This window comes from Nothobranchius furzeri, chromosome 2 (assembly GCF_043380555.1).
Source record: "Nothobranchius furzeri strain GRZ-AD chromosome 2, NfurGRZ-RIMD1, whole genome shotgun sequence".
Taxonomy (NCBI): Eukaryota; Metazoa; Chordata; class Actinopteri; order Cyprinodontiformes; family Nothobranchiidae; genus Nothobranchius; species Nothobranchius furzeri.
In genome coordinates this window covers 58472419-58616597 of record NC_091742.1, presented here as the reverse complement: position 1 = coordinate 58616597, position 144179 = coordinate 58472419, and the positions used below count along the sequence as shown (strand labels likewise).

At 43.9% G+C, this 144179-nt stretch overlaps 1 protein-coding gene and 1 long non-coding RNA gene across 2 annotated transcripts; one reads left to right on the top strand and one right to left on the bottom strand.

Moving 5' to 3' along the window:
* Window positions 1–35940: 35940 nt before the first annotated feature.
* On the bottom strand, window positions 35941–141736 carry LOC107372941 (thialysine N-epsilon-acetyltransferase). The gene is made up of 6 exons (XM_070546769.1): window positions 141552–141736; window positions 47626–47677; window positions 43396–43479; window positions 39680–39781; window positions 39556–39596; window positions 35941–39435 (listed from the first exon to the last, which is right to left on the bottom strand). Exons 1-6 carry the CDS (start codon window positions 141612–141614, stop codon window positions 39268–39270), a joined length of 510 nt encoding a protein of 169 aa, XP_070402870.1. The 5' UTR covers window positions 141615–141736; the 3' UTR covers window positions 35941–39267.
* On the top strand, window positions 133782–136665 carry LOC139063861 (uncharacterized). Its single transcript, XR_011517180.1, has 3 exons — window positions 133782–133811; window positions 134461–134633; window positions 134719–136665. It is a non-coding gene; the product is annotated as an uncharacterized lncRNA (long non-coding RNA).
* Window positions 141737–144179: the final 2443 nt, after the last annotated feature.

Sequence of the window (144179 nt, the reverse complement as noted above, 5' to 3'; positions counted from 1 at the left end):
ACGTGTATGGACCGTGTGTTTGACTGTGTTTGTCTTGTTTGTTTGCTTATTTATCTATATGGGCATGGCCGAGCCTTGAGAAACATCAACAAAGACATTGGACTATTCTGAGTAAATTAACCAATTCAAATTCAAATTCAGGATCCTGAAACAATTTGGTTATAACCTCTAATTGATGAAGGACATCTTAAGAATTCATTGTACAAGGCTTCCTCTCCAGTGTTGCCGGAACTGTTATAAAACCCATGCATGGTTGTATATTTTAGTTTGATCATTTATACTCATTGAATTATTGTTGTTTGCTTTATGTTTTAATTTCTTTGCAATTTTTTCTCTGTGACACAGGTGGAGATGCTGGTGGCAAAATGGATCCCACACATTTCTTTCTCCCACACACATTCTTACTCTCTCCCTCTCTCTCTGTGTATGTGCATGTGTATGTGTTTGTGTGTCTGTGTGTCCATGTCGTGATGTCACTGTACCTTTAATTGCGCTTGCTGTTCGTAACTGTATGTGTCTGATGTTGAAGGTATCAGAGGCTAGGGTCAGTAAGAGCTAGGACATTTTTGTGCATAACCTCTAATCCCTAGGCAATCGGTCCGGGGAACTTCTGGTCCGGCCGGAGTGTGAATCTTCCTACCAACTATCTGCCGAGATCAAGGACTGCACAAGCCGAGAAAGCCTTCATTGGACCAAAACTACACACACGAAGAGGCTTCGTCTTCGGTGCCAGGCGTCTGGGTCCTGCTAAAAGTCACCAAAAGGAAGTGGACGGAACCAAGGTGGACCGAGCCATACAGGATCACGGAGAGGACGTCACACGCTGTCCGGCTGGACGGGAGGAGCCTAACCTGGAAGAGAAGCAGCTGACATCTGCCTAACCAGAAAAAGGATCCAAAAACCAGGAAGAGAAGTAGCTGACTGCAGTAGCGTGCCAAGCTACCAATTCTGCGGGACGAGGTAGCATGCCAAGCTGCCACCACATCCTGCAGGACGAGAATCTTGACATCATCACCCCCTGCAGCTGCCTGGAGCCAGTGAAAGGACCTCAACAGGGGGAAGAAGTAACCACCCTATGAACATTCTACAAGGGTTCTATTTAACACCCTAATTTATTTTACAAGGATTATATTTTATACCCACTACTCATTTTATATTATTATTCATTTACCTGTTTAGTATTAGATATATGTTTACACTCATTGCATTTCCAAACTCAATTCTGAATGCACATATTGATCACCACTGCCATCTCTCCTCCACCTGCTGACCCAATTATCCAGATGCCCTTGTTACTAGCCAATCCTAAAATCTATTTGGGAGGGGAACCCTCTGATGAAAGTGATGACTCTCATGATGAAGAAGATGTTGTTAGAGTGTGAGAATATTGAGTGATTTCTGTAACAATCCCTTAAACTGTTTATTTCTATGAGTTTTTTGATTGTGTTGTTTTTATTTCTTTTGATCATTGATGTCCTAGGCATGCACACTCTATGCCAACAGGCGTTCGCCCCAAAATTGAGATATGACAAATGGGGGGACATGGGGGAATTTTCCCTATAAACATATGATAATTAGGGTTTTTCGCCCTCATATGGAGTTGCATGCGATCCATACATGTTGTAACATGTTCAGTTGAAAGTATGATCATGTTTTTTGTATTAGTTTACTGCTAGAAAGATGAGTAAATGTAATCTGATTGGTTGTTTGTATTGGTATTTTAAAACTTTGCTTATTGGATTCTTTTTGATGGAATTTGGTGTTATTGTTTTGATTTCTTATATCTTTATTGAACTCTTAAAAGAGTTCAAAAGGGGGATTGAAAATATATATCTCTCATATAAGCTCTTTCATATATTATTATAAGCTCTTTTATATGATTAAATATGTATCTCTCACTTTTGCCCCTTATATATTATCATAAATACATTATTATATGCCTTTTCATGGAATCTTGTTATAATATCAAAGACCTCTCTGTGCCTTTTCTGCTCAAGCTGAACAGCTGCATAAGGGAGTGAAAGCGTTCCTTCCTTCAGTTCCTCAATACAAGAACAACTGTCTTTGTTAGCAAAGGATGTTGCAGGATGTGTCCTGATCATCTCAAGGTTGCATGTCCTTGGGATGAATTGGTCTTTCATTAACAAGGCTATTAGCTGACGTGCGTCTGCAGGTGCAGATGGCAGAATTACGTGTGTGTATGGCAAACTACGTATGTAACATTCCTGTAATCTTCAATAAAAATCAGCCGTTTTCAGCAGAACGGGGAGAGTCTGTCCGAAGCATCTGGCAAGAGCAGGTCGCGGGACTTGCTGCAGAGACTCTCCCCCTCATGAGCGGCGAAACAGTGAATGGACTTCTGATCATTTGTCTCCTCGTTCTGTCAACTTAAAAGGTGTTTAACTCCATCTACTCCGTACCCGTGCTTGGTCTAACGGAAGAGAGACCAACACTAGCCAGCCAGATGCTCCCTGTTCTGCACAGAATTAAACAGAGAGCGTCTGGCTGGCCAGGCTAACTTACAACTGCTGTGGTCGAAAATCTTCTTTAACGTTTGACAAATGTCTTTTTCTCTTCAGATAATGCCGAGCAGTGCACAGAATCCTCTAACGCCTGTCTGCCTTTGCTCAAAAGTTTAACTTTCTGACAATTTTCCAGTGTTTTAAGGCCACCTGCTGCTGGACTTAAACCATGGCAGCACACCATAATACAGATTTAAGTCTGATGCTAAGACTGAAGTAATTGTACTTAACCCTGGCATGTTTACACGCCCATACGATGCTGTGAATCTGGGTCCTTTAGCATCTAATGCAGGGGTGGGCAATTATTTTTTCCATGGGGCCACATGAGAAATAGAAAATATTGTGGAGGGCCAGGCCAAAAGGCTGAAGTCAATTATGCATAATATTAATGGTATTTCTTTATAAAAAGCAGTAAATACCATTGTTTCTTCAAGCTGGTAAGAGTAGACTATATGTTATAAATGAGCAAAAAGGAAAAAGTGAGGTTGTCTTACAAAAATGTGATTTATTCAAATTTCCCAAGGCAATGGTAAACAAAGTGTGCACATTTGGTTTTTGTTAAACATTTGTGACTTATATTAGTTAACAGTTTCAGTCACATTCACTCCAAAACACATTCTGAGTTTCAAATATTGTTGGAAAGAGGTTCTTAGCATTCTACAGACACACAGTATTGTCTGTAAAATAAAATCACTGAACTGTGATCTTGAGAAAGAGGTTTAAAAAAAGTGTCCCAGTTCACTGCTAGTTGCCTACATTTGTGGTCCAAACACCTTATTTTGTGTTTTTAAGTGATTTTTTTCTTATTCAGTGAGAGAAATCTAGTCTCTGCTGGGCTTTAACGAGTGCATCAAAGTCAGGTTGAATGTCTGAGGTGGAGAAGCGAAGCACAGCTGACAAATGATCATCAGTGAGAGAGGATCTATACCTGGATTTTGTAAACTTCATCATTGAAAATGTTTGTTCACAAATGTAGGTAGAGCTGAAGAGAACCAACATCTTCTGAGAATGTCTCTTCAGGTTTGGAAAGTCCTCCTTAAGAGAAGAGTAGAAATCCAGCAGAGATCCTGAATCTCTGCTTTCAAGTCCCAAACCCTCTTCAGCACTTTCCCCAGGCTGAGCCATCTGACAGCTGTGTGGAGTCCTCCACAAGAGCCACAAACTGTCTGTGATCCATTGCCCGCGCCCTGATGAAGTTTATTATTTTAGTAACAACATCAGTAACATGGTTGATTTTTAGCACTGACTTGCACAACACATGTTGGTGTATAATTCAATGCAAAAACACCTATTTTTGATCTGCATCGATTTCTGTCACTTTATCTTGCATGCGTTTCAAAAGTCCGACATTTTTCCATGTAAAGCCGGGCGTACACTGTGCAACTTTTTCACTTGCAGCACTCAGCTTCAGCTCAAACGACTTCCTTGCAGAGCAGATCTCACGAGTCATGTGCTCACACTGTACGACCCAGTTCTCGGATGCGACCTGACTGCTCACACTGTACGTCTGGTAGCAACACTTCGGCCCTAAAAATGTGCTAAAAATAGCAGTTTTTACTCAACACGTCAGAGTTTTTTGTCTTGTCTTGCCTGTTGTCCTTCGGGAGTGCTGCAGGAGGACACACAGGGATTTATAGGGGTTGGATGAGGAAAACGAAATAAAGAAAGTAAATCTGTGTTTTGTGATCAGTTTAATTTGACATGAACACGACAAACACGCTTTCTTGACAATCTTTGTGAGTAAAAAAAACGTGTAGAAACAAAAACGAACAGCGTGTGTTATTAGGGAAATAGCGAGCGACCGGCGTTGATGCAGGATTGCGCGCGCATGCGCCGTGAGCGGTTCTGATACTTTTTGGGTCGCAGCTGCTCGCAGCGCCGCTTCAACAGTGCGATACCCTCACGAGGGACGAGCGAAATATTAAACACACCAGAGTGCGACCACACGACTGCTGATCGGCGGCTGGTCACGTGGTGTTAATCGCCTCTCGTAACCCCCTGTACACTACACGACCGCTCGGCGCAAAACTCGCCCCGATGTCGTGGCTTCTCGCACGACTGGAAAATCGGCTCAAAAAAGTGAAAAAGTCGCACAGTGTACGCCCGGCTTGAGATTTGGACAACCGTCTGTTGTGACACCTGACAGTCTCTCCCATTTCAATCCCAGAGTGTCCATGCACGCATTTACCTCTGTAGAAACATCACTCCCTGTCGTTGTCCCTTTCATCGACCGCATTGCTGCCCGCTCCTCTGTGAGCTTGAAGTCCGTTATCCCCGGACAAATACGAGCAGCTGGGCTGTGTCCCGGACATCACAGCTCCCGTCTAATGAGAAAAAGTCAAAACTTGCCACTTCACGTTGCAGCTGAAGCTCCAGGTTCCCCGCAATGTCCTCGATCCTCCTGGTCACGGTTCGCCTGGACAGCGGGATTTGCTCAAATGCGCCTTTTTTTTCAGGGCATATTAGTGCGGCAGAGTCCACCATGCACTCTTTGACAAACTCTCCCTCCGAAAACGGCTTGCTGTTTTTAGCTATTTTGTGGGATATCACAAAGCTGGTCCTGGTTGCTGCATCCCTGGATGTGTGAAGCTTAGTAAAACAGCCTTGCTGCTTTTGCAACTTTGCAAGCAAAGCTTCGGATGTCCGTGCCCTCTCAGCTCTCAGCATCAGACAAGTTCTTGTATTTTTCCGAGTGTTTCTTGTCGTAATGCCGACTCAAATTGTAGTCCTTAAACACGGCAATCTCCTCCCCGCAAACCAAACACACGGCTTTACCTCCGACTTCAGTAAAAAAAATACTTAGCAGTCCAATTTTTGTTGAAAATCCTGCATTCGGCATCTTTCTTTTTTTTTTTTTTTTTTTTTTTTTTTTTTTGCATGAGCGGACATTTCTCAGGCTACAATCACCATGTCAACCGCGGGCACTTGTTGCTATACGTCAGACCTGGGCATTTTACGGCCCGCGGGCCACATCCGGCCCTTTGGTTGACTTTGGCTGTGTCTCAATTCAGGGTCTGCATCCTTCGAAGGACCCAGCCCACCCGGCCGACGTGGGCTGCGTCCTCCGTCGGCCGGGTAGACCGGATGTTAACGGCTGTGAATTTGGACAGGCCTAGCCTTCATGAACTCCCTCCGCGAACGTTCCGTCGCCTAGCAACCGTGGAACCGCTGGGCAGAAGGGAGAAGGAACTTTAAACGATGGAGCTCGACGTTTTATTTAGCTTTTTAACCCCCAGAGATCCAAATTTAGAAAACAACTGCAAAATCTTTTTTTAACCTTTCACATGTTGTTCTAGGAGGCCAGATAAACAGGCCTATTTACACATTTTAACAGCCAATAGTGTTGCAGAACTGAACAATAGGACCTATTAGCAATGTAAATGTGGTTTTAAAAAGAAAAAAAATGGGGAAGGTTTATTCTTGTAGACTTAAATCTGATGTTGTAATGTTACAACCGTGGGTCTCTGGGGGTTAATCATTTCCTTGACTGTTGGAGAGCTAATTCAGAGAAAATACTTTCGACAAGCTGAGCCTGAGCAAAGATGTGATAATAGTTTAGTTTTTAATACTTTCTAAGGGTCTTAATTTGACCAAAACCGATTTATCACCTTTTAAGACGCTTCAAGGCCCAGCGGATACCCTGTAATATTAAACAATTCTCATTTGTAAACAAAAATAAAATTCAAGAGTTTAATGCAGAACTGATTTTATTTAGATATTTCTTTTATATGTACATGTTTAATCTTTATTAACCATTTTTTTCTAGCAAAGTAAAAAGCTGTCAAAGTTATTCCTTCTCTCCCGTTTCCTCTGCAGCCTCATGTCCTCCCTGATCAGCTCCAGAAGCTGGTCATCGTTGGCACCTTCCCCTGGATGCCCATTTTCTCCAGAATAGTCTTAACAAACATGTAAGAAAAAGAAACAGGAAGAGAAAAGAGGACAACGGGTTATTCCTTTCATGTTTTCGCAGAAAAAATAAACTCAAACGAGTTTTTAAAATATGAGATGTTATTGTACCTCCATGCCACAGCCGCCGAATACTTTGCTCCGGTGATCATGTGGTCCATCTCCGCCCTAAGCTTAATACATTCCCTGGTTTTCTCTTTTGTTCCTAAAATACAAACTTCTATTAAAATCAGGGGGAAAACGTAGCGGGAGAAGTACGACACCGAGCGCGGCCGAACATACGAGCCGAGACCACAATACAAGCACTTTTACTGTAACATTTTTAACTAAAATAACGTTCATGTATCACAAAAAGTCCTTAACCTAACAGTTTTCAAGTTTATACTTACATTTATATGCGCAATCCTCTCCGACAGCTCCCGCTTCGCTGTCCGCCATTGTTTTTAAGTTTTTCTGCCTGCCGGCCCGCAAGGCATCTTGGGAAATGCTACCTGTTGAAGGATACACCGGACCCATCCTTCATTCAGGCGAAAAGAAGGCCGCATTCGTCGACCGCATTTGAAGGAGTCTTCCAATTGGGACAGGCCTAGTCGCGGCGCTGTGACGTAACCGGCCGACGAATCCGGCCGACGTAGGATGCAGACCCTGAATTGAGACACAGCCTTTGACCGGCCCGCGTAAGGTTAATTGGAAATTACAAAATAAATGTATTTTCTCATTTTACCTCATGCATGGGCTAAGGCTGCATTGCTTTTATTTTGAAGTTGTTTTTTACGTGCACAATGACGCAATACGTATAGCAACAAGTGCCCGCGGTTGACATGGTGATTGTAGCCTGAGAAATGTCCGCTCATGCAAAAAAAAAAAAAAAAAAAAAAAAAAAAAAGAAAGATGCCGAATGCAGGATTTTCAACAAAAATTGGACTGCTAAGTATTTTTTTTACTGAAGTCGGAGGTAAAGCCGTGTGTTTGGTTTGCGGGGAGGAGATTGCCGTGTTTAAGGACTACAATTTGAGTCGGCATTACGACAAGAAACACTCGGAAAAATACAAGAACTTGTCTGATGCTGAGAGCTGAGAGGGCACGGACATCCGAAGCTTTGCTTGCAAAGTTGCAAAAGCAGCAAGGCTGTTTTACTAAGCTTCACACATCCAGGGATGCAGCAACCAGGACCAGCTTTGTGATATCCCACAAAATAGCTAAAAACAGCAAGCCGTTTTCGGAGGGAGAGTTTGTCAAAGAGTGCGTGGTGGACTCTGCCGCACTAATATGCCCTGAAAAAAAAGGCGCATTTGAGCAAATCCCGCTGTCCAGGCGAACCGTGACCAGGAGGATCGAGGACATTGCGGGGAACCTGGAGCTTCAGCTGCAACGTGAAGTGGCAAGTTTTGACTTTTTCTCATTAGACGGGAGCTGTGATGTCCGGGACACAGCCCAGCTGCTCGTATTTGTCCGGGGATAACGGACTTCAAGCTCACAGAGGAGCGGGCAGCAATGCGGTCGATGAAAGGGACAACGACAGGGAGTGATGTTTCTACAGAGGTAAATGCGTGCATGGACACTCTGGGATTGAAATGGGAGAGACTGTCAGGTGTCACAACAGACGGTTGTCCAAATCTCAAGCCGGGCGTACACTGTGCGACTTTTTCACTTTTTTGAGCCGATTTTCCAGTCGTGCGAGAAGCCACGACATCGGGGCGAGTTTTGCGCCGAGCGGTCGTGTAGTGTACAGGGGGTTACGAGAGGCGATTAACACCACGTGACCAGCCGCCGATCAGCAGTCGTGTGGTCGCACTCTGGTGTGTTTAATATTTCGCTCGTCCCTCGTGAGGGTATCGCACTGTTGAAGCGGCGCTGCGAGCAGCTGCGACCCAAAAAGTATCAGAACCGCTCACGGCGCATGCGCGCGCAATCCTGCATCAACGCCGGTCGCTCGCTATTTCCCTAATAACACACGCTGTTCGTTTTTGTTTCTACACGTTTTTTTTACTCACAAAGATTGTCAAGAAAGCGTGTTTGTCGTGTTCATGTCAAATTAAACTGATCACAAAACACAGATTTACTTTCTTTATTTCGTTTTCCTCATCCAACCCCTATAAATCCCTGTGTGTCCTCCTGCAGCACTCCCGAAGGACAACAGGCAAGACAAGACAAAAAACTCTGACGTGTTGAGTAAAAACTGCTATTTTTAGCACATTTTTAGGGCCGAAGTGTTGCTACCAGACGTACAGTGTGAGCAGTCAGGTCGCATCCGAGAACTGGGTCGTACAGTGTGAGCACATGACTCGTGAGATCTGCTCTGCAAGGAAGTCGTTTGAGCTGAAGCTGAGTGCTGCAAGTGAAAAAGTTGCACAGTGTACGCCCGGCTTTACATGGAAAAATGTCGGACTTTTGAAACGCATGCAAGATAAAGTGACAGAAATCGATGCAGATCAAAAATAGGTGTTTTTGCATTGAATTATACACCAACATGTGTTGTGCAAGTCAGTGCTAAAAATCAACCATGTTACTGATGTTGTTACTAAAATAATAAACTTCATCAGGGCGCGGGCAATGGATCACAGACAGTTTGTGGCTCTTGTGGAGGACTCCACACAGCTGTCAGCTGGCTCAGCCTGGGGAAAGTGCTGAAGAGGGTTTGGGACTTGAAAGCAGAGATTCAGGATCTCTGCTGGATTTCTACTCTTCTCTTAAGGAGGACTTTCCAAACCTGAAGAGACATTCTCAGAAGATGTTGGTTCTCTTCAGCTCTACCTACATTTGTGAACAAACATTTTCAATGATGAAGTTTACAAAATCCAGGTATAGATCCTCTCTCACTGATGATCATTTGTCAGCTGTGCTTCGCTTCTCCACCTCAGACATTCAACCTGACTTTGATGCACTCGTTAAAGCCCAGCAGAGACTAGATTTCTCTCACTGAATAAGAAAAAAATCACTTAAAAACACAAAATAAGGTGTTTGGACCACAAATGTAGGCAACTAGCAGTGAACTGGGACACTTTTTTTAAACCTCTTTCTCAAGATCACAGTTCAGTGATTTTATTTTACAGACAATACTGTGTGTCTGTAGAATGCTAAGAACCTCTTTCCAACAATATTTGAAACTCAGAATGTGTTTTGGAGTGAATGTGACTGAAACTGTTAACTAATATAAGTCACAAATGTTTAACAAAAACCAAATGTGCACACTTTGTTTACCATTGCCTTGGGAAATTTGAATAAATCACATTTTTGTAAGACAACCTCACTTTTTCCTTTTTGCTCATTTATAACATATAGTCTACTCTTACCAGCTTGAAGAAACAATGGTATTTACTGCTTTTTATAAAGAAATACCATTAATATTATGCATAATTGACTTCAGCCTTTTGGCCTGGCCCTCCACAATATTTTCTATTTCTCATGTGGCCCCATGGAAAAAATAATTGCCCACCCCTGCTATACGTATTGCGTCATTGTGCACGTAAAAAACAACTTCAAAATAAAAGCAATGCAGCCTTAGCCCATGCATGAGGTAAAATGAGAAAATACATTTATTTTGTAATTTCCAATTAACCTTACGCGGGCCGGTCAAAGTCAACCAAAGGGCCGGATGTGGCCCGCGGGCCGTAAAATGCCCAGGTCTGATCTAATGTGAAGACCACCATCCGAAATTTGGGAGTGCAATTGGACTCAGCCCTTAAATTTGACGCGCAAATCAACCAGGTTGTGCGATCGTGTTTTTTTAACTCACGCCGACTAGCCAGAATTAAGCCCCTGCTGTCCAGAGTACATTTAGAGACTGTCACACACGCTTTTATTCTTTCAAGGCTCGGCTACTGCAATGCACTGTATGTCGGCCTAGTCACAGCGCGGTAACACGCTTGCAGTTAGTACAAAATTCAGCCGCTAGGTTTGTAACAGGCACTAGGCGCAGGGAGCATATCACCCCTGTGTTGGCATCTCTTCATCAGCTGCCTGTGCAATACAGGGCAAAATTTAAGATCTTAGTACTGACATACAAGGCCTTACAAGGAACTGCTCCAGCATATCTTGGCAACCTTTTGCATGGACATGCCCCCTCGTGGGCCCTTCGCTCAGCCGGCGGGGAGCTGTTGATCGTTCCACGCACTAAGTGCAGGTCACGGGGGGACCGTGCGTTCTCGGTGTTGGCACCTACACTTTGGAACCAGTTGCCTTTGGTGGTGCGTCAGTTACCCTCATTGGGGGGTTTTTAAGTCTCGCCTTGAGACCCATTTTTTTGTCAAGGCATTCTAGGATTAGCAATTTTTACCCGGTTTCATTGCCCCGGCCTCTTAATCTTTTTCAGGATTTTATTTTTTGTTTTTACTCTCCTCTCTTAATTATTTTTTATGTTGGTTTTACAATTGTTTTATTTTATTCTGATGGTTTTATGTTTTTATTGTGTTGTGTTCAGCACCTTGGGCGTCTGCATTGGTCGCAGAAGGGTCTTTATAAATAAATAAATTAAATGAATGAAATGAAACGTCTAACTCCTGTACCATAACTAAGTGCATTGCAGATGTTATGATTCAGTTTTCCCTTTTTAATTACAATGCACATTTCTACTCAGTGGAACCCTACTGTCACATTTAATGCCATTTTAGTTTGTGTTTCTGTTTTTATTTTCGTTTCTGGTCATTTGTGCTGTGTTGGGCAGCTTACCAATGTCCATGGACTCCAACCATAACATTTGTCTTCCAAAAAGTTTAAAGTCATTTTACTTTATCACAAAGACACAGTGAGCCCATTTGATGGATTCAGTGATTTCACTTAGTTCAGACTCTCATGTTTTTTGTCTTCATTTCATGGTCATCTGTGTTGAGTTTGTTCTGTAGGTAGTTAATGATTTTTATTCAGGACCAGGACTTTCACTGTGATAACCTCCTTTCGCCTTTCCTTTGGTAAAGCTGTACTTCTCAACTCATCTTGAGATTAGAATTTATATCATAATTTAACTTTACAGGGTTACTCAGTGATACAGTTATATTTGTACAAGAGTCACTCCCTTGAAAAACTACCCCCTCTTCCTTTTTCTTAGCTTTGGTCAACCAAAGCCTTCTATTTAAATTGTGACTTGTGCAAAGAATCAGTGAGAGAAGCTGAGCCAGGATTTATTAGTTCATCAATTAGGTGAGAATTAACTCTCAGGTGTTTGGCCATTGAATCCTCCATTGATTAGTAGCGCACAGCTGATTTTTACACGTAAACTGTGGATGGTTTCATAGTGTTGTTTCTCACAGAAAAAAAAATGCAACTCAACATTCACACAAGGAAAATCAGCCTAAATGAGTTGGTTTTCTAAAGAGAACCAACAGTTAGTCGTTTTCAGGTATTTCTAGTAATATTTGAAGGTTGTGAAAATAGTTTTGTTTACCACATAGACTGCTATGCATGATGGAAATTTCTCTGGGTACTATCCTCAGGCTGTTCAGTTTTCTCTTGATAATCCAGTTTTCTTCATGTAGCTACTATGACTCCAGTTAGCTCCAGATTATCCAGTTTTCTCTGGTTTACTCTTGGCAGTCCATTTTCTCCCGACACTTTCTTCAGGTGGTATAGTTTTCTCCTGATAATCCTAAAATGATTTTTTTCCGGGTACTATGGATTTTTTCTGGCACACCAGCTTTGTCTGGTTTTCTCCTGAAACTCTGGTTTTCCCAGGTACTATGTGTTTTCTTCCAAGACTTTGATTCTGTCTGAGGACTCCAATCCACAGGTCCTTCTCAAAAAAGTAGCATACTGTGATAAAGTTAATTATTGTCTGTATTGTACTGATAAACATTAGACTTTCATATATATTAGATTCATTACACAACTGAAGTAGTTCAAGCCTTTCATTGTTTCTAATATTGATGATTTTGGCATAGGTTCTCTAAACGAGCTATTAATCTAATCATCTGAATCAACTAATTAACTCTAAACACCTGCAAAAGATTCCTGAGGCTTTTAAAAACTCCCAGCCTGATTCATTACTTAAAACCGCAATCATATAGGGACAGGGGTCTGACGTGGAGGGGTGGCTGACCAAGCGTTTGTTTTTGACGCGCTGGGAGTGAGAATGTGTTGGGTTTAAAGGTTTCCCCTGGCCATCATGACTTCTGCTTGAAGCCGTGTGAGTCCTTCTTCTTGGAGGATGGCTATTAGGATCTGGAAAAGAGTGAAATTATCCAGTCATACCTTGTGTTGCTGTTAGAAACACACTTTATTATTATTATTAATTTTTTTTTACATTCAAAAGGAATAAAATATTGACTACAATGACCAAATAAAGTCCTCCCATTCCTAAACCTCACAGATATTTACAATCTTACCTCTGGGAGCATTACATACCAACCATACCATACCATACCATACCAACTTTATTTATAAAGCACATTTAAAAACGGCATGGCAGCCGACCAAAGTGCTGTACAGAATAAAAAGTAAAAACACAATATAAAACAACACACAGTCAACAATAAAATGCACAACAAGGCAGATAATCACGGTCAATAAAAGACACATGGTAAAATAATAAAAGTCAGGGATTTAAAAATGCCTGGTCATAAAAGTAAGCCTTAAGTAGGGACTTGAACTGGAGGAGGGATGGTGCCAGCCTCACTGAAAGAGGAAGAGCATTCCAGAGTGTCGGAGCAGCATGGACAAAAGCACGCTGCCCCCGCGTTTTGTATTTCATTGTTGGAACGCGAAGCAGCAGGCAATCAGCAGACCTCAACACCCGGTTTGGCACATAACGAGTCACAAGATCCGACAGGTAATCTGGAGCCAGACCGTTCAGGTCAGGATTCAAGTCAGGATTTTAAACTTGACTCTGAAGTTTACGGGTAGCCAGTGGAGCCGCGCCAGTACAGGTGTGATAGGGTCTCTTCTAGGGGTGTTTGTTAAAAACCTGGCTGCTGCTTTCTGTACGACCTGAAGTCTGTTAAGAGCGGAGGCACGTAAACCAATTAAAATGGAATTTGCATAATCCAGTCGGGAGATGATAAAAGCATGAATTACAGATTCCAGGTGTGCTCGTTTCAGGATCGGTTTTAAGCTAACTAGTCTGCGCAGCTGATAAAAACACGATCTGACCACTGCATTAATCTGAGGGCCCATGGAAAAGTGTGTATCCAGTTTCACCCCCAGGTTGGTAACACACTGCTTGAGGTCATATGGGAGAGTGGCCAAATCAGAAGATACGTGTGTGGTTTTGTTAGGGGTCATCAGGAGTGCCTCAGACTTAGAATAATTTAGCTGAAGGAAATTGTTGGCAAGCCAAACCCTCACTTCAGCCAAACATTGGTCCAGAAGAGAGAGGGAGCCTGGTTTGTTCAAAGCCAGGTAGATCTGGCTATCGTCTGCATAAATGTGATAGCCCAGGCCATATTTCCTCAGGATGAAACCCAGGGGGAGGATGTAGATTGAAAACAGGAGAGGCCCAAGCACAGATCCCTGCGGGACTCCCCATGGAAGTGGAAGGAATGTAGAGGAACAATTACCCAACTGAACCTTGAAAACTCTGTTTGACAGGTATGAGCAGAACCACTGAAGTGAGGTACCCCTAAGCCCTACCCATGACTCAAGTCTATCCAGCAAATTTTTGTGGTCAACGGTATCAAATGCTGCAGAAAGATCTAATAATAGGAGCAAAACAGGCGACCCAGAGTCAGAAGCCACCAGGATGTCGTTGGTCACGCGAAGAAGGGCTGATTCAGTACTGTGAAGTGGCCTAAACCCAGACTGGAACACATCAACCAGAGAAAAGCTATTCATGTGTGCTGCAATCTGGGATAAGACAATCTTTTCAAGGACCTTAGACAAAAACGGTAATTTAGAGATTGGCCGAAAGTTTGCAAGGTTTGAGTTGTCTAAACCAGGTTTTTTTTTTATTGGTTGCACAACCGCCTTTTTAAAAGAAGTAGGAAACACCCCAGTAGCCAAGCTAGAGTTAAAAATGTCTAAGATGGCGGGGCTCAACATCCTCGAGGGGAGAGGGTCCTCAGGAGAACCTGCTGGTTTCATATTTCCAATCAGATCTGACAATTCACTAATAGCTATGTGAGTAGTTACAGAATGAGGGAGGTTCTGGTGGTACATCAGGACAGCCAGATCCTGGTTGCACAAGACTATCCCTAATGTCCCGGACTTTGTGAAGAAAGAAGGTCTGGAGCTCAGCACACAATGACATAGAGGGATCAACACTACCAGGTTCAGTTATTGACAAGATGGAGTTGACAGTGCTATAAAGTTTATGCTGATCACCCTGATGCTGAGAGATTATGCATGCAAAGTATTTGTTCCTGGCTGATCTAACACTTCTCTGATACAGGTCAAGGGCATCCATCAGAAGCTGCTGTGAGATTAGTAGCTTGTCCTTTTTCAACCTTCTTTCCAGCGCCCTACAACGCCGCCTGAGGCTGCGTGTTTCATTGTTCAGCCAAGGATCAGAGGTGGTTTTCTTCCGTTTAAGTTTAAGGAGAGCGACTGAGTCCAGGGCAACAGAACAAGTCAAATAAAAAAATTTTAAAAGCCCATCAACATCCATGGTGATCCCAGATGAGGAAGGATTAGATAATCCAACCTCCAGGATGGACAGTAGTGAGGCAGTCGTGGAGGGAGAGATGTGCCTTGAGTAGCGAGAAGCCTGCCTTCTCACCAAAGGCAACATGGCAGAGATGTTAAAAACAACTGAAAAATGGTCTGAGAAACAGACAGGGTGAACAACCAAGTCCTGCACCTGCAGTCCAAATGATAAAACTAAATCCAGTGTGTGAGAGTGCTCATGAGTAGGAACATTGACCAGTTGCTGGAGGCCAAATGAAACCAGAACATCTGAGAAATCTCTCACCAGAGGATTCGACAAACAACAAACGCGAATATTAAAATCACCAAGGATAATACCTGGTCATACCTGGGGAGATATTCAGCTAAAAGGTCAGAAAAGTCTGTAATAAAAGCAGAGGCTGATGTGCAGCATCTGGCGGTAGGGCATTTCCTGTTTCCTGTTTTCAGTGTTGCACTACGTGTAGCTGTTTGGTGTTTGGGGCTTGCTAAAGCTGATTTAATTTCTCTGTACTTGGATATCTCTGAGTTATTGTAGCACAAAAGCACGCTAAAACACACATTTTCTGTTGTTCCACCTAGCTTTTAGGGAACCATTTGAGTTTGCACGCAGTTTATTTGGTACTGAACAGTTTGCTCGTCCAGTTAGCTTAGCCTCAGCATGGCTATGGCTACTTCTGTCTCTGCTTCTCCGTCTCCTATCTCTTGCTCTCTGTGTCAGATGTTTAGTTACTCCTCTGCCTCCTTTAGTGATAACGGTACGTGTAATAAATGTAGCATTTTTGTAGCTTTGGAGGCGAGGGTTTCGGAATTGGAGTCCCGGCTCCACGCTGTTGAAAAACCCGTAAACAGCCGTAGCTACTTAGCTAGCGAGGGGCTAACTAGCTCAGAACCACCCCGTAGCGGTCCTCCAGCAGAACCCGAGCAGCTGGGACCTCAGGCCGGCTGGGTGACGGTACGCAGAAACAGTGGCGGTTCTACATCGAATTACTCCCCGGGCGAGGCCCCCTTTGAGCGCCCCCCCCCCCCCCCCCCCCCACCACCACCACCACCACCACCACAACACCACCCCACCTGCATGAACACATGCATGTTTTCTACAAACAGGCATGTTTTATTAGAACGACTATTGAACATTCATTTTTCTAAGTTGCACATATTTACATTAATTACTATGAAGTTGTCAGAATGTAAAGCACTATACATTATATACTGTATCAAAATATATAGAATCAAATATACAAAAACAAACAATAACTAAATATTAAGAATATATGAACATAATAGATAATAAATATTCTAAATAGCAAAAATATTTCACACGTAACAAACTAAAGATAATCACTACAGCATTGCACTTAGAACAGAAAACACAAACTAAAATTAAAACCTAACCTTGATGCAACATCATCAATAATGTCATCATATGAAATCTGCTCCCCTACTGAGTGATTGATACTAATCAGAGCCAGGTTAGTGATCTAAGGCAAGCCAAATGAGCATTTATTCTGATATCAGGATATCAGCCAGAATTGTCATGAACATGTAAGCCATTTCTGTCCACTAGTTAACTAGTTAGACATGTTTGTGTCAACTAGTTAAATATCGAGGGTGAAAATGTGCCCACTAGTTAACTAGTGACAGCAGAAATGTGCACTAGTTAACTAGTGAACACATTTAGGCTTCAGTAGTTAACTAGTTGACACAAAAACTGCTCACTAGTTAACTAGTAAAAGCAGAAATGCATAGCAGTCAGCTACTTGAAGGTATTTGTCTCACTAGTTAACTAGTGAGGGTCAAAAGGTGCACACTAGTTAACTTGTGGTAGACATAAATGCGCACTAGTTAACTAGTGAACATATTTTGGCTTCACTAGTTAACTAGTTGACACATAAATGGCTCACTAGTTAACTAGTAAAGACCAAAATGCATACCAGTCAGCTAGTTGAAGGTTTTTGTGTCTCACTAGTTAACTAGTGATGGCCAAAATGTGCACACTAGTTAACTTGTGGTAGACATAAATGTGCACTAGTTAACTAGTGAACACATTTTGGCTTCACTAGTTAACTAGTTGTCACATAAATGGCTCACTAGTTAACTAGTAAAGGCCAAAGTGCATACCAGTCAGCTAGTTGAAGGTTTTTTGTGTCTCACTAGTTAACTATTGATGGCCAAAATGTGCACACTAGTTAACTAGTGAAGGCTTAACTCCTAACTAGTTAACTAGTTGGAGTAGGTCAGTGCCACTAGTTAACTAGTGAACCATTAATGGCTCACTAGCTAGCTAGTTGATGGCAGCAGGCTCACTAGTTACCTAGTTGATGCATCCATTGTCCAAACTAGTTAACTAGTGAGGACATAAATGTATACTAGTAAACTAGTTCAAGTCTACATTCACACTAGCTAGCTAGTTGCGCAGAATTCTAATTAGGAGGCGGAGAATTTCTCAAATTAAGACTCTCTATTGGCTCCCTGTGTCAAAATAAAATATGACAACCAATCACAGTGCGGAATTTCGTAAAATCCCACCCCAAACATTTGCATGCGGCACACAAGTTAACATGCTGGCCAGAGGAACCTCAGCTAGTGAACTAGTAGTGGCTTCAGTGTGACACTTACATGTAAACTTGTGAAGGCAGAACTGCTCACTAGTTAACTAGAGAGGGTACAAATGTCCACTAGTTAACTAGTGAGGTGCAAAATAAGTGTCACTAGTTCACTAGTGGGCCCCAAATCGCCCACAAGTTAACTAGTAAGGTGCGGATATGCTCACTAGTTAACTAGTGAGGTGCAGATTTGCTCATTAGTTAACTAGTGCGCCCTAAAGCGCCCACTAGTTAACTAGTAAGGTGCAAAAAAGCATCACTAGTTAACTTCTAAAGTGCAGATATGCTCACTAGTTAACTAGTGGGCCCCAAAATGTCAACAAGTTAACTAGTAGGGTGCGGATTTGCTCACTAGTTAACTAGTGAGGCACAGATATGCTCACTAGTTAACTAGTGATGTGCGGATTTGCTCACTAGTTAACTAGTGAGGTGCAGATTTGCTCACTAGTTAACTAGTGTGCCCTAAAGCACCCACTAGTTAACTAGTAAGGTGCAAAAAAGCATCACTAGTTAACTTGTAAAGTGCAGATATGCTCACTAGTTAACTAGTGGGCCCCAAAATGTCAACAAGTTAACTAGTAGGGTGCGGATTTGCTCACTAGTTAACTAGTGAGGCACAGATATGCTCACTAGTTAACTAGTGAAGTGCGGATTTGCTTACTAGCTAACTAGTGAGGCGCGGATTTGCTCACTAGTTAACTAGTGAAGTGCGGATTTGCTCACTAGTTAACTAGTGAGGTGCGGATTTGCTCACTAGTTAACTAGTGAGGTGCGGATTTGCTCACTAGTTAACTAGTGAGGTGCGGATTTGCTCACTAGTTAACTAGTGAGGTGCGGATATGCTCACTAGTTAACAAGTGCGCACAAGACGCACACTAGTTGCTGTTTTTGGAGCAATCTAGTTTACTTGATATGTAAAAATGTGTTCTTACTAGTTAACTAGTGACAAATTTACCTTCACTAGTTAACTAGTTGACATATTTGGCCTTTCTAGTTCACTTGTAATGGGACAGGAAGCACTCACTAGTTAACTAGTGAGCATATCTGCATTATAATTTTTTCTCACTAGCTTATAGAGGGCAAACTGAGCCTTACATGTTAAGTAGTGAACACAAAACACTGTCACTAGTTAACTAGCTGCAGAAAAATGCCCCTAAAACTAGTAAATTTGTGGAATTTGAATAAATACACACTTGGCTGGCATTCTGTGTAACATGTTAACTAGTTCGACCGCTGTACTGCTCACTAGTTAGCTAGTGAGCAAATCCGGCCTTTACATGCAAATGAAGAAATGCAGAACAGCAATGTGATTGGTCCATGTAGGACTGAGAAACAGAGAAAGTATGGCGGACTCTGTTCAGGCTGTTCTAAGAGAAAATTTGATAAACTAAGATCGTTTGAGCACATAAATATGTTTTGACGATATTTGTAGCGAGAAAGTTGTGGTGTATTGCTGTAATCTTTGTTCAGTTAACGTGTGCAGTCTTTAGTTTTCAGTTATTAGTCTGAAAAAGCCTGGAGGCGGAAGGCAGCGGCAGACAGCATGTCTGTTTCTGTTGACAGGAAAGTGCAGAAACTCCGCAGAAATCTCCGTCAGATATATTGTTTCACATTTGTACGGAAGCGACAAGTTTATAATAATAAAAAAGGCTCTATTTTACATACGTTGCTGTAAAGCCTGCCAGCACTCATAGTGTTTTAAAGGTATGAATTTGTGAGGAGATGTAGCACCTAGTGCTGGTGATCTAGTGACTAACGTGTTCGCCTGCAATGGTGAAGGTCGTGGGTTCGATACTGGATCATACACTTTAGTTTTGTACATTATTTCACTTCTTTTCTTTTGCATAATTTTTGTATTTATGTCAACAAGAAACAAAATACGTAACAGATTAGTGGGCAGAGTTACACACACACACACACACACACACACACACACACACACACACACACACACACACACACACAAAACATGTAAACAAGTATTTTATGAGTATGAATCTGATTATTGCCGACAGTCGATATTTAAGCATGTGTGTCCCCCTTCCTCAATCCATCCTCGCAAAATAAAATCATCGGCACAGCACAGCAGGCTTTCTCTTGATCCAGAACTAGCACTTCGAAATTGATCATGTCCGCGGCCATCTGCTGCACAATCAGCTGCTCGCATCGCGGGAAACATTGAAAACAGCTTCATGAACTGAGACACAACAGGGTTAACATCGACAAAAAAATCCACAAATCAATCTAAATAATTAATGCCATTTCCGTCTTTTTCGTTGAAATATACAAATAGCAGATCATAAATCTAGAGCAGAAAAAGCTTATTTTGTTGTGTGACTACTGGTTGCAGTTCCCTGTTCAATTGATTGCTGTTCCCTGTTAAATTTAAAAAAGAAAAAAGTCTAAAGTTTTGTTTTGACTGGAGAGAACTAAAAAAGGTTACACTGTCTTCTGGTACTAGCTCAAAATAACAAGTGGTGCTTGCTGCAGAACCACAAAGGCGGAGCTGCACCAGAAGGTGGAGCTGCACCAGAGTCAGCCCCGCCCATTCCAGAATCAGCCCCGCCCATTCCATTAGAGTCAGTCTAATTCCTTCCAGTTGTCAGACTTGATAGCATTCTGGAACCAAAGAGGGTGTTGTAGCTAAAAAATGCGAGATTGAGGACGGAGTTGAGAAGTTAATTGAACAGTTTTTGTAAAGGTTCCATATAATTAAAAATCTTTTAAACATGTTATATTGTCATTTCCTCATAAGAAACACGCCAAAGCCATTTTTAGCCTCATTCATGCATTTTCCTCCCATCTCAGCTTCAATTTGGTCTCCTCCCCCGAAGCGGGTCTGGTCTTGGTTCTCAAATCTGGATATTCTGTGAATTTTCTGACAAATTATTTCTGAAATGACTTCTACTGAGACACCGCCAATAAACCATACATCCCATCTCAGAGACACACTGGGCAGCACAATTACATGTAACGCCACTTGATTTATAACAGATGTGGTGGTGTAGTGGTTATGGAGTCAGGTTGACATGCTGTTTCGCCTCCCAGTAGTGTAAGTTTTAGGTAGTTTACAACCTCTTTTCTTCATTTCTAGCTACACTTGCCAGTACTATGTTTACAACAATTTACAGGTATACCGTTTAACATATAATGTGTTTATTTATTTATTTATTCGTTTATTTAGCCAGTGTGAGTCCATTTGTGAGAAGAGTTTCAACTAAAATGCTGTTTAGGAACGACCAAATTCAAAGAACTTTTAGCGACATAAATATTTTGCTGAAAAGAAACATTACAACTAAAATATAAACAAATTGAATGTGGCTAAATAGACTGCTGATGACCCCACCGAGAATCGAACCAGCATCAGCTGAGGGGAAAGCAAAAACCAACTCAGACGATTTTACCACTAGACTACCAGAGGCCATTCAATAGACTGAAGTGCTGTTGTACACCACTTTTATTAGACCAGCTGTAGGCAGATATTCGCTAAAAGAAACCTTTTCATTTCGAGATATATTCAGTCTTTGTCATGTAGCAAGTTATATTTATCTTGTTTAATTGGAGTATAGAACATAGCATTAACGACTGTAAACTAGTAACAGCCGTAATTCATGTGGGTCAGGTCAGTTTGCGATAAAGTTGAAAACAAAAACGGAAGTCAGTGGGCTAGGCTGAGTTTGCGTGAATGGGCGGGGTGCAGCTCCGCCTTTGTGGTTTTGCAGCCAGCACCCTCTCCAAAATAACCAAAGTTTTTTCCCTCAGTGTCATTTGATCTATTTCTTGGGAAGATGGATGGATGGATGGAGGTTTCAATACCAAACTTTCAATACCAAACAAAAATGAACTACAATAAAATTACTGGCACACTAAATTCCAATTCTCCTCAATGGGACTTGAACTCGCCAACTGATCTCCCTTACACGACACCAAACGAGGTGCTTTACTTGATTTGGGAGGGGGGGATAAAAGCAGTAAAACAATAAAACTTTGAACATTACAACACAAAGAGAAAATAAATAATGTTACAGCAATTGCGGAATGCCATCTGCGGGATTCGAACCCGCCGCAACGACCAACCAGTAGGTGTCAAACCATGACTAATGAGTGCAAGCCTTGGCGCTCAGGGACACCCATCAGTATGTGATTGTGAGGCCACAGCACATACGTTTTAGACTGGGTGGGATTCTTATACCCAACAGGAGTCTTCTGCCCGCCTTCTCATTAGAATATGCATAATTTGTGTTTCAGGCACTAGTTAACTAGTGAGCTGCTGCACTGCCACACATGTAAACTGGTGAAATTTCAATTGTTCCACTAGTTAACTAGTGGACAAAAATGGTCAGCTTGTATGTGTTTTTAGATGCAACTAGTTAACTAGTGAGCAAATCCGCACCTCACTAGTTAACTAGTGAGGTGCAGATATGCTCACTAGTTAACTAGTGAGCATATCTGCACCTCACTAGTTAACTAGTGAGCAAATCCGCACCTCACTAGTTAACTAGTGAGCAAATCCGCACCTCACTAGTTAACTAGTGAGCAAATCTGCACCTCACTAGTTAACTAGTGAGCAAATCCGCACCTCACTAGTTAACTAGTGAGCAAATCCGCACCTCACTAGTTAACTAGTGAGCATATCTGCGCCTCACTAGTTAACTAGTAAGCAAATCCGCACGTCACTAGTTAACTAGTGAGCATATCTGCGCCCCACTAGTTAACTAGTGAGCAAATCCGCACCCTACTAGTTAACTAGTTGGCGTTTTGGGGCCCACTAGTTAACTAGTGAGCATATCTGCACCTTACTAGTTAACTAGTGATGCTTTTTTGCACCTTACTAGTTAACTAGTGGGCGCTTAAGGGTGCACTAGTTAACTAGTGAGCAAATCTGCACCTCACTAGTTAACTAGTGAGCATATCCACACCTTACTAGTTAACTTGTGGGCGTTTTGGGGCCCACTAGTGAACTAGTGACACTTATTTTGCACCTCACTAGTTAACTAGTGGACATTTGTACCCTCTCTAGTTAACTAGTGAGCAGTTCCGCCTTCACAAGTTTACATGTAAGTGTCACACTGAAGCCACTACTAGTTTACTAGCTGAGGTTCCTCTGGCCAGCATGTTAACTTGTGTGCCGCATGCAAATGTTTGGGGTGGGATTTTGCACAATTCCGCACTGTGATTGGTTGTCATATTTTATTTTAACATAGTGAGCCAATAGAAAGCCTCAATTTGAGAAATTCTCTGCCTCCTAATTAGAATTCTGTGCAACTAGCTAGCTAGTGTGAATGTAGGCTTGAACTAGTTTACTAGTATACATTTATGTCCTCACTAGTTAACTAGTTTGGACAATGGATGCATCAACTAGGTAACTAGTGAGCCTGCTACAATCAACTAGCTAGCTAGTGAGTCATTAATGGTTCACTAGTTAACTAGTGGCACTGCCCTACTCCAACTACTTAACTAGTTAGGAGTTTTGCCTTCACTAGTGAACATGTGGACACTTTGAACTGTCACTAGTTAACTAGTGAGACACAAAAACCTTCAAATAGCTGACTGGTATGCATTTTAGCCCTTACTAGTTAACTAGTGAGCCATTTTTGTGTCACCTAGTTAACTAGGAAGCCAAAATGTGTTCACTAGTCAACTAGTGGGCATTTCTTCTGTCACTAGTTAACTGGTGTGCACATTTTGGCCATCACTAGTTAACTAGTGAGACACAAAAACCTTCAACTAGCTGACTGGTATGCATTTTGGCCTTTACTAGTTAACTAGTGAGCCATTTTGTGTCACCTAGTTAACTAGTGAAGCCAAAATGTGTTCACTAGTTAACTAGTGAACATTTCCGTCTCCCACTAGTTAACTGGTGGGCTCATTTTGACCCTGACTAGTTAACTAGTGAGACACAAATACCTTCAACTAGCTGACTGGTATGCATTTTGGCCTTTACTAGTTAACTAATGAGCCATTTTTGTGTCAACTAGTTAACTAGTGAAGGTCAAAATGTGTTCACTAGTTAACTAGCGTGTACAGTTTGACCCTCACTAGTTAACTAGTTGACCTGTTGACAAGATATCAGAATTAATGCTCAAGCGGCTGGCCAAATTGGGCAAAGTTAACAAGTGGGATTTTTACATTCAGTAGTCAGCTAGTACGAGTTTTTGTACCTTACTAGTTGACTAGTAAAAACTAAATGTGTTTTAACTAGTTAACTAGTGGACATTGATCTGTCCACTAGTTAACTAGTGAACACACTGAGCAATACTAGTTAACTAGTAAGATATGAAACATTTTAACTAGTTAACTAGAGAGAATTTAGGCCTTACTAGTTAACTAGTTGACATTTAGGCTGTCACTATTTAACTAGTTGACACAAACATGGCTAACTAGTTAACTAGTGGACAGAAATGGCTTACATGTTCATGACAATTCTGGCTGATATCCTGATATCAGAATAAATGCTCATTTGGCTTGCCATAGAGAGCCGCCCCTGAAACATAGGTGACCTCAGGTATGACTTGATCAAGTTTTGAAAAGCTCCTCTCAGCTTGAGCCACAGTGACTGGCAGAGCAGTCCAAAAGTTGGGGTAGATCTCCAATAGATCTTTATCATGATCCATAACATTTTAGAATTGCCTCTGAAATTGTAATTTAAACTGACATAAAAAACTGTAGACTACCAAAAATGCCAACTTTTACAGAACAAATCATGTAAAAAATAATCAGTGCAGCCATCTGCAATAAATAAACAGGATAGTTAGTGGTGACTGGGGAGTGTTCTTCTGCTTGTAGAGTGGTTTCATTTATTATTATGTGAACATGATCAACATGTGTTTGTTGTTGTTCAGGCAGGCCACAGGCTGCAGCGAGCATTTAACAAATCCTAGTTTGAATCAGTAAAAAAACGATTCAAGGACTTTTTTCAAACAATTTGAATATTCGTTTAAATATTTCAGCCCTATTAGCTCTGTTAGCAATTAGTTGACCGCATTTAACCGTTAAAATCCCAGTTAACTGGTTCAAAAAATTGAAAACATGCATCATGAGAGCTACATACCTTTATCTTTCTGCTCTTTTTTCTTTTTTTCCCCCTGAATGGGGCACCTGGTGGTTTTAGCCTTTTTATGTTCATCTCTTCTGTTTGGCTCCTGACTCAGTAAGTTTCCTTTAGTCAGGACTAAACAATTTGACCTTGATGGGGGGGGGGGGGGGTGGTGTGTGACCACAAAATCGTTTTGTTTTTCCTTTTTTTATTCGGCCATTTCACACAATTCAGAGAAACCTGAAAGAATGATAGGCCTGTGTTTATGATATTATGAATGAAATATGGAAGAACGTTAAGATGTGATTGACTTTAGCCATGTTAATACAGTTGATTCAGCCCCTGCACGCTCATTTCATTTGGGAAAGACGCAGAGGTGAATTCCCCCGCCGCACCCCTCCCCTTCCTGTTCTTTAGACACACGGAGCACGTGAACGTTCTCAGTCAGCAGGAGCGCCTGCAACTGCAGGGGGCGCCAACTTGCTGTTTCCAATCCAGACACTGTCATATGACAGATACCGGTAATAGAAAACCTCGGTGCGGCGCAGATTTCCTTTTTTTTTTTACTCCGCGCTTGTGCGCCCCTTTTGTGTCATGAAAAAATGCCGCCCCGGGCAACTGCCCTGTCTGCCCGTGCCTAAAACCGCTACAGCGCAGAAAGCATAGAACCCAGCCCGTGGGCCACCACCAACCCATCCACGTTTCTAATAGATTTTCCCCGCTCAGTCGACGTACCCACTGACAAGCCGACTCTGATCACTGGCAGCTCCATAGTCAGAAACGTGGCATTAAAGACTCCAGCAACCATAGTTAAATGGACCAGTGACAACATGTTTAGCCGCATGCTGTCCTTCAACCGCTGGCTGTCTAGGTGGTGTCCTGGAAACAACGTGGGCTACATTGATAATTGGAAAACTTTTTGGGGAAAACCTGGTCTGATGCGGAGAGACGGCATCCATCCCTCTTTGGATGGAGCAGCTCTTCTTTCTAGGAACATGGCCAGTTTTATTAGTCCTTCATGAGAACCCAGGGTCCAGACCAGGAAGCAGAGTTGTAGTTTAACCCACCCCTCTGCATCTTCTGAAACATACATTCGAAAATAACACAAACACTTTTACACTTAAGTTCAGTCACGTTTTGCTACAGAAAATATAAACTTTCTGGAGTTGGCGTGGTCGGTCACGTGATTTCCGGGATGACGTAATTTACATTGGAGTTCAATCTACTTTCATTTCGGCCATGTGGCTTGTTATGAAGGTTACGTAATTTTCCTGAGCAACGCAATGCACGTAACTTTAGGTCACGTGACTTCCGGGTTCAATCAAGCACTTTCGGGAAGAAAATGTCACCATTTTGCTGCAGCCAGGTGCCTCTCAGTGACTGAGACAGTGAGAACACTGAGGGTCTCCGCCCACCCGGCCAATCATCATCGTGTTTGTAAGTGTGTTACCGACGCCTCTCTCTCCCTGGGTCAGAAAGCCTCACACTGTTGCTCAACGTTCAACAAGCACATAATAACGCACAACCTTCCGTCCCCAGTAACGGTAACGGCGTTGCAACAGTGCAAAAGTAATTAATTAGATTATTCCGTTGCCTAAAAAGAACGCCGTTATACTTAAACACTGTTACTCCCAACACTGATCTACACTCATAAACAACGTTCATTAGATGCAAATTCAGGTTAAGGTCACCTGACATAAAGTTTAAAGATCCTTTATCCACAGAACTAGAACAGCTTGTATCTGGAAGGTGTGGTTTCTGAGGGATGTTTGGTAAAGCCTTCAACATGTCAAATTCTGATTTGCAGAAATCATAAACTCTGGATTATTAAAACTAGTGACTTCCTGAGTTATTCATTTTCGAGTGGAACTCCGAAGTGGCCATTTCGGAACCAGCCTCCTTGAGACACCTTTCTCTTTGACACACAATCAAACCTGTTGGCACACTGCCAGCGACACAGCCGCACGGCTCCTTAAGAGCCAGGCGCAACTAACCTTCATGCCTGTTGTGACCTGGAGACATCTCTAGACTGGACTGGTCGTACTGCAATTATTCTACGAACGTTGGTGCCTTGAGGTCCACCAGACTTCCTGACATTTCGGATCTGACCGGGGGGTCTCCGATCAGGGTTTGTACACAGGATGTTGTTTTATTAATAATTAACTCTCTAGTGTATAGCAGAACAAAATTCCTTTACACCCAGAATTCACAATCTCTTTCAGATACAAAGGTTCTGATACACATCTACTTTACACCACCTACAACTCACATTCCATCACCGCATATACACTCCATCACATATCATTATTCATAGCTTGTCATATATTATCATTAGTCTATAAAAGAATAAAATTCCTTTTTAATTATATACTTGATTCTGCCTGAATTAATACGAAGTGTGTTTATGGTCCCTGAACAAGCAAAGAATCCTAAACCCTTCTGGTTAAACATTCAAAGATCAATCAGGTTGATGTTTCATATTTATATGGAATCATCACATCTTATTTGTCATAATTAAATATGCAGTCGTCACGCTATAAAGTGTGACGCCACATAATTGTGACCCTACCAAGGGCACAAAATGCCACAAACAACATAGCTCCTATCCTTAGGTCACTCAAGCTCCTTCACCACGATAAGGTAGCGGTTCAAGGAAGAGTGGTTAAGTGTGCAAATAATTACTGAATTGAGACAGGGAGCATTGCTTAAATGATCACAATGCATGCTGGGATGCTGGACGCTGTGACACTTTTTTCAAAAACCTTTTTTAATAACTTTCAAACAAACAACCAGTTTTTTTTAATTAATTTAAATTCATTTCTGTTTTGTCTAAAACATTCAGAGCATCAACTAATCATCCTGAAATGAACTAATTTGATCAGAAAATACATATTTTCAGAATAGGGGCTTGCGCCTTTTCTCCTGCAGCAAGAGATTGTGGGTAATACACTTCACCCAAGTCCACTTTGATGCAGATTTGGGTAAAGTGCAGATCAAGGGTGCACAAGGGGTTTGATCAACTTTTGCACTTGAGAATCGGGACACCTACAGACTCGCACCCGTGGTCGGGATCGTGCAATTGAAGGACATGTATTGGAATTTGGCCTTACTTTGAATCAGATCAGGAGCAAAAAACGTGACTGGAACATTCATAGTCATAATTGATTCAGACCTGAGCTTCACTGGTCACATTAAGACTATGAAGAGATCCAAGTTTTATCATCTTCACCAAATAGCAACGCTCAGGTTTCATGTCCAGACCAGACCTAGAGAAACTAATTCATGTGTTCATCTCCAGTAGATCCCCTATCCAGCATGTTTTAGAAGGTTCCCTGTTTCAACACACCTGATGTGAATCAGTGTTGATTATCAGTGCTCTACAGAGCCTGAGTAGCTGTTGAACATGTGAGTTAGTCAATGAATAAGCAGGGTGAGATATAAATCAAGCTTGATATGTGATTTAGAGAGAGAGAGAGAGAGAGAGAGAGAGAGAGAGAGAGAGAGAGAGAGAGAGAGAGCAGATCCAACACCTTCCGATTCAACAGGAACAGGTGTTTGTTCAGCCCAAGCCCACCAACCTTCTGCAGCTGGAGATGAGCCAGGGGGAGCCAGCAGAGTCTGCCACCATAAAGAAACTTCGTAGCTGTCTGTAACCTGAAGGCTGCAGTTCTAGACACCACGTCTATTACCCCTGCTTTCCACAGGAGCCGTCAGCAGCACGTCTTGCTCGCGTAAACTGCTGCTTGGCCCTTCCCACGAGACGTGAAGCAGCAGGGGAGCAGCTGTCACCGACCGAGCACGAAGTCACACGAGTGACTTCATCAGTAAACACAACAACAAGCAGGAGAAAACTACAACATGGTTTGTTTTATGTTCTGTCCATTTTATAATCGCCAATACGGACCTGAAAAACAAAGGAGACCGCTAGCTAGGTGATAACTTCTCACGGGGCCGCACATTTAGTAACATTTTTTTAAAAGTAAAGCAACCGGAAGGCAGTACGTTCTTTATTCTGAAAATCTCGGGAGCTTCTCTCCATTTCCGCGTCCGATTTCCTGTCTTTCCTTCCCCAAAAATGTCGAACTTGACCCGTTTCAGAGGCATCACGCGTAGAAAATAGAACCGGCGCGTAAAGGCCGTGACATGCTGCTCCTGAGACGCGGCCGACTCGCGCTGCTGACGGCTCCAGTGGAAAAGGTTCTGTTGACCACAGCGGTTCCTATCTGCTGCTGCAGTAACGTGCTGCTGACGGCTCCTGTGGAAAGCAGGGGTAAGTCCTTGTCCTCCCTCTGACACGGGTAGGCAAAGAGCCGAAGCTCTGATCCAGTGGTGACCAGACCAGAAGAATTTCACCAACAGCTTCTGAACATCTTCCGGCAGACCCGGTGGTGGAACCAATACAATCAGTCTGTGCCACAGAAACGAGACGACCAGGTTGTTTGCTATCAGAATCCTGCCCCTGTAGGACAGCTAGGGGAGAAGCCATTTCCATTTAGACAACCGCGCCTCCACCTTCTCCAGCACCTTCTCCCAGTACTGTTTCTGAAACCTTTCACTACCCAAGTACAGGCCTAGTGTTTTAATACCTTCCGTTCCCCACCTCAGCCCTTCTGGCAGAGGCGGGACATTACCACGGTCCCCCCCCCACCCACTACACATGCCTTAGCTGAGGATGCATTCTCATATAAAAGTAAACTAGATCTGAGTTCTTGTACATCCTGCTGATCATGGATAAAAACATTCACATCATCTGCATAAGCAGACACAACTAATAGCTAAAATATACAGTTGTCCTGAGATGGGACAACCCTGTCTGATTCCTCTTAAAACTGGTATGGGTTGACTCAGGCCCCCCGCTGCCTTCACCATACAGCTGACATGCCTATACAGCATCTTAATCCCTTCCAGAAAGGACCCCCCAAAACCAAAGGCCTGTAGTGTAGAGAACATGAACTCATGATCAACCCTATCAAACGCCTTTTCCTGATCAATAGAAATGATACCTGCAAACATCAAACACATCTCTCATTAAAAATAAATTGTCCATTAATGACTTTCCTGGTATACAGAAGGACTGATAGTCTGGGATTAGACCTCTGATAAATCCCTGAAGTCTGTTTGATAGAAACTTAGAAAAAAATCTTATAGTCTGAACACAACAAGGAAACTGGTCTCCAGTATTTTAGTTGGGTTAAGTCCCCTTTTTTCGGCAACAGGAACAGGACGCCCCGCCTACACGATGCAGGAAGTGCTCCTGTCTGAAGTGAGTCTTTTAAAAACATCCATCAGGTCCTGTCCCATACTGCTCCAGAAGAATTTGTAGAAGTCAGCAGGTAAGCCGTCTATCCCCGGAGATTTCCCTGCAGCCATCTGGGAGACTGCCGTTGTAAGCTCCTCCATGGTTATGTCTGCATTTAAGATTTCCTGGTCTGCTGTTGTCAAGGAAGGGAGCCCCTGCAACAGCTCTCTGGCACAGTTCACATCACATGGGGCGGCCTTAAATAGGCTGGTATACCATTCCACTGCATGCTTCGTCATCTCCACTGGGTCTGTGGATAACTGTCCATCTGGCAGACGAAGGCCAACCATTTGTTTTTTTCTGGTTTGAAGTCTTTTCCAGGTTAAAAAAGAAGGATGTTGGAGCATCCATGTCCTTTATTGTGGTGAGATGGGTCCGGATCAAGACCCCTTTGGCCCTCTCTTGCAGGAAATGCCCAAGCTGCTGTCTTTTTTGGTCTAATGTGTGCTGTTGTTGAGTAGTAGAGAGAGTCTCTAGTACACTGATGTCCTTCTCTAAACCTGCCATAGTCTTTTTTATTTGGTTTGTAGACCCCCGCGTGTAATGTTGACAGACGAGTCGCACATCCCTCCCACTGCCGCTGGAGACCCAAGTTACTTACGAATCTCGATGGACTCCAACCATAAGATTTGTCTTGCAAAAAGAAAAAATTGAATATTAGTTCATCACAAAGACAAAGTGAACCTATTAATAGAATAGCTGATTTCACTTACTTCAAACTCTCATTTTGGTTTGGGTTTATCTTCTGTCATTGTTTTCATTTCATGGTCATGTGTGTTGTTTTGCAAAAAGCGCTGCAAAGGACTATTGTTTTAAAATGACTTTACTCCACCCCCATACCATCTGATGCTCTAGATAACACACACAAGATCTGATTCTACCCAAACTGTACATAACTGATCTTTGTCAACCTAAGAACTGATCAGTGGGATTAGAGGCAGCACCCCTAAATTTATTAAAACTTTAATTCTAACATTAAAGGTCACAACTGTACCAAACTGTTGTATTTCCTCACAGACCAGCAATTAAACACATTTATGTGATCATTGGTTGATTTTGCTTTAGCTCCACCCCCTTAGAGTCACTTGGGTATAAATACCACTAGCATAGAAAATTCGCACAAAACTGCACACAAGTTGTCTTTGTCAACTGTTACCCGTAGTGGGTTTTAAAATTACAGACTGTAATTTCAGTTTCTGCTGGTAGCTCTTCTTTTTATGCTGCTCAGGAGCCAATTAGCGGTGCAGCTACAATGGCTGAAAGAAAGAGGAGGAGGAGTGGTGGAAGCCCCTATTTGGTGCCTATGTCCTGTTCAGGGAAACAGGAGAGGGCAGTGGTTAGAGATCCACAGGTCCTGCTCCCTAAACAAAAAGGCACTGTCCGTAACATCAACATACCAACATCTAAATTGGATTTATTTGTCCTGTGACCCTGCGTGGATACAGAAAAATGGATGGATCGATTTATTTGTAATTTCATATAACACCCCCTAGATGTATCCAACTAGCTATATCTTCATTATGCAAATAGAACTACACCAAATTTTGTGTGCTTTGTCGTGGACCACTGTTCAACACATTGGTCCGATAACTCCGCCACCCCAATAAAACAATTGGCCCAGTGCACAGTGGCCCAGACTTCCCTTTTCCCAGCCACTTGGGCTAGCTCCTCCGGGAGAATTCGAAGGCGTTCCATGGCCAGACGTGAGACATAGTTCCTTCAGCGTGTCCTGGGTCTTCCGTTGTGTCTCCTCCCAGTTGAACGTGCCCGAAAAATCTCACCAGGGAGGCGTTTAGGAGGCATCCTGACCAGATGCCCGAGCCACCTCAACTGGCTCCTCTTGATGTGGAGAAGCAGCGGGTCTGCCCCAAGCCCCTCCCGGATGAGGAGCTTCTCAACCTGTCTTTAAGAGAGAGCCCAGACACCCTGTGGAGAAAACTCATTTCGGCCGCTTGTACCCACAATCTTGTTTTACTGGTCACTACCCAAAGCTTGTGACCATAGTTGAGGGTAGGAACGTAGATCGACCGATAAATCGAGAGCTTTGCCTTCTTGCTCAACTCTCTCTTCACCACAACAGACCGGTACAACACCCGCATCACTACAGACGCCTGGATCTTGCGCTCTATCTTTCCCTCATTCATGAACATGACCCTGAGATACTTAAGCTCCTCCACTTGGGGCAGGACCTCATCTATGACCTGGGGAAGACATTCTACCCTTTTCCAACTCAAGACCACAGTCTCGGATTTAGAGGGGTCATGTTAATGGGGAGTTTCCTAACCCAAGACATGCAGAATCCTTCGTGGGAGACAGAGGTAAGTAAAAATAAGTTATTTATTTACAATAGGAAGAAACTGAAGGTGCACCAATAAACGTGGCAACGAGAATGATCACAGCTCCGAGACGGGGTCTGCTGAGAAAGAGAACGGTTATTCTGGGCAAGGTGAAGGACAGGGATGTTGCTCAGGATAGAGGGCTTAGAGTGGGGGTGGAGATCCAGATTATTGCAGGGTCGGTTAGTGGTGAGAGTTCCTGGAGTGGGTAAGACAATATTAATCAAATACAAAACTAACAGACTGATATCCAAACACTTTAACTATGGCTGTGGTTTCTCTAGAATGGCAAGAGCTACCCAAAGTGAGTAATCATCCAGCGAGGTGTAGTGATCTCCCAGCTCCTTATACCCTGGACCGGTTCATCAGGAACAAGCTGCAGCGGGCCACTCTCTGTTTTTGCTTCTTGTAATTGTGTGACCTGACATGGCAGCACTTCACACGAGTGTACCATTTTCTGCAGGTTTATAAGCTCACAACACACAATGCAATCGTTGTTTATACACTCAAGGCTACCCCACGATGCAACATGCTACAGCACCCGGTATGCAGGGATTAATTAGAGCCAGATCTTGCCGGAACAATATCCAGAAACTGTCTTGTTTTGAAAGGACCGTTCTGGCAACTGTCTGCTAGGTTACGGTAACTCACGCGACCAACTTGTGCTATACGCAGGTTTCGGGTGAGCTAACGGGAGACCGGCTCACCCGAAAGGATCATGGCAGGTTTCCCTGGGAACCCTCAACTCACACACCCAGGGGGCGCTCCAAAAACGATCCTGGTTCTACTTATATTACATTATCTGTGTGGATTCTCCAGGGATTATTTAGAGCTCCAGACAGATGTGTCCTGAGCACGGCCAGTAACATTCTCAAAGTGTCGCCACCTCAAAAACAAATTTAACACGTGATCGTTTATGTTGGCTCCTCTCGTTTTATGATTTCTGTCTTTTATTTCTGCCTGATGCATTTCGCCGCTGCGGAGCAGAGCGCTTCACCTGTTTTGTCCTCCAGTGATTTCATCTCACCGGTGTGGTTGGCGCGCAGAAAGTGGAAAACTGAAAGTTGTTTTTATATTTTGTTTTAGTTTGTTGTTGGGTTCTCTTATAGAGATTTCCCCTTCTGTCATTATTCAAAAAGCTCAAACCGGGAAGACAGCTATGAAATTATGTTTATCTTGTGTTAAACACAGCATTTAATTTGAGCAGGATCTTGCCGGAACAAGATCCGGGAACTATTTTATTTTGGAAGGACCGTTCCGGCAACTATCTGCTAGGATCCGGCAACTCACGTGACAAACTTGTGCTATATGCAGGATTTGAATTACGGGTGAGCTAAAGGGAGCTCCTGGAAGCTCTCAACTTCCACAACCAGGGGGAGCCCAAAAACTATCCTGGTTCTACTTATGTTAAATTATCTATGTGGACTCTCCGGGGAATATTTTTTGCTGAGAGGCGCAGAGCTCTGTGCCTGATGCGTTTCGCTGCTGCGGAGCACATCACCCGTTTAGTCCTCCGGTGGCATCACCGCACCGGCGCAGTCTGTGCGCGGCGCACACTCCGCTATATTTGCGGTCGGTAGATCTTTTTGAACTGCAGTTCAAAGTTAACTCATAAGGTGAATATACATGAAGCCAGGTAGCAGTTTTTCTTTAGGATTGAGAAGAGATGCAGGAAGAAGACAGAGGGGACAGAAAAATAGTCAAATAAAAACAATTTCCCTTTTGTACCTGGTGGTTGCAATAAACAGACACCATTGAAGGTAATCAGAAGTGAGGAAGAGAAAATGAAATAATTATTTCAATGTTTAGACCAGCAGGAACTCTGAGAGGCTGCAGGAGCATCAGTGAGTTTGCGTCCATTGTGCGGGGGGGCAAGCAGAAACTACCGTTGTTAAAAGAAATATGTTTAACTTAGAAAATGTGGGCGCAATTTTAATCGTCAAAAACTCCAGCGAACCATTAGTTCATTTTGCTGAAAAAGAAATGGAGGCCTGCCTCTAATTCTGGTCCTCCTTCCAATAAAGGCCCGGAGCTTGATGAGCTTGAGTAAAATACAGGCCTGGGCCTGTATCAGAGGATTTACGGTACACCATTCTGTGTTTCATTTCAAAGAAGAGTCAGGTTTAAAAAGTTAAGAATTTATTACTAACAAATTTAAAGATGACAATTTAGAAATGACAATTTATAACAGCTTTGATATTAAAACTTGGTATTAAAAGCAAACCCTGTGTCTGAATGGAAACTAAAGTGGAATGTGTGGGTTTGGATGTGTGGATGAATCTCAGAAGATTTCTTTCAGAGAGAGAAATGCGTTCTGGGTGGAAAAGTTGTTTTGCAGCTAACTAAGTTGTTTCTTAGAGAGAACAGCATACAGACCCCATCTGTCAGAAGTGTCTACCTCTGTTGAGGCTCTATTGAGACGCTCTGTTGGATCCCAGATGTCAGGTGGAGATGATGACCTCCGAGCACGAGGTTGGTAGAAAGACCTTGGTGCGACCAAATCGGTCCTGAGATGTAAGCAGGGGAACAGTAAAGATGCAAAATCTACAGTTGTTAAAAGAGATGTGTTAACTTAGAAAATGTGGGTGCAATTTTAATTACTCGTCAACCCCCCCTCCACCCCCCACCCCGCGTGTTCCGGCATGTTTTACCTTTAGTAGACTTTGGTTTGACATCAGTATTTGCATTCTGGGAATGTTTGATTTTCAAATGAAACACTGGTTAAACAGTTATGTTATGAAATAGCCAAAATAATAACTGAAAGGAACAGCTTGATTTTAATCAGTTTGCTCCACATATCTGTAAATTAACATCATTCTTGGACCAGGATTTATTGATGAAGATGTGCTCCAGAGCTTCCATTTGTGTCTCAAACTACTGTTCATAACCACCAGGGTTAATTGGAGGTGTTTGGGGGAACCCTGCGTGACAGGGTTTGGGGGATGCCTTGGGCCCCCAAAAGCCTTGAAACGGCCCTGGATGTGGGATGGAGTTTTGAAAGTGATCTGAATTGTATCAGATATATAAATATCACATGCTTATAAATTATTGCTTAAGGTACAGTGGGAATAGTTCTACCTATCTTTTCATTTTCAAGCATGTTTCTTTTTTGTTGTTTTTTCACTATTTTTTCTGTCCTGTCCATCTCTCATCTTCCTGCATCTCCTTTCAATTCTCCAGACAAACTGCTGTCTGGCTTTCATACTTTTTCACCTCATCAGTAACTTTTGAACTAAGCAGTTCAAAGGTAGCTGCCCACTGCAAAAGCAGCGGAGTGCGCGGCCGCACCACTGATGTGAAGTAACCAGAGCACGGGTTTTGACACAAATAAAAGACAAAAAGTAACAGTGTGAACGTGACACATTCGTGTTAATTCGTGCCACTTTGAGAATGTTACCGTGGCCGTGTGCAGCACAAAACTGCCCGGAGCGAATCAACAATCAGCGCTCTCCGTCTGAAGTCCCGGTATGCCGAGATTCCATTTAAATAATGTAATATAGAAACTGAAACTGGGTGTTTTTTTCTGGCTCACCCTGGGTGTGTCAGTTGAGAGCTTCTAGGGGAGCCCATCACGACTTCTGGGGAGACTGGCTCCCCTCAGCTCCCCTGTAATTCAAACACTGATAACCACATTAGTCTGCTCTCAGATTTTTTCAAATCTTAAACAGAAAGACACACTTGGATCTGTAGTATGGTATAGTTTTATCACTTAGCCCACTGACATTTATGGATCACAGAAGTGGGTAACCAAAAATCACCAACTACACATGAATGAAACTGACGTTTGACACATGTACAGGCTCTAGATTGGATTTGAAGTAGCCTTTTTTGGCTCAGCAGATTGACAAAAATCAATGAAACTGTCTTTGTTTCTAAATCTATGAAACTATAAACTTCAAAAACATATTAATTACAATTTTTGCATTTTTTACTGTTGCTGAATGTGGTGAAGAAGCTCTTCTAAACTCACCCCATGGACACGGTTCCTACTCTTATTCCAACCATTTTAGACAAGAATTACAGACGATGAACACAATGATGTTAACACATTATTACCTCAGATCCCATCATGAACATGTTTGGTTGATGAAGGCCAGGTCCAAACACACGGCATCCACAACATAGATGTCTCATTTACATATACAGAGTAGCACTGCATGGTGATAACTAGACAGATCAAGTTCACTAAAGTATAAATAACCATATAAAACTGTTTTTGCTGTGATAGTCTCATATTGAGATTTATTGCTGCCAGATTTGGCCAGAGCCAGAATCTAGTTTTAGGAGTGGTTTGATAAAGTCAGCCTGGAAATTAATGTATAGCTCTGATCTCCCACTGACTGGAAGATGTGCAAGAGCAGATATAAACACCTCATGTTCCCTCAGACTCTTATTGACTCGTTTGGTCTTGAACTTTGTCAACGGAGAATGATGACAAAGATTCAGCTCTCCACATCGGAGGTGGTCTGAACACGATATCTGCTAAAGTTTTATAATGGTTATTTGGGTGTTTTGTTTACAGAGAAATAAAATAAACTCAACCCAGAATCACCTTGATTTCATTAAAGATACAAAACTACATAAAAATATATTCCCTTTTTAAATATAAATGTACAGACTAGAATAATGCCACTTCCATTTTTTCATGAGAAGCTTCGGAGTTGTGAAAGTTTCTTTAGAGTTTCAAATTCCACCGAACGGACTGTTCTCCTTTTGAATTTGGGATTCATCAATTTTTCTAAGAACTGGTCCAAAGGTCTGGCTTTTAGTTGAGCCCAACTGGTGCAGAGTAAAAAGAAAACAACAGCAGTAATGTGCATTAAATCAGAACACAAGTCCCCAACCGGAAACTGATAAGTTAATCCTTGGCAACTGCTGCCACCGTTTGGTCAAACAGAGATAATTAAAACATGAAACACATAGAAAAGGGTTTTCTCTATACACGTAACATCAAGGCCTTTGTAAAGACCCTATTTACTGTTCTCAGGCTCACATTTGAGACAAATGGAAAATGTGCCATCTTAGTACATCACAAAACACATTAAACACAACCAACCTGTGCTTCTGTAACAGTATATTTTAGATGCATATTTCCTGTTCCTATACACAAAACTGCATCCAACACACAGTGATAGGATACAGTGTGTGCTAAGTGTGTGGATCACTGTTTCATAAAGTCCTCATTTCCACAATCACAATGTGTAGACATGGATGCAATAATGAAAAGCAGATGAAAGAATGAATTAATCTTCTGTCAGGTGGTCATGTTAGGATTAGGAAGTAACACAATCTAGTTTTTCACGGGCTGCAAACACATGAAAAATGTGTCTGCTGGTTTAAACTGTTGTTTTTTGCTGGGTGGGAACCTTGGCATGTTTGGCTAGCTCGCTATCATCACATTAGGTTTTTTAATGATCATAACCCCAAATGTAGTAGTAAGTAATGAATCAAAGTGCTCAATTTCTGTAATTTGTGCAAATTTGGCATTCTAGCTAACGGTAGTAGCAGTTAGCCTGACCAGCCAGCCCCATGCTTCTTTATGGGAAGCATTAGAACAGAGGACGAGTCTGGCAGGCCAGGCTAAGTAACTGGTGTGTTTGAATTTTCAACATAAAAAAGTAAAATTGAACAGAACTGATTGCTTTAGGTCTAGAGCCTGATTTAAACTTCTCCGTGAGCTCTGCAACAGAGACGCACACGGAGTGTCGGAAAGGTTTTCACATTCGTACTTCTGTTCAGTTGGCGAAGCGCTGTAAAGCAATTCCCCACCAGGACAACAGAGGGCGTAGTGCTTTGCTGTGGTGTCCTGCCACCATAACACTCACGTATCCAGTCTCAATGGTGTATTTACTAATGTGTTTATATATTTCAGAGACTTTGTAAAACGGACAAATTTGTCTTTCATGCTCCACCTCTACCTCTAAACCCATATTTCCGGCGTTTTCGTCCACGTTTGCTCCGTATTTTGTACTTGTTCACTCACGGGTGAATAAATGTGAATATTTTAGGACTTTTTCCGCAATGTGCTCTTCAGTCTGTTGTTAAATATGTTTAATTTTTAATGGAGCTACACTGGTGCTGGTGACAAATACACAGGAAGCGGAGTCCTGACCAATCTTGCAATCTCTGTCATTTTTGACGGATGTTTAAAATTTTGGCCATGTCTCCGTCACCCTCTGTGAGCCCATCGTCTAGCCCTTGCACCAACGCAGAAGTATGAATCAGACTTTAGTCAAGGGTTTTTGCAGGCCTGGTTAAATTGTTAAGGTAAATTTGATGATTTTTAAAAATTGTATTTATTAAAAACAATTAAAGTTTAGGGAACAGATCAAACTGCTTAACTTCCACCACTTTCGAATGTTAGCCTGCATGGCTAACTTGCTAACGGTAAATCTGGTAATGGGTGTTTTTCAATAGTAAAATAAATAATGACATAGCTGTAATTAATTGGGAATCTTAGCAGTTCGGTTAGCTGGCTAACGGCAAATCGCAAATGGGATTTTCATAAATGAAACATTAAAGCTTTCTGTTTGTTTATTTCAGGCGCTCACCTTTTGCTAGATATGGTCAAACTCCCGATTATTGTAAACATCCATTGCCTTTTTAGCTTATATTTCTTTAGTAAACCTATGTAATGCAAATATGTAATTTAACCTTTTATGTTATATTGTTTCCAAGAATTTATCAGCCAAGGACCATCAAAGAAACATAACATAAACTAACTAAAACTTGTTAACTAAAACAACTTTTCTATTACTCCAAAAAGATGCTTGTGGATTAAACAAAATATTCTCGATGTTATAGTGTTTCAGATATGAGTCAGAATTAAATTTTAGGATGGCTGTTTCCTTACCAGGTGCATAATGAATGAATAGATTAAGGAGCAAGGGTTTTGCAAATAGCCAACTAGCATAGCAACTACTATGGTCACTTTTGGCAATAGGGCACCAGGTGGTGCGCCGTCCCTGCGTTGTTTTGGTTGACCTTGTTGTTTCATGATTCCAGAGTTAGATTAAGGCTGTGCCAGGTGCTCCAGTGCCTCTCCCTTACAGCGCATGCAGTGATAACCCACAGTAGCAGTAATATCAAAGCAGCCTTGGCTCAGGTAAAAGTCCAGAGAGGATTTGTTCCAGTCCAGGACGGTGAAGTCGAGCTGGTTGCAGCCAGCAGCTAAACCCAGCTGTAGGACACCAAAAGACAGAAAAAGACGTTAAAACTAGGCTGAAGAAGAAGGATGGACATTTCTACTGATGCATGCAGCCAAAGTTATGTTCCAGGAACTTTCTCCCTTGTCACTCACCTGTGCCACTTTGCTCATAAGAGCTTTTCCGATGCCCTTCCCTGAAAGACAAATAGTTTACATTTCTGCACAAACAGAAGCAGAAATAACTGCTGCATGCCTCCTTTAGGACAGTTTGGTATACCTCTGAACTCTGGCATTACGTACAGGTCCTCCATATAAATAGCTCTGCCTGCCCATGAGCTGTAGGAATAGAAATAAAGTGCATAGCCGATCTTCGTATGCCCTGAAAGTAAGACAAAAAATAGAAATGAATAACTAGGTGTACCACTAGCTTGTATTAAGCAAAAATATTTTATTAAAGCTGTAATAGCAAATTTACTAAACTATAGCCACGGTCATGGGATTCTCACCCCTCCTGTCGGTAGGGTTGCAATAATTAACTGATTTGACTATTGACCACAGAGTGAAAAGCTGTGGTTAACCCACCATCAAGACATCTCCAACACCACAAAAAAACATTAGTGGATCAAAGTGAAACCGAACGAACGCACGCAGCAGAACCAACATCAACAACCACCAGGACTGCTCCGTTTCCACCTAGGAAGTGCTTCAAGTCCCCTGTGAGGGGATATTTTAGACTCCCAAAGCTGCTAAAAGAGAAAGTCAGAACGATGTCTCGTCTATCTGCAGAGCTGGCAGAAAAAAAGTTACGACACTCCCAACTTATCATCAGAGATCATCAGGCAGACAAATTAGCTCCAGCTGAGTCAGATTACCATAGTGACTGAACAGATTTAACAGTAATATTAAAACAATCCCGTGAACGACGTTTCATATAGTGTTGTTCTACGTTTCCCCTGTATCTGTCTACAACAAGCCTGTAAGGCAAGCCATTTTAATATTTAATCAACGACACCTCTCTGTAATTCCTGTTCTACATAGCAATAATATAATTTATCTTTGTCCAAACAATATTCTTACAGATGACATTTGGGAAGATATGAACAAGTAGAAATCACATTTAATTAAAAGTAATATTCATGATACCAACTGCACTAGTAGGAAGTTAGCATCCTAATTCATTAAGGTGTCTCCATCCTTCAGTGCTAACCCTGATCTGTTGTCAACAGTTAAACAGTTTTGTCTTTTTACAGAAACTCAAAAAGGGCTATTAGGCAAATATAATTAAAGGTGTGATTCACAGAAAAATCATATTGATTATTTCTGATAATTAGTCTTTGAGTTTTTCATGCAGGCTGAACATGAAAATAGTCTCCTACACCTATCTCCTGCAGTAGCTTCTGATAGAAAACAGACGGTGAAACTCTAGGATTAGAATATCCTGACAGATCTACGTCACACTGTCACTGAACGTTCATGGACTCATCTATCTTGACTCTCGACGGGGAAGGCTGTTGTTGCTTGACAGCAGAGCCCGTCTCAGCTAGTAGAAGCTAGCTGTTAGCATCAGCAACTCCACCACACAGCAGAACTCCTCCAGGTTTATGTTATTTGTGGAGATAAAACATCAATGTTGCAAATCAGTAGTGCAGTGAGTGAACTTTTCTGTGCAAAATCTCTGAAAAGGAACAATTATAACCTTTATAGAATGTATTCGTGCCTTTTATCAATAATGTATACAATGTGTGCAATTGATGTGTGTTAATACAGATGTGAAATCAATTCATGTAAAATAATCGGGAAACCATGATTAGTTCTCAGACTATAATCGTACCACCAAAATGTATAATTGTTGCAACTAAACTAAACTAAACTCAACTTTATTTATAAATCGCGCCTTACAGGCAAAAAGATGCCACCAAGGCGCTACACTGATCAAGTAAAAACATAAAACATTAAGTCCAGAACATAAAAACATTGCATCACAAGATACAGATAAAAATACAGTGAGTACACAGATTGGTATAAGTAAAACAAAAGAAACTAGTTAGAAAGGTTAAAAGAGATCATAAAAGTAGGTTTTTAGCCTTGCCTTAAAAACCGCTACAGAGGTGGAGGCCCTTATGCTGAGGGGAAGCTCGTTCCAAAGCTTAGGACCTGCCACAGCAAAGGCCCCATCACCACGTTTCTTTAGGTGCATTCTTGGTACAGAGAGGAGCATGAGGTTCTCCGAGCGGCGTGACCGTGCAGGGGTGTACGGTTGAAGCAGTGACACCAAGTAAGGAGGGGTCAAACCATTTAACGTTTTAAAAACCAATAAGAGTATTTTAAAACGAATCCTTACATCAACGGGCAGCCAATGAAGCTCAGCCAGGACAGGAGTTATGTGGTCATACTTGTGCCTGCCCTCTAGAAATCTGGCAGCAGCATTCTGCACCATTTGCAACCTGGCTATTGAGCCCTTGCTCACACCGAATAAAACAGAGTTACAGTAGTCCAATCGCACCGTAATAAAAGCATGGACTACCGTCTCAAGATCATGACGTGACAAAAATGGTTTGATCTTTGTATACTGACGAAAGTGGAAAAAGGAGGAGGAGATCACTCCATTGATGTGGGTATCAAAACTAAGGGCGCTATCCAACCCTACCTGTTGGTTATCATCCCTAAGACATGCCCCTCACTGATTTGGGAAGGTACACTGTCACAGTACACGAGAGAGCACAAAACACCAATTAGTTTTCTACATCCAAACATCTTTTGTTTTTTTGCAACTTCAAATAGTTTTATTCTTTTGTGGATTGTTGGCTCGGACTGAGCCATTTCATTGGCTGAAGTTTTTATTCAAATGCAAGAGAATCACTTAAAAAAATGTTTTTATGGCTAAATTATTTTAGACTGCTGTAAAGAGGCATGAAAAAATGTCTTATGCTCTTATTTTTCAGATTCGCCATTGTAGCTTCAAGCTACAATCCAGAGTTTTTCCCCTTTCAAGAATTACATATATATTTTTTAAATAAGTAAAAGTGATAGTCTCACCCTGTACTGTGATTTAATATAATCAATAAGTCATTTTTGCTAAGCCTGTCCCCGTCCTGTGGAGCCCAATTTGAATTGAGCACCACCCAGCATTAGCCAATAGTGTTTGACATCCGCTTACCTATGAATGTCAATCACAGAGCATGCTACACCTTTCAGCACGGACCTACTGGTCAATCAATCAATCAAAACTTTATTCATCCCAGAGGGAAATAAGAGTTTCAGTACACACAATTCAGAGATCAGACATACATGGGCAAGACACATGACAAGAATTGGTGACTGCGGTCATTCGCAACACGAGTCGCGCTACCTTAATAGATGATGTAGATAGAGTTGGCTGCAGTCTTTAAATATGAAAAAAAAAACTGTACAACGTAAAAATAAAAACTGTAAAACAACTTGTTTTAGCTCTCTTGGCAAGTACGTTCATGAACGACGGGTGTTGCTTTTGGCCGTAAATACAAAAGTAGGGAGACTGACATGAAGTGCAATACATTTGTCAGCCCCTAGGAGGTGCTGTCAGCAAAAAAATGGATTTCCACTTTAAAGAACTGCATTGTTCCATACATAAAAGCATTTGTATGCACACACTCATGAAGCCTCTCCCCAATATGGAGTCAGACATCTGCTGGTCAGTGATGACTGTACGGTAGAAGGTCTGCATCATGGGATGAAAAATGGCTGTTCATCATCACAGCATGTGCTAATGACCTCCTTACTGCACTCTGAGGAAAAGCTGAACCGTGTTATGTGAGAAGTGAGCAGAGAGAGGACGCATAAGCAGGCTACTGCCTCAGTAGGTAACGTGTTTTTGTTTTCTAATGTTTCGGATGATGGGTGGAGAACAGAACAGATTACTCTGAAATTCCAGAGGTAAATAAAAGATAAAAATTTTGAGAAAAGTGTGAAAGTGTGGGATTAGTATGAGAACAGCTAGTCACTTATCTCACTTACCATCTTTGGTTCTGTGCTGATCTGACACCTCGGCAACAATCCCGTGAAAAAACGGGTTCTTGGAGAAGCCGTCTTGCTCCAAGTCTGAAAATAAAACGGAGAAGCCGACATGTGGGGGATGGGATGGATGTGTTTTACATAATTCAGCTGGTTTAAGAAAATTAGGACAAAAAAAGTTATAATCACTAAGATTTTAAAGTGACAAACTAATTTAGCTGTTTTTGTAAATTACAGATCATTAAAAATGTAAACCATCTGAAATGCATCCAAATGCTTTAGCTTTTGGTTAGAAAAGCTTTAATCTGACACCTCCCATTCCCACATAATCCATCTCTTAAGACTCTTAGAAAACATGCTGCCAATTTGCCGAAATGCAGAGCCAGCATCTATGGTCATTTATACCGTATTTTCCGGACTATAAGTCACACTTTTTTTCATAGTCTGGCTGGTCCTGCGACTTATATACCAAATTATGTATTCCGTGTTGCTGCGGGCCGGCTCCTGACCAGGAATGAGCTCCCGTGCCACGCCATCACCTGCTGGAGACCGTTCGCCCTGCTGCGGGCTGGCTCCGGTCCAGGTTTCAGCTCCTCTGCCACGCTGGGAGGGCTTCAAACACCGCCATCACCTGCTGCAGCCTGTGGCGGGGTGCTGCGGGTGCTCTCCCTGCCCACTGGGAGAGTTTGAAACACCGCCATCCTCTGCTGGAGACCGTGGCGCGCTGCTGCGCCCTGATTGTTTATTCTGTTATTGTTACCGGTACTTGTCTTGCAATGTGAAACGTTTGGTCTCAGATTTCACAAGAAAAATAATAAAATCTCCCCCCAAAATGCGACTTATATGTTTTGTTCTTCTTCATTATACATTTTATGGCTGGTGCAACTTATGGGCCATTCCCATCTGTACCGGGTCGGCCCGGGCCGGGTAGCCCCAGTCGGCCCCAGCCTGGCCCGGTTGATTCCACACATCCTTGTCTTAAGCCCATGTGGGCTGATTCTACCCACCAATCAGAGGCTTGCTCTAATGGAAGGTGTAAATTTGCTGTCAGCAGTGGGTGTGTTGGCCCTGGTCGGCCTGAAGCAGACCCCCTCGAGAAGAGGGCTGAGAATGAGTCTTGGTTGGCCCGGAAAAATACCAGGCCACCCAGATATGTAAACAACCTACGCTACCCGGCCCGGGCCGACCCGGTACAGATGGGAATGGCCCATTATACTCGGGAGCGACATACTCCAGAGCGACTTATGTGGCACCATCCTGTCCTTTTTACAAAAGACTACATGATGGTGGCATAAAGGGGGTGTGGGGGCGGTTTCTGAGCTGCCGTGGACTTTCATTTATCTTGTACATAACTTGCTTTTTACTGCGATCAAAGCCGCGCTCATTTTTTTATATTTTAGCAAGCCGCTCCTAAAGGTGCAGTGTCTGCTGATCTGACCTCCAGCTTCCACAGAAAGAAGCTCCTGGAGCTCTGCATCACTCTAGTTTATCATCTCAGTTGGTTTTGTTTAAAAATGCAAAACTTGCTGCCCGTGTTTACTTTCATTTTCAATATAGTTTCCTGCCGGAGCTTGACAATAACTCCCCATGTGATCATGACACCTCCTTCTGTTGCGCCAAGGCATGATATACATTCACAAGTCAGGCGTTGCAGTAATATTATTACCAAATTCCCGCAACGCCATGCCGCCATGACGCATTCCTAAAACACACCGTGAGACTTAAGCCTATGTTAAACTTCTCCATCTGCTCCATGAGGGAGAGACACGCACAGATGGAGACGTTTTGCTCTCAGACTTCTCGGTCTCCTGGGGAGCGTTGCAAAGCAACTCCCTGCCAGGAGAACAGAGGGCATAGCGCTGTTCTGGGGTGTCCTGTCATGTTTCCGGTCTAAGTTAGAGCCTTTAATATGACATTTATATTGTGTTTTTTGCATTTCAGAGACTTTTTAACACAGACAAATGTGTCCCTCATTCTCCTCCACCTCTTCATGCACTCGCCACCTCTAAACCCACGTTTCCCATCATTTCCGTCCATGAAAAAAAGACTTACCCCGTATCTACCCCGTGACTCCTCCAGTCACGCGGGAATAAAACGTTCATATTTTTAGTTTTTCTGCTAAGTATTGTTCAAACTTCTCCGCGTCTTTCGCTAGATATCTTCGGCTGTCTTTATGTTTTTGAGAGTGCTTTGGCGGCACTGTCGACGACCGCAGCGTTCTGACCAAACAAAAGCTTGCGTTCTCCGTCTCGTCGGACAGATGTTCAGAGAAGAGAGCTCGACTCCATCCATCCTTGCAAGGGCTCTCCAGCAGGCTCACAAGGACGGACAATGGTGTTGCGTGCATCCGCCCTGACGCAGATAGAGTATAAATTAGGCTTCAGGGTGTTTCTAAATTTCAAGGAACCTTGCCTCGATGCCTTGGTCCCGCCCCAGTTGCCTAAAGCCCCATTCCCACCTGTAACGGGTCGGCCCGGGCCGGGTAGCATAGGTTGTTTACATATCTGGGTGGCCTGGAATTTTCCCGGGCCAACCAAGGCTCATTCTCGGCCCTCTTCCCGAGGGGTACTGCTTCAGGCCGACCAGGGCCAACACGCCCACTGCTGACAGCAAATTCACACCTTCCATTAGAGCAAGCCTCTGATTGGTGGGTAGAATCAGCCCACATGGGCTTAAGGCAAGGATGTGTGGAATCAACCGGGCCAGGCTGGGGCCGACTGGGGCTACCCGGCCCGGGCCGACCCGGTACAGGTGGGAATGGGGCTCAAGAGATACGTCATCAAAAAAAAACCCAAGGCATGTTCCAATGTTCATGTGCTACAGAGGCGTCTGTCCTATATTTGTCTACTGTTTAACTAACTGACCAAGGATGGGAGGTGCCTTTTTGCCTTCCCTTGGTCAAAGATTTCCCAGAACACAGCACGGCATTTTCAAAAGGATGGTGGATCAGGAGCCGGCAGCAGCTACTTCACGGGAATTTTTCCACTTTAAATGTAACTCAACTAACTGTAGCTCCGGGGCTGACATCTAAAATGGTTTTTTTTAGATCCAAAGCAGTTATCTATGGTTGGTTAGTTGCTCAGTAGTTGCAGATTCAGTGGCTAGCAATGCAATATTGTTATATGCAATTTTCAGTATGTGTTGAATATTGTGCAATACCGGATGCACATTAGTATGAGTCCCTTTTGCTGCATAGATCTGGAAACCCAAGTTTCCTTTTAATTTGTTGTTTTTAGTGGCTGAAGGTTACAATAATAGCTTACTGCCTTTGTGTGTTTACCTGTAAACTGGTTATTAATTTTCTTCTTCCTTTTTTCTAAGTGTTTGTGCTGCTGTAGCGAGTGAATTTCTCCACAGTGGGATTAATAAAGTCTATTCTATTCTATTCTATTCTAGCAGGTACCAACTCACTTACACATTTGATTTAACTGATATATACCTAAATAAAAAAGTAAAAGTCTCCTTACACATCTATATTGAAACTTTAACGTATAAAATACAACCTTCCCTTACGTGTCACGTGACCACGGCTCTGCATGTGAGGTAGGTCTGTTCCATTTAACCATTTTTTTGACCAAAGCACAGTGACCTTGTAAGCAAGACACTTTGATATTAGGAAACACCCTTAGACCCACTCCCATGTGTTTTAGACCCAATTTTTATGGTTATATGCTACAAAGCCGCCAATATTTTTCAACAGCTGGGCATCATTTAATTCGTTTTCAACAACATTTGGATGGATATTTCCAGAGATTAACGGTAAACACTACACATTGTCTCTTTCATAAAGGGACCCTTACTGTAAATTGTAAATGTGTTTTTTTCTTTGATATCTCAAATATCCCCATAATATCAATATCCTCAAGACTCTGCAAAGGTTTTCAAAAATCATCTGAAAACTTACCTGTTCACCCAACCTTGTCCCTTTAATTGTATGTTAAACTTTTAGTTTGCTTTTATTATTTAACTATTTTTTCTATTCTGTCAAATTTTTCTTGGTTTAAGCTGACTGATTTTGATAACATTAGCTGATTTTTCATAATATCGCTGTATTCGATAAACTCTCCTTGTGTTCAATGTTTTATTATCCAGTTTTACTGTCCTTGTACAGTTCTTTGTAACATCCTCACATTTTACTACTCACAACTAACGACATAATATTGGTGACAAGGCTTAAAGTGCCAATAGAATATTACCAAATAATCTTTTTATGACTGTTTTACCCACTCCTACCTCTCTGAGTGACTTTTATTTGGTCAGACTTCTTCTCATATTCTGCAAGTTCCTGCAAATGACAAAAACAAAATTTAGGTTAGCATCAGTACAGTAGGAGACCCCCCCCCCCCAAAAAAAAAAACACGAGGCTGAAGTTAGCTTCCGATTCCAGCTTCCTATTCGGGAAACAGCTAAAGTGCCATTACACCCAATTTTTCTCTACTCTGACCATCTGTAATCTGCTCTAGCTGAAAAACGACAACACCCACACTCTTCAAACCTGTTGTAGATTATTCTACAATAATAGCAGATTGCATAAAACCTTGTTTCGAACTTTCGATTGGTGAAACCTTTCCCTGATTCCCACAAAAACAAACAATAATTAAAGCTGCAAGCAGCGTCGTTCGGCCCTCGCAGCTCCGCGCCGCTCCGGCCTAGCCAGCAGCCCGGGGAACCAGGGCACGTCCGCGGAACAGAAATGTCGACCACCCCGACACCAGAAACCGCAAATGATCACCTCGTCCGCACCTCACCCTGACTCAGCATCCCCTCTGAGCCCACCAAGTTTGGTGCAGTTAAGACCTCGTCTGTAGGAGTTATTACAGTTTTAATGGTGTGTAGGGGGAGCTGTGGTGACATTATACAAATTTCACCAGCCGTTTGTGTCTCATTGGCTAAAGGGCATGATTGTTGATTGCCATGTTCAGTCTCGTGCAGATGGGAGGCTGTTTGTGGAAGTTACGATCAAACGTAAGGTCACGGCGTCATGCCAGAATTCGCCATGGCATCAAAGCCCCTCCCTATCTGGAAAGCTATCAGATCTGAATGGTCATTAAAACATCATGAAGACAGTGCATGACCTTAGTGTCATGTTGACTAAATTAGAGGGGACAAATATGGGCATTTCACCATAAAACAATATACTTCCTGTTCTCAGGGGGCGGGGCTTAGGTGATGTCAGCTGTCCACAATGACGTTGCCTTGAGATGTGGTCAGTGATCACACAGACACAGTTTGATATACGATCTGATCCTGCACATGGGAGTTATTAAGTCAAGTAATGTAATGGCGAAAGGTCAAAGTTTGAGGCTTAGCCACGCCCACACCTTTATACTTATTTAAAATCCGATGGTTGAATTTTTTCCTCTGTGTCTTAAGAGTATATAGCAGAAGTTTGAAGGCGATTGATGAAAAGGGCAATGGAGCATCACTCTCCAAACAACGTGTGCGAAAACCAGTAAATCGCGCACTTGGACCAAAATGGCCGACTTCCTGTGCGACTTTGCACTTGGCTCCAAGAGACTTTTTTGTAGGTCCTGAGACACCACATTAGTGTACCAAATTTCGTAATCCTCAGTCAAAGCATGGCTTGGGGCTGACAGTTTTAATGGTCCTAGGGTGCGCTAATTCAGAAAATAGGCCACGCCCACAAACTTAAGCTGACCATTTCTATTGGGGGTCAGACTAGGATCACTCACAACAAATTTCAAGGTGATATCACGATAATTGAAGAAATGAGAGGCAAGCTTATTTCCATGGCGTGATGGCGAATTTCGCCATGCTCCCAAAGCCCCGCCTTTTTTCAAAACCTTCCAGTACTGGAGACCAAGTGACCTCAACTTGTCTGCTGCTATTTACCAGAGTTTCCTGGTGACTGGGTAAAAGGAGTCCAATAGGGAGCTGTGAAAAAAAGAGTGGCGTGGCGAAAGGTCAAATTTTGAGGCTTATCCACGCCCACACCTTTATACTTATTTAAAATCCGACGGTTGAATTTTTTCCTCTATGTCTTAAGAGTATATAGCAGAAGCTTGAAGGCGATTGGTGAAAAGGGCGACGGAGCATCACTCTCCAAACAACGTGTGTGAAAACCACTAAATCGCGCACTTGGACCAAAATGGCCGACTTCCTGTGCGACTTTGCACTTGGCTCCAAGAGAGTTTTTTGTAGGTCCTGAGACACCACATTAGTGTACCAAATTTCGTAATCCTCAGTCAAAGCATGGCTTGGGGCTGACAAATTTAATGGTCCTAGGGGGCGCTAATTCAGAAAATAGGCCACGCCCACAAACTTAAGCTGACCATTTCTATTGGGGGTTAGACTAGGATCACTCACAACGAATTTCGAGGTGATATCACGATAAATGCAGAAATGAGAGGCAAACGTATTTCCATGGCGTGATGGCGAATTTCGCCATGCTCCCAAAGCCCCGCCTTTTTTCAAAACCTTCCAGTACTGGAGACCAAGTGACCTCAACTTGTCTGCTGCTATTTACCAGAGATTCCTGGTGATTGGGTAAAAGGAGTCCAATAGGGAGCTGTGAAAAAAAGAGTGGCCTGGCGAAAGGTCAAAGTTTGAGGCTTAGCCACGCCCACACCTTTATACTTATTTAAAATCCGACGGTTGAATTTTTTCCTCTATGTCTTAAGAGTATATAGCAGAAGTTTGAAGGCGATTGGTGAAAAGGACGACAGAGCATCACTCTCCAAACAACGTGTGCGAAAACCACTAAATCACGTACTTGGACCAAAATGGCCGACTTCCTGTGCGACTTTGCACTTGGCTCCAAGAGACTTTTTTGTAGGTCCTGAGACACCACATTAGTGTACCAAATTTCGTAATCCTCAGTCAAAGCCTGGCTTGGGGCTGACAGTTTTAATGGTCCTAGGGGGCGCTATTTCAGAAAATAGGCCACGCCCACCGGATGTTCACATCAGGTCTTTTGGGGGGCCGGACTAGGATCACTCACAAGAAGTTTCGTGACGATTTCTTTAGAAATGACGAAATGGGAGGCAAACGTAAGGCCACGGCGGTACGCCTGACTTCGCCGCGCCGCCACAGCCCCGCCTTCTGCCGAAAACTCCCATAAAGTGATGCCAAGCAACCCCCACTTTTCTTGAGTTACCAGCTACAAATGCGTGGCGATTAAGTGAAATGGGGCAATTTGGGACCTCTCACAGTAAAACTTGATCTTCTTGGTCCTGAGGGGGCGGGGCTTGTGTGATGTCATCATCCGACCATTCAATCTACTTTGTGGGTGGATGACGAATGACCACAGAAAGTTTGGTAACTCTATTCAATTCAGTTATGAAGTTATAGCAGTTTAAATTTTTATGGCGAGTAGTCAAACTTCGAGGCCTGGCCCCGCCCCTTCAGTATTTACAAAAAGTCAATTTTATTGTCTCATTTTGTTCGCCCATCCCTTCTGAGCAATTGTACACCATTTTTGAGACGATCGTGCGAAAAATGATCAAGCAATCCAATCAGAAACGGACCCTAAAAACGGCCAAAACGCCAAAAAATCGCCATTTCAACCCAAAATGGCCGACTTCCTGTTTGATATTGACCATGCTTGCAAGAGACTTTTCTGTGCGGACTGTTGAGTATTACAAGTGTACCAAATTTCATAACTGTACAATAAACTAAGCTTTATGGAGAGGGTTTTTTTTTTCACTTTCTAGGGGGCGCTGTTCAGCCATTTTCTTTGCGATTTTTTTGGGACCTTTAAAATATCAAATTTTTCACCAGGCCTGACAAGTGTGCAAAATATTGTGAGTTTTGGGGTATGTTAAGGTCCCCAAAAAGCCGTTCAAAGCGGACACGGAATAATAAAAAATAATTAAAGCTGCAAGCAGCGTCGTTCGGCCCTCGCAGCGAAGATGCTCACCCTCCTTCCGCACCCCCTCCGCTCCATCCCCGATGCTCTCCAAACCCAACTCCCCGCCGCTCCGTCCTGGCCGGCAGCACGGGGCACCAGGGCACGTCCACGGACTGAAACGTCCACCACCCTGACACCAAGAAAAGCTAACAGTCACCTCATCCACACCTCACCCTGAATCAGCATCCCCTCCGAGCCTACCATTATATTACATGTCTCACCACTAGGGCATACTTTATCTTTAGCACACTGTTGGTGTGATGACACAGACCAACTTTAGTGCTTTTTTGCCCATATTTATTAAAGTTTTCGAAAGTTAAAGTTATCTAGGGGGCGCTGTGATCAATTACAGAAAAATCCCATTGAGGTCAGCTTTGGTTGACAAGGACAGTTTTCTGTTATTTTGGCATCAAACGGACGTTGTGTGTGTTATCTAAAGCCAGTGAGCTGAAAGGGGCGGAGCTACAGGGATTTGAATCAACAACCACATCAATGTGTTTGGTGCAGTCACGTGATGTCACAAGCCAAGTATAATGCCATTCTGACTTTGACTTTAGAAGTTAATAAAGTTTGAACCCATCTAGGGGGCGTTGTGACCATTTACAAGTAAATGCCATAGAGGTCATCTTTGGTCATCAAAGATGGTTTTCTGTTAATTTGGAATCAATCAAACGTTGCATGGGTCATCTAGAGACAAAAAGCTGTAAGTGGGTGGAGTTAAAGTGAATTGAACAAGTGATCACATACATGTGTTGATTGCAGATGTGTGATGACTCCCACAATGTTTGATGTAGTTTGGAACTTTTTTGCAGAAGTTACAAAGGTTTTTTGTATCTAGGGGGCGCTGTCCCAAATTTAAGAATTATTCCATGAAGAAGTTTGTAGGTTGATGACAGTCATTTGTGTGCAGTTTGGTGTGAATTGCATCATGCATGTGTTATTAAGGGCCTAATATCTGTCAGGGGGCGGAGCTAAAGCAATATCAACAACTTACCACAGGACTGTGGTGGGTGCCATTGTGTGAGTACACATAGCAAGTTTGGTGCAGTTACGACCTCGTCTGTAGGAGTTATTACAGTTTTAATGGTGTGTAGGGGGCGCTGTGGTGACATTACACAACTTTCACCAACGGTGTGTGCCTCGTTGAATAAAGGGCATGATTGTTGATTGCCATGTTCAGTCTCGGGCAGATCGGAGGTTGTTAGTGGAAGTTACAGTCAAACGTAAGGTCACGGCGTCACGCCAGAATTCGCCGTGGCATCAAAGCCCTTCCCTTTCTGAAAAGCTATCAGATCTGAATGGTCATTACAACATCATGAAGACAGTGCATGACCTTAGTGTCATGTTGACTAAAGTAGAGGGGACAAATATGGGCATTTCACCATTAAAAAATAGACTTCCTGTAGTCAGGGGGCGGGGCATAGGTGATGTCAGCTGTCCACATTGTCATTGTCTTGAGATGTGGTCAATGATCACACAGACGGAGTTTGATATAGATCTGATCATGCACATGGGAGTTGTTAAGTCAAGTAATGTAATGGCGAAAGGTCAAAGTTTGAGGCTTAGCCACGCCCACACCTTTATACTTGTATAAAATCCGACGGTTGAATTTTTTCCTCTATGTCTTAAGATTATATAGCAGGAGTTTGAAGGTGATAGGTGGAAAGGACGACGAGACATCATTCTCCTAATAACGTGTGTGAAAACCACTAAATCGAGTAATTGGACCAAAATGGCCGACTTCCTGTGCGACTTTGCACTTGGCTCAAAGAGACTTTTTTGTAGGTCCTGAGACCCCACATTAGTGTACCAAATTTCGTACTCCTCAGTCAAAGCATGGCTTGGGGCTGACAGTTTTAATGGACCTAGGGGGCGCTATTTCAGAAAATAGGCCACGCCCATTTGATGTTCACATGAGATCTTTTGGGGGGCCGGACTAGGATCACTCACAAGACGTTTCGTGACTGTATCTATAGAAATGACGACATGGGAGGCACATGTATGGTCACGGCGGTACGCCTGACTTCGCCGCGTCGCCACAGCCCCGCCTTCTGCAGAAAACACCCATAAAGTGACGTCAAGCAACGCCAACTTCTCTTCAGTTACCTGCTACAAATTCGGGCTGATTATTCGACAGGGCGAATTTTGGAAAATTTCCCAGTAAAACTTGACGTTTTAAGTCCTGAGGGGGCGGGGCTTGTGTGACATCATCCAGCGACCATTCATTTGTCTTCGGGGGGCGATGACGATTATCCATAGAAAGTTACTTTAACTGTAATTCTTTCATTTGTGAAATTATAGCAATTTGAATTTTTTTGGCGAGTGCTCGAATTTTGAGGCCTGGCCCCGCCCCTTCAGTATTTACGAAAAGTCAATTTTATTTTCTCATTTGAAGCGTCCATCGCTTCTGTTCGATGGCACACTATTTTTGAGACTATGGTACGAAAAATGACGAAACTGTTCAACCAAATATAGACCCTAGAAATGGCCAAAACGGCTAAAAATCGCCATTTCAACCCAAAATGGCCGACTTCCTGTTTTATATTGACCATGGTTGCAAGAGGCTTTTTTGTGCGGACTGTTGAGTAGTACCAGTATACCAAATTTCATAACTGTACGATAAACTAAGCTTTATGGAGAGGGGTATTTTTCACTCTTTAGGGGGCGCTGTCGAGCCACTTTTTTATCAACTTTCACATCGCCAGTGAAATACGTAAATTTCACGCACTTTCTATATTGGGCCAGAATTTGGTGACTTTTTGGATATGCTAAGACCCCCTAAAGGCCACCCAAAGACGCGGAAGAAAAAAGAAAGCGTAATAATAATTAAAGCTGCAAGCAGCGTCGTTCGGCCCTCGCAGCGAAGCTGCTCGCCCTCCTTCAGCACCCCCTCCGCTCCATCCCCGACGCTCTCCAAACCCGGCTCCGCGCTTCTCCATCCTGGCCGGCAGCCGAGGGCATCAGGGCATGCCTGTCGGAACAGAAAGTCAGCCACCCCAACACCGGAAACCGTGAAAGGCCTCCTCGTCCACACCTCACCCTGACTCAGCATCCCTTCTGAGCCCACCATTACATGTCTCACCCCTAGGAGATACTCTATCTTTACCACACTGGTGATGTGATGTTCAGTCTCGGGCAAATCGGAGGCTGTTTGTGGAAGTTACAGTCAAACGTAAGGTCACAGCGTCACGCCAGAAATCGCCATGGCATCAAAGCCCCTCACTTTCTGAAAAGCTATCAGATCTGAATGGTCATTACAACATCATGAAGACAGTGCATGACCTTAGTGTCATCTTGACTAAATTAGAGGGGACAAATATGGGCAGTTCACCATAAAACAATAGACTTCCTTTAGTCAGGGGGCGGGGCTTAGGTGATGTCAGCTGTCCACATTGTCACTGTCTTCAGATGTGGTCAGTGATCACACAGACAAAGTATGAAATTGATCTGATCATGCACATGGGAGTTATTAAGTCAAATAAAGTAATGGCGACTGGTCAAAGTTTGAGGCTTAGCCACGCCCATACCTTTATACTTATTTAAAATCCGACGGTTGAATTTTTTCCTCTATGTCTTAAGAGTATATAGCAGGAGTTTGAAGGTGATCGGTGGAAAGGGCGAGGAGATATCATTCTCCTTATAACGTGTGCGAAAACCACTTAATTGAGTAATTGCACCAAAATGGCCGACCTCCTGTGCGACATTGCGCTTGGCTCCAAGAGACTTTTTTGTAGGTCCTGAGACACTACATTAGTGTGCCAAATTTTGTGATCCTCAGTCAAAGCATGGCTTGGGGCTGACTGTTTTAATGGTCCTAGGGGGCACTGTTTTGGAAAATAGGCCACGCCCACAAACTTCAGCTGTCCAATTATATTAGGGGTCAGAGTAGGATCACTCATCAGAAATTGTGTGGCAATGTCACAATGATTGAAGAAATGAGAGACAAACGTATTTCCATGGCGTGATGGCGAATTTCGCCATGCTCCCAAAGCCCCGCCTTTATTCGAAACCTGCCAGTACTATAGACCTAGTGACCTCAACTTGTCTGCTGCTATTTGCCACTGTTTGGTGGTGATTGGATAAAAGGAGTCCAATAGGGAACTGTGAAAAAAAGAGTGGCGTGGCGACAAGTCAGAGTTTGAGGCTTAGCCACGCCCACACCTTTATACTTATTTAAAATCCGACGGTTGAATTTTTTCATCTATGTCTTAAGAGTATATAGCAGAAGTGTGAAGGCGATTGGTGAAAAGGGCGACGGAGCATCACTCTCCAAACAACGTGTGCGAAAACCACTAAATCACGCACTTGGACCAAAATGGCCGACTTCCTGTGCGACTTTGCACTTGGCTCCAAGAGACTTTTTTGTAGGTCCTGAGACACCACATTAGTGTACCACATTTCGTAATCCTCAGTCAAAGCATGGCTTGGGGCTGTCAGTTTTAATGGTCCTAGGGGGCGCTATTTCAACAAATAGACCACGCCCACCGGAATGTCACATCAGATTTTTTGGGGGGCCGGACTAGCATCACTCACAAGAAGTTTCGTGGCGATATCTCTAGAAATGACGAAATGGGAGGCAAACGTAAGGCCTAAGTGGTACGCCTGAGTTCGCCGTGCCGCCACAGCCCCGCCTTCTGCAGAAAACTCCCATAAAGTGACGCCAAGCAACCCCAACTTGTCTTCAGTTACCTGATACAAATTTGGGATGATTATTTGAAAGGGCAAATTTTGGAAAATTTCCCAGTAAAACTTGACCTTTTAAGTCCTGAAGGGGCGGGGCTTATGTGACATCATCAATTGACCATTCATTTGTCTTCGGGGGGCGATGATGATTGTCCATAGAAAGTTACTTTAACTGTAATTCTTTCATTTATGAAATTATAGCAATTTGAATTTTTTTGGCGAGTGCTCGAACTTTGAGGCCTGGTCCCGCCCCTTCAGTATTTACGAAAAGTCAATTTTATTGTCTCATTTTAATCGTCCGTCGCTTCTGTTCGATCGCACACTATTTTTGAGACGATCGTGCGAAAAATGACCAAACTGTTCAACCAAATATAGACCCAAGAAATGGCCGAAACAGGGTCAAAATGGCCACTTTAGTCCAAAATGGCCGACTTCCTGTTTGATATTGACCATGGATGCAAGAGGCTTTTCTGTGCGTATTGTTGAGTTCTACAAGTGTACCAAATTTCATAACTGTACGATAAACTAAGCTTTATGGAGAGGGGTATTTTTCACTTTCTAGGGGGCGCTGTTCAGCCATTCTTTTATGAACTTTCACATTGCCAGTGAAATACGTAAATTTCACGCACTTTCAATATTGGGCCAGAATTTGGTGACTTTTTGGATATGCTAAGACCCCCTAAAGGCCAGTCAAAGACGCGGAAGAAAAAAGAAAGAAAGAAAGCGTAATAATAAACGGAGCAGATACAATAGGCCTTCGCAGCTTCACTGCTCGGGCCTAATAAACGGAGCAGATACAATAGGCCTTCGCAGCGCTTCGCTGCTCGGGCCTAATTAAAGCTGCAAGCAGCGTCGTTCGGCCCTCGCAGCGAAGCTGCTCGCCCTCCTTCCGCACCCCCTCCGCTCCATCCCCAACGCTCTCCAAACCCGGCTCCGCGCTTTTCCATCCTGGCCGGCAGCCGAGGGCACCAGGGCATGCCTGGCGGAACAGAAAGTCAGCCACCCCGACACCGGAAACAGTAAAAGGCCTCCTCGTCCACACCTCACCCTGACTCAGCATCCCTTCTGAGCCCACCATTACATGTCTCACCACTAGGAGATACTCTATCTTTACCACACTGGTGATGTGATGTTCAGTCTCGGGCAAATCGGAGGCTGTTTGTGGAAGTTACAGTCAAACGTAAGGTCACAGCGTCACGCCAGAAATCGCCATGGCATCAAAGCCCCTCACTTTATAAAAAGCTATCAGATCTGAATGGTCATTACAACATCATGAAGACAGTGCATGACCTTAGTGTCATCTTGACTAAATTAGAGGGGACAAATATGGGCAGTTCACCATAAAACAATAGACTTCCTGTAGTCAGGGGGCGGGGCATAGGTGATGTCAGCTGTCCACATTGTCACTGTCTTCAGATGTGGTCAGTGATCACATAGACAAAGTATGAAATTGATCTGATCATGCACATGGGAGTTGTTAAGTCAAATAAGGTAATGGCGACTGGTCAAAGTTTGAGGCTTAGCCACGCCCACACCTTTATACTTATTTAAAATCCGACGGTTGAATTTTTTCCTCTATGTCCTAAGAGTATATAGCAGAAGTTTGAAGGTGATCGGTGGAAAGGGCGAGGAGATATCATTCTCCTAATAACGTGTGCGAAAAACACTAAATTGAGTACTTGGACCAAAATGGCCTACCTCCTGTAGGACATTGCTCTTGGCTCCAAGAGACTTTTTTGTAGGTCCTGATACACTACATTAGTGTGCCAAATTTTGTGATCCTCAGTCAAAGCATGGCTTGGGGCTGACTGTTTTAATGGTCCTAGGGGGCGGTGTTTCAGAAAATAGGCCACGCCCACAAACTTCAGCTGTCCAATTCTATTAGGGGTCAGAGTAGGATCACTCATCAGAACTTGTGTGGCGATGTCACAATGACTGAAGAAATGAGAGACAAACGTATTTCCATGGCGTGATGGCAAATTTCGCCATGCTCCCAAAGCCCCGCCTTTATTTGAAACCTGCCAGTACTATAGACCAAGTGACCTCAACTTGTCTGCTGCTATTTGCCAGTGATTGCTGGTGATTGGTTAAAAGGAGTCCAATAGGGAGCTGTGAAAAAAAGAGTGGCGTGGCGACAGGTCAAAGTTTGAGGCTTAGCCACGCCCACACCTTTATACTTATTTAAAATCCGTAGGTTGAATTTTTTCCCCTTTGTCTTAAGAGTCTATAGCAGAAGTTTGAAGGTGATTGGTGAAAAGGGCAATGGTGTAACACTCTCCAAACAACGTGTGCGAAAACCACTAAATCGACTACTTGGACCAAAATGGCCGACTTCCTGTGCGACTTTGCACTTGGCTCCAAGAGACTTTTTTGTAGGACCGGAGACACCACATTAGTGTACAAGATTTCGTACTCCTCAGTCAAAGCATGGCTAGGGGCTGACAGTTTTAATGGTCCTAGAGGGCGCCATTTCAGAAAATAGGCCACGCCCACAAACTACAGCTGTCCATATCTATTGGGGGTCAGACTAGGATCACTCACCAGACATTTTGTGGCGATGGCACGATAATTGAAGAAATGAGAGGCAAACGTATTGCCATGGCGTGATGGTGAATTTTGCCATGCTCCCAAAGCCCCGCCTTTTTTCAAAACCTGCCAGTACTGGAGACTAAGTGACCTCAACTTGTCAGCTGCTATTCGCCAGAGATTGCTGGCGATTGGGTAAAAGGAGTCCAATAGGTAGCTGTGAAAAAAAGAGTGGCGTGGTGACAGGTCAAAGTTTGAGGCTTAGCCACGCCCACACCTTTATACTTATTTAAAATCCGACGGTTGAATTTTTTCCTTTATGTCTTAAGAGTCTATAGCAGAAGTTTGAAGGCGATTGGTGAAAAGGGCGATGGAGCATCACTCTCCAAACAACGTGTGCGAAAACCACTAAATCGAGTACTTGGACCAAAATGGCCGACTTCCTGTGCGACTTTGCACTTGGCTCCAAGAGACTTTTTTGTAGGTCCTGAGACACCACATTAGTGTGCCAAATTTCATAATCCTCAGTCAAAGCATGACTTGGGGCTGACAGTTTTAATGGTCCTAGGGGGCGCTATTTCAAAAAATAGGCCACGCCCACCGGATGTTCACATCACATTTTGTGGGGGGCTGAACTAGGATCACTCCCAAGAGGTTTTGTGGCGATATCTCTAGAAATGACGAAATGGGAGGCAAACGTAAGGCCTAAGCGGTACGCCTGACTTCGCCGCGCCGCCACAGCCCCGCCTTCTGCAGAAAACTCCCATAAAGTGACGCCAAGCAACCCCAACTTGTCTTCAGTTACCTGCTACAAATTTGGGGTGATTATTTGAAAGGGCGAATTTTGGAAAATTTCCCAGTAAAACTTGACCTTTTAAGTCCTGAGGGGGCGGGGCTTATGTGATATCATCAATCGACCATTCATTTGTCTTCGGAGGGTGATGACGATTGTCCATAGAACATTTCTTTAACTGTAATTCTTTCATTTATGAAATTATAGCAATTTGAATTTTTTTGGCGAGTGCTCGAACTTTGAGGCCTGGTCCCGCCCCTTCAGTATTTACGAAAAGTCAATTTTATTGTCTCATTTTAATCGTCCATCGCTTCTGTTCGATCGCACACTATTTTTGAGACGATCGTGCGAAAAATGACCAAACTGTTCAACCAAATATAGACCCTAGAAATGGCCAAAACGGGGTCAAAATGGCCACTTTAGTCCAAAATGGCCGACTTCCTGTTTGATATTGACCATGGGTGCAAGAGGCTTTTCTGTGCGTATTGTTGAGTTCTACAAGTGTACCAAATTTCATCACTCTACTATGAAAAAAGGTCAAAGCGGAGGGGTATTTTTAATTTTCCAGGGGGCGCTGTTGAAACATTTTTTTACCAACTTTCACGTTGCCAGTGAAATACGTAAATTTCACGCACTTTCTATATTGGGCCAGAATTTGGTGACTTTTTGGATATGCTAAGACCCCCTAAAGGCCATCCAAAGACGCGGAAGAAAAAAAAAGAAAGAAAGAAAGAAAAAAAAATAATAATAAACGGAGCAGATACAATAGGCCTTCGCAGCGCTTCGCTGCTCGGGCCTAATTAAAGCTGCAAGCAGCGTCGTTCGGCCCTCGCAGCGAAGCTGCTCGCCCTCCTTCTGCACCCCCTCCGCTCCATCCCCGACGCTCTCCAAACCCGGCTCCGCGCTTTTCCATCCTGGCCGGCAGCCGAGGGCACCAGGGCATGCCTGGCGGAACAGAAAGTCAGCCACCCCGACACCGGAAACAGTAAAAGGCCTCCTCGTCCACACCTCACCCTGACTCAGCATCCCTTCTGAGCCCACCATTACATGTCTCACCACTAGGAGATACTCTATCTTTACCACACTGGTGATGTGATGTTCAGTCTCGGGCAAATCGGAGGCTGTTTGTGGAAGTTACAGTCAAACGTAAGGTCACAGCGTCACGCCAGAAATCGCCATGGCATCAAAGCCCCTCACTTTCTAAAAAGCTATCAGATCTGAATGGTCATTACAACATCATGAAGACAGTGCATGACCTTAGTGTCATCTTGACTAAATTAGAGGGGACAAATATGGGCAGTTCACCATAAAACAATAGACTTCCTGTAGTCAGGGGGCGGGGCTTAGGTGATGTCAGCTGTCCACATTGTCACTGTCTTCAGATGTGGTCAGTGATCACATAGACAAAGTATGAAATTGATCTGATCATGCACATGGGAGTTGTTAAGTCAAATAAGGTAATGGCGACTGGTCAAAGTTTGAGGCTTAGCCACGCCCACACCTTTATACTTATTTAAAATCCGACGGTTGAATTTTTTCCTCTATGTCCTAAGAGTATATAGCAGAAGTTTGAAGGTGATCGGTGGAAAGGGCGAGGAGATATCATTCTCCTAATAACGTGTGCGAAAAACACTAAATCGAGTATTTGGACCAAAATGGCCGACTTCCTGTGCAACTTTGCACTTGGCTCCAAGAGACTTTTTTGTAGGTCCTGATACACTACATTAGTGTGCCAAATTTTGTGATCCTCAGTCAAAGCATGGCTTGGGGCTGACTGTTTTAATGGTCCTAGGGGGCGGTGTTTCAGAAAATAGGTCACGCCCACAAACTTCAGCTGTCCAATTCTATTAGGGGTCAGAGTAGGATCACTCTTCAGAACTTGTGTGGCGATGTCACAATGACTGAAGAAATGAGAGACAAACGTATTTCCATGGCGTGATGGCAAATTTCGCCATGCTCCCAAAGCCCCGCCTTTATTCGAAACCTGCCAGTACTATAAACCAAGTGACCTCAACTTGTCTGCTGCTATTTGCCAGTGTTTGCTGGTGATTGGTTAAAAGGAGTCCAATAGGGAGCTGTGAAAATAAGAGTGGCGTGGCGACAGGTCAAAGTTTGAGGCTTAGCCACGCCCACATCTTTATACTTATTTAAAATCCGACGGTTGAATTTTTTCATCTATGTCTTAAGAGTGTATAGCAGATGTTTGAAGGTGATTGTTGAAAAGGGTGATGGGGAATCCTTATCCAAACAATGTGTGCGAAAACCACTAAATCGAGTACTTGGACCAAAATGGCCGACTTCCTGTGCGACTTTGCTCTTGGCTCCAAGAGACTTTTTTGTAGGGCCTGAGACACCACATTAGTGTACCAATTTTCGTACTCCTCAGTCAAAGCATGGCTTGTGGCTGGCAGTTTTATTGTTCCTAGGGGGCGCTATTTCAGAAAATAGGCCACGCCCACAAATTACAGCTGTCCAGTTCTATTGGGGGTCAGACTAGGATCACTCACCAGACATTTTGTGGCAATGGCACGATAATTGAAGAAATGAGAGGCAAACTTATTGCCATGGCGTGATGGCGAATTTCGCCATGCTCCCAAAGCCCCGCCTTTTTTCGAAACCTGCCAGGACTAAAGACCAAGTGTCCTCAACTTGTCTGCTGCTATTTGCCAGTGATTGCTGGCGATTGGTTAAAAGGAGTCCAATAGGGAGCTGTGAAAAACAGAGTGGCGTGGCGACAGGTCAAAGTTTGAGGCTTAGCCACGCCCACACCTTTATACTTATTTAAAATCCGACGGTTGAATTTTTTCCTTTATGTCTTAAGAGTGTATAGCAGAAGTTTGAAGGCGATTGGTGAAAAGGGCGATGGAGCATCACTCTCCAAACAACGTGTGCGAAAACCACTAAATCGAGTACTTGGACCAAAATGGCCGACTTCCTGTGCGACTTTGCACTTGGCTCCAAGAGACTTTTTTGTAGGTCCTGAGACACCACATTAGGAAACCAAATTTCGTACTCCTCAGTCAAAGCATGACTTGGGGCTGACAGTTTTAATGGTCCTAGGGGGCGCTATTTCAGAAAATAGGCCACGCCCACTGGATGTTCACATCACATTTTGTGGGGGGCCGAACTAGGATCACTCCCAAGAGGTTTTGTGGCGATACCTCTAGAAATGACGAAATGGGAGGCAAACGTAAGGCCACATCGGTACGCCTGACTTCGCCGCGCCGCCACAGCCCCGCCTTCTGCAGAAAACTCCCATAAAGTGATGCCAAGCAACCCCAACTTGTCTTCAGTTACCTGCTACAAATTTGGGGTGATTAGTTGAAAGGGCGAATTTTGGAAAATTTCCCAGTAAAACTTGACCTTTTAAGGCCTGAGGGGGCGGTGCTTATGTGACATCATCAATCGACCATTCATTTGTCTTTGGGGGGCGATGCCGATTGTCCATAGATAATTACTTTAACTGTAATTCTTTCATTTATGAAATTAAAGCAATTTGAATTTTTTTGGCGAGTGCTTGAACTTTGAGGCTTGGCCCCGCCCCTTCAGTATTTACGAAAAGTCAATTTTATTTGCTCATTTGATTCATCCATCGCTTCTGTTCGATCGCACACTATTTTTGAGACAATCGTGCGAAAAATGACCAAACTGTTCAACCAAATGTAGACCCTAGAAATGGCCAAAACGGGGTCAAAATGGCCACTTTAGTCCAAAATGGCCGACTTCCTGTTTGATATTGACCATGGGTGCAAGAGGCTTTTCTGTGCGTATTGTTGAGTTCTACAAGTGTACCAAATTTCATCATTCTACTATGAAAAAAGGTCAAAGCAGAGGGGTATTTTTAATTTTCTAGGGGGCGCTGTCGAAACATTTTTGTACCAACGTTCACGTTGCCAGTGAAATACGTAAATTTCACGCACTTTCTATATTGGGCCAGAATTTGGTGAGTTTTTGGATATGCTAAGACCCCCTAAAGGCCACCCAAAGACGCGGAAGAAAAAGAAAAAAAAAAAAAAAGAAAAAAAATTAAAGCTGCAAGCAGCGTCGTTCGGCCCTCGCAGCGAAGATGCTCACCCTCCTTCCGCACCCCCTCCGCTCCATCCCCGATGCTCTCCAAACCCAACTCCCCGCCGCTCCGTCCTGGCCGGCAGCACGGGGCACCAGGGCACGTCCACGGACTGAAACGTCCACCACCCTGACACCAAGAAAAGCTAACAGTCACCTCATCCACACCTCACCCTGAATCAGCATCCCCTCCGAGCCTACCATTATATTACATGTCTCACCACTAGGGCATACTTTATCTTTAGCACACTGTTGGTGTGATGACACAGACCAACTTTAGTGCTTTTTTGCCCATATTTATTAAAGTTTTCGAAAGTTAAAGTTATCTAGGGGGCGCTGTGATCAATTACAGAAAAATCCCATTGAGGTCAGCTTTGGTTGACAAGGACAGTTTTCTGTTATTTTGGCATCAAACGGACGTTGTGTGTGTTATCTAAAGCCAGTGAGCTGAAAGGGGCGGAGCTACAGGGATTTGAATCAACAACCACATCAATGTGTTTGGTGCAGTCACGTGATGTCACAAGCCAAGTATAATGCCATTCTGACTTTGACTTTAGAAGTTAATAAAGTTTGAACCCATCTAGGGGGCGTTGTGACCATTTACAAGTAAATGCCATAGAGGTCATCTTTGGTCATCAAAGATGGTTTTCTGTTAATTTGGAATCAATCAAACGTTGCATGGGTCATCTAGAGACAAAAAGCTGTAAGTGGGTGGAGTTAAAGTGAATTGAACAAGTGATCACATACATGTGTTGATTGCAGATGTGTGATGACTCCCACAATGTTTGATGTAGTTTGGAACTTTTTTGCAGAAGTTACAAAGGTTTTTTGTATCTAGGGGGCGCTGTCCCAAATTTAAGAATTATTCCATGAAGAAGTTTGTAGGTTGATGACAGTCATTTGTGTGCAGTTTGGTGTGAATTGCATCATGCATGTGTTATTAAGGGCCTAATATCTGTCAGGGGGCGGAGCTAAAGCAATATCAACAACTTACCACAGGACTGTGGTGGGTGCCATTGTGTGAGTACACATAGCAAGTTTGGTGCAGTTACGACCTCGTCTGTAGGAGTTATTACAGTTTTAATGGTGTGTAGGGGGCGCTGTGGTGACATTACACAACTTTCACCAACGGTGTGTGCCTCGTTGAATAAAGGGCATGATTGTTGATTGCCATGTTCAGTCTCGGGCAGATCGGAGGTTGTTAGTGGAAGTTACAGTCAAACGTAAGGTCACGGCGTCACGCCAGAATTCGCCGTGGCATCAAAGCCCTTCCCTTTCTGAAAAGCTATCAGATCTGAATGGTCATTACAACATCATGAAGACAGTGCATGACCTTAGTGTCATGTTGACTAAAGTAGAGGGGACAAATATGGGCATTTCACCATTAAAAAATAGACTTCCTGTAGTCAGGGGGCGGGGCATAGGTGATGTCAGCTGTCCACATTGTCATTGTCTTGAGATGTGGTCAATGATCACACAGACGGAGTTTGATATAGATCTGATCATGCACATGGGAGTTGTTAAGTCAAGTAATGTAATGGCGAAAGGTCAAAGTTTGAGGCTTAGCCACGCCCACACCTTTATACTTGTATAAAATCCGACGGTTGAATTTTTTCCTCTATGTCTTAAGATTATATAGCAGGAGTTTGAAGGTGATAGGTGGAAAGGACGACGAGACATCATTCTCCTAATAACGTGTGTGAAAACCACTAAATCGAGTAATTGGACCAAAATGGCCGACTTCCTGTGCGACTTTGCACTTGGCTCAAAGAGACTTTTTTGTAGGTCCTGAGACCCCACATTAGTGTACCAAATTTCGTACTCCTCAGTCAAAGCATGGCTTGGGGCTGACAGTTTTAATGGACCTAGGGGGCGCTATTTCAGAAAATAGGCCACGCCCATTTGATGTTCACATGAGATCTTTTGGGGGGCCGGACTAGGATCACTCACAAGACGTTTCGTTACTGTATCTATAGAAATGACGACATGGGAGGCACATGTATGGTCACGGCGGTACGCCTGACTTCGCCGCGTCGCCACAGCCCCGCCTTCTGCAGAAAACACCCATAAAGTGACGTCAAGCAACGCCAACTTCTCTTCAGTTACCTGCTACAAATTCGGGCTGATTATTCGACAGGGCGAATTTTGGAAAATTTCCCAGTAAAACTTGACGTTTTAAGTCCTGAGGGGGCGGGGCTTGTGTGACATCATCCAGCGACCATTCATTTGTCTTCGGGGGGCGATGACGATTATCCATAGAAAGTTACTTTAACTGTAATTCTTTCATTTGTGAAATTATAGCAATTTGAATTTTTTTGGCGAGTGCTCGAACTTTGAGGCCTGGCCCCGCCCCTTCAGTATTTACGAAAAGTCAATTTTATTTTCTCATTTGAAGCGTCCATCGCTTCTGTTCGATGGCACACTATTTTTGAGACTATGGTACGAAAAATGACGAAACTGTTCAACCAAATATAGACCCTAGAAATGGCCAAAACGGCTAAAAATCGCCATTTCAACCCAAAATGGCCGACTTCCTGTTTTATATTGACCATGGTTGCAAGAGGCTTTTTTGTGCGGACTGTTGAGTAGTACCAGTATACCAAATTTCATAACTGTACGATAAACTAAGCTTTATGGAGAGGGGTATTTTTCACTCTTTAGGGGGCGCTGTCGAGCCACTTTTTTATCAACTTTCACATCGCCAGTGAAATACGTAAATTTCACGCACTTTCTATATTGGGCCAGAATTTGGTGACTTTTTGGATATGCTAAGACCCCCTAAAGGCCACCCAAAGACGCGGAAGAAAAAAAAAAGCGTAATAATAAAATAAACGGAGCAGATACAATAGGCCTTCGCAGGTCACGGCGTCACGCCAGAATTCGCCGTGGCATCAAAGCCCTTCCCTTTCTGAAAAGCTATCAGATCTGAATGGTCATTACAACATCATGAAGACAGTGCATGACCTTAGTGTCATGTTGACTAAAGTAGAGGGGACAAATATGGGCATTTCACCATTAAAAAATAGACTTCCTGTAGTCAGGGGGCGGGGCGTAGGTGATGTCAGCTGTCCACATTGTCATTGTCTTGAGATGTGGTCAATGATCACACAGACGGAGTTTGATATAGATCTGATCATGCACATGGGAGTTGTTAAGTCAAGTAATGTAATGGCGAAAGGTCAAAGTTTGAGGCTTAGCCACGCCCACACCTTTATACTTGTATAAAATCCGACGGTTGAATTTTTTCCTCTATGTCTTAAGATTATATAGCAGGAGTTTGAAGGTGATAGGTGGAAAGGACGACGAGACATCATTCTCCTAATAACGTGTGTGAAAACCACTAAATCGAGTAATTGGACCAAAATGGCCGACTTCCTGTGCGACTTTGCACTTGGCTCAAAGAGACTTTTTTGTAGGTCCTGAGACCCCACATTAGTGTACCAAATTTCGTACTCCTCAGTCAAAGCATGGCTTGGGGCTGACAGTTTTAATGGACCTAGGGGGCGCTATTTCAGAAAATAGGCCACGCCCATTTGATGTTCACATGAGATCTTTTGGGGGGCCGGACTAGGATCACTCACAAGACGTTTCGTGACTGTATCTATAGAAATGACGACATGGGAGGCACATGTATGGTCACGGCGGTACGCCTGACTTCGCCGCGTCGCCACAGCCCCGCCTTCTGCAGAAAACACCCATAAAGTGACGTCAAGCAACGCCAACTTCTCTTCAGTTACCTGCTACAAATTCGGGCTGATTATTCGACAGGGCGAATTTTGGAAAATTTCCCAGTAAAACTTGACGTTTTAAGTCCTGAGGGGGCGGGGCTTGTGTGACATCATCCAGCGACCATTCATTTGTCTTCGGGGGGCGATGACGATTATCCATAGAAAGTTACTTTAACTGTAGTTCTTTCATTTGTGAAATTATAGCAATTTGAATTTTTTTGGCGAGTGCTCGAACTTTGAGGCCTGGCCCCGCCCCTTCAGTATTTACGAAAAGTCAATTTTATTTTCTCATTTGAAGCGTCCATCGCTTCTGTTCGATGGCACACTATTTTTGAGACTATGGTACGAAAAATGACGAAACTGTTCAACCAAATATAGACCCTAGAAATGGCCAAAACGGCTAAAAATCGCCATTTCAACCCAAAATGGCCGACTTCCTGTTTTATATTGACCATGGTTGCAAGAGGCTTTTTTGTGCGGACTGTTGAGTAGTACCAGTATACCAAATTTCATAACTGTACGATAAACTAAGCTTTATGGAGAGGGGTATTTTTCACTCTTTAGGGGGCGCTGTCGAGCCACTTTTTTATCAACTTTCACATCGCCAGTGAAATACGTAAATTTCACGCACTTTCTATATTGGGCCAGAATTTGGTGACTTTTTGGATATGCTAAGACCCCCTAAAGGCCACCCAAAGACGCGGAAGAAAAAAGAAAGCGTAATAATAATTAAAGCTGCAAGCAGCGTCGTTCGGCCCTCGCAGCGAAGCTGCTCGCCCTCCTTCCGCACCCCCTCCGCTCCATCCCCGACGCTCTCCAAACCCAGCTCCGCGCTTCTCCGTCCTGGCCGGCAGCCGGGGGCACCAGGGAACGTCTGGCGGAACAGAAAGTCAACCACCCCGACACCAGAAACCGTGAACGGCCTCCTCGTCCACACCTTACCCTGACTCAGCATCCCCTCTGAGCCCACCATTACACGTCTCACCACTAGGAGATACTCTATCTTTACCACACTGGTGATGCGATGTTCAGTCTCGGGCAAGTCGGAGGCTGTTTGTGGAAGTTACAGTCAAACGTAAGGTCACAGTGTCACGTCAGAAATCGCCATGGCATCAAAGCCCCTGCCTTTCTGAAAAGCTATCAGATCTGAATGGTCATTACAACATCATGAAGACAGTGCATGACCTTAGTGTCATCTTGACTAAATTAGAGGGAACAAATATGGGCATTTCACCATAAAACAGTTGACTTCCTGTAGTCAGGGGGCGGGGCTTAGGTGATGTCAGCTGTCCACATTGTCACTGTCTTCAGATGTGGTCAGTGATCACACAGACAAAGTATGAAATTGATCTGATCATGCACATGGGAGTTGTTAAGTCAAATAAGGTAATGGCGACTGGTCAAAGTTTGAGGCTTAGCCACGCCCACACCTTTATACTTATTTAAAATCCGACGGTTGAATTTTTTCCTCTATGTCTTAAGAGTATATAGCAGAGGTTTGAAGGTGATCGGTGGAAAGGGCGAGGAGATATCATTCTCCTAATAACGTGTGCGAAAACCACTAAATTGAGTACTTGGACCAAAATGGCCGACCTCCTGTGCGACATTGTGCTTGGCTCCAAGAGACTTTTTTGTAGGTCCTGGTACACTACATTAGTGTGCCAAATTTTGTGATCCTCAGTCAAAGCATGGCTTGGGGCTGACTGTTTTAATGGTCCTAGGGGGCGCTGTTTCAGAAAATAGGCCACGCCCACAAACTTCAGCTGTCCAATTCTATTAGGGGTCAGAGTAGGATCACTCATCAGAACTTGTATGGCGATGTCACAATGACTGAAGAAATGAGAGACAAACGTATTTCCATGTCGTGATGGCGAATTTCGCCATTCTTCCAAAGCCCCGCCTTTATTCGAAACCTGCCAGTACTATAGACCAAGTGACCTCAACTTGTCTGCTGCTATTCGCCACTGTTTGGTGGTGATTGGTTAAAAGGAGTCCAATAGGGAGCTGTGAAAAAAAAGAGTGGCGTGGCGACAGGTCAAAGTTTGAGGCTTAGCCACGCCCACACCTTTATACTTATTTAAAATCCGACGGTTGAATTTTTTCATCTATGTGTTAAGAGTATGTAGCCGAAGTGTGAAGGCAATTGGTGAAAAGGGCGACGGAGCATCACTCTCCAAACAACGTGTGCGAAAACCACTAAATTGCGCACTTGGACCAAAATGGCCGACTTCCTGTGCGACAATGCACTTGGCTCCAAGAGACTTTTTTGTAGGTCCTGAGACACCACATTAGTGTACCAAATTTCGTAATCCTCAGTCAAAGCATGGCTTGGGGCTGTCAGTTTTAATGGTCCTAGGGGGCGCTATTTCAGAAAATAGACCACGCCCACCGGAATTTCACATCAGATCTTTTGGGGGGCCAGACTAGGATCACTCACAAGAAGCTTCGTGGCGATATCTCTAGAAATGACGAAATGGGAGGCAAACGTAAGGCCTAAGTGGTACGCCTGAATTCGCCGCGCCGCCACAGCCCCGCCTTCTGCAGAAAACTCCCATAAAGTGAAGCCAAGCAACCCCAACTTGTCTTCAGTTACCCGCTACAAATTTGGGGTGATTATTGGAAAGGGCGAATTTTGGAAAATTTCCCAGTAAAACTTGACCTTTTAAGTCCTGAGGGGGCGGGGCTTATGTGACATCATCAATCGACCATTCATTTGTCTTCGGAGGGCGATGACAATTGTCCACAGAACATTTCTTTAACCGTAATTCTTTCATTTATGAAATTATAGCAATTTGAATTTTTTTGGCGAGTGTTCGAACTTTGAGGCCTGGCCCCGCCCCTTCAGTATTTACGAAAAGTCAATTTTATTGTCTCATTTGAATCGTCCATCGATTCTGTTCGATCTCGCACAATTTTTGAGACGATGGTGCGAAAAATGACCAAACTGTTCAACCAAATATAGACCCTAGAAATGGCCAAAACGGGGTCAAAATGGCCACTTTACTCCAAAATGGCCGACTTCCTGTTTGATATTGACCATGGTTGCAAGAGACTTTTCTGTGCGGACTGTTGAGTACTACAAGTATACCAAATTTCATAACTGTACGATAAACTAAGCTTTATGGAGAGGGGTATTTTTCACTTTCTAGGGGGCGCTGTTCAGTCACTTTTTGACGAACTTTCACATCGCCAGTGAAATACGTAAATTTCACGCACTTTCTATATTGGGCCAGAATTTGGTGACTTTTTGGATATGCTAAGACCCCCTAAAGGCCATTCAAAGACGCGGAAGAAAAAAGAATAATAATAAGAAGAAACGGAGCAGATACAATAGGCCTTCGCAGCTTCACTGCTCGGGCCTAATTAAAGCTGCAAGCAGCGTCGTTCGGCCCTCGCAGCGAAGATGCTCACCCTCCTTCCGCACCCCCTCCGCTCCATCCCCGATGCTCTCCAAACCCAACTCCCCGCCGCTCCGTCCTGGCCGGCAGCACGGGGCACCAGGGCACGTCCACGGACTGAAACGTCCACCACCCTGACACCAAGAAAAGCTAACAGTCACCTCATCCACACCTCACCCTGAATCAGCATCCCCTCCGAGCCTACCATTATATTACATGTCTCACCACTAGGGCATACTTTATCTTTAGCACACTGTTGGTGTGATGACACAGACCAACTTTAGTGCTTTTTTGCCCATATTTATTAAAGTTTTCGAAAGTTAAAGTTATCTAGGGGGCGCTGTGATCAATTACAGAAAAATCCCATTGAGGTCAGCTTTGGTTGACAAGGACAGTTTTCTGTTATTTTGGCATCAAACGGACGTTGTGTGTGTTATCTAAAGCCAGTGAGCTGAAAGGGGCGGAGCTACAGGGATTTGAATCAACAACCACATCAATGTGTTTGGTGCAGTCACGTGATGTCACAAGCCAAGTATAATGCCATTCTGACTTTGACTTTAGAAGTTAATAAAGTTTGAACCCATCTAGGGGGCGTTGTGACCATTTACAAGTAAATGCCATAGAGGTCATCTTTGGTCATCAAAGATGGTTTTCTGTTAATTTGGAATCAATCAAACGTTGCATGGGTCATCTAGAGACAAAAAGCTGTAAGTGGGTGGAGTTAAAGTGAATTGAACAAGTGATCACATACATGTGTTGATTGCAGATGTGTGATGACTCCCACAATGTTTGATGTAGTTTGGAACTTTTTTGCAGAAGTTACAAAGGTTTTTTGTATCTAGGGGGCGCTGTCCCAAATTTAAGAATTATTCCATGAAGAAGTTTGTAGGTTGATGACAGTCATTTGTGTGCAGTTTGGTGTGAATTGCATCATGCATGTGTTATTAAGGGCCTAATATCTGTCAGGGGGCGGAGCTAAAGCAATATCAACAACTTACCACAGGACTGTGGTGGGTGCCATTGTGTGAGTACACATAGCAAGTTTGGTGCAGTTACGACCTCGTCTGTAGGAGTTATTACAGTTTTAATGGTGTGTAGGGGGCGCTGTGGTGACATTACACAACTTTCACCAACGGTGTGTGCCTCGTTGAATAAAGGGCATGATTGTTGATTGCCATGTTCAGTCTCGGGCAGATCGGAGGTTGTTAGTGGAAGTTACAGTCAAACGTAAGGTCACGGCGTCACGCCAGAATTCGCCGTGGCATCAAAGCCCTTCCCTTTCTGAAAAGCTATCAGATCTGAATGGTCATTACAACATCATGAAGACAGTGCATGACCTTAGTGTCATGTTGACTAAAGTAGAGGGGACAAATATGGGCATTTCACCATTAAAAAATAGACTTCCTGTAGTCAGGGGGCGGGGCATAGGTGATGTCAGCTGTCCACATTGTCATTGTCTTGAGATGTGGTCAATGATCACACAGACGGAGTTTGATATAGATCTGATCATGCACATGGGAGTTGTTAAGTCAAGTAATGTAATGGCGAAAGGTCAAAGTTTGAGGCTTAGCCACGCCCACACCTTTATACTTGTATAAAATCCGACGGTTGAATTTTTTCCTCTATGTCTTAAGATTATATAGCAGGAGTTTGAAGGTGATAGGTGGAAAGGACGACGAGACATCATTCTCCTAATAACGTGTGTGAAAACCACTAAATCGAGTAATTGGACCAAAATGGCCGACTTCCTGTGCGACTTTGCACTTGGCTCAAAGAGACTTTTTTGTAGGTCCTGAGACCCCACATTAGTGTACCAAATTTCGTACTCCTCAGTCAAAGCATGGCTTGGGGCTGACAGTTTTAATGGACCTAGGGGGCGCTATTTCAGAAAATAGGCCACGCCCATTTGATGTTCACATGAGATCTTTTGGGGGGCCGGACTAGGATCACTCACAAGACGTTTCGTGACTGTATCTATAGAAATGACGACATGGGAGGCACATGTATGGTCACGGCGGTACGCCTGACTTCGCCGCGTCGCCACAGCCCCGCCTTCTGCAGAAAACACCCATAAAGTGACGTCAAGCAACGCCAACTTCTCTTCAGTTACCTGCTACAAATTCGGGCTGATTATTTGACAGGGCGAATTTTGGAAAATTTCCCAGTAAAACTTGACGTTTTAAGTCCTGAGGGGGCGGGGCTTGTGTGACATCATCCAGCGACCATTCATTTGTCTTCGGGGGGCGATGACGATTATCCATAGAAAGTTACTTTAACTGTAATTCTTTCATTTGTGAAATTATAGCAATTTGAATTTTTTTGGCGAGTGCTCGAACTTTGAGGCCTGGCCCCGCCCCTTCAGTATTTACGAAAAGTCAATTTTATTTTCTCATTTGAAGCGTCCATCGCTTCTGTTCGATGGCACACTATTTTTGAGACTATGGTACGAAAAATGACGAAACTGTTCAACCAAATATAGACCCTAGAAATGGCCAAAACGGCTAAAAATCGCCATTTCAACCCAAAATGGCCGACTTCCTGTTTTATATTGACCATGGTTGCAAGAGGCTTTTTTGTGCGGACTGTTGAGTAGTACCAGTATACCAAATTTCATAACTGTACGATAAACTAAGCTTTATGGAGAGGGGTATTTTTCACTCTTTAGGGGGCGCTGTCGAGCCACTTTTTTATCAACTTTCACATCGCCAGTGAAATACGTAAATTTCACGCACTTTCTATATTGGGCCAGAATTTGGTGACTTTTTGGATATGCTAAGACCCCCTAAAGGCCACCCAAAGACGCGGAAGAAAAAAGAAAGCGTAATAATAATAAACGGAGCAGATACAATAGGCCTTCGCAGCGCTTCGCTGCTCGGGCCTAATAAACGGAGCAGATACAATAGGCCTTCGCAGGTCACGGCGTCACGCCAGAATTCGCCGTGGCATCAAAGCCCTTCCCTTTCTGAAAAGCTATCAGATCTGAATGGTCATTACAACATCATGAAGACAGTGCATGACCTTAGTGTCATGTTGACTAAAGTAGAGGGGACAAATATGGGCATTTCACCATTAAAAAATAGACTTCCTGTAGTCAGGGGGCGGGGCATAGGTGATGTCAGCTGTCCACATTGTCATTGTCTTGAGATGTGGTCAATGATCACACAGACGGAGTTTGATATAGATCTGATCATGCACATGGGAGTTGTTAAGTCAAGTAATGTAATGGCGAAAGGTCAAAGTTTGAGGCTTAGCCACGCCCACACCTTTATACTTGTATAAAATCCGACGGTTGAATTTTTTCCTCTATGTCTTAAGATTATATAGCAGGAGTTTGAAGGTGATAGGTGGAAAGGACGACGAGACATCATTCTCCTAATAACGTGTGTGAAAACCACTAAATCGAGTAATTGGACCAAAATGGCCGACTTCCTGTGCGACTTTGCACTTGGCTCAAAGAGACTTTTTTGTAGGTCCTGAGACCCCACATTAGTGTACCAAATTTCGTACTCCTCAGTCAAAGCATGGCTTGGGGCTGACAGTTTTAATGGACCTAGGGGGCGCTATTTCAGAAAATAGGCCACGCCCATTTGATGTTCACATGAGATCTTTTGGGGGGCCGGACTAGGATCACTCACAAGACGTTTCGTGACTGTATCTATAGAAATGACGACATGGGAGGCACATGTATGGTCACGGCGGTACGCCTGACTTCGCCGCGTCGCCACAGCCCCGCCTTCTGCAGAAAACACCCATAAAGTGACGTCAAGCAACGCCAACTTCTCTTCAGTTACCTGCTACAAATTCGGGCTGATTATTCGACAGGGCGAATTTTGGAAAATTTCCCAGTAAAACTTGACGTTTTAAGTCCTGAGGGGGCGGGGCTTGTGTGACATCATCCAGCGACCATTCATTTGTCTTCGGGGGGCGATGACGATTATCCATAGAAAGTTACTTTAACTGTAATTCTTTCATTTGTGAAATTATAGCAATTTGAATTTTTTTGGCGAGTGCTCGAACTTTGAGGCCTGGCCCCGCCCCTTCAGTATTTACGAAAAGTCAATTTTATTTTCTCATTTGAAGCGTCCATCGCTTCTGTTCGATGGCACACTATTTTTGAGACTATGGTACGAAAAATGACGAAACTGTTCAACCAAATATAGACCCTAGAAATGGCCAAAACGGCTAAAAATCGCCATTTCAACCCAAAATGGCCGACTTCCTGTTTTATATTGACCATGGTTGCAAGAGGCTTTTTTGTGCGGACTGTTGAGTAGTACCAGTATACCAAATTTCATAACTGTACGATAAACTAAGCTTTATGGAGAGGGGTATTTTTCACTCTTTAGGGGGCGCTGTCGAGCCACTTTTTTATCAACTTTCACATCGCCAGTGAAATACGTAAATTTCACGCACTTTCTATATTGGGCCAGAATTTGGTGACTTTTTGGATATGCTAAGACCCCCTAAAGGCCACCCAAAGACGCGGAAGAAAAAAGAAAGCGTAATAATAATTAAAGCTGCAAGCAGCGTCGTTCGGCCCTCGCAGCGAAGCTGCTCGCCCTCCTTCCGCACCCCCTCCGCTCCATCCCCGACGCTCTCCAAACCCAGCTCCGCGCTTCTCCGTCCTGGCCGGCAGCCGGGGGCACCAGGGAACGTCTGGCGGAACAGAAAGTCAACCACCCCGACACCAGAAACCGTGAACGGCCTCCTCGTCCACACCTTACCCTGACTCAGCATCCCCTCTGAGCCCACCATTACACGTCTCACCACTAGGAGATACTCTATCTTTACCACACTGGTGATGCGATGTTCAGTCTCGGGCAAGTCGGAGGCTGTTTGTGGAAGTTACAGTCAAACGTAAGGTCACAGTGTCACGTCAGAAATCGCCATGGCATCAAAGCCCCTGCCTTTCTGAAAAGCTATCAGATCTGAATGGTCATTACAACATCATGAAGACAGTGCATGACCTTAGTGTCATCTTGACTAAATTAGAGGGAACAAATATGGGCATTTCACCATAAAACAGTTGACTTCCTGTAGTCAGGGGGCGGGGCTTAGGTGATGTCAGCTGTCCACATTGTCACTGTCTTCAGATGTGGTCAGTGATCACACAGACAAAGTATGAAATTGATCTGATCATGCACATGGGAGTTGTTAAGTCAAATAAGGTAATGGCGACTGGTCAAAGTTTGAGGCTTAGCCACGCCCACACCTTTATACTTATTTAAAATCCGACGGTTGAATTTTTTCCTCTATGTCTTAAGAGTATATAGCAGAGGTTTGAAGGTGATCGGTGGAAAGGGCGAGGAGATATCATTCTCCTAATAACGTGTGCGAAAACCACTAAATTGAGTACTTGGGCCAAAATGGCCGACCTCCTGTGCGACATTGTGCTTGGCTCCAAGAGACTTTTTTGTAGGTCCTGGTACACTACATTAGTGTGCCAAATTTTGTGATCCTCAGTCAAAGCATGGCTTGGGGCTGACTGTTTTAATGGTCCTAGGGGGCGCTGTTTCAGAAAATAGGCCACGCCCACAAACTTCAGCTGTCCAATTCTATTAGGGGTCAGAGTAGGATCACTCATCAGAACTTGTATGGCGATGTCACAATGACTGAAGAAATGAGAGACAAACGTATTTCCATGTCGTGATGGCGAATTTCGCCATTCTTCCAAAGCCCCGCCTTTATTCGAAACCTGCCAGTACTATAGACCAAGTGACCTCAACTTGTCTGCTGCTATTCGCCACTGTTTGGTGGTGATTGGTTAAAAGGAGTCCAATAGGGAGCTGTGAAAAAAAAGAGTGGCGTGGCGACAGGTCAAAGTTTGAGGCTTAGCCACGCCCACACCTTTATACTTATTTAAAATCCGACGGTTGAATTTTTTCATCTATGTGTTAAGAGTATGTAGCCGAAGTGTGAAGGCAATTGGTGAAAAGGGCGACGGAGCATCACTCTCCAAACAACGTGTGCGAAAACCACTAAATTGCGCACTTGGACCAAAATGGCCGACTTCCTGTGCGACAATGCACTTGGCTCCAAGAGACTTTTTTGTAGGTCCTGAGACACCACATTAGTGTACCAAATTTCGTAATCCTCAGTCAAAGCATGGCTTGGGGCTGTCAGTTTTAATGGTCCTAGGGGGCGCTATTTCAGAAAATAGACCACGCCCACCGGAATTTCACATCAGATCTTTTGGGGGGCCAGACTAGGATCACTCACAAGAAGCTTCGTGGCGATATCTCTAGAAATGACGAAATGGGAGGCAAACGTAAGGCCTAAGTGGTACGCCTGAATTCGCCGCGCCGCCACAGCCCCGCCTTCTGCAGAAAACTCCCATAAAGTGAAGCCAAGCAACCCCAACTTGTCTTCAGTTACCCGCTACAAATTTGGGGTGATTATTGGAAAGGGCGAATTTTGGAAAATTTCCCAGTAAAACTTGACCTTTTAAGTCCTGAGGGGGCGGGGCTTATGTGACATCATCAATCGACCATTCATTTGTCTTCGGAGGGCGATGACAATTGTCCACAGAACATTTCTTTAACCGTAATTCTTTCATTTATGAAATTATAGCAATTTGAATTTTTTTGGCGAGTGTTCGAACTTTGAGGCCTGGCCCCGCCCCTTCAGTATTTACGAAAAGTCAATTTTATTGTCTCATTTGAATCGTCCATCGATTCTGTTCGATCTCGCACAATTTTTGAGACGATGGTGCGAAAAATGACCAAACTGTTCAACCAAATATAGACCCTAGAAATGGCCAAAACGGGGTCAAAATGGCCACTTTACTCCAAAATGGCCGACTTCCTGTTTGATATTGACCATGGTTGCAAGAGACTTTTCTGTGCGGACTGTTGAGTACTACAAGTATACCAAATTTCATAACTGTACGATAAACTAAGCTTTATGGAGAGGGGTATTTTTCACTTTCTAGGGGGCGCTGTTCAGTCACTTTTTGACGAACTTTCACATCGCCAGTGAAATACGTAAATTTCACGCACTTTCTATATTGGGCCAGAATTTGGTGACTTTTTGGATATGCTAAGACCCCCTAAAGGCCATTCAAAGACGCGGAAGAAAAAAGAATAATAATAAGAAGAAACGGAGCAGATACAATAGGCCTTCGCAGCTTCACTGCTCGGGCCTAATTAAAGCTGCAAGCAGCGTCGTTCGGCCCTCGCAGCGAAGATGCTCACCCTCCTTCCGCACCCCCTCCGCTCCATCCCCGATGCTCTCCAAACCCAACTCCCCGCCGCTCCGTCCTGGCCGGCAGCACGGGGCACCAGGGCACGTCCACGGACTGAAACGTCCACCACCCTGACACCAAGAAAAGCTAACAGTCACCTCATCCACACCTCACCCTGAATCAGCATCCCCTCCGAGCCTACCATTATATTACATGTCTCACCACTAGGGCATACTTTATCTTTAGCACACTGTTGGTGTGATGACACAGACCAACTTTAGTGCTTTTTTGCCCATATTTATTAAAGTTTTCGAAAGTTAAAGTTATCTAGGGGGCGCTGTGATCAATTACAGAAAAATCCCATTGAGGTCAGCTTTGGTTGACAAGGACAGTTTTCTGTTATTTTGGCATCAAACGGACGTTGTGTGTGTTATCTAAAGCCAGTGAGCTGAAAGGGGCGGAGCTACAGGGATTTGAATCAACAACCACATCAATGTGTTTGGTGCAGTCACGTGATGTCACAAGCCAAGTATAATGCCATTCTGACTTTGACTTTAGAAGTTAATAAAGTTTGAACCCATCTAGGGGGCGTTGTGACCATTTACAAGTAAATGCCATAGAGGTCATCTTTGGTCATCAAAGATGGTTTTCTGTTAATTTGGAATCAATCAAACGTTGCATGGGTCATCTAGAGACAAAAAGCTGTAAGTGGGTGGAGTTAAAGTGAATTGAACAAGTGATCACATACATGTGTTGATTGCAGATGTGTGATGACTCCCACAATGTTTGATGTAGTTTGGAACTTTTTTGCAGAAGTTACAAAGGTTTTTTGTATCTAGGGGGCGCTGTCCCAAATTTAAGAATTATTCCATGAAGAAGTTTGTAGGTTGATGACAGTCATTTGTGTGCAGTTTGGTGTGAATTGCATCATGCATGTGTTATTAAGGGCCTAATATCTGTCAGGGGGCGGAGCTAAAGCAATATCAACAACTTACCACAGGACTGTGGTGGGTGCCATTGTGTGAGTACACATAGCAAGTTTGGTGCAGTTACGACCTCGTCTGTAGGAGTTATTACAGTTTTAATGGTGTGTAGGGGGCGCTGTGGTGACATTACACAACTTTCACCAACGGTGTGTGCCTCGTTGAATAAAGGGCATGATTGTTGATTGCCATGTTCAGTCTCGGGCAGATCGGAGGTTGTTAGTGGAAGTTACAGTCAAACGTAAGGTCACGGCGTCACGCCAGAATTCGCCGTGGCATCAAAGCCCTTCCCTTTCTGAAAAGCTATCAGATCTGAATGGTCATTACAACATCATGAAGACAGTGCATGACCTTAGTGTCATGTTGACTAAAGTAGAGGGGACAAATATGGGCATTTCACCATTAAAAAATAGACTTCCTGTAGTCAGGGGGCGGGGCATAGGTGATGTCAGCTGTCCACATTGTCATTGTCTTGAGATGTGGTCAATGATCACACAGACGGAGTTTGATATAGATCTGATCATGCACATGGGAGTTGTTAAGTCAAGTAATGTAATGGCGAAAGGTCAAAGTTTGAGGCTTAGCCACGCCCACACCTTTATACTTGTATAAAATCCGACGGTTGAATTTTTTCCTCTATGTCTTAAGATTATATAGCAGGAGTTTGAAGGTGATAGGTGGAAAGGACGACGAGACATCATTCTCCTAATAACGTGTGTGAAAACCACTAAATCGAGTAATTGGACCAAAATGGCCGACTTCCTGTGCGACTTTGCACTTGGCTCAAAGAGACTTTTTTGTAGGTCCTGAGACCCCACATTAGTGTACCAAATTTCGTACTCCTCAGTCAAAGCATGGCTTGGGGCTGACAGTTTTAATGGACCTAGGGGGCGCTATTTCAGAAAATAGGCCACGCCCATTTGATGTTCACATGAGATCTTTTGGGGGGCCGGACTAGGATCACTCACAAGACGTTTCGTGACTGTATCTATAGAAATGACGACATGGGAGGCACATGTATGGTCACGGCGGTACGCCTGACTTCGCCGCGTCGCCACAGCCCCGCCTTCTGCAGAAAACACCCATAAAGTGACGTCAAGCAACGCCAACTTCTCTTCAGTTACCTGCTACAAATTCGGGCTGATTATTCGACAGGGCGAATTTTGGAAAATTTCCCAGTAAAACTTGACGTTTTAAGTCCTGAGGGGGCGGGGCTTGTGTGACATCATCCAGCGACCATTCATTTGTCTTCGGGGGGCGATGACGATTATCCATAGAAAGTTACTTTAACTGTAATTCTTTCATTTGTGAAATTATAGCAATTTGAATTTTTTTGGCGAGTGCTCGAACTTTGAGGCCTGGCCCCGCCCCTTCAGTATTTACGAAAAGTCAATTTTATTTTCTCATTTGAAGCGTCCATCGCTTCTGTTCGATGGCACACTATTTTTGAGACTATGGTACGAAAAATGACGAAACTGTTCAACCAAATATAGACCCTAGAAATGGCCAAAACAGCTAAAAATCGCCATTTCAACCCAAAATGGCCGACTTCCTGTTTTATATTGACCATGGTTGCAAGAGGCTTTTTTGTGCGGACTGTTGAGTAGTACCAGTATACCAAATTTCATAACTGTACGATAAACTAAGCTTTATGGAGAGGGGTATTTTTCACTCTTTAGGGGGCGCTGTCGAGCCACTTTTTTATCAACTTTCACATCGCCAGTGAAATACGTAAATTTCACGCACTTTCTATATTGGGCCAGAATTTGGTGACTTTTTGGATATGCTAAGACCCCCTAAAGGCCACCCAAAGACGCGGAAGAAAAAAGAAAGCGTAATAATAATAAACGGAGCAGATACAATAGGCCTTCGCAGCGCTTCGCTGCTCGGGCCTAATTAAAGCTGCAAGCAGCGTCGTTCGGCCCTCGCAGCGAAGATGCTCACCCTCCTTCCGCACCCCCTCCGCTCCATCCCCGATGCTCTCCAAACCCAACTCCCCGCCGCTCCGTCCTGGCCGGCAGCACGGGGCACCAGGGCACGTCCACGGACTGAAACGTCCACCACCCTGACACCAAGAAAAGCTAACAGTCACCTCATCCACACCTCACCCTGAATCAGCATCCCCTCCGAGCCTACCATTATATTACATGTCTCACCACTAGGGCATACTTTATCTTTAGCACACTGTTGGTGTGATGACACAGACCAACTTTAGTGCTTTTTTGCCCATATTTATTAAAGTTTTCGAAAGTTAAAGTTATCTAGGGGGCGCTGTGATCAATTACAGAAAAATCCCATTGAGGTCAGCTTTGGTTGACAAGGACAGTTTTCTGTTATTTTGGCATCAAACGGACGTTGTGTGTGTTATCTAAAGCCAGTGAGCTGAAAGGGGCGGAGCTACAGGGATTTGAATCAACAACCACATCAATGTGTTTGGTGCAGTCACGTGATGTCACAAGCCAAGTATAATGCCATTCTGACTTTGACTTTAGAAGTTAATAAAGTTTGAACCCATCTAGGGGGCGTTGTGACCATTTACAAGTAAATGCCATAGAGGTCATCTTTGGTCATCAAAGATGGTTTTCTGTTAATTTGGAATCAATCAAACGTTGCATGGGTCATCTAGAGACAAAAAGCTGTAAGTGGGTGGAGTTAAAGTGAATTGAACAAGTGATCACATACATGTGTTGATTGCAGATGTGTGATGACTCCCACAATGTTTGATGTAGTTTGGAACTTTTTTGCAGAAGTTACAAAGGTTTTTTGTATCTAGGGGGCGCTGTCCCAAATTTAAGAATTATTCCATGAAGAAGTTTGTAGGTTGATGACAGTCATTTGTGTGCAGTTTGGTGTGAATTGCATCATGCATGTGTTATTAAGGGCCTAATATCTGTCAGGGGGCGGAGCTAAAGCAATATCAACAACTTACCACAGGACTGTGGTGGGTGCCATTGTGTGAGTACACATAGCAAGTTTGGTGCAGTTACGACCTCGTCTGTAGGAGTTATTACAGTTTTAATGGTGTGTAGGGGGCGCTGTGGTGACATTACACAACTTTCACCAACGGTGTGTGCCTCGTTGAATAAAGGGCATGATTGTTGATTGCCATGTTCAGTCTCGGGCAGATCGGAGGTTGTTAGTGGAAGTTACAGTCAAACGTAAGGTCACGGCGTCACGCCAGAATTCGCCGTGGCATCAAAGCCCTTCCCTTTCTGAAAAGCTATCAGATCTGAATGGTCATTACAACATCATGAAGACAGTGCATGACCTTAGTGTCATGTTGACTAAAGTAGAGGGGACAAATATGGGCATTTCACCATTAAAAAATAGACTTCCTGTAGTCAGGGGGCGGGGCATAGGTGATGTCAGCTGTCCACATTGTCATTGTCTTGAGATGTGGTCAATGATCACACAGACGGAGTTTGATATAGATCTGATCATGCACATGGGAGTTGTTAAGTCAAGTAATGTAATGGCGAAAGGTCAAAGTTTGAGGCTTAGCCACGCCCACACCTTTATACTTGTATAAAATCCGACGGTTGAATTTTTTCCTCTATGTCTTAAGATTATATAGCAGGAGTTTGAAGGTGATAGGTGGAAAGGACGACGAGACATCATTCTCCTAATAACGTGTGTGAAAACCACTAAATCGAGTAATTGGACCAAAATGGCCGACTTCCTGTGCGACTTTGCACTTGGCTCAAAGAGACTTTTTTGTAGGTCCTGAGACCCCACATTAGTGTACCAAATTTCGTACTCCTCAGTCAAAGCATGGCTTGGGGCTGACAGTTTTAATGGACCTAGGGGGCGCTATTTCAGAAAATAGGCCACGCCCATTTGATGTTCACATGAGATCTTTTGGGGGGCCGGACTAGGATCACTCACAAGACGTTTCGTGACTGTATCTATAGAAATGACGACATGGGAGGCACATGTATGGTCACGGCGGTACGCCTGACTTCGCCGCGTCGCCACAGCCCCGCCTTCTGCAGAAAACACCCATAAAGTGACGTCAAGCAACGCCAACTTCTCTTCAGTTACCTGCTACAAATTCGGGCTGATTATTTGACAGGGCGAATTTTGGAAAATTTCCCAGTAAAACTTGACGTTTTAAGTCCTGAGGGGGCGGGGCTTGTGTGACATCATCCAGCGACCATTCATTTGTCTTCGGGGGGCGATGACGATTATCCATAGAAAGTTACTTTAACTGTAATTCTTTCATTTGTGAAATTATAGCAATTTGAATTTTTTTGGCGAGTGCTCGAACTTTGAGGCCTGGCCCCGCCCCTTCAGTATTTACGAAAAGTCAATTTTATTTTCTCATTTGAAGCGTCCATCGCTTCTGTTCGATGGCACACTATTTTTGAGACTATGGTACGAAAAATGACGAAACTGTTCAACCAAATATAGACCCTAGAAATGGCCAAAACGGCTAAAAATCGCCATTTCAACCCAAAATGGCCGACTTCCTGTTTTATATTGACCATGGTTGCAAGAGGCTTTTTTGTGCGGACTGTTGAGTAGTACCAGTATACCAAATTTCATAACTGTACGATAAACTAAGCTTTATGGAGAGGGGTATTTTTCACTCTTTAGGGGGCGCTGTCGAGCCACTTTTTTATCAACTTTCACATCGCCAGTGAAATACGTAAATTTCACGCACTTTCTATATTGGGCCAGAATTTGGTGACTTTTTGGATATGCTAAGACCCCCTAAAGGCCACCCAAAGACGCGGAAGAAAAAAGAAAGCGTAATAATAATTAAAGCTGCAAGCAGCGTCGTTCGGCCCTCGCAGCTCCGCGCCGCTCCGGCCTGACCGGCAGCCCGGGGCACCAAGGCACGTCTGGCAGAACAGAAACGTCAACCACCCCGACACTAGAATCCGCGAATGGCCTCCTAGTCCGCACCTCACCCTGACTCAGCATCCCCTCTGAGCTCACCATTAAAATGATTTGTAAGGTTACGGCGTTACGCCAGAATTCACCAAGGCATCAAAGCCCCTCCCTTTCTGGAAAGCTATCAGATCTGAATGGTCAATACAGCATCATGAAGACAGTGCATGACATTGGTGTCTTGTTGACTAAATTAGAGGGGACAAATATGGGCATTTCAGCATAAAAAAATAGAATTCCTGTAGTCAGGGGGCGGGGCTTAGGTGATGTCAGCTGTCCACATTGTCATTTTTTACAGATATGGTCAATTATCACACAGACAAAGTTTGAAAAAGATCTGATCATGCTCATGGGAGTTATTAAGTCAAGTAAAGTAATGGCGAAAGGTCAAAGTTTGAGGCTTAGCCACGCCCACACCTTTCAACTTTTGAAAAATCCGACGGTTGAATTTTTTACCCTACGTCTTAAGAGTATACAGCAGAAGTTTGAAAGTGATTGGTGAAAAGGGCGACGGAGCATCACTCTCCAAACAACGTGTGCGAAAACCACTAAATCGCGTACTTGGACCAAAATGGCCGACTTCCTGTGCGACTTTGCGCTTGGCTCCAAGAGGCTTTTTTGTAGGTCCTGAGACACCACATTAGTGTACCAAATTTCGTAATCCTCAGTCAAAGCATGGCTTGGGGCTATTAGTTTAAATGGTCCTAGGGGGCGCTATTTAAGAGAATAGGCCACGCCCACAAACTTCAGCTGTCTATTTCTCTTGGGGGTCAGACTAGGATCACTCACCAGAAGTTTCGTAGCGATATCACGATAACTGAAGAAATGAGAGGCAAACGTATTTCCATGGCGTGATGGCGATTTTCGCCATGCTCCCAAAGCCCCGCCTTTTTTCAAAACCTGCCAGTACTGGAGACTAAGTAACCTCAAGTTGTCTACTGCTGTTTCCCACAGAATCCTGGTGATTGGGTAAAAGGAGTCCAGTAGGGAGCTGTGAAAAAAAGAGTGGCGTGGCGACAGGTCAAAGTTTGAGGCTTAGGCACGCCCACACCTTTCAACTTTTGAAAAATCCGACGGTTGAATTTTTTCCCCTATGTCTTAAGAGTATATAGCAGAAGTTTGAAGGAGATTGGTGAAAAGGGCGACGAAGCATCACTCTCCAAACAACGTGTGCGAAAACCACTAAATCGCGTACGTGGACCAAAATGGCCGACTTCCTGTGCGACTTTGCACTTGGCTCCAAGAGACTTTTTTGTAGGTACTGAGACACCACATTAGTGTACCAAATTTCGTAATCCTCAGTCAAAGCTTGGCTTGGGGCTATTAGTTTAAATGGTCCTTGGGGGCGCTATTTAAGAGAATAGGCCACGCCCACAAACTTCAGCTGTCTATTTCTCTTGGGGGTCAGACTAGGATCACTCACCAGAAGTGTTGGAGCGATATCACGATAACTGAAGAAATGAGAGGCAAACGTATTTCCATGGCGTGATGGCGATTTTCGCCATGCTCCCAAAGCCCCGCCTTTTTTCAAAACCTGCCAGTACTGGAGACCAAGTAACCTCAAGTTGTCTACTGCTGTTTCCCACAGAATCCTGGTGATTAGGTAAAAGGAGTCCAGTAGGGAGCTGTGAAAAAAAGAGTGGCGTGGCGGCAGGTCAAAGTTTGAGGCTTAGCCACGCCCACACCTTTCAACTTTTGAAAAATCCGACTGTTGAATTTTTTCCCCTATGTCTTAAGAATATATAGCAGAAGTTTGAAGGAGATTGGTGAAAAGGGCGACGGAGCATCACTCTCCAAACAACGTGTGCGAAAACCACTAAATCGCGTACTTGGACCAAAATGGCCGACTTCCTGTGCGACTTTGCACTTGGCTCCAAGAGGCTTTTTTGTAGGTCCTGAGACACCACATTAGTGTACCAAATTTCGTAATCCTCACTCAAAGCATGGCTTGGGGCTGACAGTTTTAATGGTCCTAGGGGGCGCTATTTCAGAAAATAGGCCACGCCCACCGGATGTTGACATCAGATTGTTTGAGGGGCCAGACTAGGATTACTCACAAAAAGTTTCATGACGATATCTTTAGAAATGACGAAATGGGAGGCAAACGTAAGGCCACGGCGGTACGCCTGTCTTCTTCGCGCCGCCACAGCCCCGCCCTATGCCGAAAACTCCCATAAAGTGATACCAAGCAACCCCCACTTGTCTTGAGTTACCAGCTACAAATTTGTGGTGATTAAGTGAAATGGGGCAATTTGGGACCTTTCACAGTAAAACTTGACCTTTTTGCTCCTGAGGGGGCGGGGCTTGTGTGATGTCATCATCCGACCATTCAATTTACTTTGTGGGTGGATGACGAATGACCACAGAAAGTTTGGTAACTCTATTCCATTCAGTTATGAAGTTATAGCAATTTAAATATTTTTGGCGAGTAGTCAAACTTCGAGGCCTGGCTCCGCCCCTTCAACATATACGAAAACTCAGAATCCTTATCTCATTTTGTTCGCCCATCCCTTCTGAGCAATTTTACACAATTTTTGAGACGATCGTGCGAAAAATGATCGAGCAATCCAATCAGAAACGGACCCTAAAAACGGCAAAAACGGCAAAAAATCGCCATTTCAACCCAAAATGGCCGACTTCCTGTTTGATATTGACCATGGTTGCAAGAGACTTTTCTGTGCGGACTGTTGAGTACTACAAGTGTACCAAATTTCATAACTGTACGATAAACTAAGCTTTATGGAGAGGGGTTTTTTTCACTTTGTAGGGGGCGCTGTTCAGCCATTTTCTTTGCGATTTTTTCGGGACCTTTAAAATATCAAATTTTTCACCAGGCCTGACAAGTGTGCAAAATATTGTGAGTTTTGGGGTATGTTAAGGTCCCCAAAAAGCTGTTCAAAGGGGGCACGGAATAACAAAAAATAATAATAATCAGAGCAAAAACAAGAGGCCTTCGCAGCGCTTTCGCTGCTCGGGCCTAATAAACGGAGCAGATACAATAGGCCTTCGCAGCGCTTCGCTGCTCGGGCCTAATTAAAGCTGCAAGCAGCGTCGTTCGGCCCTCGCAGCGAAGATGCTCACCCTCCTTCCGCACCCCCTCCGCTCCATCCCCGACGCTCTCCAAACCCAGCTCCCCGCCGCTCCGTCCTGGCCGGCAGCCCGGGGCACCAGGGCACGTCCACGGACTGAAACGTCCACCACCCTGACACCAAGAAAAGCTAACAGTCACCTCGTCCACACCTCACCCTGAATCAGCATCTCCTCCGAGCCTACCATTATATTACATGTCTCACAACTAGGGCATACTTTATCTTTAGCACACTGTTTGTGTGATGACACAGACCAACTTTAGTGCTTTTCTGCCCATATTTATTAAAGTTATCGAAAGTTAAAGTTATCTAGGGGGCGCTGTGATCAATTACAGAAAAATCCCAATGAGGTCAGCTTTGGTTGACAAAGACAGTTTTCTGTTATTTTGGCATCAAACGGACGTTGTGTGTGTTATCTAAAGCCAGTGAGCTGAAAGGGGCGGAGCTACAGGGAATTGAACCAACAATCAAATCAATGTGTTTGGTGCAGTCACGTGATGTCACAAGCCAAGTATAATGCCATTCTGACTTTGACTTTAGAAGTTAATAAAGTTTGAACCCATCTAGGGGGCGTTGTGACCATTTACAAGTAAATGCCATAGAGGTCATCTTTGGTCATCAAAGATGGTTTTCTGTTAATTTGGAATCAATCAAACATTGCATGGGTCATCTAGAGACAAAAAGCTGTAAGTGGGTGGAGTTAAAGTGAATTGAACAAGTGATCACATACATGTGTTGATTGCAGATGTGTGATGACTCCCACAATGTTTGATGTAGTTTGGAGCTTTTTTGCAGAAGTTACAAAGGTTTTTTGTATCTAGGGGGCGCTGTCCCAAATTTAAGAATTATTCTATGAAGAAGTTTGTAGGTTGATGACAGTCATTTGTGTGCAGTTTGGTGTGAATTGCATCATGCATGTGTTATTCAGGGCCTAATATCTGTCAGAGGGCGGAGCTAAAGCAATATCAACAACTTACCACAGGACTGTGGTGGGTGCCATTGTGTGAGTACACATAGCAAGTTTGGTGCAGTTACGACCTCGTCTGTAGGAGTTATTACAGTTTTAATGGTGTGTAGGGGGCGCTGTGGTGACATTACACAACGTTCACCAACCGTGTGTGCCTCGTTGAATAAAGGGCATGATTGTTCATTGCCATGTTCAGTCTCGGGCAGATCGGAGGTTGTTAGTGGAAGTTACAGTCAAACGTAAGGTCACGGCGTCACGCCAGAATTCGCCGTGGCATCAAAGCCCTTCCCTTTCTGAAAAGCTATCAGATCTGAATGGTCATTACAACATCATGAAGACAGTGCATGACCTTAGTGTCATGTTGACTAAAGTAGAGGGGACAAATATGGGCATTTCACCATAAAAAATAGACTTCCTGTAGTCAGGGGGCGGGGCATAGGTGATGTCAGCTGTCCACATTGTCATTGTCTTGAGATGTGGTCAATGATCACACAGACAGAGTTTGATATAGATCTGATCATGCACATGGGAGTTGTTAATTCAAGTAATGTAATGGCGAAAGGTCAAAGTTTGAGGCTTAGCCACGCCCACACCTTTATACTTGTATAAAATCCGACGGTTGAATTTTTTCCTCTATGTCTTAAGATTATATAGCAGGAGTTTGAAGGTGATAGGTGGAAAGGACGACGAGACATCATTCTCCTAATAACGTGTGTGAAAACCACTAAATCGAGTACTTGGACCAAAATGGCCGACTTCCTGTGCGACTTTGCACTTGGCTCCAAGAGACTTTTTTGTAGGTCCTGAGACCCCACATTAGTGTACCAAATTTCGTACTCCTCAGTCAAAGCATGGCTTGGGGCTGACAGTTTTAATGGACCTAGGGGGCGCTATTTCAGAAAATAGGCCACGCCCATTTGATGTTCACATGAGATCTTTTGGGGGGCCGGCCTAGGATCTCTCACAAGACGTTTCGTGACTGTATCTATAGAAATGACGACATGGGAGGCACATGTATGGCCACGGCGGTACGCCTGACTTCGCCGCGTCGCCACAGCCCCGCCTTCTGCAGAAAACACCCAAAAAGTGACGCCAAGCAACGCCAACTTCTCTTCAGTTACCTGCTACAAATTCGGGCTGATTATTCGACAGGGCGAATTTTGGAAAATTTCCAAGTAAAACTTGACGTTTTAAGTCCTGAGGGGGCGGGGCTTGTGTGACATCATCCAGCGACCATTCAATTGTCTTCGGGGGGCGATGACGATTATCCATAGAAAGTTACTTTAACTGTAATTCTTTCATTTGTGAAATTATAGCAATTTGAATTTTTTTGGCGAGTGCTCGAACTTTGAGGCCTGGCCCCGCCCCTTCAGTATTTACGAAAAGTCAATTTTATTTTCTCATTTGAAGCATCCATCGCTTCTGTTCGATGGCACACTATTTTTGAGACTATGGTACGAAAAATGGCGAAACTGTTCAACCAAATATAGACCCTAGAAATGGCCAAAACGGCTAAAAATCGCCATTTCAACCCAAAATGGCAGACTTCCTGTTTTATATTGACCATGGTTGCAAGAGGCTTTTCTGTGCGGACTGTTGAGTAGTACCAGTATACCAAATTTCATAACTGTACGATAAACTAAGCTTTATGGAGAGGGGTATTTTTCACTCTTTAGGGGGCGCTGTCGAGCCACTTTTTTATCAACTTTCACATCGCCAGTGAAATACGTAAATTTCACGCACTTTCTATATTGGGCCAGAATTTGGTGACTTTTTGGATATGCTAAGACCCCCTAAAGGCCACCCAAAGACGCGGAAGAAAAAAGAAAGCGTAATAATAATAATTAAAGCTGCAAGCAGCGTCGTTCGGCCCTCGCAGCGAAGCTGCTCGCCCTCCTTCCGCACCCCCTCCGCTCCATCCCCGACGCTCTCCAAACCCAGCTCCGCGCTTGTCCATCCTGGACGGCAGCCGGGGGCACCAGGGCACGTCTGGCAGAACAGAAAGTCAACCACCCCGACACCAGAAACCGTGAATGGCCTCCTCGTCCACACCTCACCCTGATTCAGCATCCCCTCTGAGCCCAGCATTACACGTTTCACCACTAGGAGATACTCTATCTTTACCACACTGGTGATGTGATGTTCAGTCTCTGGCAAATCGGAGGCTGTTTGTGGAAGTTACAGTCAAACGTAAGGTCACAGCGTCACGCCAGAAATCGCCATGGCATCAAAGCTCCTCCCTTTCTGAAAAGCTATCAGATCTGAATAGTCATTACAACATCATGAAGACAGTGCATGACCTTAGTGTCATGTTGACTAAATTAGAGGGGACAAATATGGGCATTTCACCATAAAACAGAAGACTTCCTGTAGTCAGGGGGCGGGGCTTAGGTGATGCCAGCTGTCCACATTGTCACTGTCTTCAGATGTGGTCAGTGATCACACGGACAAAGTTTGAAATTGATCTGATCATGCACAAGGGAGTTATTGAGTCAAGTAACGTAATGGCGACTGGTCAAAGTTTGAGGCTTAGCCACGCCCACACCTTTATACTTATTTAAAATCCGACGGTTGAATCTTTTCCTCTATGTCTTAAGAGTATATAGCAAGAGTTTGAAGGTGATCGGTGGAAAGGGCGACGAGACATCATTCTCCTAATAACGTGTGCGAAAACCACTAAATCGAGTACTTGGACCAAAATGGCCGACCTCCTGTGCGACATTGCGCTTGGCTCCAAGAGACTTTTTTGTAGGTCCTGAGACACTACATTAGTGTGCCAAATTTCGTGATCCTCAGTCAAAGCACGGCTTGGGGCTGACAGTTTTAATGGTCCTAGGGGGCGCTATTTCAGAAAATAGGCCACGCCCACAAACTTCAGCTGTCCAATTCTATTAGGGGTCAGAGTAGGATCACTCATCAGAAATTGTGTGGCGATGTCACAATGATTGAAGAAATGAGAGACAAACGTATTTCCATGGCGTGATGGCGAATTTCGCCATGCTCCCAAAGCCCCGCCTTTATTCGAAAGCTGCCAGTACTATAGACCAAGTGACCTCAACTTGTCTGCTGCTATTTGCCAGTGATTGCTGGTGATTGGTTAAAAGGAGTCCAATAGGGAGCTGTGAAAAAAAGAGTGGCGTGGCGACAGGTCAAAGTTTGAGGCTTAGCCACGCCCACACCTTTATACTTATTTAAAATCCGTAGGTTGAATTTTTTCCCCTTTGTCTTAAGAGTCTATAGCAGAAGTTTGAAGGTGATTGGTGAAAAGGGCAATGGTGTAACACTCTCCAAACAACGTGTGCGAAAACCACTAAATCGACTACTTGGACCAAAATGGCCGACTTCCTGTGCGACTTTGCACTTGGCTCCAAGAGACTTTTTTGTAGGACCGGAGACACCACATTAGTGTACCAGATTTCGTACTCCTCAGTCAAAGCATGGCTAGGGGCTGACAGTTTTAATGGTCCTAGAGGGCGCCATTTCAGAAAATAGGCCACGCCCACAAACTACAGCTGTCCAAATCTATTGGGGGTCAAACTAGGATCACTCACCAGACATTTTGTGGTGATGGCACGATAATTGAAGAAATGAGAGGCAAACGTATTGCCATGGCGTGATGGTGAATTTTGCCATGCTCCCAAAGCCCCGCCTTTTTTCAAAACCTGCCAGTACTGGAGACTAAGTGACCTCAACTTGTCAGCTGCTATTCGCCAGAGATTGCTGGCGATTGGGTAAAAGGAGTCCAATAGGTAGCTGTGAAAAAAAGAGTGGCGTGGTGACAGGTCAAAGTTTGAGGCTTAGCCACGCCCACACCTTTATACTTATTTAAAATCCGACGGTTGAATTTTTTCCTTTATGTCTTAAGAGTCTATAGCAGAAGTTTGAAGGCGATTGGTGAAAAGGGCGATGGAGCATCACTCTCCAAACAACGTGTGCGAAAACCACTAAATCGAGTACTTGGACCAAAATGGCCGACTTCCTGTGCGACTTTGCACTTGGCTCCAAGAGACTTTTTTGTAGGTCCTGAGACACCACATTAGTGTGCCAAATTTCATAATCCTCAGTCAAAGCATGACTTGGGGCTGACAGTTTTAATGGTCCTAGGGGGCGCTATTTCAGAAAATAGGCCACGCCCACCGGATGTTCACATCACATTTTGTGGGGGGCTGAACTAGGATCACTCCCAAGAGGTTTTGTGGCGATATCTCTAGAAATGACGAAATGGGAGGCAAACGTAAGGCCTAAGCGGTACGCCTGACTTCGCCGCGCCGCCACAGCCCCGCCTTCTGGAGAAAACTCCCATAAAGTGACGCCAAGCAACCCCAACTTGTCTTCAGTTACCCGCTACAAATTTGGGGTGGTTATTGGAAAGGGCGAATTTTGGAAAATTTCCCAGTAAATCTTGACCTTTTAAGTCCTGAGGGGGCGGGGCTTATGTGACATCATCAATCGACCATTCATTTGTCTTCGGAGGTCGACGACGATTGTCCTTAGAACATTTCTTTAACTGTAATTCTTTCATTTATGAATCTATAGCAATTTGAATTTTTTTGGCGAGTGCTCGAACTTTGAGGCCTGGTCCCGCCCCTTCAGTATTTACGAAAAGTCAATTTTATTGTCTCATTTTAATCGTCCATCGCTTCTGTTCGATCGCACACTATTTTTGAGACGATCGTGCGAAAAATGACCAAACTGTTAAACCAAATATAGACCCAAGAAATGGCCAAAACGGGGTCAAAATGGCCACTTTAGTCCAAAATGGCCGACTTCCTGTTTGATATTGACCATGGGTGCAAGAGGCTTTTCTGTGCGTATTGTTGAGTTCTACAAGTGTACCAAATTTCATCACTCTACTATGAAAAAAGGTCAAAGCGGAGGGGTATTTTTAATTTTCCAGGGGGCGCTGTTGAAACATTTTTTTACCAACTTTCACGTTGCCAGTGAAATACGTAAATTTCACGCACTTTCTATATTGGGCCAGAATTTGGTGACTTTTTGGATATGCTAAGACCCCCTAAAGGCCATCCAAAGACGCGGAAGAAAAAAAAAGAAAGAAAAAAAAAATAATAATAATTAAAGCTGCAAGCAGCGTCGTTCGGCCCTCGCAGCGAAGCTGCTCGCCCTCCTTCCGCACCCCCTCCGCTCCATCCCCGACGCTCTCCAAACCCAGCTCCGCGCTTGTCCATCCTGGACGGCAGCCGGGGGCACCAGGGCACGTCTGGCAGAACAGAAAGTCAACCACCCCGACACCAGAAACCGTGAACGGCCTCCTCGTCCACACCTCACCCTGATTCAGCATCCCCTCTGAGCCCAGCATTACACGTCTCACCACTAGGAGATACTCTATCTTTACCACACTGGTGATGTGATGTTCAGTCTCTGGCAAATCGGAGGCTGTTTGTGGAAGTTACAGTCAAACGTAAGGTCACAGCGTCACGCCAGAAATCGCCATGGCATCAAAGCTCCTCCCTTTCTGAAAAGCTATCAGATCTGAATAGTCATTAGAACATCATGAAGACAGTGCATGACCTTAGTGTCATGTTGACTAAATTAGAGGGGACAAATATGGGCATTTCACCATAAAACAGAAGACTTCCTGTAGTCAGGGGGCGGGGCTTAGGTGATGCCAGCTGTCCACATTGTCACTGTCTTCAGATGTGGTCAGTGATCACACGGACAAAGTTTGAAATTGATCTGATCATGCACAAGGGAGTTATTGAGTCAAGTAACGTAATGGCGACTGGTCAAAGTTTGAGGCTTAGCCACGCCCACACCTTTATACTTATTTAAAATCCGACGGTTGAATCTTTTCCTCTATGTCTTAAGAGTATATAGCAAGAGTTTGAAGGTGATCGGTGGAAAGGGCGACGAGACATCATTCTCCTAATAACGTGTGCGAAAACCACTAAATCGAGTACTTGGACCAAAATGGCCGACCTCCTGTGCGACATTGCGCTTGGCTCCAAGAGACTTTTTTGTAGGTCCTGAGACACTACATTAGTGTGCCAAATTTCGTGATCCTCAGTCAAAGCACGGCTTGGGGCTGACAGTTTTAATGGTCCTAGGGGGCGCTATTTCAGAAAATAGGCCACGCCCACAAACTTCAGCTGTCCAATTCTATTAGGGGTCAGAGTAGGATCACTCATCAGAAATTGTGTGGCGATGTCACAATGATTGAAGAAATGAGAGACAAACGTATTTCCATGGCGTGATGGCGAATTTCGCCATGCTCCCAAAGCCCCGCCTTTATTCGAAAGCTGCCAGTACTATAGACCAAGTGACCTCAACTTGTCTGCTGCTATTTGCCAGTGATTGCTGGTGATTGGTTAAAAGGAGTCCAATAGGGAGCTGTGAAAAAAAGAGTGGCGTGGCGACAGGTCAAAGTTTGAGGCTTAGCCACACGCCCACACCTTTATACTTATTTAAAATCCGTAGGTTGAATTTTTTCCCCTTTGTCTTAAGAGTCTATAGCAGAAGTTTGAAGGTGATTGGTGAAAAGGGCAATGGTGTAACACTCTCCAAACAACGTGTGCGAAAACCACTAAATCGACTACTTGGACCAAAATGGCCGACTTCCTGTGCGACTTTGCACTTGGCTCCAAGAGACTTTTTTGTAGGACCGGAGACACCACATTAGTGTACCAGATTTCGTACTCCTCAGTCAAAGCATGGCTAGGGGCTGACAGTTTTAATGGTCCTAGAGGGCGCCATTTCAGAAAATAGGCCACGCCCACAAACTACAGCTGTCCAAATCTATTGGGGGTCAGACTAGGATCACTCACCAGACATTTTGTGGTGATGGCACGATAATTGAAGAAATGAGAGGCAAACGTATTGCCATGGCGTGATGGTGAATTTTGCCATGCTCCCAAAGCCCCGCCTTTTTTCAAAACCTGCCAGTACTGGAGACTAAGTGACCTCAACTTGTCAGCTGCTATTCGCCAGAGATTGCTGGCGATTGGGTAAAAGGAGTCCAATAGGTAGCTGTGAAAAAAAGAGTGGCGTGGTGACAGGTCAAAGTTTGAGGCTTAGCCACGCCCACACCTTTATACTTATTTAAAATCCGACGGTTGAATTTTTTCCTTTATGTCTTAAGAGTCTATAGCAGAAGTTTGAAGGCGATTGGTGAAAAGGGCGATGGAGCATCACTCTCCAAACAACGTGTGCGAAAACCACTAAATCGAGTACTTGGACCAAAATGGCCGACTTCCTGTGCGACTTTGCACTTGGCTCCAAGAGACTTTTTTGTAGGTCCTGAGACACCACATTAGTGTGCCAAATTTCATAATCCTCAGTCAAAGCATGACTTGGGGCTGACAGTTTTAATGGTCCTAGGGGGCGCTATTTCAGAAAATAGGCCACGCCCACCGGATGTTCACATCACATTTTGTGGGGGGCTGAACTAGGATCACTCCCAAGAGGTTTTGTGGCGATATCTCTAGAAATGACAAAATGGGAGGCAAACGTAAGGCCTAAGCGGTATGCCTGACTTCGCCGCGCCGCCACAGCCCCGCCTTCTGGAGAAAACTCCCATAAAGTGACGCCAAGCAACCCCAACTTGTCTTCAGTTACCCGCTACAAATTTGGGGTGGTTATTGGAAAGGGCGAATTTTGGAAAATTTCCCAGTAAATCTTGACCTTTTAAGTCCTGAGGGGGCGGGGCTTATGTGACATCATCAATCGACCATTCATTTGTCTTCGGAGGTCGACGACGATTGTCCTTAGAACATTTCTTTAACTGTAATTCTTTCATTTATGAATCTATAGCAATTTGAATTTTTTTGGCGAGTGCTCGAACTTTGAGGCCTGGTCCCGCCCCTTCAGTATTTACGAAAAGTCAATTTTATTGTCTCATTTTAATCGTCCATCGCTTCTGTTCGATCGCACACTATTTTTGAGACGATCGTGCGAAAAATGACCAAACTGTTAAACCAAATATAGACCCTAGAAATGGCCAAAACGGGGTCAAAATGGCCACTTTAGTCCAAAATGGCCGACTTCCTGTTTGATATTGACCATGGGTGCAAGAGGCTTTTCTGTGCGTATTGTTGAGTTCTACAAGTGTACCAAATTTCATCACTCTACTATGAAAAAAGGTCAAAGCGGAGGGGTATTTTTAATTTTCCAGGGGGCGCTGTTGAAACATTTTTTTACCAACTTTCACGTTGCCAGTGAAATACGTAAATTTCACGCACTTTCTATATTGGGCCAGAATTTGGTGACTTTTTGGATATGCTAAGACCCCCTAAAGGCCATCCAAAGACGCGGAAGAAAAAAAAAGAAAAAAAAAAAAAAGAAAAAAAAAAATAATAAACGGAGCAGATACAATAGGCCTTCGCAGCTTCACTGCTCGGGCCTAATTAAAGCTGCAAGCAGCGTCGTTCGGCCCTCGCAGCGAAGCTGCTCGCCCTCCTTCCGCACCCCCTCCGCTCCATCCCCTCCGCTCTCCAAACCCAGCTCCGCGCTTGTCCATCCTGGACGGCAGCCGGGGGCACCAGGGCACGTCTGGCAGAACAGAAAGTCAACCACCCCGACACCAGAAACCGTGAACGGCCTCCTCGTCCACACCTCACCCTGATTCAGCATCCCCTCTGAGCCCAGCATTACACGTCTCACCACTAGGAGATACTCTATCTTTACCACACTGGTGATGTGATGTTCAGTCTCTGGCAAATCGGAGGCTGTTTGTGGAAGTTACAGTCAAACGTAAGGTCACAGCGTCACGCCAGAAATCGCCATGGCATCAAAGCTCCTCCCTTTCTGAAAAGCTATCAGATCTGAATAGTCATTAGAACATCATGAAGACAGTGCATGACCTTAGTGTCATGTTGACTAAATTAGAGGGGACAAATATGGGCATTTCACCATAAAACAGAAGACTTCCTGTAGTCAGGGGGCGGGGCTTAGGTGATGCCAGCTGTCCACATTGTCACTGTCTTCAGATGTGGTCAGTGATCACACGGACAAAGTTTGAAATTGATCTGATCATGCACAAGGGAGTTATTGAGTCAAGTAACGTAATGGCGACTGGTCAAAGTTTGAGGCTTAGCCACGCCCACACCTTTATACTTATTTAAAATCCGACGGTTGAATCTTTTCCTCTATGTCTTAAGAGTATATAGCAAGAGTTTGAAGGTGATCGGTGGAAAGGGCGACGAGACATCATTCTCCTAATAACGTGTGCGAAAACCACTAAATCGAGTACTTGGACCAAAATGGCCGACCTCCTGTGCGACATTGCGCTTGGCTCCAAGAGACTTTTTTGTAGGTCCTGAGACACTACATTAGTGTGCCAAATTTCGTGATCCTCAGTCAAAGCACGGCTTGGGGCTGACAGTTTTAATGGTCCTAGGGGGCGCTATTTCAGAAAATAGGCCACGCCCACAAACTTCAGCTGTCCAATTCTATTAGGGGTCAGAGTAGGATCACTCATCAGAAATTGTGTGGCGATGTCACAATGATTGAAGAAATGAGAGACAAACGTATTTCCATGGCGTGATGGCGAATTTCGCCATGCTCCCAAAGCCCCGCCTTTATTCGAAAGCTGCCAGTACTATAGACCAAGTGACCTCAACTTGTCTGCTGCTATTTGCCAGTGATTGCTGGTGATTGGTTAAAAGGAGTCCAATAGGGAGCTGTGAAAAAAAGAGTGGCGTGGCGACAGGTCAAAGTTTGAGGCTTAGCCACGCCCACACCTTTATACTTATTTAAAATCCGTAGGTTGAATTTTTTCCCCTTTGTCTTAAGAGTCTATAGCAGAAGTTTGAAGGTGATTGGTGAAAAGGGCAATGGTGTAACACTCTCCAAACAACGTGTGCGAAAACCACTAAATCGACTACTTGGACCAAAATGGCCGACTTCCTGTGCGACTTTGCACTTGGCTCCAAGAGACTTTTTTGTAGGACCGGAGACACCACATTAGTGTACCAGATTTCGTACTCCTCAGTCAAAGCATGGCTAGGGGCTGACAGTTTTAATGGTCCTAGAGGGCGCCATTTCAGAAAATAGGCCACGCCCACAAACTACAGCTGTCCAAATCTATTGGGGGTCAGACTAGGATCACTCACCAGACATTTTGTGGTGATGGCACGATAATTGAAGAAATGAGAGGCAAACGTATTGCCATGGCGTGATGGTGAATTTTGCCATGCTCCCAAAGCCCCGCCTTTTTTCAAAACCTGCCAGTACTGGAGACTAAGTGACCTCAACTTGTCAGCTGCTATTCGCCAGAGATTGCTGGCGATTGGGTAAAAGGAGTCCAATAGGTAGCTGTGAAAAAAAGAGTGGCGTGGTGACAGGTCAAAGTTTGAGGCTTAGCCACGCCCACACCTTTATACTTATTTAAAATCCGACGGTTGAATTTTTTCCTTTATGTCTTAAGAGTCTATAGCAGAAGTTTGAAGGCGATTGGTGAAAAGGGCGATGGAGCATCACTCTCCAAACAACGTGTGCGAAAACCACTAAATCGAGTACTTGGACCAAAATGGCCGACTTCCTGTGCGACTTTGCACTTGGCTCCAAGAGACTTTTTTGTAGGTCCTGAGACACCACATTAGTGTGCCAAATTTCATAATCCTCAGTCAAAGCATGACTTGGGGCTGACAGTTTTAATGGTCCTAGGGGGCGCTATTTCAGAAAATAGGCCACGCCCACCGGATGTTCACATCACATTTTGTGGGGGGCTGAACTAGGATCACTCCCAAGAGGTTTTGTGGCGATATCTCTAGAAATGACAAAATGGGAGGCAAACGTAAGGCCTAAGCGGTATGCCTGACTTCGCCGCGCCGCCACAGCCCCGCCTTCTGGAGAAAACTCCCATAAAGTGACGCCAAGCAACCCCAACTTGTCTTCAGTTACCCGCTACAAATTTGGGGTGGTTATTGGAAAGGGCGAATTTTGGAAAATTTCCCAGTAAATCTTGACCTTTTAAGTCCTGAGGGGGCGGGGCTTATGTGACATCATCAATCGACCATTCATTTGTCTTCGGAGGTCGACGACGATTGTCCTTAGAACATTTCTTTAACTGTAATTCTTTCATTTATGAATCTATAGCAATTTGAATTTTTTTGGCGAGTGCTCGAACTTTGAGGCCTGGTCCCGCCCCTTCAGTATTTACGAAAAGTCAATTTTATTGTCTCATTTTAATCGTCCATCGCTTCTGTTCGATCGCACACTATTTTTGAGACGATCGTGCGAAAAATGACCAAACTGTTAAACCAAATATAGACCCTAGAAATGGCCAAAACGGGGTCAAAATGGCCACTTTAGTCCAAAATGGCCGACTTCCTGTTTGATATTGACCATGGGTGCAAGAGGCTTTTCTGTGCGTATTGTTGAGTTCTACAAGTGTACCAAATTTCATCACTCTACTATGAAAAAAGGTCAAAGCGGAGGGGTATTTTTAATTTTCCAGGGGGCGCTGTTGAAACATTTTTTTACCAACTTTCACGTTGCCAGTGAAATACGTAAATTTCTCGCACTTTCTATATTGGGCCAGAATTTGGTGACTTTTTGGATATGCTAAGACCCCCTAAAGGCCATCCAAAGACGCGGAAGAAAAAAAAAGAAAAAAAAAAAAAAGAAAAAAAAAATAATAAACGGAGCAGATACAATAGGCCTTCGCAGCTTCACTGCTCGGGCCTAATTAAAGCTGCAAGCAGCGTCGTTCGGCCCTCGCAGCGAAGATGCTCACCCTCCTTCCGCACCCCCTCCGCTCCATCCCCGATGCTCTCCAAACCCAACTCCCCGCCGCTCCGTCCTGGCCGGCAGCACGGGGCACCAGGGCACGTCCACGGACTGAAACGTCCACCACCCTGACACCAAGAAAAGCTAACAGTCACCTCATCCACACCTCACCCTGAATCAGCATCCCCTCCGAGCCTACCATTATATTACATGTCTCACCACTAGGGCATACTTTATCTTTAGCACACTGTTGGTGTGATGACACAGACCAACTTTAGTGCTTTTTTGCCCATATTTATTAAAGTTTTCGAAAGTTAAAGTTATCTAGGGGGCGCTGTGATCAATTACAGAAAAATCCCATTGAGGTCAGCTTTGGTTGACAAGGACAGTTTTCTGTTATTTTGGCATCAAACGGACGTTGTGTGTGTTATCTAAAGCCAGTGAGCTGAAAGGGGCGGAGCTACAGGGATTTGAATCAACAACCACATCAATGTGTTTGGTGCAGTCACGTGATGTCACAAGCCAAGTATAATGCCATTCTGACTTTGACTTTAGAAGTTAATAAAGTTTGAACCCATCTAGGGGGCGTTGTGACCATTTACAAGTAAATGCCATAGAGGTCATCTTTGGTCATCAAAGATGGTTTTCTGTTAATTTGGAATCAATCAAACGTTGCATGGGTCATCTAGAGACAAAAAGCTGTAAGTGGGTGGAGTTAAAGTGAATTGAACAAGTGATCACATACATGTGTTGATTGCAGATGTGTGATGACTCCCACAATGTTTGATGTAGTTTGGAACTTTTTTGCAGAAGTTACAAAGGTTTTTTGTATCTAGGGGGCGCTGTCCCAAATTTAAGAATTATTCCATGAAGAAGTTTGTAGGTTGATGACAGTCATTTGTGTGCAGTTTGGTGTGAATTGCATCATGCATGTGTTATTAAGGGCCTAATATCTGTCAGGGGGCGGAGCTAAAGCAATATCAACAACTTACCACAGGACTGTGGTGGGTGCCATTGTGTGAGTACACATAGCAAGTTTGGTGCAGTTACGACCTCGTCTGTAGGAGTTATTACAGTTTTAATGGTGTGTAGGGGGCGCTGTGGTGACATTACACAACTTTCACCAATGGTGTGTGCCTCGTTGAATAAAGGGCATGATTGTTGATTGCCATGTTCAGTCTCGGGCAGATCGGAGGTTGTTAGTGGAAGTTACAGTCAAACGTAAGGTCACGGCGTCACGCCAGAATTCGCCGTGGCATCAAAGCCCTTCCCTTTCTGAAAAGCTATCAGATCTGAATGGTCATTACAACATCATGAAGACAGTGCATGACCTTAGTGTCATGTTGACTAAAGTAGAGGGGACAAATATGGGCATTTCACCATTAAAAAATAGACTTCCTGTAGTCAGGGGGCGGGGCATAGGTGATGTCAGCTGTCCACATTGTCATTGTCTTGAGATGTGGTCAATGATCACACAGACGGAGTTTGATATAGATCTGATCATGCACATGGGAGTTGTTAAGTCAAGTAATGTAATGGCGAAAGGTCAAAGTTTGAGGCTTAGCCACGCCCACACCTTTATACTTGTATAAAATCCGACGGTTGAATTTTTTCCTCTATGTCTTAAGATTATATAGCAGGAGTTTGAAGGTGATAGGTGGAAAGGACGACGAGACATCATTCTCCTAATAACGTGTGTGAAAACCACTAAATCGAGTAATTGGACCAAAATGGCCGACTTCCTGTGCGACTTTGCACTTGGCTCAAAGAGACTTTTTTGTAGGTCCTGAGACCCCACATTAGTGTACCAAATTTCGTACTCCTCAGTCAAAGCATGGCTTGGGGCTGACAGTTTTAATGGACCTAGGGGGCGCTATTTCAGAAAATAGGCCACGCCCATTTGATGTTCACATGAGATCTTTTGGGGGGCCGGACTAGGATCACTCACAAGACGTTTCGTGACTGTATCTATAGAAATGACGACATGGGAGGCACATGTATGGTCACGGCGGTACGCCTGACTTCGCCGCGTCGCCACAGCCCCGCCTTCTGCAGAAAACACCCATAAAGTGACGTCAAGCAACGCCAACTTCTCTTCAGTTACCTGCTACAAATTCGGGCTGATTATTCGACAGGGCGAATTTTGGAAAATTTCCCAGTAAAACTTGACGTTTTAAGTCCTGAGGGGGCGGGGCTTGTGTGACATCATCCAGCGACCATTCATTTGTCTTCGGGGGGCGATGACGATTATCCATAGAAAGTTACTTTAACTGTAATTCTTTCATTTGTGAAATTATAGCAATTTGAATTTTTTTGGCGAGTGCTCGAACTTTGAGGCCTGGCCCCGCCCCTTCAGTATTTACGAAAAGTCAATTTTATTTTCTCATTTGAAGCGTCCATCGCTTCTGTTCGATGGCACACTATTTTTGAGACTATGGTACGAAAAATGACGAAACTGTTCAACCAAATATAGACCCTAGAAATGGCCAAAACGGCTAAAAATCGCCATTTCAACCCAAAATGGCCGACTTCCTGTTTTATATTGACCATGGTTGCAAGAGGCTTTTTTGTGCGGACTGTTGAGTAGTACCAGTATACCAAATTTCATAACTGTACGATAAACTAAGCTTTATGGAGAGGGGTATTTTTCACTCTTTAGGGGGCGCTGTCGAGCCACTTTTTTATCAACTTTCACATCGCCAGTGAAATACGTAAATTTCACGCACTTTCTATATTGGGCCAGAATTTGGTGACTTTTTGGATATGCTAAGACCCCCTAAAGGCCACCCAAAGACGCGGAAGAAAAAAGAAAGCGTAATAATAATTAAAGCTGCAAGCAGCGTCGTTCGGCCCTCGCAGCTCCGCGCCGCTCCGGTCTGCCGTCGCACCAGTGCACGTCTGACAGAACAGAAACGTCAACCACCCCGACACCAGAAACCGCGAATGGCCTCCTAGTCTGCACCTCACCCTGACTCAGCATCCCCTCTGAGCTCACCATTAAATTGAATATTAAGATTACGGCGTTACGCCAGAATTCGCCATGGCATCAAAGCCCCTCCCTTTCTGGAAAGCTATCAGATCTGAATGGTCATTACAGCATCATGAAGACAGTGCATGACCTTAGGGTCATGTTGACTAAATTAGAGGGGACAAATATGGGCATTTCAGCATAAAAAATAAATTCCTGTAGTCAGGGGGCGGGGCTTAGGTGATGTCAGCTGTCCACATTGTCATTGTTTACAGATATGGTCAATGATCACACAGACAAAGTTCGAAAAAGATCTGATCATGCACATGGGAGTTATTAAGTCAAGTAAAGTAATGGCGAAAGGTCAACGTTTGAGGCTTAGCCACGCCCACACCTTTCAACTTTTGAAAAATCCGACGGTTGAATTTTTTCCCCTATGTCTTAAGAGTGTATTGCAGAAGTTTGAAGGTGATTGGTGAAAAGGGCGACGTAGCATCACTCTCCAAACAATGTGTGCGAAAACCACTAAATCACGTACTTGCACCAAAATGGCCGACTTCCTGTGCGACTTTACGCTTGGCTCCAAGAGACTTTTTTGTAGGTCCTGAGACCCCACATTAGTGTACCAAATTTCGTAATCCTCAGTCAAAGCATGGCTTGGGGCTGAAAGTTTTAATGGCTCTAGGGGGCGCTATTTAAGAATATAGGCCACGCCCACAAACTTCAGCTGTCTATTTCTCTTGGAGCTCAGACTAGGATCACTCACCAGAAGTTTCGTAGCAATATCACGATAACTGAAGAAATGAGACAAACGTATTTCCATGGCGTGATGGCGATTTTCGCCATGGTCCCAAAGCCCCGCCTTTTTTCAAAACCTGCCAGTACTGGAGACCAAGTAACCTCAACTTGTCTACTGCTGTTTGCCACAGAATCCTGGTGATTGGGTAAAAGGAGTCCAGTAGGGAGCTGTGAAAAAAAGAGTAGCGTGGCGACAGGTCAAAGTTTGAGGCTTAGCCACGCCCACACCTTTCAACTTTTGAAAAATCCGACGGTTAAATTTTTTCCCCTATGTCTTAAGGGTATATAGCAGAAGTTTGAAGGAGATTGGTGAAAAGGGCGACGGAGCATCACTCTCCAAACAACGTGTGCGAAAGCCACTAAATCGCGTACTTGATCCAAAATGGCCGACTTCCTGTGCGACTTTGAACTTGACTCCAAGAGACTTTTTTGTAGGTCCTGAGACACCACATTAGTGTACCAAATTTCGTAATCCTCAGTCAAAGCATGGCTTGGGGCTAATAGTTTAAATGGTCCTAGGGGGCGCTATTTCAAAACATAGGCCACGCCCACAAAATTCAGCTGTCTATTTCTCTTGGAGCTCAGACTAGGATCACTCACCAGAAGTTTCGTAGCAATATCACGATAACTGAAGAAATGAGAGACAAACGTATTTCCATGGCGTGATGGCGATTTTCGCCATGGTCCCAAAGCCCCGCCTTTTTTCAAAACCTGCCAGTACTGGAGACCAAGTAACCTCAACTTGTCTACTGCTGTTTGCCACAGAATCCTGGTGATTGGGTAAAAGGAGTCCAGTAGGGAGCTGTGAAAAAAAGAGTAGCGTGGCGACAGGTCAAAGTTTGAGGCTTAGCCACGCCCACACCTTTCAACTTTTGAAAAATCCGACGGTTGAATTTTTTCCCCTATGTCTTAAGGGTATATAGCAGAAGTTTGAAGGAGATTGGTGAAAAGGGCGACGGAGCATCACTCTCCAAACAACGTGTGCGAAAACCACTAAATCGCGTACTTGATCCAAAATGGCCGACTTCCTGTGCGACTTTGAACTTGACTCCAAGAGACTTTTTTGTAGGTCCTGAGACACCACATTAGTGTACCAAATTTCGTAATCCTCAGTCAAAGCATGGCTTGGGGCTAATAGTTTTAATGGTCCTAGGGGGCGCTATTTCAGAAAATAGGCCACGCCCACCAGATGTTCACATCAGATCTTTTGGGGGGCCGGACTAGGATCACTCACAAGAAGTTTCGTGACGATATCTTTGGAAATGACGAAATGGGAGGCAAACGTAAGGCCAAGGCGGTACGCCTGAATTCGCCGCGCCACCACAGCCCCGCCCTCTGCCGAAAACTCCCATAAAGTGACGCCAAGCAACCCCCACTTGTCTTGAGTTACCAGCTACAAATTTGTGGTGATTAAGTGAAATGGGGCAATTTGGGACCTTTCACAGTAAAACTTGATCTTTTTGGTCCTGAGGGGGCGGGGCTTGTGTGATGTCATCATCCGACCTTTCAATTTACTTTGTGGGTGGATGACGAATGACCACAGAAAGTTTGGTAACTCTATTCCATTCAGTTATGAAGTTATAGCAATTTAAATATTTTTGGCGAGTAGTCAAACTTCGAGGCCTGGCTCCGCCCCTTCAACATATACGAAAACTCAGAATCCTTATCTCATTTTGTTCGCCCATCCCTTCTGAGCAATTTTACACAATTTTTGAGACGATCGTGCGAAAAATGATCGAGCAATCCAATCAGAAACGGACCCTAAAAACGGCAAAAACGGCAAAAAATCGCCATTTCAACCCAAAATGGCCGACTTCCTGTTTGATATTGACCATGGTTGCAAGAGACTTTTCTGTGCGGACTGTTGAGTACTACAAGTGTACCAAATTTCATAACTGTACGATAAACTAAGCTTTATGGAGAGGGGTTTTTTTCACTTTGTAGGGGGCGCTGTTCAGCCATTTTCTTTGCGATTTTTTTGGGACCTTTAAAATATCAAATTTTTCACCAGGCCTGACAAGTGTGCAAAATATTGTGAGTTTTGGGGTATGTTAAGGTCCCCAAAAAGCTGTTCAAAGGGGGCACGGAATAACAAAAAATAATAATAATCAGAGCAAAAACAAGAGGCCTTCGCAGCGCTTTCGCTGCTCGGGCCTAATAATAAACGGAGCAGATACAATAGGCCTTCGCAGCGCTTCGCTGCTCGGGCCTAATTAAAGCTGCAAGCAGCGTCGTTCGGCCCTCGCAGCGAAGCTGCTCGCCCTCCTTCCGCACCCCCTCCGCTCCATCCCCGACACTCTCCAAACCCAGCTCCGCGCTTTTCCATCCTGCCCGGCAGCCGGGGGCACCAGGGAACGTCTGGCGGAACAGAAAGTCAACCACCCCGACACCAGAAACCTTGAACGGCCTCCTCGTCCACACCTTACCCTGACTCAGCATCCCCTCTGAGCCCACCATTACACGTCTCACCACTAGGAGATACTCTATCTTTACCACACTGGTGATGTGATGTTCAGTCTCGGGCAAGTCGGAGGCTGTTTGTGGAAGTTACAGTCAAACGTAAGGTCACAGCGTCACGTCAGAAATCGCCATGGCATCAAAGCCCCTGCCTTTCTGAAAAGCTATCAGATCTGAATGGTCATTACAACATCATGAAGACAGTGCATGACCTTAGTGTCATCTTGACTAAATTAGAGGGAACAAATATGGGCATTTCACCATAAAACAGTTGACTTCCTGTAGTCAGGGGGAGGGGCTTAGGTGATGTCAGCTGTCCACATTGTCACTGTCTTCAGATGTGGTCAGTGATCACACAGACAAAGTATGAAATTGATCTGATCATGCACATGGGAGTTGTTAAAGGCCCCGTGTGTGAAATTCACAGAAATCATAGTAAAACGATCTGACTCTTTAGCACCACGCAGTTTAGAGTCGGTATTGCAGCTATTGGAGCCCCCGAGGATCAAAAAGGTTTTTTTTTATCATTATTTAAAACTTTATTAACAAATATAACAAATACAATACAAAATCGTGTTGCTGTAAACGGCAGCATGTCATCATCTAATTCCAGCTTTCAAGTCAGCGAACAGGTTAGTTGTTTTCATCTAACTTATTTTATTAATTTAATCTAAATAGGTTTTGAATAAGAAAAACTTTTTTATGTCAGTTATGTTTGCTAATAGCAAACGGCAGCTAGTTAGTGATGACTTCTGACTACAAAAAATGACAATATTTTGTTCATTTTATTTGAGAAATGTTATATTTCTATTTGCCATTTTGGAAATATACAAGGTAGTGTAGTCTGTAATTGTTTTCTCTCCGTAAACAGAGTCAGATATCATCCGATGGTTCATCAGTGGAGACAGACAGAGGACGAGGGAGAGGAAGAGGGCGAGGAAGAGGGAGAGGACAGACGTGTGCCAGCGCACAGAGAGGCAGAGGTGTTAGACATGCGACAGAAGCAGGGCAAGCATCCCAAGATGAAGGAGCCGAATTTGCTCAAACCAGCCGCAACGTCCCACGCACAAGAGGAAGAGGCAGAGCTGCAATAAAGTCTAGAAGATCGGCGCTTTCAAGAGCTGATGAGGAGAGTCGAGGAGCTTCAAAGGGAAAGAAGAGCAGAAATTGAGGTTTGTGTAAGATAATGAGCAAATTAATAATTATCTGGGTCAATATATGCTGTCCTGTCACTCATTTCATTCATATAAGTACATACGGTAATTCTATTTAACCGTACAGCAAGTGTTTGGAATTATATGTAGTTTTGTAAAACATTCAGTGTCCTACTTCTTTCCTAATACATATTATTTGTTTTTGATAGTACCTTTATTTTAGGAATTAGCCATTTAATATATATATTATTAATCAGCTACTCTTATAAACTTGTTAAAACATTTACAAAACATTGCTTTTTACTGTAATTCAATTAAAATAATCTTACAAAAATTCTAATCCTACTTTTCCCCCCCAGCGCCTTGTACAGGGCATGAGCCTGGAGGTCCACCGTCATCTCACCTCTCAACTTTTGGAAAGACAGCCAGGTCTGGTTTTTGATGTTTTGTTGGACAACCAACGCCGAGATAGGCACACCACACCTGTGCAGGCCCCTGCGTTAACATGGTGTACTTGTGGCAATTGCACAGATATGCCAACAGATGCAGAGCGCAAATGCTGTGGACAAGACTCTGTAAACTGTATAAGCCTTCTGCCCCATTTTAGACTTTACTGTTTGGATGAAGGTGTCCTGAGGATCCATCGTCAGTACAGAGCAGACCTCACCGTATTAGGACAGATTAGGGAACCAGGCGATGACAACAGGGAATACAGGTATGCTGCCTACCGGCACTTCATTTTCTGGCAGCATGGGTCACTTGGACATGGAAATCGAAGAGTCATCCCAAGTTGCTGTGTGGTCAAAATTAGGGAGAAATTTCCAGACCCTCATGGACAGTATACTGGTTTTCTTCCGGGAGTGTAACTGGTCAAAAGTTTACATGGGTTGTTGAAGTGTTTCTGATATTTTGTATACCTTTATATTGTAATTTATTATGTTGAATAAGTATTTTAGATAAATATTTTTTGAAACCCCAATGTTAGTGTTGTACAATAATGACAAATTTAGAGGTGGCTACTCTTCAGCCATGTATACTCTTGTAATGTGAAAAAAAATCACATCTTTACAACTCCATAGTTTTGCATTACATTAGTGAGCTATTAATTTACACTCTTACAGGGTCAAGTCATGAAACAAAAAATATGTAATTTTCTGAAAGACATAAGAAATAAAGAAATTAGTACAGATGCACTTTTATTTGAATTAACCTTATTCAGAGTTTGAACAGACAAATTTAGAACACATTTTAATCTTGAAACATGATTTTACACACTTTAGGATAATAAAGAATAGATCTAACGTAAAAGACTGTGCAGAATTTATGTGCTACTTCAAGTAAAAAGAACAACATGTTAGCACAGTAGTAAAGACATCAAAGTGCAATATCTACATTTTTATGTACATTACATTAGTAACACGCAGCAGGTATAGAATACTCCATGTAAATGTAGACAAGATCGTCACTGGAGGCCTGTAGCTGTGTTGAGTTCTGATACTGTGAAAAAAGTATTGTAAGACAAGTGTAGGTAAAGAACTGAGCTGTAGTCAAAGGATGCTAAAATGACACATACCAAGACCTCGGCTGACTTGGATCTGCACTAGCTCCGAAATAGGTGGTGGAGCGATGGGTGGCACAAGACCGAGCCGTCTGGGGTCATCATCCCTCATTGATCTGGTACGAGGCATCCCGACTCCTCTCGCAAACCTCTCGTTGATTATTTTTGATTGGAGTACTGGAATGTATTCGTAGCCCTTTTCTGATTTTAGTGAATACACACTGTACCTTCTGGCATTCTTATTGTACTTCCGTTTGAATCTAAAAAATAGGACAATTGCATAATGAATTTCTGTCACGACAATGGGACAAACTTAAATAACGTTTAGTAACGTTAATACAGCTTTTTAATTGTAAGTGGTAGGCATTATTTTGGCTCAACTCTGACTGAAAAACAAGGTAAAACCTACATTAGTTGGCCTTCAGCATTCCTGATTGCTGGTCGATTAAGGTGAAAGTTATAATCCAGTGCTGCAAGGAGAACTCTGGCTTCATACACTTTGTAGGAGAAGGCTTGACGCTTGCTGGCATACATCAGAATGCGGTTCTGAAATGACTCAAGCAGGGCTGTTGATCTGTACAAATGAACAGTCAGTATGAGAGAGGACAACTGGTCACATGGCTAATAGCAGGGATGCTCCAAGTCAGTCCTGGAGGGCAGCTAACATGCATATTTAGTTCTGTCCCTGGTTAAATACAGCAGAATCAAATTTATCAGCAGTTCCATTAGCAGGCCTCAGTATAAATTAGACACCTTGAGTGTGTAGGCCAGCAGTTATATCTTCTTTAGTGTCTGTATGCACTGTTATTGTATGCATTATTTTCAGGAAATGTATTTGAGCAATTTCTAAAGTGACACTCAGTTGCTGGGAGGCAAAACAGCTAACGGAGCACCCCTGGCCTACAGCTTCACAAAAAAATACTTAAATAAGTCTCACATGTACCTGAAGTGCAGATATTTATGCACGTCCTTCTGCCAGCGTTTGTTCAAGACAATCTCCACAAGAGCTTTGTGACTCCTGGAATCCTTCTCGATCCACTGCTTCCCCTGCTGGTCATCAAGATGATCATGCTGGCAGTTTCCCATTGCCCATGTGTGAACATTGCAAACATGGTGTAGAATTCCAACCCAATGTGCCTGTGCAAAATTAAACACAATGCAAAACAGTATGAATATGACAGGTTTTTAGGTGGAGTTTGGGATACTATTGGAATTAAAGTTTTCTTACAAGAAACTGCTCTATTGTGGTGGCTGTCTTGCAACACCACCAAAAATGATCGATCGTTAAATCATTACATATGTATACGAAGGCGCATAAACAATAAACAAAAAGAAATGCTTCTGAATTTTAAGTAGGTGTGCTACATTTTTGGCACTAGTTAGCATGAGCTGTTTCCCAAATTCTAGCTTACTCCACACAAACTTTGTGTCACAAAGCACACAACTACTACAATGAAGAAATTAAACACACATTTTTAACTTACCTGTCCAAAAGGAAGGTAGCAAGCTCAGCGTGTCTACTGAATCCCTTTTGTAACATGAGGTCTCTCCATCTTGGGAAGGCAACTCCTATACTTACTCTGGTTTTCTCATGATGCCGGTCTTGTTCACTTTTCAAAATCCTTTTTCTTTTACTTGGATGAGACAAACTATCCCGTTTCTCAAGTTTGCTTGTAGAATATGTGTGATCCTCCATCGCTAGAAGTACGGTGTGGCTAGTTTCTTCTTCTTCTCAGTTACTTTGTCAGACTGCATGCTTACAAGGCGCACTTCTGCCCCCTGCTGTTTCTTTGAGGTTACATCATTTAAAAACGCAAACATCAAATGCGAAGCTTAATATGTTGTATGTCCCTAAAAGGTCACTGTATTTTAAGATGGCGCATGCCGTATGGAGCACCGGTCTGCTTCTTTTGTCTAAAATATTAAAATATAAAGCTAATAATAATGCTTAGAATAAATGCTTGTTTGAATTATCATTAAAAAAAACAAATTTGAGAATGTGATATAAGAAATTTGATAACTTATAAGATGAAATATCACACATTGGGCCTTTAAGTCAAATAAGGTAATGGCGACTGGTCAAAGTTTGAGGCTTAGCCACGCCCACACCTTTATACTTATTTAAAATCCGACGGTTGAATTTTTTCCTCTATGTCTTAAGAGTATATAGCAGAGGTTTGAAGGTGATCGGTGGAAAGGGCGAGGAGATATCATTCTCCTAATAACGTGTGCGAAAACCACTAAATTGAGTACTTGGACCAAAATGGCCGACCTCCTGTGCGACATTGTGCTTGGCTCCAAGAGACTTTTTTGTAGGTCCTGGTACACTACATTAGTGTGCCAAATTTTGTGATCCTCAGTCAAAGCATGGCTTGGGGCTGACTGTTTTAATGGTCCTAGGGGGCGCTGTTTCAGAAAATAGGCCACGCCCACAAACTTCAGCTGTCCAATTCTATTAGGGGTCAGAGTAGGATCACTCATCAGAACTTGTATGGCGATGTCACAATGACTGAAGAAATGAGAGACAAACGTATTTCCATGTCGTGATGGCGAATTTCGCCATTCTCCCAAAGCCCCGCCTTTATTCGAAACCTGCCAGTACTATAGACCAAGTGACCTCAACTTGTCTGCTGCTATTCGCCACTGTTTGGTGGTGATTGGTTAAAAGGAGTCCAATAGGGAGCTGTGAAAAAAAGAGTGGCGTGGCGACAGGTCAAAGTTTGAGGCTTAGCCACGCCCACACCTTTATACTTATTTAAAATCCGACGGTTGAATTTTTTCATCTATGTCTTAAGAGTATGTAGCCGAAGTGTGAAGGCAATTGGTGAAAAGGGCGACGGAGCATCACTCTCCAAACAACGTGTGCGAAAACCACTAAATTGCGCACTTGGACCAAAATGGCCGACTTCCTGTGCGACAATGCACTTGGCTCCAAGAGACTTTTTTGTAGGTCCTGAGACACCACATTAGTGTACCAAATTTCGTAATCCTCAGTCAAAGCATGGCTTGGGGCTGTCAGTTTTAATGGTCCTAGGGGGCGCTATTTCAGAAAATAGACCACGCCCACCGGAATTTCACATCAGATCTTTTGGGGGGCCAGACTAGGATCACTCACAAGAAGCTTCGTGGCGATATCTCTAGAAATGACGAAATGGGAGGCAAACGTAAGGCCTAAGCGGTACGCCTGAATTCGCCGCGCCGCCACAGCCCCGCCTTCTGCAGAAAACTCCCATAAAGTGAAGCCAAGCAACCCCAACTTGTCTTCAGTTACCCGCTACAAATTTGGGGTAATTATTGGAAAGGGCGAATTTTGGAAAATTTCCCAGTAAAACTTGACCTTTTAAGTCCTGAGGGGGCGGGGCTTATGTGACATCATCAATCGACCATTCATTTGTCTTCGGAGGGCGATGACAATTGTCCACAGAACATTTCTTTAACTGTAATTCTTTCATTTATGAAATTATAGCAATTTGAATTTTTTTGGCGAGTGCTCGAACTTTGAGGCCTGGCCCCGCCCCTTCAGTATTTATGAAAAGTCAATTTTATTGTCTCATTTGAATCGACCATCGCTTCTGTTCGATCTCACACAATTTTTGAGACGATGGTGCGAAAAATGACCAAACTGTTCAACCAAATATAGACCCTAGAAATGGCCAAAACGGGGTCAAAATGGCCACTTTACTCCAAAATGGCCGACTTCCTGTTTGATATTGACCATGATTGCAAGAGACTTTTCTGTGCGGACTGTTGAGTACTACAAGTATACCAAATTTCATAACTGTACGATAAACTAAGCTTTATGGAGAGGGGTATTTTTCACTTTCTAGGGGGCGCTGTTCAGTCACTTTTTGACGAACTTTCACATCGCCAGTGAAATACGTAAATTTCACGCACTTTCTATATTGGGCCAGAATTTGGTGACTTTTTGGATATGCTAAGACCCCCTAAAGGCCATTCAAAGACGCGGAAGAAAAAAGAATAATAAGAAGAAACGGAGCAGATACAATAGGCCTTCGCAGCTTCACTGCTCGGGCCTAATAAACGGAGCAGATACAATAGGCCTTCGCAGCGCTTCGCTGCTCGGGCCTAAAAAAGAATTAAAGCTGCAAGCAGCGTCGTTCGGCCCTCGCAGCGAAGCTGCTCGCCCTCCTTCCGCACCCCCTCCGCTCCATCCCCTCCGCTCTCCAAACCCGGCTCCGCGCATCTCCATCCTGGCCGGCAGCCGGGGGCACCAGGGCACGTCGGGCAGAACAGAAAGTCAACCACCCCGACACCAGAAACCGTGAACGGCCTCCTCGTCCACACCTAACCCTGATTCAGCATCCCCTCTGAGCCCAGCATTACACGTCTCACCACTAGGAGATACTCTATCTTTACCACACTGGTGATGTGATGTTCAGTCTCTGGCAAATCGGAGGCTGTTTGTGGAAGTTACAGTCAAACGTAAGGTCACAGCGTCACGCCAGAAATCGCCATGGCATCAAAGCTCCTCCCTTTCTGAAAAGCTATCAGATCTGAATAGTCATTACAACATCATGAAGACAGTGCATGACCTTAGTGTCATGTTGACTAAATTAGAGGGGACAAATATGGGCATTTCACCATAAAACAGTAGACTTCCTGTAGTCAGGGGGCGGGGCTTAGGTGATGCCAGCTGTCCACATTGTCACTGTCTTCAGATGTGGTCAGTGATCACACGGACAAAGTTTGAAATCGATCTGATCATGCACAAGGGAGTTATTGAGTCAAGTAACGTAATGGCGACTGGTCAAAGTTTGAGGCTTAGCCACGCCCACACCTTTATACTTATTTAAAATCCGACGGTTGAAGTTTTCCTCTATGTCTTAAGAGTATATAGCAGGAGTTTGAAGGTGATCGGTGGAAAGGGCGACGAGACATCATTCTCCTAATAACGTGTGCGAAAACCACTAAATCGAGTACTTGGACCAAAATGGCCGACCTCCTGTGCGACATTGCGCTTGGCTCCAAGAGACTTTTTTGTAGGTCCTGAGACACTACATTAGTGTGCCAAATTTCGTGATCCTCAGTCAAAGCATGGCTTGGGGCTGACAGTTTTAATGGTCCTAGGGGGCGCTATTTCAGAAAATAGGCCACGCCCACAAACTTCAGCTGTCCAATTCTATTAGGGGTCAGAGTAGGATCACTCATCAGAAATTGTGTGGCGATGTCACAATGATTGAAGAAATGAGAGACAAACGTATTTCCATGGCGTGATGGCGAATTTCGCCATGCTCCCAAAGCCCCGCCTTTATTCAAAACCTGCCAGTACTATAGACCAAGTGACCTCAACTTGTCTGCTGCTATTTGCCAGTGATTGCTGGTGATTGGTTAAAAGGAGTCCAATAGGGAGCTGTGAAAAAAAGAGTGGCGTGGCGACAGGTCAAAGTTTGAGGCTTAGCCACGCCCACACCTTTATACTTATTTAAAATCCGTAGGTTGAATTTTTTCCCCTTTGTCTTAAGAGTCTATAGCAGAAGTTTGAAGGTGATTGGTGAAAAGGGCAATGGTGTATCACTCTCCAAACAATGTGTGCGAAAACCACTAAATCGAGTACTTGGACCAAAATGGCCGACTTCCTGTGCGACTTTGCACTTGGCTCCAAGAGACTTTTTTGTAGGTCCGGAGACACCACATTAGTGTACCAGATTTCGTACTCCTCAGTCAAAGCATGGCTAGGGGCTGACAGTTTTAATGGTCCTAGGGGGCGCCATTTCAGAAAATAGGCCACGCCCACAAACTACAGCTGTCCAAATCTATTTGGGGTCAGACTAGGATAACTCACCAGACATTTTGTGGCGATGGCACGATAATTGAAGAAATGAGAGGCAAACGTATTGCCATGGCGTGATGGTGAATTTTGCCATGCTCCCAAAGCCCCGCCTTTTTTCAAAACCTGCCAGTACTAGAGACTAAGTGACCTCAACTTGTCTGCTGCTATTCGCCAGAGATTGCTGGCGATTGGGTAAAAGGAGTCCAATAGGTAGCTGTGAAAAAAAGAGTGGCGTGGTGACAGGTTAAAGTTTGAGGCTTAGCCACGCCCACACCTTTATACTTATTTAAAATCCGACGGTTGAATTTTTTCCTTTATGTCTTAAGAGTCTATAGCAGAAGTTTGAAGGCGATTGGTGAAAAGGGCGATGGAGCATCACTCTCCAAACAACGTGTGCGAAAACCACTAAATCGAGTACTTGGACCAAAATGGCCGACTTCCTGTGCGACTTTGCACTTGGCTCCAAGAGACTTTTTTGTAGGTCCTGAGACACCACATTAGTGTGCCAAATTTCATAATCCTCAGTCAAAGCATGACTTGGGGCTGACAGTTTTAATGGTCCTAGGGGGCGCTATTTCAGAAAATAGGCCACGCCCACCGGATGTTCACATCACATTTTGTGGGGGGCTGAACTAGGATCACTCCCAAGAGGTTTTGTGGCGATATCTCTAGAATTGACGAAATGGGAGGCAAACGTAAGGCCACGTCGGTACGCCTGACTTCGCAGCGCCACCACAGCCCCACCTTCTGCAGAAAACTCCCATAAAGTGACGCCAAGCAACCCCAACTTGTCTTCAGTTACCTGCTACAAATTTGGGCTGATTATTTGAAAGGGCGAATTTTGGAAAATTTCCCAGTAAAACTTGACCTTTTAAGGCCTGAGGGGGCGGGGCTTATGTGACATCATCAATCGACCATTAATTTGTCTTCGGGGGGCGATGACGATTGTCCATAGAAAATTACTTTAGCTGTAATACTTTCATTTATGAAATTAAAGCAATTTGAATTTTTTTGGCGAGTGCTCGAACTTTGAGGCCTGGCCCCGCCCCTTCAGTATTTACGAAAAGTCAATTTTATTTGCTCATTTGATTCGTCCATCGCTTCTCTTCGATCGCACACTATTTTTGAGACAATCGTGCGAAAAATGACCAAACTGTTCAACCAAATATAGACCCTAGAAATGGCCAAAACGGGGTCAAAATGGCCACTTCAGTCCAAAATGGCCGACTTCCTGTTTGATATTGACCATGGGTGCAAGAGGCTTTTCTGTGCGTATTGTTGAGTTCTACAAGTGTACCAAATTTCATCACTCTACTATGAAAAAAGGTCAAAGCGGAGGGGTATTTTAAATTTTCCAGGGGGCGCTGTCGAAACATTTTTTTACCAACTTTCACGTTGCCAGTGAAATACGTAAATTTCACGCACTTTCTATATTGGGCCAGAATTTTGTGAGTTTTTGGATATGCTAAGACCCCCTAAAGGCCATCCAAAGACGCGGAAGAAAAAAAAAGAAAAAAGAATTAAAGCTGCAAGCAGCGTCGTTCGGCCCTCGCAGCGAAGCTGCTCGCCCTCCTTCCGCACCCCCTCCGCTCCATCCCCGACGCTCTCCAAACCCAGCTCCGCGCTTGTCCATCCTGGCCGGCAGCCGGGGGCACCAGGGCACGTCTGGCAGAACAGAAAGTCAACCGCCCCGACACCAGAAACCGTGAACGGCCTCCTCGTCCACACCTCACCCTGATTCAGCATCCCCTCTGAGCCCAGCATTACACGTCTCACCACTAGGAGATACTCTATCTTTACCACACTGGTGATGTGATGTTCAGTCTCGGGCAAATCGGAGGCTGTTTGTGGAAGTTACAGTCAAACGTAAGGTCACAGCGTCACGCCAGAAATCGCCATGGCATCAAAGCCCCTCCCTTTCTGAAAAGCTATCAGATCTGAATGGTCATTACAACATCATGAAGACAGTGCATGACCTTAGTGTCATCTTGACTAAATTAGAGGGAACAAATATGGGCATTTCACCATAAAACAGTTGACTTCCTGTAGTCAGGGGGCGGGGCTTAGGTGATGTCAGCTGTCCACATTGTCACTGTCTTCAGATGTGGTCAGTGATCACACAGACAAAGTATGAAATTGATCTGATCATGCACATGGGAGTTGTTAAGTCAAATAAGGTAATGGCGACTGGTCAAAGTTTGAGGCTTAGCCACGCCCACACCTTTATACTTATTTAAAATCCGACGGTTGAATTTTTTCCTCTATGTCTTAAGAGTATATAGCAGAGGTTTGAAGGTGATCGGTGGAAAGGGCGAGGAGATATCATTCTCCTAATAACGTGTGCGAAAACCACTAAATTGAGTACTTGGACCAAAATGGCCGACCTCCTGTGCGACATTGTGCTTGGCTCCAAGAGACTTTTTTGTAGGTCCTGGTACACTACATTAGTGTGCCAAATTTTGTGATCCTCAGTCAAAGCATGGCTTGGGGCTGACTGTTTTAATGGTCCTAGGGGGCGCTGTTTCAGAAAATAGGCCACGCCCACAAACTTCAGCTGTCCAATTCTATTAGGGGTCAGAGTAGGATCACTCATCAGAACTTGTATGGCGATGTCACAATGACTGAAGAAATGAGAGACAAACGTATTTCCATGTCGTGATGGCGAATTTCGCCATTCTTCCAAAGCCCCGCCTTTATTCGAAACCTGCCAGTACTATAGACCAAGTGACCTCAACTTGTCTGCTGCTATTCGCCACTGTTTGGTGGTGATTGGTTAAAAGGAGTCCAATAGGGAGCTGTGAAAAAAAAGAGTGGCGTGGCGACAGGTCAAAGTTTGAGGCTTAGCCACGCCCACACCTTTATACTTATTTAAAATCCGACGGTTGAATTTTTTCATCTATGTGTTAAGAGTATGTAGCCGAAGTGTGAAGGCAATTGGTGAAAAGGGCGACGGAGCATCACTCTCCAAACAACGTGTGCGAAAACCACTAAATTGCGCACTTGGACCAAAATGGCCGACTTCCTGTGCGACAATGCACTTGGCTCCAAGAGACTTTTTTGTAGGTCCTGAGACACCACATTAGTGTACCAAATTTCGTAATCCTCAGTCAAAGCATGGCTTGGGGCTGTCAGTTTTAATGGTCCTAGGGGGCGCTATTTCAGAAAATAGACCACGCCCACCGGAATTTCACATCAGATCTTTTGGGGGGCCAGACTAGGATCACTCACAAGAAGCTTCGTGGCGATATCTCTAGAAATGACGAAATGGGAGGCAAACGTAAGGCCTAAGTGGTACGCCTGAATTCGCCGCGCCGCCACAGCCCCGCCTTCTGCAGAAAACTCCCATAAAGTGAAGCCAAGCAACCCCAACTTGTCTTCAGTTACCCGCTACAAATTTGGGGTGATTATTGGAAAGGGCGAATTTTGGAAAATTTCCCAGTAAAACTTGACCTTTTAAGTCCTGAGGGGGCGGGGCTTATGTGACATCATCAATCGACCATTCATTTGTCTTCGGAGGGCAATGACAATTGTCCACAGAACATTTCTTTAACCGTAATTCTTTCATTTATGAAATTATAGCAATTTGAATTTTTTTGGCGAGTGTTCGAACTTTGAGGCCTGGCCCCGCCCCTTCAGTATTTACGAAAAGTCAATTTTATTGTCTCATTTGAATCGTCCATCGATTCTGTTCGATCTCGCACAATTTTTGAGACGATGGTGCGAAAAATGACCAAACTGTTCAACCAAATATAGACCCTAGAAATGGCCAAAACGGGGTCAAAATGGCCACTTTACTCCAAAATGGCCGACTTCCTGTTTGATATTGACCATGGTTGCAAGAGACTTTTCTGTGCGGACTGTTGAGTACTACAAGTATACCAAATTTCATAACTGTACGATAAACTAAGCTTTATGGAGAGGGGTATTTTTCACTTTCTAGGGGGCGCTGTTCAGTCACTTTTTGACGAACTTTCACATCGCCAGTGAAATACGTAAATTTCACGCACTTTCTATATTGGGCCAGAATTTGGTGACTTTTTGGATATGCTAAGACCCCCTAAAGGCCATTCAAAGACGCGGAAGAAAAAAGAATAATAATTAAAGCTGCAAGCAGCGTCGTTCGGCCCTCGCAGCTCCGCGCCGCTCCGGTCTGCCGTCGCACCAGTGCACGTCTGACAGAACAGAAACGTCAACCACCCCGACACCAGAAACCGCGAATGGCCTCCTAGTCTGCACCTCACCCTGACTCAGCATCCCCTCTGAGCTCACCATTAAATTGAATATTAAGATTACGGCGTTACGCCAGAATTCGCCATGGCATCAAAGCCCCTCCCTTTCTGGAAAGCTATCAGATCTGAATGGTCATTACAGCATCATGAAGACAGTGCATGACCTTAGGGTCATGTTGACTAAATTAGAGGGGACAAATATGGGCATTTCAGCATAAAAAATAAATTCCTGTAGTCAGGGGGCGGGGCTTAGGTGATGTCAGCTGTCCACATTGTCATTGTTTACAGATATGGTCAATGATCACACAGACAAAGTTCGAAAAAGATCTGATCATGCACATGGGAGTTATTAAGTCAAGTAAAGTAATGGCGAAAGGTCAACGTTTGAGGCTTAGCCACGCCCACACCTTTCAACTTTTGAAAAATCCGACGGTTGAATTTTTTCCCCTATGTCTTAAGAGTGTATTGCAGAAGTTTGAAGGTGATTGGTGAAAAGGGCGACGGAGCATCACTCTCCAAACAATGTGTGCGAAAACCACTAAATCACGTACTTGCACCAAAATGGCCGACTTCCTGTGCGACTTTACGCTTGGCTCCAAGAGACTTTTTTGTAGGTCCTGAGACCCCACATTAGTGTACCAAATTTCGTAATCCTCAGTCAAAGCATGGCTTGGGGCTGAAAGTTTTAATGGCTCTAGGGGGCGCTATTTAAGAATATAGGCCACGCCCACAAACTTCAGCTGTCTATTTCTCTTGGAGCTCAGACTAGGATCACTCACCAGAAGTTTCGTAGCAATATCACGATAACTGAAGAAATGAGACAAACGTATTTCCATGGCGTGATGGCGATTTTCGCCATGGTCCCAAAGCCCCGCCTTTTTTCAAAACCTGCCAGTACTGGAGACCAAGTAACCTCAACTTGTCTACTGCTGTTTGCCACAGAATCCTGGTGATTGGGTAAAAGGAGTCCAGTAGGGAGCTGTGAAAAAAAGAGTAGCGTGGCGACAGGTCAAAGTTTGAGGCTTAGCCACGCCCACACCTTTCAACTTTTGAAAAATCCGACGGTTAAATTTTTTCCCCTATGTCTTAAGGGTATATAGCAGAAGTTTGAAGGAGATTGGTGAAAAGGGCGACGGAGCATCACTCTCCAAACAACGTGTGCGAAAACCACTAAATCGCGTACTTGATCCAAAATGGCCGACTTCCTGTGCGACTTTGAACTTGACTCCAAGAGACTTTTTTGTAGGTCCTGAGACACCACATTAGTGTACCAAATTTCGTAATCCTCAGTCAAAGCATGGCTTGGGGCTAATAGTTTAAATGGTCCTAGGGGGCGCTATTTCAAAACATAGGCCACGCCCACAAAATTCAGCTGTCTATTTCTCTTGGAGCTCAGACTAGGATCACTCACCAGAAGTTTCGTAGCAATATCACGATAACTGAAGAAATGAGAGACAAACGTATTTCCATGGCGTGATGGCGATTTTCGCCATGGTCCCAAAGCCCCGCCTTTTTTCAAAACCTGCCAGTACTGGAGACCAAGTAACCTCAACTTGTCTACTGCTGTTTGCCACAGAATCCTGGTGATTGGGTAAAAGGAGTCCAGTAGGGAGCTGTGAAAAAAAGAGTAGCGTGGCGACAGGTCAAAGTTTGAGGCTTAGCCACGCCCACACCTTTCAACTTTTGAAAAATCCGACGGTTGAATTTTTTCCCCTATGTCTTAAGGGTATATAGCAGAAGTTTGAAGGAGATTGGTGAAAAGGGCGACGGAGCATCACTCTCCAAACAACGTGTGCGAAAACCACTAAATCGCGTACTTGATCCAAAATGGCCGACTTCCTGTGCGACTTTGAACTTGACTCCAAGAGACTTTTTTGTAGGTCCTGAGACACCACATTAGTGTACCAAATTTCGTAATCCTCAGTCAAAGCATGGCTTGGGGCTAATAGTTTTAATGGTCCTAGGGGGCGCTATTTCAGAAAATAGGCCACGCCCACCAGATGTTCACATCAGATCTTTTGGGGGGCCGGACTAGGATCACTCACAAGAAGTTTCGTGACGATATCTTTGGAAATGACGAAATGGGAGGCAAACGTAAGGCCAAGGCGGTATGCCTGAATTCGCCGCGCCACCACAGCCCCGCCCTCTGCCGAAAACTCCCATAAAGTGACGCCAAGCAACCCCCACTTGTCTTGAGTTACCAGCTACAAATTTGTGGTGATTAAGTGAAATGGGGCAATTTGGGACCTTTCACAGTAAAACTTGATCTTTTTGGTCCTGAGGGGGCGGGGCTTGTGTGATGTCATCATCCGACCTTTCAATTTACTTTGTGGGTGGATGACGAATGACCACAGAAAGTTTGGTAACTCTATTCCATTCAGTTATGAAGTTATAGCAATTTAAATATTTTTGGCGAGTAGTCAAACTTCGAGGCCTGGCTCCGCCCCTTCAACATATACGAAAACTCAGAATCCTTATCTCATTTTGTTCGCCCATCCCTTCTGAGCAATTTTACACAATTTTTGAGACAATCGTGCGAAAAATGATCGAGCAATCCAATCAGAAACGGACCCTAAAAACGGCAAAAACGGCAAAAAATCGCCATTTCAACCCAAAATGGCCGACTTCCTGTTTGATATTGACCATGGTTGCAAGAGACTTTTCTGTGCGGACTGTTGAGTACTACAAGTGTACCAAATTTCATAACTGTACGATAAACTAAGCTTTATGGAGAGGGGTTTTTTTCACTTTGTAGGGGGCGCTGTTCAGCCATTTTCTTTGCGATTTTTTTGGGACCTTTAAAATATCAAATTTTTCACCAGGCCTGACAAGTGTGCAAAATATTGTGAGTTTTGGGGTATGTTAAGGTCCCCAAAAAGCTGTTCAAAGGGGGCACGGAATAACAAAAAATAATAATAATCAGAGCAAAAACAAGAGGCCTTCGCAGCGCTTTCGCTGCTCGGGCCTAATTAAAGCTGCAAGCAGCGTCGTTCGGCCCTCGCAGCTCCGCGCCGCTCCGGTCTGGACGGCAGCCCGGGGCACCAGTGCACGTCTGACAGAACAGAAACGTCAACCACCCCGACACCAGAAACCGCGAATGGCCTCCTAGTCTGCACCTCACCCTGACTCAGCATCCCCTCTGAGCTCACCATTAAATTGAATATTAAGATTACGGCGTTACGCCAGAATTCGCCATGGCATCAAAGCCCCTCCCTTTCTGGAAAGCTATCAGATCTGAATGGTCATTACAGCATCATGAAGACAGTGCATGACCTTAGGGTCATGTTGACTAAATTAGAGGGGACAAATATGGGCATTTCAGCATAAAAAATAAATTCCTGTAGTCAGGGGGCGGGGCTTAGGTGATGTCAGCTGTCCACATTGTCATTGTTTACAGATATGGTCAATGATCACACAGACAAAGTTCGAAAAAGATCTGATCATGCACATGGGAGTTATTAAGTCAAGTAAAGTAATGGCGAAAGGTCAACGTTTGAGGCTTAGCCACGCCCACACCTTTCAACTTTTGAAAAATCCGACGGTTGAATTTTTTCCCCTATGTCTTAAGAGTGTATTGCAGAAGTTTGAAGGTGATTGGTGAAAAGGGCGACGGAGCATCACTCTCCAAACAATGTGTGCGAAAACCACTAAATCACGTACTTGCACCAAAATGGCCGACTTCCTGTGCGACTTTACGCTTGGCTCCAAGAGACTTTTTTGTAGGTCCTGAGACCCCACATTAGTGTACCAAATTTCGTAATCCTCAGTCAAAGCATGGCTTGGGGCTGAAAGTTTTAATGGCTCTAGGGGGCGCTATTTAAGAATATAGGCCACGCCCACAAACTTCAGCTGTCTATTTCTCTTGGAGCTCAGACTAGGATCACTCACCAGAAGTTTCGTAGCAATATCACGATAACTGAAGAAATGAGACAAACGTATTTCCATGGCGTGATGGCGATTTTCGCCATGGTCCCAAAGCCCCGCCTTTTTTCAAAACCTGCCAGTACTGGAGACCAAGTAACCTCAACTTGTCTACTGCTGTTTGCCACAGAATCCTGGTGATTGGGTAAAAGGAGTCCAGTAGGGAGCTGTGAAAAAAAGAGTAGCGTGGCGACAGGTCAAAGTTTGAGGCTTAGCCACGCCCACACCTTTCAACTTTTGAAAAATCCGACGGTTAAATTTTTTCCCCTATGTCTTAAGGGTATATAGCAGAAGTTTGAAGGAGATTGGTGAAAAGGGCGACGGAGCATCACTCTCCAAACAACGTGTGCGAAAACCACTAAATCGCGTACTTGATCCAAAATGGCCGACTTCCTGTGCGACTTTGAACTTGACTCCAAGAGACTTTTTTGTAGGTCCTGAGACACCACATTAGTGTACCAAATTTCGTAATCCTCAGTCAAAGCATGGCTTGGGGCTAATAGTTTAAATGGTCCTAGGGGGCGCTATTTCAAAACATAGGCCACGCCCACAAAATTCAGCTGTCTATTTCTCTTGGAGCTCAGACTAGGATCACTCACCAGAAGTTTCGTAGCAATATCACGATAACTGAAGAAATGAGAGACAAACGTATTTCCATGGCGTGATGGCGATTTTCGCCATGGTCCCAAAGCCCCGCCTTTTTTCAAAACCTGCCAGTACTGGAGACCAAGTAACCTCAACTTGTCTACTGCTGTTTGCCACAGAATCCTGGTGATTGGGTAAAAGGAGTCCAGTAGGGAGCTGTGAAAAAAAGAGTAGCGTGGCGACAGGTCAAAGTTTGAGGCTTAGCCACGCCCACACCTTTCAACTTTTGAAAAATCCGACGGTTGAATTTTTTCCCCTATGTCTTAAGGGTATATAGCAGAAGTTTGAAGGAGATTGGTGAAAAGGGCGACGGAGCATCACTCTCCAAACAACGTGTGCGAAAACCACTAAATCGCGTACTTGATCCAAAATGGCCGACTTCCTGTGCGACTTTGAACTTGACTCCAAGAGACTTTTTTGTAGGTCCTGAGACACCACATTAGTGTACCAAATTTCGTAATCCTCAGTCAAAGCATGGCTTGGGGCTAATAGTTTTAATGGTCCTAGGGGGCGCTATTTCAGAAAATAGGCCACGCCCACCAGATGTTCACATCAGATCTTTTGGGGGGCCGGACTAGGATCACTCACAAGAAGTTTCGTGACGATATCTTTGGAAATGACGAAATGGGAGGCAAACGTAAGGCCAAGGCGGTACGCCTGAATTCGCCGCGCCACCACAGCCCCGCCCTCTGCCGAAAACTCCCATAAAGTGACGCCAAGCAACCCCCACTTGTCTTGAGTTACCAGCTACAAATTTGTGGTGATTAAGTGAAATGGGGCAATTTGGGACCTTTCACAGTAAAACTTGATCTTTTTGGTCCTGAGGGGGCGGGGCTTGTGTGATGTCATCATCCGACCTTTCAATTTACTTTGTGGGTGGATGACGAATGACCACAGAAAGTTTGGTAACTCTATTCCATTCAGTTATGAAGTTATAGCAATTTAAATATTTTTGGCGAGTAGTCAAACTTCGAGGCCTGGCTCCGCCCCTTCAACATATACGAAAACTCAGAATCCTTATCTCATTTTGTTCGCCCATCCCTTCTGAGCAATTTTACACAATTTTTGAGACGATCGTGCGAAAAATGATCGAGCAATCCAATCAGAAACGGACCCTAAAAACGGCAAAAACGGCAAAAAATCGCCATTTCAACCCAAAATGGCCGACTTCCTGTTTGATATTGACCATGGTTGCAAGAGACTTTTCTGTGCGGACTGTTGAGTACTACAAGTGTACCAAATTTCATAACTGTACGATAAACTAAGCTTTATGGAGAGGGGTTTTTTTCACTTTGTAGGGGGCGCTGTTCAGCCATTTTCTTTGCGATTTTTTTGGGACCTTTAAAATATCAAATTTTTCACCAGGCCTGACAAGTGTGCAAAATATTGTGAGTTTTGGGGTATGTTAAGGTCCCCAAAAAGCTGTTCAAAGGGGGCACGGAATAACAAAAAATAATAATAATCAGAGCAAAAACAAGAGGCCTTCGCAGCGCTTTCGCTGCTCGGGCCTAATAAGAAGAAACGGAGCAGATACAATAGGCCTTCGCAGCTTCACTGCTCGGGCCTAATTAAAGCTGCAAGCAGCGTCGTTCGGCCCTCGCAGCGAAGCTGCTCGCCCACCGTCCTAACCCCCTCCGCTCCATCCCCAATGCTCTCAAAACCCAGCACCCCGCCGCTCCTTCCTGACCAGCAGCCCGGGACAACAGGGCGCGTCAGCAGAACAGAAACGTCCACCAGAACAGAATTCACCATGGCATCAAAGCCCCTCCCTTTCTGAAAAGCTATCAGATCTGAATGGTCATTACAACATCATGAAGACAGTGCATGACCTTTGTGTCATGTTGACTAAATTAGAGGGGACAAATATGGGCATTTCACCATAAAACAGTAAACTTCCTGTAGTCAGGGGGTGGGGCTTAGGTGATGCCAGCTGTCCACATTGTCACTGTCTTCAGATGTGGTCAGTGATAACACAGACAAAGTTTGAAATTGATCTGATCATGCACATGAGAGTTACTAAGTCAAGTAACGTAATGGCGACTGGTCAAAGTTTGAGGCTTAGCCACGCCCACATCTTTATACTTATTTGAAATCCGACGGTTGAATTTTTTCCTCTATGTCTTAAGAGTATATAGCAGGAGTTTGAAGGTGATCGGTGGAAAGGTCGACGAGACATCATTCTCCTAATAACGTGTGCGAAAACCACTAAATCGCGTACTTGGACCAAAATGGCCGACCTCCTGTGCGACATTGTGCTTGGCTCCAAGAGACTTTTTTGTAGGTCCTGAGACACTACATTAGTGTGCCAAATTTCGTGATCCTCAGTCAAAGCAAGGCTTGGGGCTGACAGTTTTAATGGTCCTAGGGGGTGCTATTTCAGAAAATAGGCCACGCCCACAAACTTCAGCTGTCCAAATCTATTAGGGGTCAGAGTAGGATCACTCATCAGAAATTGTGTGGCGATGTCACAGTGATAGAAGAAATGAGAGACAAACGTATTTCCATGGCGTGATGGCGAATTTCGCCATGCTCCCAAAGCCCCGCCTTTATTCGAAACCTGCCAGTATTATAGACCAATTGACCTCAACTTGTCTGCTGCTATTAGCCAGTGATTGCTGGTGATTGGTTAAAAGGAGGCCAATAGGGAGCTGTGAAAAAAAGAGTGGCGTGGCGACAGGTCAAAGTTTGAGGCTTAGCCACGCCCACACCTTTATACTTATTTAAAATCCGACGGTTGAATTTTTTCATCTATGTCTTAAGAGTGTATGACAGAGGTTTGAAGGTGATTGGTGAAAAGAGTGATGGAGCATCCTTCTCCAAACAACGTGTGCGAAAACCACTAAATCGAGTACTTGGACCAAAATGGCCGACTTCCTGTGTGACTTCGCACTTGGCTCCAAGAGACTTTTTTGTAGGTCCTGAGACACCACATTAGTGTACCAAATTTCGTACTCCTCAGTCAAAGCATGGCTTGGGGCTGACAGTTTTAATGGTCCTAGGGGGCGCTATTTCAGAAAATAGGCCACGCCCACCGGATGTTCACATCAGATTCTTTTGGGGGCCAGACTAGGATCACTCCCAAGAAGAGTCGTGGCGATATCTCTAGAAATGACGAAATGGGAGGCAAACGTAAGGCCACGTCGGTACGCCTGATTTCGCCGTGCCGCCACTGCCCCGCCTTCTGCAGAAAACTCCCATAAAGTGACGCCAAGAAACCCCAACTTGTCTTCAGTTACCAGCTACAAATTTGGGATGATTATTTGAAAGGGCGAATTTTGGAAAATTTCCCAGTAAAACTTGACCTTTTAAGTACTGAGGGGGCGGGGCTTATGTGACATCACCAATCAACCATTCATTTGTCTTCGGGGGGCGATGACGATTGTCCATAGAATGTTACTTTAACTGTAATTCTTTCATTTATGAAATTATAGCAATTTGAATTTTCTTGGCGAGTGCTCGAACTTTGAGGCCTGGCCCCGCCCCTTCAGTATTTACGAAAAGTCAATTTTATTTTCTCATTTGAATCGGCCATCGCTTCTGTTCGATCGCACACAATTTTTGAGACGATCGTGCGAAAAATGACCAAACTGTTCAACCAAATATAGACCCTAGAAATGGCCAAAATGGCTAAAAATCGCCATTTCAACCTAAAATGGCCGACTTCCTGTGTGATATAGACCATGGTTGCAAGAGACTTTTCTGTGCGGACTGTTGAGTACTACAAGTGTACCAAATTTCATAACTGTACGATAAACTAAGCTTTATGGAGAGGGGTATTTTTCAATTTCTAGGGGGCGCTGTTCAGCCAATTTTTTACGAACTTTCACATCGCCAGTGAAATACGTAAATTTCACGCACTTTCTATATTGGGCCAGAATTTGGTGACTTTTTGGATATGCTAAGACCCCCTAAAGGCCATTCAAAGACGCGGAAGAAAAAAGAATAATAATAATTAAAGCTGCAAGCAGCGTCGTTCGGCCCTCGCAGCTCCGCGCCGCTCCGGTCTGGACGGCAGCCCGGGGCACCAGTGCACGTCTGACAGAACAGAAACGTCAACCACCCCGACACCAGAAACCGCGAATGGCCTCCTAGTCTGCACCTCACCCTGACTCAGCATCCCCTCTGAGCTCACCATTAAATTGAATATTAAGATTACGGCGTTACGCCAGAATTCGCCATGGCATCAAAGCCCCTCCCTTTCTGGAAAGCTATCAGATCTGAATGGTCATTACAGCATCATGAAGACAGTGCATGACCTTAGGGTCATGTTGACTAAATTAGAGGGGACAAATATGGGCATTTCAGCATAAAAAATAAATTCCTGTAGTCAGGGGGCGGGGCTTAGGTGATGTCAGCTGTCCACATTGTCATTGTTTACAGATATGGTCAATGATCACACAGACAAAGTTCGAAAAAGATCTGATCATGCACATGGGAGTTATTAAGTCAAGTAAAGTAATGGCGAAAGGTCAACGTTTGAGGCTTAGCCACGCCCACACCTTTCAACTTTTGAAAAATCCGACGGTTGAATTTTTTCCCCTATGTCTTAAGAGTGTATTGCAGAAGTTTGAAGGTGATTGGTGAAAAGGGCGACGGAGCATCACTCTCCAAACAATGTGTGCGAAAACCACTAAATCACGTACTTGCACCAAAATGGCCGACTTCCTGTGCGACTTTACGCTTGGCTCCAAGAGACTTTTTTGTAGGTCCTGAGACCCCACATTAGTGTACCAAATTTCGTAATCCTCAGTCAAAGCATGGCTTGGGGCTGAAAGTTTTAATGGCTCTAGGGGGCGCTATTTAAGAATATAGGCCACGCCCACAAACTTCAGCTGTCTATTTCTCTTGGAGCTCAGACTAGGATCACTCACCAGAAGTTTCGTAGCAATATCACGATAACTGAAGAAATGAGACAAACGTATTTCCATGGCGTGATGGCGATTTTCGCCATGGTCCCAAAGCCCCGCCTTTTTTCAAAACCTGCCAGTACTGGAGACCAAGTAACCTCAACTTGTCTACTGCTGTTTGCCACAGAATCCTGGTGATTGGGTAAAAGGAGTCCAGTAGGGAGCTGTGAAAAAAAGAGTAGCGTGGCGACAGGTCAAAGTTTGAGGCTTAGCCACGCCCACACCTTTCAACTTTTGAAAAATCCGACGGTTAAATTTTTTCCCCTATGTCTTAAGGGTATATAGCAGAAGTTTGAAGGAGATTGGTGAAAAGGGCGACGGAGCATCACTCTCCAAACAACGTGTGCGAAAACCACTAAATCACGTACTTGCACCAAAATGGCCGACTTCCTGTGCGACTTTACGCTTGGCTCCAAGAGACTTTTTTGTAGGTCCTGAGACCCCACATTAGTGTACCAAATTTCGTAATCCTCAGTCAAAGCATGGCTTGGGGCTGAAAGTTTTAATGGCTCTAGGGGGCGCTATTTAAGAATATAGGCCACGCCCACAAACTTCAGCTGTCTATTTCTCTTGGAGCTCAGACTAGGATCACTCACCAGAAGTTTCGTAGCAATATCACGATAACTGAAGAAATGAGACAAACGTATTTCCATGGCGTGATGGCGATTTTCGCCATGGTCCCAAAGCCCCGCCTTTTTTCAAAACCTGCCAGTACTGGAGACCAAGTAACCTCAACTTGTCTACTGCTGTTTGCCACAGAATCCTGGTGATTGGGTAAAAGGAGTCCAGTAGGGAGCTGTGAAAAAAAGAGTAGCGTGGCGACAGGTCAAAGTTTGAGGCTTAGCCACGCCCACACCTTTCAACTTTTGAAAAATCCGACGGTTAAATTTTTTCCCCTATGTCTTAAGGGTATATAGCAGAAGTTTGAAGGAGATTGGTGAAAAGGGCGACGGAGCATCACTCTCCAAACAACGTGTGCGAAAACCACTAAATCGCGTACTTGATCCAAAATGGCCGACTTCCTGTGCGACTTTGAACTTGACTCCAAGAGACTTTTTTGTAGGTCCTGAGACACCACATTAGTGTACCAAATTTCGTAATCCTCAGTCAAAGCATGGCTTGGGGCTAATAGTTTAAATGGTCCTAGGGGGCGCTATTTCAAAACATAGGCCACGCCCACAAAATTCAGCTGTCTATTTCTCTTGGAGCTCAGACTAGGATCACTCACCAGAAGTTTCGTAGCAATATCACGATAACTGAAGAAATGAGAGACAAACGTATTTCCATGGCGTGATGGCGATTTTCGCCATGGTCCCAAAGCCCCGCCTTTTTTCAAAACCTGCCAGTACTGGAGACCAAGTAACCTCAACTTGTCTACTGCTGTTTGCCACAGAATCCTGGTGATTGGGTAAAAGGAGTCCAGTAGGGAGCTGTGAAAAAAAGAGTAGCGTGGCGACAGGTCAAAGTTTGAGGCTTAGCCACGCCCACACCTTTCAACTTTTGAAAAATCCGACGGTTGAATTTTTTCCCCTATGTCTTAAGGGTATATAGCAGAAGTTTGAAGGAGATTGGTGAAAAGGGCGACGGAGCATCACTCTCCAAACAACGTGTGCGAAAACCACTAAATCGCGTACTTGATCCAAAATGGCCGACTTCCTGTGCGACTTTGAACTTGACTCCAAGAGACTTTTTTGTAGGTCCTGAGACACCACATTAGTGTACCAAATTTCGTAATCCTCAGTCAAAGCATGGCTTGGGGCTAATAGTTTTAATGGTCCTAGGGGGCGCTATTTCAGAAAATAGGCCACGCCCACCAGATGTTCACATCAGATCTTTTGGGGGGCCGGACTAGGATCACTCACAAGAAGTTTCGTGACGATATCTTTGGAAATGACGAAATGGGAGGCAAACGTAAGGCCAAGGCGGTACGCCTGAATTCGCCGCGCCACCACAGCCCCGCCCTCTGCCGAAAACTCCCATAAAGTGACGCCAAGCAACCCCCACTTGTCTTGAGTTACCAGCTACAAATTTGTGGTGATTAAGTGAAATGGGGCAATTTGGGACCTTTCACAGTAAAACTTGATCTTTTTGGTCCTGAGGGGGCGGGGCTTGTGTGATGTCATCATCCGACCTTTCAATTTACTTTGTGGGTGGATGACGAATGACCACAGAAAGTTTGGTAACTCTATTCCATTCAGTTATGAAGTTATAGCAATTTAAATATTTTTGGCGAGTAGTCAAACTTCGAGGCCTGGCTCCGCCCCTTCAACATATACGAAAACTCAGAATCCTTATCTCATTTTGTTCGCCCATCCCTTCTGAGCAATTTTACACAATTTTTGAGACGATCGTGCGAAAAATGATCGAGCAATCCAATCAGAAACGGACCCTAAAAACGGCAAAAACGGCAAAAAATCGCCATTTCAACCCAAAATGGCCGACTTCCTGTTTGATATTGACCATGGTTGCAAGAGACTTTTCTGTGCGGACTGTTGAGTACTACAAGTGTACCAAATTTCATAACTGTACGATAAACTAAGCTTTATGGAGAGGGGTTTTTTTCACTTTGTAGGGGGCGCTGTTCAGCCATTTTCTTTGCGATTTTTTTGGGACCTTTAAAATATCAAATTTTTCACCAGGCCTGACAAGTGTGCAAAATATTGTGAGTTTTGGGGTATGTTAAGGTCCCCAAAAAGCTGTTCAAAGGGGGCACGGAATAACAAAAAATAATAATAATCAGAGCAAAAACAAGAGGCCTTCGCAGCGCTTTCGCTGCTCGGGCCTAAAAAGAAACGGAGCAGATACAATAGGCCTTCGCAGTGCTTCGCTGCTCGGGCCTAATAAACGGAGCAGATACAATAGGCCTTCGCAGCTTCACTGCTCGGGCCTAATGAACTAGAGTCTGCTTCTAGACCTGCAGAAAGAGAAAAACAAACAAAAACAGGGACACACAACAATACAACAGGAGCAAACTATCACTGCGTCAACCTGATGAGGAAATATTAAATCAACATTGCTTTACTGAACAATCCCACAATAATAAATCACAGTGCATGCAGTGCCAACCACAGCCTTAAGACATGTGTTGAAAATGCCCAAGTCCATTGTCGGAAAGGGTTACGGTTATTTCAGTTCTATAGAAGTTTCATTTGTAAAGTTACCCCACTCTTATTTTGGCGGTCCAGTTTGTGACGTCACTTCCTGTAGTCCAAGCTGTTGGTGATGGCAGACAGCCTCATGTGCGTTCATGACTAATGTTAACTGTAGCACCTCTACTACTACATAAATAGCCTATAAGTTCATTCTGTATTTTTTATGTGTCTGTCTGGACATTTTCTTTGGGTTATTTTTAGAAGGAGTGTTCCTACAGTTTAATTGGTATCAGTTGCTATTCTCGTTTGCAGTCTGCAATTTACTTCTCTTAATTTGTGCTATGTGTGCTAAATACTGGTTCATTTGTTTACTCCATGTATATCCCTCCAGGACATTGGTTCAATTAAGGAGTGATATAACAGGCATGCTTCAGTAGTGTGGTACCTGCAACCACAGTGCCTCGGTTTGACCACCAGAGGTCCCTGAAGACCATATACTTTGTCAGAGCCTCTGAAGCTAGAAGCCACAGTATTACTCCGTGTAGCCCTTGAATGTGCATCATTTGGGTATATGCTCGTTTATGGCATGGCCTTTAATGCTTGTATATTTTATGTCACAGTTTGTACAGACCTTTTACATCATTATTTGTATTTATTTTCCAGACCACACAAAACCACAGAAATGTATAGAGGTCCATACTTCTACAGTAAATAAATACGCAAAACTGTCTCTCCGTGCCCTGCTCTCTGACCGGAGTCCTTATCTTGGAGATACTATCAGATCAGCAAACGATCTATGAAGGTCAATCTGTTTCAAAAAGCACAAACCTGTAGATCTGTTGCGTGTATTTGTACTACATGATGGGTGCTTGAAAACAGTGTGTGTGTGTGCGTGCAGTACAGTGTGAGGAGCTGTACACCAACACCCGTAAACCTGTAAAGCTAAATATGCACCTGTAAGAAACACTCACATGCATTTGAAATAAAATACAGTTGTGTGTGACATTTTCAACTACAAGTCTGTAAACACAAGTGTACAGATCTGTTTCTGCACACGCTCAACTTTTTTATTACAGTTGCACAGCTTTCCTCTCACACATCTGATTTTTGAAACTATTTTCACGATTAATATGTGTCAAAATGCACAAGTTTGTAAATTTGTTGTCTGATTCCGTACAACACAATGTGGACTTGAAGATTGGATGTGAGTGTGTGTACCGTAAAAGGTGAGCTTGAAGTTTTGAGGTGAGTGTCTGTGCATTAAAATGTGAGAAGCTGCACATCAACATGTGTGAAATTGTGAAGATAAATGGTACTTGTAAGAAAAAGTAAATTGTATGTGAAACAAAATAAACTTACATGTAAAATTTTCTTCTGCGACCCAGTAAATACAACTTCTCAAATACGTTTCTGCGCATGCTCAGTTGTTGTTTTACAAGCGCACAACTCTCCTCTCGCGAGTCTGACTTTTGAAACACTTCTGGCAGGTTGTGTGTTGCAAATTGCAGCTGTGTGTATCTGCAGAGGCGAGCGGAGCAGGGGATGAGGGCGAGGGTGGGGGCGGAAGGAGGAGCCACAGAGGGAGGGTTGTCATTGGTCGGCTCTGGTTTCCAGGACAACAGGCTCAACCAATCAGAGTGAGAGCTGCGTTTTTTCCCTCGGCTTTCAGTCCGCTGCAGTCGAGAGGGTGCTCGCTGCAGAACTACAAAGGCGGAGCTGCACCATAAGGTGGAGCTGCACCAGAGTCAGCCCCGCCCATTCACGCAAACTCAGCCTAGCCCACTGACTTCCGTTTTTGTTTTCAACTTTATCGCAAACTGACCTGACCCACATGAATTACGGCTGTTACTAGTTTACAGTCGTTAATGCTATGTTCTATGCTCCAATTAAACAAGATAAATATAACTTGCTACATGACAAAGTCTGAATATATCCCGAAATAAAAAAGTTTCTCTTAGCGAATGTCTGCCCACAGCCGCTCTAATAAAACTCCTGTACAACAGCATGTACCATTGCCATGTGGGTTCTGGTAGTCCAGTGGCAAGTTTGTCCGACTTAAATTATGCTTTCCCCTCAGCTGATGCTGGTTCGATTCTCGGAGGGGTCGGCAACAATCTATTTAGCCAGCTGAAACATTTAATTTGTTCATATTTTAGTTGTAATGTTCATTTTCAGCAAAATATTTATGTCTCTACAAGTTCTTTGAATTTGGTCGTTCCTAAACAGCATTTTAGTTGAAACTCTGCTCACAGATGGACTCACACTGGCTCAATAAACGAATGAATAAATAAAAAAACACAGTAGTCATTATATGTTAAACGGCATACCAATAAATTGTTGTAAACATAGTACTGGCAAGTGTAGCTAGAAATCAGGAAAAGAGAATACGGATTATTTCCACTGCTGGGAGGCGAACCTGCGCAAAACTGCATGTCAACCTGACACCATCACCACTACACCACCACATCTGATAAAAATTAGGTGGCGTTACTCTTTATTTCCCTATTTGTTGTGTCTTTGTAGATGGGATGTATGATTTTTCTGGCGGTGTCTCAGTAGAAGTCATTTCAGAAATAATTTGTCAGAAAATTCACAGAATATCCAGATTTGAGAACCAAGACCAGACCCGCTTCGGGGGAGGAGACCAAATTGAAGCTGAGATGGGAAGAAAATGCATGAATGAGGCCAAAAATGGCTTTGGCGTGTTTCTTATGAGGAAATGACAACATAACATGATTAAAAGTTCCAAAAGTTAGATTTTTAATTATATGGAACCTTTACAAAATCTGTTCAATTCACTTCTCAACTCCGTCCTCAATCTTGCATTTTTTAGCTATAACACCCTCTTTGGTTCCAGAATGTTATAAAGTCTGACAACTGGAAGGAATTGGACTGACAGAATGGGCGGGGCTGATTCTGGAATGGGCGGGGCTGACTCTGGTGCAGCTCCACCTTCTGGTGCAGCTCCGCCTTTGTGGTTCTGCAGCGAGCACCACTTGCTGCAGTCTGCAGTTCGCGATGGCTGAACGAGCTGGGGTAAGTACATTTCAAAGGACTTTCTAAACTTATTTTAGTCATTTCCTCGTCTTTTTATTTAAACAAGGTGACACACTAACATAACGTCATGCTATTTATACCATTATTAAGGCCTTATAAGATATTTGTACAAATATGTAGTCTAGCTAAAGTTTATATGAGCTGCTTTGCTAAGTTAGCAGAAACAAAAACGCCACTGCTAACACTGAAGTCTTGCATTAAGGCCACTGTGTTTGGGTATAATCCCAGGGGTGTTTCTCAATGTCAGGCTTTGAGGACACTGTCCTTCCTTGGTCAAAGAAAACAGTTAAATGGAGCTGACTTGCGTCACGTGACCAGGGCTCCCGTGATGGTCACATGACGTGCGGCAAAGTTATAATTATACTTATAAGTTGTATAATGAGCATTTTACTTTTTAAATTGCGTGTATATTGCTTGAATTACATGTATAAGGGAGTTACTAATTGCTGGCCATCGAAGCTGCAACGATTAGGCAGCACCAACTAACCAACTTCTGATTAAAAAAATAAACATTTTAGATATCAGCCTGATAGTTACAATTAGTTTTTTTAATCACCAGTAAAACAATAAAAAGTAATCATTTGAAACCTTTAACTCTTGTTTCCTTTCTCGGGGATCCTATTTTCAGGCACTGTTTAGACCAGCGGTGCTCAGCTGACAGCCTGTGGGCCACGTCCAGCCCGCAGGTTCATTCTTTGTGGCCCTTGGTCCACCAGGACAGGGATGCACTGACATCTGGCCAGGTCAGATGTCTTATCTGTCGTATTCCGATGCCAGGAAAAGGCAGATTGCAATGCTGAGGTATTCATTTCTTAAAACTCAATAAATATGAGCATTTCCTAATTTCACTTTTTAATCATATGCTATTTTATTTTGTCACATTCAGATGGTTCTGGACCACATCACCTGGCCGGATGAAGAAGAGCTGGAGGATGACAGCGAATCTCCTCTTGCTGTGAAATGTTAGATCACAAGCTACTTGCGTAGATTTGTTGAGACAGGTATTTGGCTTTTTTCTGGTTACACTCAAACTACAGCTTTGTTTATAAAGTGCTTTTCAAACAAAAAAATGAAACTCAAGTAGCTTCAGAGGAAGAAAAAAAATGACCCACAGATTGAAAAGACCTGACATATCCCACAAAATTCATTGTCAATTGAAACCCCCTTCCCCGACCCAGTAACACGCATATACACACACACACATACCCACATGCACACACAACACATTAGAGAACATATGCAAACACTGGGCAGAGCTCAGATGAGTCAGGAAACGCCATCAGGCGAGCCGTCTGACCCAACTCCAGTAGATCCACAGCAGCAGCCAGGGCACCGAGACAGGTCTCACAGAGGAGGGAGGACAAGGGCCCCCACCTACACCCAAGCACTACCTGGAGAGCACCCAGGCCACTGCCGCTTACCACTGGCCCTGAGGCAGAGGGCTCCCACTGAGGAAACGCTGTAAAGTATTAGAATAAGTAAAAGAATGAAATAAAAAGAGGTAATGTATGAATAAGTAGTGACCAATATAATTGTAGAAATAGTAAAACAATATCAAATCATAAATATATAACAAAACTTTCTTAAAATATAAGAAATTTAATCATAAATAATAAGCAGTTAAAAGCTAAGCTAAAAAAGTTCATTCTTCGGCCTGTTCTTAAAGTTTCTCTCTGGTCCTGAGGTCCTCGGGCAGCCTGCTCCAGAGGCAAGGGCCATTATATTGTAAGGACGCCTGACCATTGTTGTTTGTCCTGACATTCGGGATCACAAGGCGATGGCTGCAAGAGGAGTGCAGAGGACGTGAGGGTTTGTATGGTAAAGTCAGTTCAGAAAGGCTAGAAGGGCCAAGACCATTATGACACTTTAAAACCATTACAAAAACCTGAAAATCATTGGAATAAACCTTAAAGTCATAATAGGTTTAAACAGTTGTCTTTCACAAAATGTGTACAATCAAACTATTTTAGAAGCCTTAACCCTCCCACTGTCTTCATGGGTGACCCCACCAGGAAAGACCTCACCCCTGCCACATGGACCTCAAGGGATAAACCATCAACCCTGCTCAGTGGTCAACTTTCCTGGTGGGGTCACCCATGAAGACAGTGGGAGGGTTAAAATGAGTAAAGTGTTTTATATGACACAGCAGATAAGGTGGGTTTGCTACATTCTAAGTATCTTGTGTAAACATGGCACAGAAGATCTTTTATATCTCATTTGTCTTTGCCATTTTTTCTTTTCTTTTTCAGTGTATGAAGAGCAAAGGAAGCAGCTCGTGAAGTTTGGGGTTGGATGGGAGAAACCCATGAAGGATATGAAAGTGGAAATAATGCAGGCAGACCATCCAACCTCATCTAGCTGCTTCCATATTCTATGTCTGCCCTGCCACTACACAACATTTGATGTTTCGCAATCATCTTGAAAGTTGCATAGCAACCAATGTTCATGGTTTTGGATTGATCTAAAGTTTAACGTCATGCTATTTGCCAGTGCTGTTCAGGTTATACCAAACAAATCTTTTTTTTATTTAACCATCAAGTTACAGCTGAAAGTTTCAGGAATATTGAGTTACAAGTAAGGCACAGCTGTGTTATATGATAAATGTTTTATTGTAATTTTACAAGTAGAGAAATCATTTTCAAGATTGCATTTTATACATATGCAACAAACAAAACGTTGCTGCATCCAGGGTCATGACAATAGAACAATATTTTTGTAGCTTAATGCTAAATGTTTTTTCCTGTCACTTGCTTAAGTTCAAGATGTTATTAATAAAATAATTTTTTAAAAACTTAAAACATTTTATTGAATTCACAAATGATTGTAACCTATATTAACACGTTAGACTTGCAGGTTTTTAAATAAAAAAAAACATCAAATTGCAACAAAACTTTCATTATTCTCACAAATTTGGGAATTTCAATATCCAAGAGAATAAGAAAGGGCAGTTAGATTTTTAGTACACACAAGAAGATTACTATAATTTTAACTTAAGAAGGTTTAATTCTTTTAGTTTGCCATCGAAGAATATTAACATGCAAACATTTTCAAATGCTCACGAGTCATTTAATCTGTACTTTCAAGTTCAGATGTGGTAAGAGATAACGGAGATTAAAATAACGTGTTCAGTTAGATAATGGAGACTTATGAAGATCCTTCACAGACATTTTATACAAGTCATTGATGACAAGATGCAAAAAATGAAAGATTTTATTATAGCCAATGGTTTGCATGTAATGCCGTGTGGCTAAATAACTGTCAATCCCAAGATTGACCTCAGTGGATCCACAGCTGCACAGAGTCCAGAATATTCTCCTGGACTTAGCGGGCATTCAACTTCTGGAACTTGAACACTAGAGTTGTGTTCAATGTCGATGAGTCCACTGGATTCCCATTCAATCTGTGGAATGTAAAGCTCCTGCAATAAAATGATTTTGGGCTAAGCACAGAATACGTTCTTCTGACCACACAACGGAGATGGGACATTCAGGAAACCACGCCTGCAGTGTCTAATCTGCGCATAGAGGACCGAACACACTCCCACTGAAGTCTATATCCTTGTGACTTCAGCAGACCTTTCATCATGGTGACTTGAAAAGCGCTATATAAGTTCAATGCATTATTATTATTATCAATCTATACCCTGCATTTTGGTTTCTGGCATGGATCTGTGACACTAGAGAGTCTAGCTCATCGTGAGTCATGGTGTCATCGTGAGTCATGGTGCTGTAAGTTTGGCTCACACTTAAACCCCATTCTTTCACTTGCCTGTGTAATGTAACTCTAGATATCCCCAGCAGCTGTGCAATACACGTGACAGGTAAACCTAAAGAAATGAGGTGTTCTGTGTATTTCTCAGGAATAAGTAGTTTGGGACGACCAATGGCTCCTCTTTCGTGTGCAACAATAATTTGTGCTTTTTTATTTTGACTGCAGGTCTCTGATAAACTTGGGCAAGTGCATTTAAAATGTCCTGAGGGACGTCAAATGGTTTGAGATATCACCCAGAATAACCAGCTCCTGACAACATACAAATTCCAAAAAATCGAGATCTAGAGGAACTCGATCAAGCCAATTAGAGGAACGGTTGTAAAGTCTTTCAAGCAGATAGTTGAGCAGCAGTTCCTGAAAAACAAAAATGAAGGGTTACTAAAAGAGCCATCAAATGCAGATTTTAAATATCACATGTAACAGTTATTATTAATAGGATCCCCGAGAAAGGAAACAAGAGTTAAAGGTTTCAAATGATTACTTTTTATTGTTTTACTGGTGATTAAAAAAACTAATTGTAACTATCAGGCTGATATCTAAAATGTTTATTTTTTTAATCAGAAGTTGGTTAGTTGGTGCTGCCTAATCGTTGCAGCTTCGATGGCCAGCAATTAGTAACTCCCTAATATATGTAATTCAAGCAATATACACGCAATTTAAAAAGTAAAATACTCATTATACAACTTATAAGTATAATTATAACTTTGCCGCACGTCATGTGACCATCACGGGAGCCCTGGTCACGTGAAGCAAGTCAGCTCCATTTAACTGTTTTCTTTGACCAAGGAAGGACAGTGTCCTCAAAGCCTGACATTGAGAAACACCCCTGGGATTATACCCAAACACAGTGGCCTTAATGCAAGACTTCAGTGTTAGCAGTGGCGTTTTTGTTTCTGCTAACTTAGCAAAGCAGCTCATATAAACTTTAGCTAGACTACATATTTGTACAAATATCTTATAAGGCCTTAATAATGGTATAAATAGCATGACGTTATGTTAGTGTGTCACCTTGTTTAAATAAAAAGACGAGGAAATGACTAAAATAAGTTTAGAAAGTCCTTTGAAATGTACTTACCCCAGCTCGTTCAGCCATCGCGAACTGCAGACGGCAGCGGACTGAAAGCCGAGGGAAAAAACGCAGCTCTCACTCTGATTGGTTGAGCCTGTTGTCCTGGAAACCAGAGCCGACCAATGACAACCCTCCCTCTGTGGCTCCTCCTTCCGCCCCCACCCTCGCCCTCATCCCCTGCTCCGCTCGCCTCTGCAGATACACACAGCTGCAATTTGCAACACACAACCTGCCAGAAGTGTTTCAAAAGTCAGACTCGCGAGAGGAGAGTTGTGCGCTTGTAAAACAACAACTGAGCATGCGCAGAAACGTATTTGAGAAGTTGTATTTACTGGGTCGCAGAAGAAAATTTTACATGTAAGTTTATTTTGTTTCACATACAATTTACTTTTTCTTACAAGTACCATTTATCTTCACAATTTCACACATGTTGATGTGCAGCTTCTCACATTTTAATGCACAGACACTCACCTCAAAACTTCAAGCTCACCTTTTACGGTACACACACTCACATCCAATCTTCAAGTCCACATTGTGTTGTACGGAATCAGACAACAAATTTACAAACTTGTGCATTTTGACACATATTAATCGTGAAAATAGTTTCAAAAATCAGATGTGTGAGAGGAAAGCTGTGCAACTGTAATAAAAAAGTTGAGCGTGTGCAGAAACAGATCTGTACACTTGTGTTTACAGACTTGTAGTTGAAAATGTCACACACAACTGTATTTTATTTCAAATGCATGTGAGTGTTTCTTACAGGTGCATATTTAGCTTTACAGGTTTACGGGTGTTGGTGTACAGCTCCTCACACTGTACTGCACGCACACACACACACTGTTTTCAAGCACCCATCATGTAGTACAAATACACGCAACAGATCTACAGGTTTGTGCTTTTTGAAACAGATTGACCTTCATAACGATCTCCAGAGTTCCCACTGTATCACATCCATACTGATGAGAGCACCATGTGAGCACCTGTGTGTGTACACGTGCTTGTATATGTAAGGTTTCTCTATAGGACTGTCCAATAGACCCCTTATCGGTCCATGTCACCTCCTGCCGTAATGCGCATGTGTGTTGCAGAAAAGGATCAACAATCATATCTTGTGCTGTTGGTTGTACCAATTGCTTTGACAAAACCAACAAATCGTGCAAGTTCTACAGAAGTCCATCAACTCGCACCCCTTTCGAGGCAAACAAAAGACGTCTTTGGTTGCAAGCTATCAGAAGGAGCGACTGGAACGAGAAGATCATTAAAAAAGCTCTAATCTGCAGCGATCACTTCATATCAGGTAAGCTAACAACACTAACAATATAAGCTAATCAGCATCGTAGATTTTATTAACTCAATTGTTGAAACCCATACCTCTATTTTATTTTTGATAATCTCTAAAGCTTGTAAGTTAAAGCGCCTTGATAAACTTTAGCTCCTTTGTGTTGCTAAACTTGTAGAAACGAATGCTATAAGCTAGGCCCACTAGCTGGCCTGTGGCTACCATGAGTTGTGCTGTCATGAAAGTAAATTACTGGAATTGTCTTCATTTGTACAGGAGAGGCGTCTGACAATTTTTGAGAGTCCCGACTTTGTCCCATCTGTCTTCCCCTATTCAACCCAGGCTGGAAAAGACAACGAGGCAAAATTAGATCAGTAAATATGAGGACATGCTGTGCTTTGTTGTCTGATTGAGACATGCTACACAGACAACTCAGATAAGAGAGTTGGGATGTTTGGGTGTGTATTTTGTACAGAGTTGAAATGAGGATGTAATAAAACTGTCATAAACCGAGTAAATTTAGCTTTTTTAATTTACTAAATGTTTGCTCTCTTCTGAGTGTTTAGATGTAAAAGAAAAAGACAAAGGGATGAAACCCCCAGCAGATCTACACCCACTTCCCTCTTTTCAAACGATGGTGGAAAAGAGCCTGGTGCTGATCTTTGTCTTGGTAAGAACCTTTAACTAACCGTGACTAACACGCTCGCTGATTTTTATTATGGAAAAACTCAGCCAATAGCATTAACTCCCAATTTGTTTCTAGACGTTAACATGTTAGTAATTTATGATGATGAAGGCAGTCACTGTGTGGTTTAGCCTGATTGTTATCATGTTGAAATATTTGTTGTGAATACTAAGTTACTTAGCTGTTATTTGTTTGTTAAATTCTTACTGATCACCCAGAGAATGTAACTGTTGACTTTGTCTAATTTATTCTTCAGAAGCTAAGGTGCCAAAGGCTGACCATGATGACCTCAAACAGAAATTTTTGAGCTACACCTATTCCAGTATTGGCCAGATGCTGAAAACATGCATAAATCAGGCTTTGTTGAAGTTTCACAAATCAGGGAAAGGTTTAACTAATCCTACACTGTGTTTTATTTGATCTGCTATTATAGTAGAATAATCTAGAACAAGTTTGAACAGTGTGGGTGTTGTAGTTTCTGAGCTACAGCTGCTCCAGTGTTGACCAGATGCTGATAAAAATGCATAAATCAGGCTTTGTTGAAGTGTCATAAATCAGGGAAAGGTTTCACAAATCCCAAACAAGGTTTTATGCAATCTGCTATTATTGTAGCATAACCTACAACAGGTTTGAAGAGTGTGGGTGTTGTCGTTTTTCAGCTAGAGCAGATTACAGATGGTCAGAGTAGAGAAAAATTGGGTGTAATGTCCCTTTAGCCGTTTGCCGAATCGGAAGCTAACTTCAGCCTCGTCCCAAAAACGTATAACTCCTTTGCTAATGTTTAAGACAGAGAGACACACTTCCAATATATCCAGTTATGTAACAACATGGTATTTGTAGAGAGGTCACGTGACTCCATAGCCAGCGTAAATGCAGCTGTTCTGCACGTGTCCGCTCATGCACGTGTCCGCTCACCCTGATCATCCGCGCGATGTCCTTGCAGTCCTCCACGTTTGCAGCTCGGATGGAGAAGTCCATGTTGGGCGAATGTGTTTATGGTGATGAGGTGGACGAGCTCTGCTCGGACTGGGACAAGTGGAAGCACTGGTAGAGGGAGGGCGGTTAGTTAGCTCAGAAGCGCCAAACACCGGCCTCCCTGGAGCGGCACAGAGAGAGAGAGAGAGAGAGAGAGAGAGAGAGAGAGAGAGAGAGAGAGAGAGAGAGAGAGAGAGAGAGAGAGAGAGAGAGAGAGAGAGAGAGAGAGAGAGAGAGAGAGAGAGAGAGAGAGAGAGAGAGAGAGAGAGAGAGAGAGAGAGAGAGAGAGAGAGAGAGAGAGAGAGAGAGAGAGAGAGAGAGAGAGAGAGAGAGAGAGAGAGAGAGAGAGAGAGAGAGAGAGAGAGAGAGAGAGAGAGAGAGAGAGAGAGAGAGAGAGAGAGAGAGAGAGAGAGAGAGAGAGAGAGAAACTGGAGGAAGCCGCTATACCGGTTTAGAGGCTGGATGATTTCGATTTCGGCTAGATGCACATCCTCTTTTGCTGAATCACTCATTTACGCTTGGTTGTCTGCTTCCTCTGTGAAGCTCGGATTTATCCTCTAGATGGAGCTACAGGGCCTGGCAGTGAATAGGATTGAGACTCGTATTGTGAAGGATTCAAGGAAGAAAATTGAATAACATAAAATAAAATAAAAACTCATGAAATGTTTCTAGCATTGAAAAAATTCCTGTTTATGACATTTAAATTTCAGATTTGCTATCATCTTCAATTGTTTAAATGCCCCAAATCTAAATGGTAAATGGCCTGTATTTGATATAGCATCTTCTAGAGTTCTTGAAACCCCTCAAGGTGCTTTACAACACAATCAGTCATTCACCCATTCACACACACATTCACACACTGGTGGGGATGAGCTACAATGTAGCCACAGCTGCCCTGGGGCGCACTGACAGAGGCGAGGCTGCCGAGCCACCGGTCCCTCCGACCACCACCAGCAGGCAAAGTGGGTTAAGTGTCTTGCCCAAGGACACAACGACAGCGACAGACTGAGCGGGGCTCGAACCTGCAACCTTCCGATTACGGGGCGAGCACTTAACTCCTGTGCCACCGTCTAGTTTAAATCCAAGAAAACAGGTTCGGGTGGATAAAAGGGTTTTGCATTTGTCCTGTGAATTCGGCAATCATAACCAATGAGAACTCTGAAAGGCAATACACACAGGTATGTGCTCTGACCCAGATCCACATATGTGCTAATGCACAAGGCTATGAGTGGGTTTATTTTGTACTTTAATCTCAAGTTTCAGATTATGTTCTTGAAATACTTTTCTTCTCCACATTTTAACTGTAGTCCAACCACTTCCTCATTTTCTTAGTGATAATGTGGATTTCTGAGTAAATCTATCATATCATCCAATGTTTCCATGAATTTTCGGAGTAATTGGAGAAGTCTTTCTGTGAGAAGGTCACACAAAGATATATCCTATCCCATCATTGATAACTTTCTGAATGACCTCTGTTCTGAGAAATAGAGTGTATGTTTTTCAGGACTGATAAACTAAATGCAAGTATGAACATAGCCATGACTATAAACTTATCTTCACAAAGATCTTCAACACCTGTCTGGACTCATGCCATGTTCCAACTTGCTTCAAATCCTTCATTGTCCCTGTCCCAAAGAAACCCCGTGTCAATGGACCGAATGATTACAGGCCTGTGGCGATGACGTCTGTAGTCATGAAGTCTTTTGAGCGCCTGGTCCTCCCTCATCTCAAGTCCTTCACCTTCCCCCTCCTGGACCCTCTGCAGTTCGCATACAGAGCTAATAGGTCTGTAGACGACGCCATCAACCTGGCCCTCCACTTCATCCTGCAGCTCCTGGACTCCCCGGGAACCTAAGCTAGGATCCTGTTTGTGGACTTCAGCTCTGCGTTCAATCCCATCCTCCCTGCTCTGCTCCAGGACAAGCTCTCCATGCTCAACGTACCCAATTCAACCTGCAGGTGGATCACTGACTTCCTGACGGACCGAAGGCAGTGGGTGCGGCTGGGGAAGAATGTTTCCACCATTCAGACTACTAGCACAGGATCTCCACAGGGCTGTGTACTTTCTCCTCTGCTCTTCTCCCTGTACACAAACTGCTGCACCTCGAGCCATGACTCCGTTAAACTGATCAAGTTTGCGGGCGACACCACCCTCATCGGGCTCATCTCTGACGGTGATGAGTCCGCCTACAGGAGGGAGGTGGAGCGGCTGGTGTACTGGTGCAGTTGCAACAATCTGGAGCTCAATGCTCAGAAGACAGTGGAGATGATTGTGGACTTCAGGAAAGTCACAGCCCCATCTCTCCCCCTCGTCCTGACGGACACCCCCGTCACCACTGTGGACTCCTTCCGCTTCCTCGGAACCACCATCACACATGACCTTAGGTGGGAGCCATCCATCAGCTCCCTGATCAAAAAGGCCCAGCAGAGGATGTACTTTCTGCGGCAGTTGAAAAAGGCCAAGCTGCCAGCCCAGATGATGGTGCAGTTTTACACGGCCATCACTGAGTCCATCCTCACCTCCTCCATCGCTGTGTGGTACGCTGGAGCCACAGTTAGGGACAAAAA

Coding starts and splice junctions, on each gene's coding strand:
- LOC107372941 (XM_070546769.1), bottom strand. CDS start 141,614: ATGGACTTCTCCATCCGAGCTGCAAACGTGGAGGACTGCAAGGACATC. Junction 39,782..43,395: donor TCAGCACAGAACCAAAGATG/GTAAGTGAGATA, acceptor TCTTACTTTCAG/GGCATACGAAGATCGGCTAT. Junction 39,436..39,555: donor TTATGAGCAAAGTGGCACAG/GTGAGTGACAAG, acceptor GGTGTCCTACAG/CTGGGTTTAGCTGCTGGCTG.